Here is a 136842-nt window from a genome sequence, read left to right on the forward strand (position 1 = left end):
GTCCTCAGTAGTTAAGTAGGACAAAAATAACAATATCCACTTCAGAGGGTTTTGAAGATTAAATGAGAAAGGTTCTCATGAGTTCTCCAGTACCATGGTTAGTATCAAGAGTCCAGCAGTGTGGCTTAGTACAGAGAGCTTTGGGCCTCAGACTTAGATCAGCAGAGGGGAAGGAGAGAGGATACTGTTGCTACAGGAACCTGTGGAGAATGGACCTCTCTTCTCTGGAAGAGGCTGGCCTTAAGACTCTAGTTTCCCTAAGACTCCTTCTCCAGGACCACCTCACCCTTTCCTAGCTTCAGGCCTTTGCTCTCCCTTATAGCTTTTGGGTTGAAAGCATTGTACTTTTCTCCCAAGCCCTTGTCTGAAGACTTTCTGCTTCCTGAGGATCTTACCACTTAGGGGGGTATAATTTAAGAGGCATTTGTAATACATGATCTTATTTAATCTCATAGCAGCCCTTGAAGGAAGCTGGAGGTTAAGAGATTTGCCCAAAGTGGTAAAGCCAGGCCAGGGCTAGTCTGAAAGGCAGGCCTTGGCTCTGATATAGAATTAATTTCCTATGGCCAACTCCTAGGGTGCCCTGAAGACTCACTCCTCACTTCCAAGGGCAGTGCCTAAAGATTACAAGGAGTTGGGAACGTGGCCACAGTGTATATCGATGAAGAGCAACAGCTCCATGATCTAATTATGTCCCAGCTCTGTAACTCAATAGCTTTGTAAACTTGACCAAGTTACTGAGTCTCTCTGAGCATCAGTTTTCTTATCTGTAAAAGAAGAATACTCTACTGGGCATCCATTGTTTTTACCTGTGCAACATATAGTCCTACTTCTGCTAACAGCACCCAGTTGTGCCTTTCCATCTTCCCAGTTGTCAGTAATAGGGGTGGGGATGCAGGCAAGTTACTCAAGCTAACCAGTCATTTGCTCTCTAGAAATGAATCTTCAGTGGGATGAACCAAAGATGGAATCCCACTAGAGGTCATTCATCAAGGTGAGGCCCTGGTTCCTACTGCCTAGACCAGGGGCCTTCTCCTGTTCCTGAACTTTTCTTTTTTCCTAAAATATGGAATACTTCATGAGTTTACATGTCATCCTTGTACAGGGGCCATGCTAATCTTTTTGGTAGCATTCCAATTTTAGTATATGTGCTGCCCAAGTGAGCATGGTTCCTGACTTTCATGAGTAGTTCTGCTTCTCCTGTGAGCTCCCCACCATAACCCTCTGATAAATTCCCCTCTTTGTTTAAGTTCAGTATGGTCAGTATTTATTGCTTGCAACAACAAGAAAACTTTCAGTTGATCCAAACACCTACTTTGTGGTGTTGGAAGGACTAAATGGTTAAGTGAAATTCGTAAAGTGCCTAGCCCAGTCTTAGCAGCTTAGCAAGCCATCCATATAGGGTTGTGGCTGTGTGTAAGTTAACAGAGGGGCAAGGCAATGGGAGGTGGGGAGGGAGATTGTTACTGATTTTGGTTCCATTCAAAGAAACTTTCCCCCAAGAGACAGGACAACAGAAGGGAGGGAAGTCCAGGCTATGGTATGCTCATTTCTTCAAAATGTCTTTATTGAAACAGAATGATAGAGCAAGAAAGAATGAGGTCTGGGAGGATGTCTTTGGGCACAGGATGGAGCCCAGACCTAGCGGTTACACTGTGGAGCTCACTCCCTGTCCCCTGACTCTTGCCAAGGAAGTGAACACAAAGCAGCAGGGAGGAGCTGGGGGTGGGGACAACCCTCTGAGCCCTCCTTGATGACTGGCATGAGGTGCCTCTGAGCCTTCTGGGCAGCCCTGCCTTCCTCACTCGGTCCTCCCAATCTGCTTGCCAGGGCCTTATGCCACCTTTCGGTATGAGCCAGCCTCCTGCCAGGGTGCTCAGAGGCCACTCAGAGGGCAGGGTTGGGGGTGGCAAGCAGTGGGACATGGTCACAGCGGTTAGGGGGTGGCTGCCGCAGCAGGGAAGGCCGGCGGCACAGCTCCCCATCCCGGAGCACCTCGGGCAGGAGCTTGCGCTTGGTCTCCGGCAGAAGCATGATGCTGAGGATGCAGAGGAGGGCACAGGCTGCCAGCACCACGTGCTGCAGGAAGGCTCCATGGCCCATGTGGAGGCGCTGAGCTGGGCCACTCAGCCCTCCCAGAGCCCCCAGTGCCATGATCAGGCCCAGGCCTCGGCCCCTGGGAGAGACAGAGGAGGCACTCAGCCTATAGCTGTGGGCCTCAGCCCAACTCTTCTTCAGCAGTCTTCCCTCCCTCCCCTGAGCCTTTCCTTCACCAAAGTAGCATAACTCTCACCGGACAGTGGTAGGGATGACTTCAGCAGCGAGGAGAGTACTGAGGATGGCAGCAGCTTGGGAAGAGAAGAGACCAAGGACAGAGAAGGTGGTGATGGCAGCCTCGTTTAGATCTAGAGGACCAAGAGGGAGACTGTGAATGGAGGTGAGGAGATCATGCTCGGCTTAGGCCCTGACATCATCCCCTTGGCTCTCTGTTCCCATGGCTCTAGCCGGGTGGGCTCTGGGTACCCACTAATTGATTGGGAGGATAGACAGGGTTGTGTGGCCACGGGGAGGACCATGGAAGGTTCTTGGGGGGCATGTGCCAGAAGCAGTGGCTGAGCCTGTCTGAGCCACCTCTCCTGGGGTTCCTTTGCTCAGCCCACACTGTGGGAAAGGGAGGATGCTCACAATCCCACAGGCCCAGCAGGACCAGGGACGCAATGCCAGTGAGGGTCATCGAGAGTAGCAGGATGCCCCGGCGGCCGAATCGATCCACGGTGACTCCCAGGAAGACGCAGGCCAGGGCTGCTGTGCCACTGGCTAGCAGGGAGCACAGGTAGAAGTCAGATGGGCTCCCTCCTCCTCCCACAGGCTGGTAGCAGTGGCGAATGGCGTGGGCAATAAAGCTGTGAAAAGGGGGTAAAGCAAAGAGCAGTGTCTGAATCCCCATCCAGTCTTCTACTGCCCCTGCTGCCCTCTGCAGGCCTTCCCCACCCAGCCAGCCCCCATTCCAGGTACTGGCCTGACCCTTGGCTCAGACACCCAGGCTCACTTGGTGAAGCCCAGGATAAGCAGATTTTTCCAGATGTTGCGGTAGTTGAGGAGGGAAGCGAAGGAAAAGGAAGATGTTGCAGGGAGAGGGCAAGTGTTCTCCAGGTCTTTGAGAAAGAGAGAGGAGCTGTCTGTTAGAAGGAACAGCTGAGAATCCAGAGTCCTCCCACAAGGGTGGTGGGGACCCTGGGAGGTGGCACAGCTATAACGATGGAGAGTGCACTATCATGCACGCAGGACTAGGTGTCACCTGTAGGGACACATTTCTTACCCTGCAGGGCCTCCTGGGCCTCTTCTCCCAGCATCTGCCCATGGGGCCGGTTCCGCTCAGCCAGGATCCTCAGCACGGATTGGGCCTCCTCAATCTGTCGCTTCACTATTAGCCACCTTGCAGACTCCAGAAACAGACCAGGCCAGCTAGGGATGGGGTGGGGGTGCACTCTGAGGTCTCCCATCTCCTGATCCAGGGGTGGGAAACCCATCTCTGAGGGGCCGGGGCTGGGGCATGTCTGGACAAGGGGTAGTGGAGAAAGGGAAAGGTTTCCGGGCTAGAGCCAGGCTGGAGTTAGAAGTGGGAATGGCCAGACAATAGGTGGAGGATGATACTAACCCATAAAACAGGAAGAGGATGCAAGGAGCGGTGATCATTCGTTGCAGAAATCGCCAGTCCTTAGAGACAAGGGCCAGGCCCAGGAACAGGAAGTGCCCCCCCACCCCCACCAACTCCCCTGCCAGGGCCACCCGAAGCCTCTGGGTTGGGTCGCACAGCTCCAGGCCTAGAGATACAGCAGGGAGGGAGGAGATGCCAGGGAGGAAGGAGGAATGGGAGAGAGGAGGAGAGAGGGAGGGAGGACAGAGAGCAAGGTCAGACCCCAAGATGAGGCTCAGCCATCACCTCCCACAGACTAACCTCTGAGTGGCAAAGAGTGGAGAGACTGTTAAGTCCTCTCTCCCCTCCTGCTCAAACCTGGGAGGGCTCAAGGGTCAGAGTCCCTGGTGAGTGTTCAGCATTCCTAGACTACAGGCCCTTTCACATCAGACCTCTTATTTGACCTTCATATCAACCCTTGTTCAAAGGCATGCAGCTAGTCAGGATTTCATCTTTAAATAAGGCTCCATTCTCTGACAGCAGTAAGTCAAGGGCAATGTAAGCCTTAAAGATTGGGGGATGGCTAAGGGAGAGGGGTCTGGAGAGAAGCAAAGTCCCTGGCTCCTTCAAAGGCTAGGGCAGAAAGACAGCTGAGATCCTGGACAGCTGAAGTTTGGGGCTGAGAAGAGACTGAGGGGACCCTAGGGGGCAGAGGAAACAGCCTGGGGATGTAGACAGTCAGGCATGAGCCTCAAGGGAAGGACATCTGGAAAGCTGCCACTCACGCATCAGGTAGACACCAAGGTCAACTCCGGCAAGCAGAAAGCCCAGGAGGAATCGGAGGGCCATGACACCTGTGGAGGAGCCTGCAGCAGCCCCTCCCACTCCACAGGGGCCCACCAGCCCCAAGGTCAGCAGCACAATCCCTCGACGTCCAAACCTGGAAAGTGGGGAGGACTTCTGGTCACCCAGACTCCCTGGAAGAGGAGATGCCAGGTGGGGCCCAGCTGCCACTTCAAAGCCTGGAGATACGAGGATGAGGCCCAGGGTAAAAAGTTGGACTGCGGCTAGAGAACTTGGGAAGGAATGGAGACCATGGGTAAGTGATGTCTAGCTACTAGGCACTGGGTTGTAGCTATGGATTTGCAAGCGACTAAGTTTTATGGATGGGGCTGTTGGTCAGAGATGAGAGCATGGAAGTGAGACTGACCATCAAAGGAGATTAGGGAACATGGAACAATTGATCCTTGGGGATGGAGCTATCTGCCAATGACAGAGCTTGTCTTAGACTGGGCAAGGATATGTGGGTTTGGAACTCTAGACCTGTCAAGGTGAGGTCATTGGCAACTTATACATGGGGATAGTATTAGTGAAGATGTAGCTATTAATCTTAGGCAACTGAATAATTGATTTTGAGGGATGAGGCCATTTTTCCATCATGGGTTGGTTCATGGGTCAATTAATCCATAAAGATGGTCACTGAGGGGGGTCATTTGCCAGAAGATCCACTGATCCATGGGAATATAACTATTTATTAACCCATGGGGTAAAACTGTTGATCAATGGGGATGATCATTTATCTTTGAAGACTGGACAAATGGGCTTTGGGGATGATGCCATTGATTCATGAGATGGGGACATTAGTCCTTGGGTGGATGGGGCTGTTGTCAGTGGGGAATGAATCTATGGGGGTATGATTCATGGGGATAATCAGTAATCAGGGGGTCAAAGACTAGGGAAGCTGAGGCTATTGGTTAGTAACGATGATCACTGATCATTGAATCAGTGAGGACAAGGCTACTGATCCTTGGAGGTTGGGATATTGATCTTTGGGGATAAGACCACTGATCTGTGGGGTTGAAGATAGGGGTCACTGATCATGGGGAAGCGTGACTGATCCTTGAGAGGGAAGCTACTGATCCAGTACAATGGGACCATTTTCCCATGGAGATAAACTTATTATTTAATGAGGTTAAGACTACTGAATTTAGGTGACTGAATTATTGGTCTTTGGAGGGGGATGAGGGTATTATTCCATAGGAATGATGCTACTGGTCTGTGGGAATGAGACCACTAATGTGTGAGAATGGGTTGTTGGCCTGTGGGTTTAGGAACATTTGCCCAACGGGTGTGTGGCTTTTTGGCAGTGAAGATAGGTATTGAATTTAGGGATTATTAAATGTTGGGTTGCCTTTGATCCATTGGAGTTGAGCTATGAATCCATTTGGGTAAGACTGTAGATGGGTGGAGATGAGTCTAACAATCTATGAGGATGGTCAGTGGAGATGGAGCACCTGGTCAGAGGATAACGTCAAGAATCAGAAGAATTAGGAGTTTTGATTTCTGGGAAGAGCTATTGGTCGGTGGGGGTAAGCTGTGGGCCTTTGAGATGAGGCCATTGATTGAAGTGAACTGGGCTTTTGATCTGAGAGGATCTAAGAGCACTGAAGACTCATGAGGATGGGACTGTTAATCTTGGGGCGGGGTGGGGGGTGCTGCTGCTATTGTGGTATTGATCTTTGGGGGTTTGACTACTGACCCATAAGGGTGGAGTCATTTGTTTGTAGAGTTGAACAATACAGGTCAGTGGGAATGTGGCTGTTGATATTTAGGAATTAACATAATGATCTGTAGGAATAAGGCCATTGAGATGAAGCCCACCATGTAGATTGGGCTATTATTGGAGATGAGTCTATTAATCTAAGAAGATAGGGAGGTGACAGGGACAATAGAGGAAGAGCAAGGACTTTTATCTGTGGAGGCATGGTTTTTAGTCAGTGGTGATGGGGCTATTGTCTTTGGAGATGAGCCATTGATCCATGGATATGGGGATGGGGAATGGGTGGTATATCATTCCCTTGTGCAGAAGAGATATGGAAGAAGTATTTCTTGATGGGGAGTGAAGTTGAGATACAGCTGGGGCTGCATGTCATTGAACAGAAGAAGTCCAGAAGACTGCAGAGTTCAGTGAATCTTCTTCCGCCTCGCGCAAAAGCCACCTGTCTGGGCTAGCCACCCTAGCATCCCTTCCTCTGTACTTGCCCTGTCCCCACGGCAGCCCTCACCTGTCCGCCGGGTAGCCCAGGAACAGGTAGCCAGAGGCAAAGCCCAAGATGAAGAGGATCTGCTCCAGGATCACCTGCCAGCCCAGGTCACACACTAGATCCCACTGGGAATGTGAGAGGGATATAGCCCGGCGTGAGGCCCCGTGCTCCTCGCTCTGGGCCCGCCCCCAGACCCACAGCCCAGGAAGCCGCCTCACCTGGCCGATGGCGTTGGTGGTGAGCACCGGCAACCCATTATAGTCCCAGTCCTTGAGACAATGGTTGAAGTCCGGCGGGGCAAAGCCGCTGCACGAGGGGTCCGTACTGGTGGTGACGCGGCTAGCGGCGCTGGCTGCTAGGGCTGCGCTGGCGACGCTGACGCCGCTAGCGTTGGGGGGCTGCTCCCAGCCAGACGCGTTGGGGGCAAAGCCCCCATAGTGGCAATGCAGTGGGGGTGCCAGGGTAAAGATGGGGTCCGAGGCCATGCCCAGCGCCACGAAGAGCACAGGCAGGCAGCAGAGGCCAAGCTGCAGCTGCTGGCCGCCGCCCAGCGCCCCCACCTGGGCGAGCAGCGCTTCAAAGCTGAGGGGGCCGGGGGGCACGGCCAGCGACAGGCTGCTGCCCATTCCGTCGCCGCCCGCGTCGCCCTCCCCCTCCCGCTCGCGCTCGCGCTCCCGCTCACCCTGCAGCTGCTCCGTGGGCACCGCATCTCCGAGAGTCCCGACCTGCTGTGGGTGGGGGGAGAAGGGTGAAGCGGAGAAGCAGAGAAAGCCGCAGAGCAAGGGAAGAGGGCGGGTGAGAGGAAGGCGGTGGTGGGGGGCGGTGCGCAGGAGGAAGAGGAGAAAGATGCCAGGCGCTGGGGGGGGGAGGGGGTAGGGGGAGGATGATGGTGTAACCCTCAGGGCATGGGCACTTACTCCGTTGGGGCTGGGGGTGATCTCTACTGTGCTGTCGATTTTGCTGCCGCCCCCGCCATTGGGCTCGGGGGTCCCGGTGGCCACCCGGGGAGCCAGTTTGCCGACCGCAGGGGCCCTGCCGGCCCGCACCAAAAGGATGCGCTGTCCTTTGGCCCAGTGGGGAGCCCGATGCCTGGACACAGTGAGACCCCGCTCTGCAGCTCTGCAGCCGCGGGCGCCTCCTTCGTCTCTGCGATCTCTGCGCTGCTTTCCCCTCCCCTTCCTCCAGACTCTCCTCCCCTTCCCACGTCAGCAGAACCTTCGGTCCAGACTCTTCGTCAGAGGGAGGAAGGGGGGCCAGGGCCCAGGGGCTCTGTCTCTGTTCCCTGGGTCTGCAGGCCATTGCAGTAGAAAGGGAAGAAAGCTGAAGGATAGTCGGTACCCAGGCAGTTGCCAGAGTCCTTCTTTGCTTCCAGTTCTTCCTCATCATTCATTCATCCAGCCATCTTGCCATCCATCCACTCATTCGTAAAATTTATTGAGCGTCTATTATGTGCCTGGCCTTGTGCTAGGCTTTGGGGGATGACAAAATGGACAAGACCACCTTGGAGTAGCTTACTTGGGAGACAGCGTGTTTACTGGCAACTACAGTTCAGGGGATGCACATGGAAGACTGGGTTGGACCCTGTAAGGAGCCCCAGCTGCGGTCGTCCACAAGACCACCCTCTCTTGTCATTTTTTTTTTTTTTTAACATCATTTAGCACTGTAAGCACTCCTCTAAACACGTTCTTAGTGGCTAAGTCTCACACATTTCTCATTTTCTTTCTCTTTCTCCTCTTCCCCATGCAGATTCCTCCTCCTCTTCACCATCATTGTGTCTGTGAGCCTGAAACTTGGTCCTGGGTGGTCCTCTCATTTCACCATTCCCACCCTGAAATCTCACCCATGTCCATGGCCTCATTCACCCCCGATATAAACAACACAAACCTGATATCCAGATCTATATCTCCAGCTCCCATCTCTCTTCTGATCCCCAGACCTATGAAGCCACCTCTTATTCATCCTCTTAACCTTGGGTGACTCCCAGGGACCTCAAACTCAATACATTCAAGACCAAACCCATGTTCTTCCCCCTGTAATGTGGTTGTCCTCTACTGCTTCTTTCCCCCAGTGAATGATACCCTTGTCACTCAACCATGGCCAGGTGCTCAGGCAACAGTCCTCACAATGCCTCCTCTTTACCTCCGTGCCAAATCCTTTACAAAATGCTGTCCTTTTACTTCCTATGTAGTTTTCACTCGGCTTCTCTACATCTCTACCACCGTTAGTCAAGCTATCTTTTGCCCAGACTGCTTGGCCTTCTAACGTATTCTGCACCCACATTGTTTCTGCTTCCTTTCCCCTAACCTTATTGCTAGTGCAAGTGGAGTGATTTAAAAAAAAAAATGCAGATCTGTTTGTGCCCCTTTCCTGCTTAATAGCCTTCAATGGCTCCTCCTCACCAACAAGGTAAATTCCAGAAGCCTCATACATGCTCCTGCAGGCTTGATCCCATGCTCCCTGGTGCTTCACCTCACTTCTCTCCCCAGACTGCACTCATCATACTGGCCTTCTTTCAGTTTCCCCAATGCCACAGGGCCCTTGCACTAGTTGGTCTTTATGCCTGAGGTCTTCTCCTCCCCTAGTCAAGTTCTCATCCCTCAGTTATCAGCTCAAGCATTATCTGCCTCAGCGAAGCCTTGGCTAACCCCTGGACTTGCTACTCAAAGTGTGATTTAAGTCCTTGAATCATGATTCAAGCCCTTGAATCATAATCTCCCTCTTAACCAGATCCCCAGGTATATGTATAACCACATCAGAGACTTAATACCTAAGAGATTTAATACCTAATAGATACTATATTCTCTAGTCTAAGGGTAAGGGCTAGAAAGGAGTGTGCAGATAGTCTCAGCCAGGAAATCCATTGCCTCTTCTCTCCACTGAACCACACACTTCCAATTTGTCCCCTCTGTTCAGAAATTTTCCAGATATGGGAACTCTTCTAATCCATTAAGCAGCTTCCCACTGCTCTTCTACCCTAACTCATTTCAGTATCTCTTTAGGGTTTACTTTGGTGTGTTCACAGCCAACATTCCTTGGAGATTCAATTGTGCTGTGTCTGTCCTGGAATTATATATAACCCCTCACCTTTATGTGGCACTGGGTCATTCACATGCATTATCTTGTTACAGCCTCACAACCCTGTGAGATCATTATGACCATTCTCCTACTAAAGGTAACACCAGGACTCAGAAGGACTGAGAGGAGCTACCTGCACGCACGCAGGTGCATGGCAGACCTGGGACTTGCACTGAAATCTCGGACTCTTTCTGGCTTATTCTCTCAACATTCTTTCTGGGAGATGATGGAGAATAGCCGTTATATCTTCAGCACACAAGGGTGAATTTGGGTGACCCTAGAATCTGGGAGTTTTCTTTTGAGAGTGAAATGAGAAAGAAGGAGCCAAAAATGGAGAAGACAAGGCATTGGGGGAGGCAAAAGACTCAGACTGTGACTGAAGTTTGGGGTGCCTCTAATCCAGTCACGGTGCCAAGATGTCATCTGGGGAAAATACAATGGAAGCCATGGATCTGTGGCTAGGACTTTTTCCCTGTGGTAAGTGGCTGCAGTGATCTCCCATCTAAGCCATGGCTTGTCATTGTCACCAATGCTTTGGGACTATGGACTAACAGCACATTGCATTCACAAGAGGACCCTTGGCTCCTCTAATAAAAAGTTTGTCTAGAGGACGGTCAGCAGGAGGCCTAGGAAGGGGGGCTGAAGGAGCCAAACCTTCTTGCCTTAACCTAAGGGAGTGGGCACCCAGGCCAGCCACCAGCACTGTCCAGTTGGCCAGAGCCGTGCTGTGGCACCATACGAGGACAGGCCTTCACTGGGAGTGATCTCTTCAGCTCGGCATGTTTCAGGGCTCTTGTGAACCCGACCTCTCAGCACCTCTCTATTGACATCATGTGGCAATGAAGTCTTGCAGGAAAGGACCCCAGTCAGTTATCAGTGTCTGCCTTCTGGGAATGCTAGGATCAGACTCTTCTTGGTGCTCTCATCCCTGGGGCCTCAGCTCAGATATTACCTCCCCAACGTCCTGTCCAAAGTCTCCTTCAATGGTCTCTCCCTCATCCAATTAGTCCCTCACATCACCCTGTTTATTTCCATTACCAGCAACTGTCAAATCTGTGGCAGGTTTTTTTAAAATTTATTTTAACTGACTCAGTTTTATTCATCCCATTCCACAATGCGCCTTCAGAACTGTGCTTGGCACATCGTGGGAGCTGAAACCCACCGAATGAGTTATTATTGAAAATAACAGCAAAATCTCCCCCAAACCTAAGGTGTGTGTGCCCATCAGTTTAGGCAAGGGGCACCAGGCTTGGCCCCTCCCCCAAGCACCCAAGAAGCAGAGTCAGAGAACCAGATAGCAGGGCTCACTCAGACCCAGCTCTTTCCAGCTTCCTGTGGGGAGGAGCCCTCAGGCCTCTCCCAGACCTCCACATTCTCGGTGATCCATGTCCTGCCCTCACTCTCAGCCAGCAGTGAGGCGCTTATGTTCTAGAGTCAAGAACCACGACAAGAAAGGGGCTCCGGGCGGCCCCAGGTTTCAGCCAGCTGATTCTCTGCGGGCCATGTTTCCAGAGGTGCGGTGATCAAGAATCTCCCCACCACAGGCTAAGACAGAAGAGTCCAGTTCCTCCCTGCCCCTGACAAAACAGGGAATACTATTAAATATAAATAATTTATACAAAATGGCTCGTACAAAAAGCTGTGGGAGGGGTAGGGACATCTCTGTGAGAGACTGAGATGACCAGAAAGGGAAAGATGCCCACACCTCTCCTGGTCCTTAAAACAGAGGCCTCCGGAGGCAGCCCAACTCCCAGCAGGGGGCTCTGGCAGGCAGAAGAGAGGCAGAACAGGGCCGAGGGGGGCTCAGGGGGCCAGGCTGGAGAGCAGAGTGGTGAACTGCAAGGCCTGCCCTGCCAGTGCCGCCACACACTGCGCCATCTCTTGGGCCGCAGGGTGGGACGGGTAGCCCAGGGCAGCCCCTTTGACAGCCAGGACGGTGGCCCGCAGTGCCTGGCCCAGTGCTGTCCCTGCAGCCCCAACCTGGGCTCGCAGAGGAGCGGAGGCTGCCAGCCGGCCCAGAGTGTCCCCAACAAACACCAGACGGTGAGCAGCCACCACCACCCGTTTGCCGTGGGGCACGAAGAGGCGTGGGGGCTGGTTGGCCTGGGTGCTGGATGTGAGGGCCGCCACGGCAGCCTGCAGGGCTGAGTAGTGGCTCTGGCACTGGCCTGCATAGAAGTGCAGGAGCTGCAGGTCTCCAGTGGGCAGATCCAGTGGCTCCTCCGGGCATGGGGCCTCCTGATGGCAAGAGCAGTGGTTGATGGGCACGCCTGCTGCAGTGCTCCTTTTGCAGCCCCTTCCTCCCTCTTTCCCTTGCTCAGCTCCTCATTCTTTCCTTTCTGCCCGAGCTCTTTGCTCTGCCTACCACAACCTTTAAATTCTCATAGCCAGGGCTAGGAAAGTGCTGGGAGCAGATGACAGAGCAGTCTGGATTCAAACTAGTCTCTGAACTTGTTTCCTTAGCTCTAAAACGGGGCCTCTGGGACCACATTGTCCAGCATCAACATAATGCGAACCACATGTGTAATAAAGGTATTTCTAGTAGCCATGTTAAGAAAAGTAAAAAGAAATCAGATTTTCCCCCTAACTCCAGATATAAAAATTGTTGTAATCTCAACATGTAATCAATATAAAAATAACTGACGTTTCTTTTCACTCTAAGCCTGCAAAATCTGGTGTGCGTTTGGTTTATACGTACAGTGCCTTTCAATTCAGCCTAGCCGCATTTCAAGGACGTGGTAGCTGCACGTGGTCAGGGGCCACCATACCATATTGGATGGTGCCATTCCAGTGTCTGCTTCCCAAGGCTGCAGCATAGTTACTGCCGCAGCATGTAGCGAGAACTTAGAACGTTGCACACGGTGAGCACCACTCAAGTACTAACTGGGGCTGTGATTAGTGCTGACCCATGCAATGTGCTTATTAGCATGGGGCCCACACTTGGGATCTACCTGAGAAACGGTAGCTACAATGCTTAGGACCATTCTAGACAGTCAAGGAGACCACCTCAATTTCCTGAGGCCCAGAGAGATTAACTGGTGACTTCAGGGCCCCTGGCTTCTTACTGGTGGAGCTGGGATTAGAAGCCAGGTCTCTTAGGAACCCAGGAATTCACAGTTGGAAGGAGCCTCAGAAGTCACCCGGCCCAGCCACAAATTCTGCTTCCCTGGCTGTTTGGTTTTCTGATTCTTCTCCAACACATTCTTTCCCCTCTTTCTGAATTCCTGATATCCTTTTCCAGGTTCCAGCTCCTTCCTGCTGAATTCTTGCTCCTCTCTATCCCAGCTCCGGCTCCCCGAGTTCTTACCCCCATCCTAACCTCCCTCCCTTGCTGCTTCCCCCAAGTTCCTGTTCCTCCTTCCTGTTCCCACAGGATTACCTGCTGCTCCGGAAGCCCCCTCTCCAGCAGTTCAGGATCCCCTGGGCAGGCTTTATCCAGGGGCCTACATCCCTGAGCTTTATCCATGCCCTGTAGGAGGGACCAGGGTCTCAGTGCAGGGGTGGGGGAGCAGGGCAGGTGCCCCCTTCCCTGTCCCTCTTTCTTCCCCAGGTCTCTCCTGCCATCAGAGGTTGTAGGTTCTTGACTCCAGGTCTGGGAGAGTTCTGGTGGCAGGTCAGATAGCTTGGGGACCCCAGGCTGGGTTTAGATGGAGTACAGCACCAGTACAAGTGGTGGGGCCAAGTATTGGGGTCCCAGGCCCTAGGGTGCAGGGCCAGTGGAGGAAGGGAGGAGGAAAGAAAGGGAGGGTCCCTCTGGTTACCTTGGGGGCATTCCTGGTGGGAGGGGAACTTACCTTCAGGTGGACATAGTCGTACTCTTCAGCCATTGGGATGCCCTCATACTCATTGTGGGGTCCTGCTGGATCGTCCTCTACCTCCCTGCCCTCTGGATCCTCCTCAACCTTGGGGCCCCCATAGCCCGGCAGGCGGGGTGGGGGTGGGGGTAGAGGTCGGTCCTGGATGCTGCCTTTCCGGCCTGGAGCAGGAGAGGGAGCGGGGGAAGGGCTGGGGGCCTCAGGGACAGGCAGGGCAGGCAAAGGGCGGCGAGACAGGCTCTCAGCTGAGGGCAAGCGGGGCCTGTGTGGGAGTGGGGGGCTTCTGGCTAGAAGCAGGGCCAAAGCGTCCAGGTCATTGGAGGCCGAGGCTTCTGGGGGCTCTGGAGAAGGAGGCGCCTCTGGTCCCAGCAGGGGCACATCGTAGATGCCCTCATCAGTGCCGCCACCTTCCCCATCTGCTAGCAGTTCCTCTGGCGCTTCGTACAGATTGAGCAAAGCTGAGGCCCGTTTCAGGTTGGAGGGGGCAGCGTAGAGGGGGGGCTCGGGTTCCCGGCCCCCTTCCCACTCCAGATCTGCTTCCAGCTCTGATGGCAGCTTTGGGGCCAAAGGCACATCGTAGGGAGCTTCATCCTCTCCAGGGGGCTGCAGGGCACCCTGGGCCAGAGGGCGGCTGAAGGAGGCAGGGGAGTCGTAGGGACCATTGGAGGGAACTCGGAGGGCCGTGGGGGGCACGTCATAGACCTGGAGAGGGAGCCCAGCCACCAGTTATTGTCAGATTCAGCAGGGGACACCCTCCCAGAGTCCTCTGCTCCCTGCCCAGCATATACATGGGTGTCTAGCTCTCACCTCCAGGGCGTCTCCAGGGGCGGCTGTCTGGGTCCCACTCCCTCTGGGGACCTTGTAGATGGGATCGGGGGAGGGCAGGCAGGGTCCGGCCTGAGGTCCTACGGTAGGACAGGGCCGAGCTGGGGGTGGTACCACATATACCTGGGGGATCAAAACAGATGGAAGGGTCAGGAGTGGGGACCAGAGAAGCAGAGAATGTATGCCATAGAGGAACTTATACCCTTTCTGGCCCCCATCCCGTGCCCATGGGGAGACAGAGCCCAGGGAGGGTTGGCAGACAGGTTTCACCCAGCTCTGGGTCCATGAAGAGCTGCAGTCTCAGGGCTCGCCTTGCCCCCACCCTGCTGCAGGCACCAGCAGAGGGGAACGGGTCTCTTCTGGCTTGGGGTGGGGAGGGCTCCAGCTCTCACCTCCTGGTCCTCATTGCTGTGCTCTGGGGCTGGAGATGGTGAGCCAGGCTGGGCGGGGGGCTCCTGGGTGAGGCTGGGCTGGGGTGCTGGGCCGGCAGGAAGGAGCTTCACTCTGTTGGCGGGCACAATGCCCTGCTGGCCATGCAGCGAGCAGAGGCACCAGCCATCCAGGCCACCAGCGCCCTCCCTTTGCAGGACCCGGAGGACATCCCCTCGGCGGAAGGACAGCTCCTGGGGGGACTCAGCGGTGTTGTCGTACAGTGCCCGGGCCAGCTGGGCCTGGTGGGGGAGGCGGGAGTGGGGAGAGGGGTCTCACACACATAGCAGGTCCCTTGCTCAGAAATATCACAGAGCTCCCCACATCCCTCAGGCTACAGATCTGAACTGGCTCAGCCCTTACTGACTGGGTCCTGCCTTGTCTCCAGCTTCATCCCCTGTTCTCTTCCTCTTCCTATCTATTCCCTGAACTAGAGAGACTCTTTCCCACTTCAGGGCCTTGGCACTTGTGGTTTCCTTTACTCTTGCCTTGACTCATCGCCTGACTGGCCCTTTTTCATCCTTCAGTTCTGCTGAAGTGTCTCCTCCTCAAAGAGGGCTTTCCTTCATTCTTCTTCCTACCCAACTCTGTGTTGGTCTTCACCATTGTTTCCTTCATCAGACTTTACATTATTTGCCTACTTCATTTCTTTCTTTTTTTTTTTTTTTTTAAAAGATTTTATTTCTTTATTTGAGAGAGAGACAGTGAGAGAGAGCATGAGTGAGGAGAAGGTCAGAGAGCGAAGCAGACTCCCCATGGAGCTGGGAGCCTGATGTGGGACTTGATCCCGGGACTCCGGGATCATGACCTGAGCCGAAGGCAGTCGTCCAACCAACTGAGCCACCCAGGCGTCCCATGCCTACTTCATTTCTTATTGTCTATCTCTTCCCTTACCCTGTAAGCTCTGGGAGAACAGAACAGGGACTGCTCTATTCCTGGCCCCTGCCAATGGGCTTCACCTGGAATCAGGTCTGAAGGAACATGTGTTGCATGAATTCCCTCCAAAGCTTCGTGTACATGAGAAAGACCCGCTAAGGTTTGCCCGAGACTCTCCTTCACCTTCCCTGTTTCCCAGTCAGCATCCCCCACAAGCAGAAGTTTAGACTGAATGGCAGCAGAGACCCAGCAATCCGCGAGAGACTGGGAAAAACCCAGCCCAGACAGTGCCTAGGCATGAAAAGGAAGAAAACAGAAACTGAAGCAACTGTTTTGTTCTCAGTCTCTGCAAAGAAGGTTCTATCAGAGGAAGCTGAGGTTACCATGGAGAGGAGAAAAGAGTATACACTCTACTGTGTGTGTGTTTGGGGTGGCCGGGCAGGGAGGGTGGGACTGGCAGATCAACCAAGAGCAAACATTTGTCAGCCTGTTTCCAGTACTGTCTGGTAGGGACAGCTAAGCTTTGTTGCTTTGAGATACACTTGCTCAAGTGGAAAAGTCACAGATAATCAAGTGAAAATTATGTATCCAGACACTTTGCAAGTCTTTACACTAATCATCTTATCTCATTTAATTCTAAAACACCCTTATGAGGATGGAGCCATCATTATCCCATTTGGAAAGGTGGCTGGGACATAGAGGGTAGGACTCTGCCCCCAACAGAGAGCTGGTGCTGCTGGCAGAAGTGACTTGAACCCCAGGCTATTTGACTCCAGAGCCAGTGCTCTTAGTCACCCGCTTACTGCTTCTCCACCATCACAAACATGAGGTTCTACTTTCTTCTTTTTCTATTAGTGACTTAACCTCTTGGTTAGGTAGAATCCATGACTCCAACATGACTCAAGCACATATGAAGTCTTCGTTCTACCCGATTTCCCTTTGCTATTCAGCTCTCATGGGGCTCCGGTCCCATGTTGCCTTTGATAGAATCAGGCTTCCACCATTCACTGTACTGGAACATGTTCTGGTTGGGTTGTGCTTGCCAGGTGACTGTGCCTGCTGGCGGGCTCCCAGGCGATGGTGGTGGACAGCAGGAGTTAGGCATCACCGAGCAGGTAATCCATGTGCGCTAATTCAGTAGAACATCTCAAGCTAAAGGTCTCTGGCAGGGGTGCATTTGGTCCCAGACCCTGGAGAGAAGGAGGCCTGGCTCAGGCAGCAAGAGTGCATGTTCCTTTCATGGGCATTTCCCTTGTGTGGAGGGGGGTTCCAGCCCTCTCGGCTGGGTGATTTTAACAACAAAGGACTTTTCCTCTTGCCTGGATCCACACTCATCAAGCCATTTTCTGACTATATTTTGGCTTCTAAAGGATATTCTCCCACAGAAAGAAAACATGCTAACCAGATGGCACAAATTTCTGGTTACCTCAGCACTTTTCTTTCTAATTGTTAATTAGAAATTAGTGTTTTGGGTTAGGCGGGGGGGGGGGGGGGCGCGGTGAAGAGCACAGTTCTGAGGCAGACAGACCGGGGCTTCAGTCCTGGCTCTGTCCCTTTCTAACTGCATGACTTTGGGCAGGTTGTTTGACCTTCCCAAGCCTTCGGTTTCCTCCTTTGTAGAATTCCGTGGCCATATCCAAATATCCATTTCTGGATAATAACAGCGCAGGGTTATGGTGAGGACTGGAGGAGATAATGCAGCAAACCACCAGGACAAAGCTTAGGACCCACACGGGGCCTATATATGCTCAACAAATATTAGCTACTATTAGGATCCTGTGAGTTTGATGAATGTGAATGCCACCCCCCACCTCTAGGTACAAAGAAAAATTTGCCTCCTGGGACTACAAAGCTGACCAGCTGACCTAAGCTAGCCTTGAGCCATCATCTTTATGTCAGAGTACCCCTCCCTGTTTTCAGGACCTCCCCCTCTCCAGGCTCTGAGTTCAGGTCTTCTCACCATCATACAGACTGAGGAGCTAAAATGAGTTTGGTCTGAGAAGGAGTGAAAACTGAACTCGCCCTGGGAGTATGGGAGGATGTCAGGAGCCATGCTTCTCGTCTTTCCAGCCTCACAGTCCTCCTGCCCAGAGTACCCATTCGGAAGGCACCAGAAAGCAAGAGGCAGCCTCGCTTTCCCCGGAAATCACAGCATCTAGGGAAGGGTGGAAAGGGGACAGAGTTGCTTGGACTCAAACTGTAAGGTGTGCAGGGCAGAAAGCAGAGGTGGGCTGTGGAGAGCTCCTCCTAGTGTTAAGGTTTGAATTCTGTCCCAACAGGCCAAACCTCTGGGCCTCACCATTTCAGGAACTCAGGCCAGAGCTGTTGATAGACTGATTGATGACGGGTGTGGCCACCCTGCTCTACCCCCTCCTCAGGGGCCCAGCTGACTTGTGAGGGAGTGGCTGCCTTAACTGGGGGGTGGCAGTGGGCCACAAGCTTTCTGGGAGGCCTCCTCCCACCCTCCCATCATGCCAGCTGTCTCCTCCCTTTGTCCCCAGTCCCCGGAAAGTGGCCAGAGGCTGGCTGACATCACCTCTCCTCCTCCCTCTATTTTCTCTCTCTCCGTGCCTGATCTCCCTCTTTTGCTTTATTTCTCCCCTTTCCTCCATTCTTCCTCTACAGAAGGGCCTCTTTGGCCTCTCCTATTTTCCTGTAGCCACCTCCATTCCTTCACCCCCTCCCAACCTTTTTACTTGCCTCCCAATCACAAGCCCCTGCCAACCACCGGTGGCCATCTGTTCCCGCCCCTAAAACAGCAGATAGGACTCGGGCTAGGCTTGCCCCCTCCCCTCCATCCAGGGGCAGCCTCTAGAAAGAAAAAGAGGAGAATGGGGAGGGGGGGGGGAGAAAGGGGAACCTAGACCCAGAAGGAGTTAGGGAAGGGGAGTGAGAGGGAGAAAGGGAAACAAAAGCAAGGGCGGGGGGTGAGGACACAGCCTCTCGGAGGAGAAAGGGCCCAGGGAGAAAGACAAAGAGAAGGCAGAAATAAAAGTGACAGGAGTGCAGGGCAGGCCGTGGAGGCCTATGGCCCGCAGCCTCCTCTCCCTGGTGGACTCACCGACGTGGCTATGGCCATGGCCTTGGCCTCCCGCGCGGCCTGCTTCAGGCCAAGCTCGGTTTCGCTGATTTCACCAGCGGCCGCCCCGCATCATGGAGGCGGCCCCCGGCTGCGGCGCCTGAGTCGTGGCCTCCGCGGAGGTTGGAGGAGGAGAAAGAAAGCCCACAAAACTCCCCAAATGGGAGGCAGCTTGGCCGGGCAGGAGGAGGAGCGGGGCGGGCCGGGGCGTCGCTGCGGGACCTCATCCAAGGGCGCGCGCTCCGTGCCGTCCCGGGGGCCACGGGGTTGGCCAGGCCGCCGGAGCCGCCCGCCCTAGGCCGCTGAGGGACCCGGGGTTCGCATGGGCCAAAAGCTCCCTCCCAGGGCCGGGCAGGCGAGGAGGCGGGAGCTGGGGCAGTGCTCGACGCCTCGCCGGGCCGCTCGGGACGGCCCCGAGGGCTGGGAGAAGCCGCCGGGGCGGTTGGGCTGGACGGGCGAGTTCAGGGGCCAACCGTCCCCAGCTGGGGGCCGCGGCGGAGAGCGGTGCCCGCAGGGCTGTGGTCGGGGAGGCGCGGCTGCGAGGGGGTGGGGCGAGCGAGCACGGAGACGTTCGCCCCTTTTCAGACTCGCCCAAGTTGGCAGAGGGAGGCCAGGTTGGCGCGGGAGGCCTGAGAGCGTGGCTGTGGGGCTGCGTCGCCGGTGGAGCTGCGGGTCGGCCCAGACACTCGCACGCCCGGCGGCGAGGCGGGTTCACACTCACGCACACTCGCCCTCTGCACGCCCGGGACTCAGGGGGCGCTGCGACGGAACCTCGCTCCCCGCACGCGGGCTCGGCCCGAAGGAGGGGGACGGCCTTCCCCACGCCGCCGCGGGGCCCACCCGCGCGCCGCCACCCCTCGGCCCGCTCACGCGCACCCGCCGCAGGGCCCCTCGGCGCGCTCTGGAGCTCGAGGCAGCTCCCAGGTGGCTCTGGGGACGGAGAGAAAGGCCACAAAGCAAAGGAAGCAGCAAAGAGAAGGCGAAGGAGGAGCAGGGGCCAAGGGTCCAGACTCGCCTGGAGGGGGGGCACTGAAGGGGCTGCGAAGGCTCCGGGGGTCGCGCGTGGCCTTCGGGCTCAGTCCCCGCGCGCGCGGCTCCCCTTCCCTCCCCTTCCCCGGCTCCCAGCTCCCACTCTGGGTAGCTCCTTCCTCCACCCCTCGGGCCCTCTACGCCGCGGCGCCGGGCTCAGTCCTGGGGATTAAAAGAAAGGAGGGAGGGGGAAAAGGGAGGGGAAGGGAAGGGGCGGAGGAGAAAGGAGGACGATCCCTCCGAAGGCGGGTGTTGAGTTTCAGCTCGGGACCCTCGGGCCAAACCGCGCGCCCCCTCCCGGGCCCGCTCCCCGGCGCCTCCTGCTCCCGACGTCGCGGCCGACCTCCGGTGGTCTGGTGAGCTCCTTCCTGGGAGCCTCCCTCACCCAGCCGCGCCCCCGCTCTGCCCCGCGAGCCCCGCGCCTCTCTCTGCGTCCCTTTCATGAGCCCCACATCTGTCTTTCCCGTGGGAGGGAGCGCGCTCCTTCCTCCTTTCTGGGGTCCTCAGCCGAGCGTCTCTTCTGCCTTGGCGTTGCCTCAGCAGCGGTGACAGGGTTGGCCAGCCGCTCCTGGAGGGGATTGGGCGGCGGGGGGGGGAGGTCTGCAGCTGGACATGGATTCTGGCCCTGGCAGAGAACATGAGCCTGGTCCCAGAGCTGCAGGCGGGCGGGTGGTGCCGCCTCTTACACTTTTCTGCCAGTCTGGGCCTGCCCCCACCCCCTTTCACTCTGCAGCCTCCGGAGCAGGAGTGGGGACTGTGGGCACAACAGGGCAGACCTCTTTCAGAGGAGCTAGGATCAGCTGAAAGGACAGAGTACGGGGGTTCCCACATCTCTTTGGTGTGCTGTTTCCCTCCAGCTACCCCCATCTCTTGCATCTCCCTTTTGGGGGCACACCTCAAGGCCTCTTAGGCTGGAATGGAGCCTGCCTTCTTCCATTTTTGAGGTTCCTGGTGTTGAAAAAGTGAGCTGCCATACAGGATTGAAAAACTGTGTTAGATTTTCAGTGTTTACTTTTAACAAATTAACACTTCAAACACATAAAACAGACGATGACTATGTATAACCTAATTTGGAGATAACATCAGAAGTCTAATTTAAGGCCCTTTGTGAACCTGAGGCCTTGAACAGGTGCTCCCCTCTTTCTCTCCTCACATTACACAGGCCCACACATCCAGGCATTTCCTAGCAGGGGAGGGGGCCACCAGCCCTGTCTCCCTTTCCCTGTCACCTAGGACCTGTGAAGAAATCCTATGCATAGGGGAGAAGTAGGGTGGGTTAGGAAAAGATTCTGGGGTGAGCGTGGGGATGGGCACTACAGTATTGGTGCTGGACTTGGCTCACAGACCTGAGAATGGGCCTGGGAATTATAAATAGACTTAGACTCCTTAGGATGGTAGAGAAACTTAGAAATTTCCAGATGGATTTGTAGGGAAGGAGAGCTCCACATCCCAGCTCCAGCCCAGTCCAATCTCCTCCAGACCCTAGTCCTGGGGGTGCCTGGCTGCCTGGAACACAGACATTCAGATGCTGGGGAGTGACTTGCTTTGCTCCGCCCGGGGACTGCCAAGAGTAAACTGGGGCCAAGATGGAGGCAGGCAGGAAATCCAATTCCCAAAGATGAATGTTCAGAGAGGCACAAGGAGAAAGAGACAGTGGCCGAAGAGGCAGGACTAGGCAGGAAAGAGGGGCAGGCAGAATGGTGGTATGGGAGGTGGGCTTTGAGGCTCACTGCCTGAACTCAGTGCCCAGGGCAATAAATGTAGGTGAGGGGGAGCTGCTGAGTACAAACCTGCAGGAAAACAACACTGTGCTTCTCGGAGGCCCAGGCATGAAGGGAGCCAGTCACACTCAGGAATGAATCCCCAGTTTATTAACTGTGCGACCTTGGTCCAGTTATGTAAAGTCTCTGAGTCTCAGGTCCTGATCTGCAGCAGTGTCTTTGGTGAAGAGCAAAAATATGTAAAATGCCTATAGCACAGAGATCTCCCTCCATGGCTTTTCCTCACCTTGGCTCCCTGGCTCCACCCCCCCGCCTCCCACTGTCCTTTCATGAAAACGGAAAGTGTTTCTTTGTGGAGGCCAGGAGGAGCCTTTTCCCCGTCCTTATCTCATCTCTGCCTCTCCTTTGCAGGGGTTTAAGGCAATTCTACCTTGTTCAGGGAGAGCTCTAGGCTCCATGTGAGGTTGGGCGGAACCCAGGCTGGGCAGTTAGACCCGGGGTGGGCGGTGGGCGGCGGGCGGTGGGCGGCTGCCTCAGGTAGCTAGGCCTCCACTTGAGGGCTTGCCTGGGCCATATCCCAAGGGTAACAGGGAAGGAACCCTTCCATCTGGCTTTCTGGGCCCCAAGTTCTCCCTGCTTCCCAGCAGGGCCAACTGCTGGTTTCTCCCATCCCTTATCATGACTATTCTTGCTCCTCGTGCTGCTCAAAATGCAGGTACTCAGGGCTTCTTCCAGTTCTCCTCTCTTGGGACCGCACAGCAACTAGATTACCTGAGTTCTAATGCTGTTTCAATACTTAGTGAACTTGGCAAGACCTCTTGGAGCCTCTGGTTCCCTGTCTGTAAAGTGGGGATAATAATTAAATCAATAGCTTCAGGCTTTTTGTGAAGATTAAGAGATTCCTGAGAACAGTGCCTTGCCCTGCTGTTAAATGTTGGATAAAAGCAACTATTATTATTGCTATTTGAGGCCAGCCCCATGGAGGCAGCAGCAGGTCAAAGACACAGTGTGTGTCCTTGAGAAACTCACATCACAGAGACTATGCTTGAATCCAGTCAGGACCTTGAAATAAAATCCAAACGCTCTGTCACAACCAGTAAGACCCTCTGCGATCTGGCCACTGCCCACCTTGTTACTTTATCTCATCCCGCTCTCCCTTGTCCTTTGTTTTCCACCCACATTGTCCTCTCTAGCTCGCAGATACTTCCAGCTCTTTCCCATGTCTAGGACTCTGTCTGTCCTGCTGCCTCTGTCTAGACCACTCTTCCCCCACTTGTTTTCCATCGTCATGTCAAATTCCTAACCCTCAGAAAGCCCTTCTTCCCTGGCTTTCCAAGTCCGAGAGGCACCCTCCTTCCATTCCCCTCAGCCTCCTATCTCAGAATGCTGTTGCGTTTTCTTCATAGCACTAATGATTATCAGACATGACCTGGTTTCCTTGTTTATTATCTGTCTCCTAAAACGTAAGCTTCACAAGGCAGAGATCTTATCTGGCTTGTCCTCCTCTGTCCTCGTAGCATTCAGAATAGTGCCTGGTCTCTACTGGCGCTCAGTAACTACCAGCTGAGTGGATGAAGGAACAGGGCAGCTGTGACCCTAGGACAAATCTGAGTAAGCCCAGGGCTTCCATGGGTGCCACCAGCACTGGGCTGAGGGGAGAGAGTTGTGGGGCTATTTGCCCAGTGCTCCCAGATTTTCCATGTGTCTCCCAGGCCAGACAAGTTTCTCTCTTATTCCTTTTTTTTTTTTTTTAATTCTCTTTCTTTCTTTTCTTTTCTTTCTTTTTTTTTTTTTTTTTAGATTTTATTTATTTATTTGACAGAGAGAGATCACAAGTAGACAGAGAGTCAGGCAGAGAGAGAGGGGAGGAAGCAGACTTCTTGCGGAGCAGAGAGCCCGATGGGGGCTCGATCCCAGGACCCTGGGACCATGACCTGAGCCAAAGGTAGAGGCTTTAACCGACTGAGCCACCCAGGTGCCCCAATTCCCTTTATTTCTTAAAGACTCGCTTACTTATTTGAGGGGGTGGGCAGGGAGAGGAAAAGAATCTCAAGCAGACTCCCCACTGAGTGTGGAACCTGACATGGGGCTTGATCTCAAGACCCCTGGGGAGATCATGACCTGAGCTGAAACCAAGAGTCGGACACTTAACTGACTGAGCCACCCAGGCGCCCCACACAAGGTTCTCTTTGAAGGCAGGCTCCCAAGCCTAAGCATCTTCGTAACTACAGGTGATACCACAGATAACAAACCACCAGTACCATTATCGCTACCTAATCAGGGCGCTGGAGGGCCCCATTGCTGGCTCACAGGCAGGTTGTGATCCAGGAGGTAGCCCCCAGGGCCGAGGACAGTATGTATGGATTTACCGGTCAGGAGAAGTATTTCAGCATTTTAACTGCTGGTGTGGGGCCTTCCCATCAGGCATGTGCCAACAGGCTTGTGAAGACCCTGCTGAGTCCTGTGGTTTCAGTGGTAGCTGAGGTCCAGAGTGGCTGAGCTTGTTGGTGCTTTTGTGGTCAACCAGGTTACCCTCTCAAAACCGAAAAACAAAACAGAACTAAACCACAAGAAAGTCTATAAATGAGGAGAAAGGCCCAGAGAGGGTCGAAGGTCAAGAAATGACCAAAGACAGGGGTAGGACTTCAAGGCAGCAGGGCTGTCTTTCTGTGGAAGGGCAAGGCAGGCACATTCTAGCTTCTTGAAAGCCCCCAGGGCCTCATGGTGGGGATACTTTCCATCCCATCTCCCCTGCCCTGCCCTGCTGGGTGCTGATCCCTCCTCCCAGGGGCTCTGTCAGGCCCCTCTGGCTGTGGGGCCATGCCCAGGCAAGTGAGGACAGGTGTGAGGTGAACTTTCCTATGCTTCCGCCTTCTGCATTCTTCCCATTGTCACCCCGATCTCCCCACACCCCCAAGGATTCCCTGGAAGCTGAAATGACTCAGGGATTCCAAAACTAGTTCCCCCAGGAGGAAAACCCTCTGGAAAATGTTTCTCATGGCAGGGAATCACCCAAAGGAATCCCACAGAGCGGCGAGGAGATAAGGACAGAGGCTGAGCAAACCGGAGGGGTGGGGTGCATGTGACTCAGAGCCCAGGTTCTCAGGTCAGAGCCGATCACCACAGTGGGGGAAAGGCCAGCCCTGGGGGCAACCTAGTGCTCGCAGGGGCCTTCCCTCTGCCTCATAGGGCTTTCTTCAGGATGTCCTGGTACAGAGGGAAGAGGACACCCCAAAGGCCTCTCCTGAAGGGCAGTGTGGGTCTCTGGCAGCATCAACAAGCAGCTGGGATCACTGCCAGCTCTTTCGAGCACCCCCTCCTGGACAGGGCCAAGATGGGAAGATCTGGGTCAATATGAATCTCTGAGGGTCTCATTGGTTTGGGGGGCTCCCACAGGGATCCAGCTCTTGTGGAAGAGCAGTGGCCCCTCACAGCCTTTTCTGGGGTTAAGGGTTTCTCCAGAACCCCCAAAAGCCATGTGCCAGGCAGTGGGTCCCCTCCAGCAGGGCTGAGTGCCCAAGTAGACAGGAATGTCCCTGGCCTCTGGCAGGTTCAGGTGAGACCTGTCCTGGCCCAAACCTGGGTAAGCAGGAAAGCACAGATGGAGAGTGAGGAGGGGGAGGGCCTCTCTTCCATTTGCAGCTGACTAGGGGGTCAGCCCAGTGTGGCTCCTGCGTGCCAGGAGGTTAGATTTGGAACCGGTCAGGGCTGGGGTAAAAAGCCAGCTCTGTCCCTAACTATACAACCTTGGGTAGGTTACTAAATTTCTTGGGGTCTTAGTTGTGTCATCTGTAATATGGGGATACTAGTTTCCATCTCATCGTTTTGTTGTAAGGATAAAATGAGCTGCTTCAGGTACAGGGCCTGGCCCTATCCTGGCACGTGACACAGAGGAGCCAAGGTCCCATGGCACACAGAAGCTAGAGGGTGTGGGGGAGCCTAGGGCAGACAGCAGGGGGACAGGAGTGGGTGATGTGTTCCTCACCTCAGTGCTTTTCCTAAGAGCTCCTGCTCCTCCAGCCACCACCTGTTTCCCCTAAACCCCCGCCTCACCCCCAGTTCCAGGTTTCCTCAAACCCACCAGAACAGCTTCTCCAATTCTCCAGGCCGTCCCCCCAACCTGATCTCATCACTCCTCCGCTCTGGGACTGCTTTGCCCTACAGCATTTGAAGGATTCCTCCTCATTCTGCAGTTTAACTTATTCCTGGGTCCCTTTGTTTATTTTCTGAGTCCTTGGATACTAGAAGAGTATTTTCTAAGGGAAAGCACATGCAAATCAGAAAATATCATTCTAGAGACCATGTCTGTGTATGAGTGTGTTGGGGGTGTGGGTCGTGGGTGTGGGGGATGAGGGGGATGGATGGGCAAGGATGGAGAGGAAAGGCTTGGAGGGAAGTAGGTGGCCTGCTCTCAGCACTGTGTCTCCCAGGAGGGGTGACCCCAGGCTGACTCATGTCTTCAGGGTCAGGCCTAGTTAAAGCACTTCTGAGCACGGATGCCCCCTCCTGGCCGACAGTGGCCCATGGAGCTGGGGGCGGGGCTGAGCTTGGGTGGACTTGCCCCATGACCCTAGACGGGCAGCTACCTGCTATGGCCCTTGTCCCCAGTGCCTTGGGAGTGGGGGTAGGGGCAGGTCCGTTCTGGAACTGGGATCTCCTGCTGGGCCATAGGTGAGGCTGTTAACAACCAAGCCCTTCCCCTTCCTGGCTTCACATCATTTATGCAATGGAAGCAACCACCCACATCTTCTTCCATCAGACCCTACACGTCCAACTGACAAACTGATGGGGTCAAGGCATTCCAGGCAGTCCTGTGGGGTTAGGCCTGCATCCCTGGCCCAGAGGAGATCAGGACAGGGTGGGATGGGGCATGGAGCAGCCACTGGAGTGGGTGAGGGGTAGTGGGTAATGGACAATGAGAAAGATGTCTTAGGTGATGGGGGTCCTAGATGTTGGGGTCATCGAAAGCGAGAAAGGGGTCAGAGAACAGAAGGGTTGAGGGTCAAAGGAGATAGAGGGAAATGTTCACTAAGCTGGGTGACCAGATGGCTGTCTGAGAAGAAAGGGAATGGTAGAGACAAGACCCTGGATGAGGGCATGGGAATGAGGCCTCTTGAAGACAGACCAGATGATGTTCCCTAATTTGGGGTACCAAGCCAACCAGGGGAATTCCCATAACACCAGTTCTCCAGTGCCCAGAATGGCAGAGTACTATTACTTTGACCCCACACCCAGAAAGCTGCAAAGAACAGATTTTCCCCAATAGGCTCCCAAGGTGTGATGTGAATTACAACTTCCATGAATATAACATTTGAGCAGCTTTTGGAAACACTTTCAGGTTTTTTTTGGTTTTGTTTTGTTTTTTTAATGTCAGGTCACTCCCTCCAAAAGGTCGTGGAAATAAATTTGAATAAACAAAACAGGTTTGCTGAAAATAAAACCAGGACGCCGCAGCCGCTCCAGTCAGCCTACTTCCACAAGGCCCCACCCGTCAGCCAGCGCGGCACTGTAGCTGGGTGAGCAGCATCAGACATGAACCAGGTGAGTGTGAAGGGGCCGCACAGGTGCTGAGATGTCGCTGAGGGTGGAGAGAGGCCAGGTTCCAGGGCTGGGGCTGGGGGCCAGGTGGAGCTCTTAGGGAACAGCTTGGGAGGGAGCATCCTGATTGTTTGAGAGCAGTTCTCTCATTGGCCTTTTCCTGTAGGTGATCGTGTTCTTGGTCATGGCCATGGGAACCCACAGCCTCAATTTTCGCATCCGGAAGGACTGCGCCCACTGGCCCAGCTGCTGCACCGGCAAAAGGCAGGACCCTGCTCACGAGTGGCTGAAGGGGAACACTGTGCTCAAGTTCCCCCGAGAGGCCATGGGCTTCACCCACCACCCAGAATCCTGCAGGGCTAGTGAAGATGGACCTCTCAACAGCAGGTCTATCTCTCCCTGGAGATATGAGTGAGTCTGCTGCCCCCTCGCGAATGCCAGCACATGGGCCATCAGGGCGTATGAGAGGGACTTGGGGGAGGGGTTCCATCCAAGTCCAGCCGGCCCACACCCCCTTTTATCTCAGAGAGGCCATAAAGGTAGAAGCCTCAGGCAAGGCCTAGTCTGGGTGCTAGCTCCCACTCTTAGTGGGTGACTTTGAGCTACTTCCTCAAGGTTTCAAAGCTGTTTTTTTTTTCATCTGTAAAATGATGTAAGACACCACCCCCCACCCCAGGCCATTGTCTGTAAATGATGTAAGACCCCCCAGGCCAACGTGCAGATCAGATGAAATAATGTGTGTAAAATCTGTACTTAGTACAGGAAAGTTTGGTTCTCTCCTTTTCCTCTCTTCTTCTTCCCCCTCCTCCTCCCCCATCTCCTCCTCCTTCCTCTTCTGTCCCTACAATGGGACATGTTTTTCTAACTGAAATATCAGGGAATGAGGGTATGAAACAGGCACGAAGCACCCCAATACCCACTACCAGTGACCCAGTCCCTAGGGGGGCTGTAAGTGTACCAAGTTAGTGAAATCTTCCACTCTGAGGGTAGCCAGAGCCCTGGGCTGGTTTTCTTTGGTTATGGGCAGTCTTACTCTTCCATTCAGTGTGCCACAAAAATCCTAAAATTCTCTCTTGGTGCCATGATGTAACACGTATTAGGAAGCAGTAAAATTGGGACAATGACACAAAATATTAAAAATTAGGGCCTTAGGGATCCTTGTCTTGTGTATTCTTGGGGTGCCTGTGTTCTCATTCTTTGTAAGTCTAATTCTGGCTTGGCCTTGGTTTTGGGGATGGTGGACAAGTTCGGTGGGTAGGGAGATGGTCAGCTTTGGGTGAGACCAGATCTCTGGTAGAGACTCCAGGTCATCATGCTTTGAAGTGGTCTCAGAAGTCTGGCTGGGTCCCAGGCTAAATCCAACAAGGCGGGGAGCCACTCTGGGAGGCTGGGTGCCAGAGGGCTGACCTGGCTGGGATCCAGACCCCTCATTTGGAGGCCATGAACCCCTGATGACTACTTGGCTGATCTTTCCGCAAAGTATTCTTTGCCATACTTGTCCCACAGGCTGCTCCTCAGGAAAAAGTTTATGACAGTTAAGTGTGGGACACCTGATCCAGCCCTCACCCCTCAGAGATTCATAATGTGCTCAGCACATTCAAAGTTGCAAGAAGTCTGCAGAAGAGAAACTGTAAATTCAGCATTTCCCAAACTCATTTGGCCCCAGGCCCCTTTTCTTGTAGAGTACTTATTAGGGAACCCACCCTGGGAAAGGCGGCTGGAGCCGAGCCCCAGCTCGTAAGGGCTTGTCTGCATGGAGAACGGTCTTGCAACCCAGAGGCTGTTTCCTGCTAGCCTTTGGGAGGTCCAGACCTTTGGAGCGTCTACATTTCGAGTCTTGTTTTGGCCACAAAACCCTTTCAGAATAAATAAATAAATCTTACCATTCATACTTACCTGTGCTTATAGTAGATGCAGGCAAGTGTCTGGAAGGATATGCAGGCAAGTGTCTGGAAGGATATGCAGGCACTGGTCGACAGCGGCTCCTTCTGGGGAAAGGGACTGGTAGGGAGACTGACTGTCTTCACTTTACAGTGGTTCATACTTGGATATAAGAGCGATTTTTACTTTATAATAATAATTTTTAAAAGTCCTAAAAATGTAGTAACAATGACAAAAAGTAACCTCATGCTGGATGTACATGAGATGGAAGCAGCGCTTGTCTGGGGGGCCTCCACATGGCTCCGGGACCAGAAAACCATCCCTCCTTCCCTGCCCTTCACTACCGGTGGGGGAAAATAAATCCCAGAGAGGAGGGGGTGACTTGTTGAAAGTCACTCAGCAAGTGGGTACAAGAGCTGAGTGGGGGGGAGGGTAAAAGCTCAGTCAGGGGGGTCCCACCCCAGCCGCTCCCCAGTCCCATCCCCTGCCTGCCTGCCACGCCAGCCTCCCTCCAGAGTCTGACCAGTGCCTCCTCCACAGGTTGGACCGGGACTTGAACCGGCTCCCCCAGGATCTGTACCACGCCCGCTGCCTGTGTCCACACTGTGTCAGCCTCCAGACGGGCTCCCACATGGACCCCCTGGGCAACTCAGAGTTGCTCTACCACAACCAGACCGTCTTCTACCGGAGGCCGTGTCCCGGCGAGCAAGGCACCCGGGATGGCTACTGCCTGGAGCAGCGGCTCTATCAGGTCTCCTTGGCTTGTGTGTGTGTGCGGCCTCGAGTGACGTCCTAGTCGTGCTGCCCCTGCCCGGTATCCGGTCGGACCACCCGCCACGGCGAGCCAGGATGCCTGAGTGCTCAGCGCTTCCAAAGAACTACCTGGAGCAGCAAGACTGTGGGACAGGATCGGGGACTTTCGGGGGAACCGCACGTTTCACTTTTTAGAGTGGATGGGAAAAGTGGGGCGAAGCAGCAGAGAAGCTTATGGCCACGGGAAGAGGACCTCCTGGCACTTCCTCTTGGGAAAAGTCTTTAAGGCTCCAGAGACCACCTGTCTCTTCCTCTTCTCCCATCCCTAGCTGCCCTGGCACGGCACAAGCACTTTCTTGCTCCTTTCCCCTTTGCCAATGGAGAGCCCGTCATTTCATGTGTTCGTCCATCTGTCCACCTGTCCATCCATCCATCCACCTGTCCATCACTCAGTGACATCTACTTTGCACATACCTTGGTGCAGTTACTAGGCTCTGAGGAAGAGGCTGTTATTGAGCATGGAGAGACTTACCTAAATAAATAATCTGTATTCAAAATGGTCTAATTTATCTTGGCGCCCCCAGTGCCTGAACACCAGGCTCCCCAGCCTGGCTCCTTCTCTTCCCCATGGTCAGATCTTACCTACTACCCTGTCCTTCTGCCTTCCAGAGTTTCCGCTGTGGCCTCCCGTCCCTCCCCTTCTCTGGCTGCCTGGCCTACCCCTGAACACTGGGGTGGGGGTCAGGCTGCCCTCCTGGCATGCTGGAGAGACAGAGGCCCATTGAGGCACTACGGCAGGCACACAGCGCCACCTTGTCCCCCCAACAATCTGCCTTTGTCCTCACTCTTGGCTGCTACAGCCTGGGCCAGGGGGGTGCTGCCTGGGCCGGGCTCCAGCTCCCACCCTTTCTAAAAGGAAAAGGGGGAAAGGACAGCCAGGAAGAGGGGAATTAGTGGAGGGGGATGTAAACTTCTTCAGGCTTGGGTCCTTTGGGGGGCTCCTGGTCTAGCTCAGATTCTCAGCTTACCTCCCCGCTCCTCCCATTTTCTGTGTGGATCTCCTCCTTTCCCCCTCCTCCCTGCTCTCCTTCTCCAGGCCGGGTTGGGCTCCAGCAACCAGAGGGCTGACCACTCCTCCCCGCCCCTCCCCGCCCCTCCCCATGTGCTTCCCGGGGTTGAGGGGCGGGGGCGATGCAGGCACCAGCAGGGGCACTCTGGGCAGCTGGGAGAAGGCCCGTCTGGCTGGACGAGGCTCCTTGGCGGCCCCTCGGCCGACCTCCCCGCTTCTCTTGCAGGCTTCTCCAAGTGCCTCCCTGCTTCTGTTTGCTTCCCCATCTCTCCAGGTTTCTGTTTTCCCAGTTCCCTTCTTAGGCCGGTGGCAGTGGGGGCTGTGCCTGGTGGGCCCCACGGAGATGCTCAGTGCTCGGGATCGCCGGGATGGGCTCCCTGCGGAGGGGGCAGCTGCGGGGCTCCAGGGCTTCGCTGTGGACAAGACTTTCCTCTCCTCCCTCAAAGGCATCCTGCTGGAAACCGAGCTGGTAACAGCCACCTCCCCGACCTGGCGCCTCCATCTCTCCCAGTATGATCTCACTCCCCTCTCTCCCTGCTCAGTGCTCTCACTGGGCTCACCCCTTGGGTGGTCTCCTTTCCGGGGCTCTCTGGACACCGCTCCTGTCCCAGCTACCCTGCCCTCCTTCTCCACCCGCCCTCGGGCTGCCTCTCCCTCTGAAGGCCCTTACAGCAGCTTCAGCAACTGCAGGAAGAGCTGAAGTTAGAACACGACTTTATCTGCGTCTACTCCCCGTGAACACCTGCTCTCGGGGCAGGATCTTCCCCTGTCACTTAGCAAGACCTGAGTGTCATCCTAAGTCCGTGTGTATGTGTCAGTGACATTGCCAGAGCTGAAGGGACCCTTAGTCCACTGTGGAACTACTGTCTTCTAAATCTTGTCTCTTGGTGTGGAGCCAGACGGCTGGTGTGTACCCTGTACCCTGGGCTTTCAGCAGGACACCTCTTCTATGGGTTCCATAGAATGGTACCCCCTGGAGGGGTGCAGCTTGGTCATACAGCTGGGGTCCTGGACACGGGGAGCTGGGAAGCTGGAGATTGCCCTCGAGGGGCCAGTGCCCTGGAGTGTGGCTCCCGCTACCAGGGCTGGGGAGACTGGCAAGGATAGGTGTTGGGGGCGGCCTGAGGAAGTTTCCGAGGAGGGGAAGGCAAAAAAATCTGGCTAGTCCTGTGTCCCCTTCCTGGCAAGCTTCACACCCCCGGGTCCTGCAGGCCTTGACCTTCGTCATCTTCATCTGCTTCACGGCCTCCATCTCCGCCTACATGGCTGCAGCGCTGCTGGAGTTCTTCATCACGCTCGCCTTCCTCTTCCTCTACGCCACCCAGTACTACCTACGCTTCGATCGGCTGAACTGGCCCTGTCTGGTGAGGGACTCTGCCCCACCACATTCTGGTCCCTTACTTCTTGAAGGTGAAATTTCCCTTTTCCCTCCCAGCCTCTCTCCTTTCCCTGGGTCAGTACGGGGCCCAGCTCCTACACAATCACTTAGAGCTGCTCTCCCACTCACTGAAGCTCCCACCCCAGCCCAGGCCCTGCCCTGGCCCCCTGGTCGGCCTGCTCCAGCTCTGCCCACCTCCCCCTGGCCCAGGGTCCTGGCTCCTAGTTCTGGCCACTCTGCATTCACCTGTATCCCTTCCCTGGCTCACTCGTGCTCTCTGTATCTCTTCCAAGTGCTTCATATCGTGCCCAGAGGTCTCTCCATGTAGGGATTCACAGTGCCTGAGGGTGAAGTCACTGACTGGCCTGGAAAACCTCAGGATGATGTTCTCTTGCCTTCCGACTTCCTTTTGACCCTGGTCCCCCTCCCCCCCCATCCCCCAGGACTTCCTCCGCTGTGTCAGTGCCATCATCATCTTCCTGGTGGTCTCCTTTGCAGCTGTGACCTCCCGGGATGGAGCTGCCATTGCTGCTTTTGTGAGTCCAGCCCTACAGAGCTCCCCAGGCCCTTGGGACCCCTGGCTGGTGTTTGCACACCACTGGTGCCTCCTCACAAGCCCAACCCAGGGCTCTGGTTCACACAGTGCCCCATCCCGCCCACCTCCCTCTCCCTTGTATGTGATGGCCGGCGGCTTTCTCTGTGTCATCCCAGCTCCTACACACCTACTCCCACAGGTGTTTGGCATCATCCTGGTTTCCGTCTTTGCCTACGATGCTTTCAAGATCTACCGGACCGAGATGGCTCCCAGGACCACCCAGGGTGAGTGTCTGTGCCATGGGGAATGAATGGACGTGCCCCCTTCACCCCGTGCCCCAGCTACCTGATCCTGATATGCCTTCCCTTCCTGGCTCCATATTCACAGAGGATCAGCAGTGACCCTGAGCTAACTGGCTCCTGGGCCCAGCCAGACAAAAGGAACAGAGCAGCCCAGACACATTTCCTTTGGATTCCCTAGCCTGCAGCCTAATATCCCCCAGCCAGGCCTTCAGGGATGGAGTCTGGCCTGAGAAGTCACCAGGAACTTATCTGTGGGGCTCAGTGCTCTGAGATCTGACCCCCGATGAAGCTCTACTGGGAAGGGGGTGTTTTGGGGAGGGAGAGCAGGAAGAAGCTGATCATTCCCAAATTAAAAGATTTGAATCCTACTGGTGTCTTTTTCTTCCCCAGGAATTAGGCAGGTCAGGAAAGCCAGGGAGTAGTCACAAAAAAGCTGCCTGGAGCAGGTCATGGTCCCTTCTCTGCAACCAGGTCTGAGCCATGAGCAAGTGGGACTGGACTGAAGGTGCTGAAGACTTCCTTCCACACCACACTTCCTCTCTACGATCTGTGTGTGCCACGCTGCTTTGTGGTGGGCCTGCTGGTTGGGCTCCCAGAGTCCTGTGTCTGAGAAGGCTCAAGCCTTCCCCACGTGAGTGCCCACCAGCCGCACCTGTGCACACAGGTTTCTTAGGGTTTTGGAACCAGGTGCTTGCCTGGGGCGTGTTTAGAGCTCCCCCTTGTGGTGTGGGGAGGACTTGGCCCGCAGACCACAGGAAAGAGGGCAGCTTGTGGCACCAGATGAAGGCAAAAACCCTCTAGATACTTGCTCTGGAAGAGCTCTTAGATATCAGCAGGTCCAATGCCCTCATTTCACATAAGAGGAAACAAGCCCAGTTACAGGAAATGACTTCTGCACTTGTGACAGAGCTGGGACAAGAACCTAGCTTGCCTAACACCTATACAGGTGATCAGGATATGGTACTGAGCTCCTGGTAGCTCAGAAAATAAATGGCCCAGCCTCATCTCCAGCTCCCTCCACCAGCCGGTCTACTCGACCAGCTTGCCAGCAAGCAAACATTTTCTGAGCATCTCCTCCCTATAGACCCTGTGCTGGGCCCTGGGGGATTCACAGGTGACAGGAGGGCCTGTCCTTGGGCATTCATACCCAGGGAAGGTGACAGGCTAGTGAAGGATGGTCATGACTGCCCACAGCGCATGCTAGGGGAGGGTTGGGCTGGGCTTTTTGGAGAACAGACACTGCTACAGTACAGGAATCAGCCCTGCCTGGCCCATGACAGCCAGGGTACTAGGGATGTCCCTGCTCACCCACATGGCCTAACTTAGCAGCTCATACAAGCTGGCTTACTATCCCTCTAATGCTGGCTTTCTCCTGCTCTGAAATATCTTCCTTTTTTCTGGGGTGCTCCTTCCAGAGGCAGGCCCTAGCCCCCAAGACCTGCCTGAACCCTGGAACTTCAGTAGAGCTGCTGTGCTTCCTTAGGTGGTAGTCGTGGGCCTGCCTCAGTCTGACTTCTCCAACTTTCCTGTCCTCGTGTCTGGGCTCCTCACCAGCACAGACAGCATCCCCAGGGCTAGAACCAACGGGATTTTGTGTTTTTCTGGGTTTCTGCTCACATGCTTAGGGCTCTAGGCACTGATTGGCCACCCTAAACCTTTCAGGGAGACATAGCAGGGGCTTCCCTGGCACCCTTTACGAGATGGGGTTACCAGATGCAGGGATGAGAAAGTGGTTAGGAGAACTGGGCTGTAAAGCCCAGGAGGGGGCAGGGATTTGTCTGGAACAGAATGGGGCCGGGACAAGCCCTGTTTCCTGGGCAGGAGTATGACCTGGACGAGACTGTCCCTGGTGGGTGCTCCCAGGAGAGCGGGGGTGTGATCTACAGCGTGTACCTGCTCATACAGCTGTGCCCACCTGTGCCTGTGTGAGGGGCCAAAATGAAGCAAAGCTCAGCTCTGGTCCACAGTGCCTGTTGACACAGGCTCAGTGTCAGCGGGCCCCAGCGTCCCAGGATTCCCCTCTCGGTGAGGCATGACCACAGAGGCCGAGCTCACACGTGGGCCCCAGCCGAAGGGGCCTGGGGCTCCCTGTGGATCGACCAGAATGGTACCTGTGCCAACCCCTTTATGAACCTCCACCCCCAGGGAGCCTGGAGCCTCTCATGGTATCGGTGGGAAGTTCATCTGGGAGGGAACGGGTGTCCCAGGACACCTTTAACCTCTGCAGCCCACAGCTGGGGTATGTGGAGGGGATCTTTGTCTTCCACACAAAAATCCTATCTCTCTGCACACAGAATTGGTTCACCATGCCGGTACCTTTGTTTTCTCTCTGACCTCACTTCTCTGGGCCTTGGCTGCCTCCTCTGTAGATGTGGAAAGATGTGGAAAACCTTGGCTCCCCCAGGTCTGACACAGAGGCAGGGCCTCCCTCCACTTGGGAGCTCTAAGAGCTCTTGGCAGCAGCGGCAGTGGGAAGAAAGGGGCGCAGGCAGAGTCTGGCATTCATGTTTATTCCAGGCTGTCAAGAGGGAGGTTCCTGATGCTGTGTCACTCCTCTTCGAGCAGTTTTTGCTGAGAAAGGAATAAAAGGTGTAAGGGGGCAGCTGGCAAGAGGGAAGGAGGGTGTGGAGAGGAATCTCTGGGGCTTTCCAGGGCCTCAGGGGGCTACCTTGAGAGGGCGACGTTCTGGCCTCAGGGACCTTGGTTCTCATTTAGGGGTCTTTGTACTTTAGTGGGAGGGGCCGGGCTTTCTTCCAAGGTTTCAGTCTATACGGGCTGCTTTGACCAGGAAGGGGTTTCTCAGGTATGGATGTTGTGGGACTCCCCGCCAAGTCTGCCATAATATAGGCTAAGGAGTGCCCAACCTGAGGGGCACTGATGGTGGCAGGTGTGCTGACATGGCCACTAGTGAGGCCCAGCCAAGGGACCCACCTTGGCACCGATGTCGCGGCTCTTGGCCCGCAGCTTGTTGACCTGGGACTCAGCGATGTCTGCCCGCTCCTCGGCCTCATCCAGCTCGTGCTGTACCTTGCGGAACTTGGACAGGTTGGTGTTGGCCTGCTCCTCCTGCGGGGGTCCGGGGATGGGGAGGAGGAGGTGAGATGCAGCAGGGTAGCTTGGGGGAGCTGGAAATCCCCAGCCTTCCAGTCTGACGGATTCCCTGTCCCTGAGCCAGGAGCTCAGTGCTCTCACCCCTCAACTATGTCCCTGCAACTGCCTTGCTAAGGGTCTCCTGTTCCTGGCTTGGCACCTTCCTCAACTTGCCCAGCATTCAGAATCCTGCATGGCCACCCACTGCCCAAGATGAATGACATGCTGCCTGGTCAGTCCCATTCTTTTTTTTTTTTTTTTTTTAAAGCCAAGTGTTTTTGTTTTTAAAGATTTTATTATTTATTTGACAGACAGAGATCACAAGTAAGCAGAGAGGCAGGTAGAGAGGGAAGAAAAGAAGCAGGCTCCCTGCTGAGCAGACAGCCTGACGACGCAGGGCTCCATCCCAGGACCCTGGGATCATGACCTGGGCCGAAGGCAGAGGCTTAACCCACTGAGCCACCCAGGTGCCCTGGTCAGTCCCATTCTGAACCGAGCTTCACTGCACCTTCCCAGCTCTGACTCTGCTGCTCCCAGCTGTCCGGTTTCCTGCACAGCTGTGTTCATCGACACTTCACTTTCACACTTTACAGCCCACCTAGACTCTTCCCCCACTGCCCTATGGCCAGGGCCTCTCCTGGGCCCAGTTCCACAGCCACCTTCCAGCCTCCAGCACCATGTGGCCCCGTGGCCTGCTTAGCAGCTATACTGTCTTCTGTCGGGTCTACCGGAGTATGGATTATAAGCAGGCTGTAAGCATTGCCTTTGCTTGCTCAGAGTGCCTGCTCCAGCTCTGAGCACACAGGACGCGTGAAACGTCCAGTCCCCATGCTGGGACCGAGGCCCGTCAATTCTCACACAGGGAGGTGTGTGTAGGGAGAGTGAAGAAAACCATGAACTCACCGCCTCCTCGGCCTGGCGCTTGTAGGCCTTGACCTTCAGCTGCAGCTTGTCCACCAGGTCCTGCAGCCGCAGCAGGTTCTTCTTGTCCTCCTCCGTCTGGGGGTGGATGGATGGGAGAAGCCAATTTGGGGGAGGAGCAAGGACAATCATTGTTCCCTCCTTCAATATGTCACTGTTCTCCCCAGGCCTTAGCTGCCCCTCCAACCCTCCGATGGGCCAGGTGAAAGAGGGGGCCTGGGGGATTTCATCTCTGCCTTGACTTGTAGGTCAAAGGGCCAAGGCAAGGTCCTCAGTCTGGATCTAGAAAGCAAAGTGGGCTGAGGCCCTAAAGCTAGAAGTGGGGCAAGGGGCTCCTAACCAAATGGAATTCCTTCATCCAAAAATATGGGGGCATTGGGGCTCCTCCAGTCCCAGCCTGGAGCCCCGTAGATTCTCTTGGCCAGTGGTCTGAGAGTGAGCCGAGAGGAAAATGAGGGGCACGGGATGAAGGGGGTACTGTCATAGTCAGACCATTCTCATCTATCATATATATACTGTACTAGGCAGATTTGGGCACCAGGATCACTGGCTCTAATGTCACCTGACCATGTCTAGCTCCTCATCATTGCATGGACTAGGGTGCCACTCCCACTTATGTACACAGTACACCTGCTGGTCTCCCCAGCTGCATCTCTTTCTCAGGCCTCTCATATTCTGCTGTCCAATGGACCAATACCTCCTTTCCTTGCCCTTTCTTCCCGGGTGCACTGGGAAAATAACAGGTCAAGGGCAAAAGCTCTGAGTTACAAAGGTGCAGATCTTAGAACATTTTGGGATCATCTTTATCTAAGGTCCCACAAGTTACATGGAATATCTGAGTCTCCTATTCCGAAAGTGCCATACTACATCCTTCCCTCTCGGGCTGGCAGAAAGATTCCATGGACGGTGCTAAAGCCTTCATGGTAGCACTTTGGGTTCTTAAAACAAAACAAAACAAAACAAAACAAGAAAACCCAAGGAAATGCTGGTTAAAAGAGCTTTCAGGAAGTAGAGGTAGGTTCTCCACTCACCAGAAAAAATCATGGACTCAAGCCAAACAGACTCCAGGGAATGTGCAAGAAAATTAATCTAAAGACAGCATCTCAAGAAGTAGGTGCCAGGGAGTTGAGTGGTGCACCTGGACAGCGGCTGTGCCTGGGGCCCGTGTGGGTTGGGAAGTGAGGCAGGGGAAGCGCTTTCACATCTACTCTTTCCTGGCCCCCAGAGCAGCCCCCATGCCCGTACCTGGTAGGTGAGCTCCTTGATGCGACGCTCACTCTTCCTCATGCCCTTGATCGACTCCGCATTGCGCTTCTGCTCAGCCTCCAGCTCGTTCTCCAGCTCCCGCACCCGGGCCTCCAGCTTCTGCAGCTGCTTCTTGCCGCCCTTGAGGGCGATCTGCTCAGCCTCATCCAGCCGGTGCTGCAGGTCCTTGATGGTCTGCTCCATGTTCTTCTTCATGCGCTCCAGGTGGGCGCTGGTGTCCTGCTCCTTCTTCAGCTCCTCAGCCATCATGGCAGCCTGGGGGCACGGGGGAGGTCGAAGAACAGGGCCCAGGGCCCCTGGTCCCTCCAGGATCGCCGTCTGCCCAGCCTGGCGTTTGTTTCCCGAGGCCTGCCCACCCGTGCAGCTGCAGGAGTCGGCTTGTCATGGCATGGTGGCCTGGCTGGGACCCAGGGCCCTCGTTCCCGTCTTTAGTGGGGGGCGGGGGGGAGCAGTCACTCACATCGGTGATGGCCTTCTTGGCCTTCTCCTCGGCGTTCCTGCACTCCTGCACCGCCTCTTCTACTTCTGATTGGAGCTGGGTCAGGTCTGACTCCATCTTTTTCTTTTGATTGATGAGACTAGTGTTCTAGATATAGGTAGAGGAAAATATCAATATATACTTTGTTACTAGATTCTACACCTTTAGCTGCAGAAAATTTAAACTAGTCATTTTTTATTTTTTAATTATTTACTTTTAAAGATGTATTTGTTTATTTGAAAGAGAGAGACTACGGGCATGAGTGGGAGGGGAAGAGGGAGAAAGAGAAAGAATCCCAAGCAGACTCTATGCTGAACACGGAGCCTGATGTGAGGCTTGATCCCAGGACCCCAAGATCCCGACCTGAGCCAAAACCAAGAGTTGGAGGCTTAATGGATTGTGCCACCTAGGTGCCCCAAAAAACTAGTTACTTTTTTTTTTTAAGTCTTGCTTTTGTTTATTCCTTGGGCATTTGTTGTATCTTTGTTATTGTATATCCCAGGTTTTGTATCTGTTTTTCCTTTTCCTAAGAAAGCAGATATGTTCTATATGTTATATCTAAAATTACTCAGCTTTGAAGAAAGACTTCAAACCAGAAAGGGCCTATATGATTCTACTTCTGACATCTTTAGTGACGTGTCTCTTCAGGAGCATGAAAACATTCCAAGGAAAGTGGGAAAACTTTTTTTTTTTTTTTTACCAGGACAATATCCTAGAAATGATTGTAGTTACAGAAAGAATATAGTGGAGTAAGGAAGAGGGGAGGGGGTCAGTGCATGACATCATTCCCACATGTACTAGATTATAGAGAAAAGTCCCACAGGACCCTGCCAGAAGATGGACACAAAAGCTCATGGCAGAGCACAGTTGGAGACAGGGTGTGTGGGATTGCAGAATGATGGTGCTCCCTTGAGAATTTGATTTGCGTATGGATGGCATTGGTGCTTCTTTAAACTCTCCAGATCTCCTCTTTACAGAGCAAAGGAGGCTGTCCTCTAGATCAGGGATGCCAGATTACAGCAAGCATGGCACGACTCCCAGACTTGTGACTTGGGTGAACATCACCAACCAATCATGACATCATTAGCTTTGAAGTACATGCCCCCTTCTCAAGGTAGTGTTTCCAAGAGCCCCCATCAGCAGAGGAGAGATGGCCCAGGAAACCGAGTGATTTGCCATCCCAGTTGGACACGCTCGCTCAGGGCATCCAATTCAGAACTTCTGTAAACGGGCTGGGCTCTGCCCCTTGGGGGCATCTTCGTGGGGTCCCGACCGCCTCACCTGGGAGTGCAGCAGCTGCACCCGCTCGCTGGTCTCTATGAGCTCCTGCTCTGCCAGCTTCCGAGAGCGCTCGGTCTGCTCCACCACGGCCCGCAGCTCCTCCAGCTCGGCCTGCAGCAGGTTGTTACGCCGCTCCACGATGGCGATGTTCTCCTTCAGGTCATCGTTGGCGTGGAGCGCGTCATCCAGCTGGATCTGGGTGTCCTGGGGTGGGGTGGGCGGACGCATGTTGGAGACCTGCACCCATCCCATCAGGGCTTCCTAGTCATGGTCTGACACACCCTATGTCAGGTTCACAAACCTTCTCTGTCAAGTGTAGGGCCAGGGCCACGGCCCCTCCTCTGTTGTCTAGGTCAGGAGGCTGGGCTGGTCCAGGACATGCTTAGGGTCTGGTTCTCTTTCGTCAAGCCTCCAAGCCCAGGAGGTAGGTGGCTCCCCCTTTCTCCTGTGTGCTAACCCAGGGCCCTCACCAGACCTGCAGGCAGCTCCCTTCAGGGAGTCCCCCACTCTGTTACCTTCAGATGGGCTTGGGCAATCTTCAGGTGCTTCTGGGACTCGGAGGCTGTTCTGTTGGCCTGGCTGAGCTGGATCTCCATCTCGTTGAGGTCGCCCTCCATCTTCTTTTTGACCCGCAGGGCCTCATTGCGGCTACGCGTCTCAGCATCCAGGGACGTCTGCAGCGAGTCCACCACGCGCAGGTGGTTGCGCTTGGCCTGCTCCATCTCCTCGTCCTTCTCCGCCAGCTTCCTCTCGATCTCTGCCTTGATCTGGTTGAACTCCAGCTGTGCCCGCAGGATCTTGCCCTCCTCATGCTCCAGGGAGGCCTGGCAGGGGGTGGGGCCAGAGGGTTGGAAGCGGACAGTCAGGGTACGGAGCGAGGATGGGAGGGAGGTAAAGGAGGTGCTGGGTATCAGCCAGGACTGTGGCTTGGAGAGGAAAGCCTGGGGAAAGACACAGGAGGTGGGACCTGCATCCCAGGATGTCCTGGGCTTCCTCAGTCAAGGAAAGGCCTTGGACGTCACCAGTGCCAAGACCCTCTAGGACTAACACCACACCATCCTGAACTTCTAAGTCTCATAGGAAAGGGGGAGGTTTTCATAACCACACACTCCAAGCTTCATTTTTGTTTCCCGGGTCACTTACCTTTCAGTGAAAAAAAGCTAGATGCCCCCAAATTCAGGGCCCTCTCTGGGTTCTCTAAAAACGAACAGTAGCAATAGCAAATTGTGCAGGAAGGACACACGCATGTTGGAGGCATGTATTAAATTTTTAAGTTTGTGATCTCATTTAATCTTCATAACAATTATGCATAAAATCTTATTGGGTATGCATATTAGTTCCATCAAAAATAAGAAAACTAAGGTACAGAGGGGTTAAGAAACTTGCCCAGTAACACAGCAGAGGTCCTGAAGCCAAGTTCCAAACTCAAATCTGCCTGATTCTGAAGCCCACACTCCCACCTACTGTTTGAGGGGTTATGATGATGATTGTATTTCAACTTTATAAACACGGTAGGTTTATAACCTTTCCGCCCATGATCACACAGTGATGTTTTCCTTGGTGGAGACCTTGGCTTTGGAGGCAGTCATGGTATTGGGCTAGTGGGCAGACTGAGAGAAGGGAGCTAATAAATTTTGTCTGGGGATGAGTATCACCTGCTGGTGAAGAAGAATGGGGAGTCAGAGACAAGAAGGGGTGGGTAGGAGTGGGTATGAAGTAGGGGTGAGGCAGGGCCAGGCTCACCTCAGCCTCCTCCAGGGCTGACTGCAGCTCTAGCTTCTCAGCCTCCAGCTGTTTGCGGACTTTCTCCAGCTCGTGAGCATTCTTCCCTCCTTCTCCCAGCTGCTCCGTCAGGTCGGAGATCTCCTCTGGGGGAGGGGCCCGGGCCGCTCAGTTGGGGGCTGCCATGGTCCCCTGATGGGGGACGCCCCTCTTGGAGCCCCTGAGTGGCGCCACACAAGGAGGCGTGTGGGTATCAGCCAGCCCCTCCCCGGCCTCTCCAGCCCCAGCGCACCCTGGAGGTTCTTGTTCTCCCGCTTGAAGGTCTCCAGATGCTCCAGGGACTCCTCGTAGGCGTTCTTGAGCTTGAAGAGCTCTGTGCTGAGGGAGCGTGCCTCCTTCTGCGAGGACTCCAGCTCGGACTGGGACTCCTCATACTTCTGCTTCCACTCGGCCAGGATCTGTGGGGACCCAGTTCACTGTACAACCCTCAGCCCCAGCACCAACCGCCCCCCCACCCCCCGCCGCCCCTGGTCCTCCAGGGCCTGCCCAGGCCCCTCTGCGGGGCTCAGCCTCCTCCCCAGCACCCCCCGCCCCGTCCCCCAGGAGAAGGTCCCTGGCTTCCTGGTGATGCTGGCCTCCCTGCTCTGCCCCTGGTCGAGTCCCCCAGCCTGGGCCTACCTTGTCAAAGTTCCTCTGCTTCTTGTCCAGGGCCGCGGCGGCTGCGTTGGAGCGCTCCACGTCCACCATCAGGTCCTCGATCTCATTCTGCAGCCGGTGCTTGGTCTTCTCCAGCGAAGAGCACTTGGCATTGACGGCCTCCACAGCCTCCTCAGCGTCCTGCAGCCTCTGAGCCAGCTTCTTCCTGCCCCGGGCAGTGAGCGTGTGTGTGTGTGACCCTACCTGGGAACAGCGGGCCCTGGGAACCCCTCCTCCCTGGACCAGGGTGACCCCATCCTCCCTTCACCACAGCTCCTTGGGACCCTGAGCAGCCCTTCAGGCCCCGGGTCACCAGCCTTGAGGGACCCCAGCCTGCAGGTCGGAGGAGGAAATTGTCCTCCCTCTGTGTAGCGGCGTCTGCGTGGCAGCCTCCTCCCCTCCCCACGCCAGGCTGATCGATGGAAGCTCCTCTGACCAACAAGCTTTTTGCTCGTCTTATACGTGAGCATCAGGTATAACCCGAGCCAAAAGCTCATGCGTCACAGGAAGTGAGTCCGGGCCAGCCAGGTTCACTCAGAGGCCAGGATCCAGGCTCCCTTTCAAGCACCTCTATTCCCACCCCGCTTCCCGCCACTTCTCCCACCCTCCTCAGATCCCCTTCCCGTGTCCATTCTGCTTATCTGCCCCTGCCCGCCCTGCTGTCCTCTTGCTCCCTCCTCTTTTAGAATCAGGGTGGTGAGGCCCAGGACTCACTTGGCCTCCTCGAGCTCCTCGGTCCTCTGGATGGCGTCTGTCTCGTACTTGGTCCTCCACTGCGCCACCTCTGAGTTGGCCTTGGACAGGACACGCTGCAGCTCGGCCTTGGCCTCTGTCTCCTCCTCGTACTGCTCGCGCAGCAGGTCACAGTCATGCCGGGCGGACTGGAGCGCGTGGGCCAGTGCGTTCTTCGCCTGCGGAGGGGAAGCACCAGGAAGAGGGCTTATCTTCCAGGAAGGTGGGAGGGAATGTGCCCCCCACCCCTGATCATTGTCTAGATCCTTTTCATATCCATGAACTTCGAACAAGCCCAGCCTCACTCATTCAGGGTGAAGGCTGGTGTGGAAATCTCAGCATCTCAGAGCAGCTTTCCAGCTTGCCCACCCCACCCCTTGCACATAAGGAAATGGCAATCAATGATGTTCAGGTGTGGCTTAGCTGGAGTGTAGAGGAACCTAGCCTGTGGGGTGGGGGTATCAGGGCTTTCCGTCACAGACAGAGGCTTCTCTCCAGCCTCTGAGTTCCATTCATGGTGTTGATGTAATTTAACTACCCAGGGCTGCCATCAAGCCTGTCCCACTGTCCCATAGCTGGGCCTCACCTTGCCCTCCTCCTCCAGCTGCCTCTTGAGGTCCTCTAGTTGCTGGGTGTAGGAGAGCTTGCCTCGAGTCATCTGGGAGATCAGTGCCTCCTTCTCATCCAGCTGCCGGGACAGCTCACCTGGTCGTGGGAACAAGAGAGCCTCTGTGGCCTGTGGAGGGGGCAACTGGTGCCTGACCCTGAAGCAGGCACAGGGCCGGTTAGGGGAACCCACCATTCTCTGTCTGCAGTTTGGCTCGCTGGGTGGTGAGGTCATTGAGGGAGCGTTGGGTCTCTTCCAGCTTTGCTCGGTACTCATTGGCCTGGTCCTCCAGGGTCCGGGACATCTTCTCCAGGTTTGCCTTCAGGCAGCAAGGGACAACTTGTCATGGAGAAGGAGCTGAGTGGACCAGAGAAAGGAGGGGAGGACCAAGGTGGGGAAGCACAGGGCACAGAGAGCTGCTGGAGAGCGCAGTCTGAAAGGGGTGCATGAATTAAAGGAGGGAGGGTGAGGAGCTGTGGGGGGAGGCAGGGAGGGCAAGGGAGAGAGTGAGACAGAGAGCAAGGGGTGATGAAGGAGTGACAATGAGAAGACAGGGCAGAGAGAGTGGAGGAAAGGCCGCTGTGGGGGGAAGGGGGTGAGGACGGTGAGCAGGCCACCCACCTTGGCCTTGATGATCTGCTCCATGTTGGAGGTGACGTCGTCCAGCTCCAGCTTGAACTCGCTCTTCTCCTTCTCCAGCTTCTGCTTCACGCGCTGCAGGTTGTCGATCTGCTCGCTCAGCTCGGCCACGCTGTCCGCGTGCTTCTTGCGCAGGGCCGCCGCCGTGGCCTCGTGCTGCAGCGTGGCCTCCTCCAGGTCCCGCCTCATCTTCTGGAACTCGGCCTCCCGCTTCTTGTTCATCTCAATCTGCACGGATGTGGCCCCGCCAGCCTCCTCCAGCCGCTCGCTGATCTCCTCCAGCTCCCGGGACAGGTCTGAGCGCAGCTTCTCCACCTTGGCCCTGGCCGTGCGCTCAGCCTCCAGCTCCTCCTCCAGCTCCTCAATGCGAGCCTGGCCCGGGACACAGAGGGCTCAGACCCACTGCCTGGAGCCCTCCCTTGTGGAGCGCCCATCCCATAGCTCTAGAGCATTCAGGTTCCTCTAGGGCAATGGTTCTTAACTAGGGAAAGCTTTGTACTGCAGAGTGTAGTTGGTGATGTCTGTAAACACGTTTGCTTGCCATGACTTGCCATTTAGTGGGTAGAGACAGGGGGTGCTGCTAGACATTTCTGTAACACATAGACCATCAGTAACAATTTGGTCAAAGCTGAACCCTCAAGGCATCTAGGCTCAGTCTGAGAATCTGCAGCTCTGAATCCTAAGAATCCATGTTTGGATGGGGATTCCGAGATCCTATGAGATCCTGAATCTCAAAGATTCCACAGATTCATTAGGCTCTGCTCTACTAGACATAAGGCAGGAAAGCCTGCACTTGTATCCTACAAATATTTGCAACAATATGCCTTAATCCAATAAAAATTTTTGTAATCTTCCAAGTTAACCACACAGTTCTGTCAATCATATTCTTGACTCTCCAGGGTTTGCCATATTTATGCCTGGGCTCGGTTCCTCCTTAACTGTTCCCTTCCAGGCTGGGTGAGTGCTAGTGGGTTTCTCTTATCATCATCATACCCCTTTGGCCTTAGCCCTGGCCTTGACTAAACTGGGAGAATGTCCCATTTGTCATTTTGATCCGTTCCCTGACCAGCCTGGAGCAAAGGGGGAGCATTGATCAGTGGGATCCTTGCATCGGTGGTTGTGGACAGTGTTAACAGGATGCTCGTGGGTGGGTTCTGGGAGCAGGAAAGAGCCTCTTCTTGGGAGTCTCTGCTCCCGAGATGAAGGAGGTGGGACTGTGTGCAAGAGCCTGGGCAGGAAGAAGGAGGAGCCACAGCCCATTGCCAAGACCTGGTGAGGATAACAGCACTGTTGTTCTAGGTCTAGGAGCCAAAGAGTTTGCCTCAACCCAGACAGAAGAAGAGCCTGGAGAATGTCCTCATAATCTAGCTAAAACCCACGAGGCAGGGCATAGCTCAGCAAGACATCCTTTTTAGTAGGCTTGTTTGCCTCCCTCAAAGAGCCATGCTAAAATAAGACATCATTGCTTTAATGGCAGAAGGCCGGTGATCCCCAGTGCCAGATGAGGGCTGGTGGGGTCTCCAAGGCTGTCTGGAGCTCTAGATACTGTCTAGAACCCTAAGCAGTTCCTGTATCTTCAGCTACCTCACCACTGAGCTCGCCATTAGCTGCACCAGGAAGAACTTCACCTGATTCTCCTTCAGTTTCTTCTGCAGCTGAAGGGCCAGTGCCTGCTCGTCTTCAATCTTACTGTTCTGCTGATTAATGTCAAATTCTTTCCTGGAGAAGAAGTGGGGGGTGGGTGACAGGTGCTCTTCCTTCCTCTGCACTCATTCTCTTCTCTTGCCAGGGCATGCCAAGACCAGTCCCCTCCCTGCTGGCCCAAGGGGTGAATGCAGGAGAGTCATTTGATCCTCTCATTCACACTGTGCCCAGGACAGTCATGGCCAGTGGGGCTGCAGCACCCTGTGCTCAAACTCCCAGGCCAGACATCTCCACTAGACCTTCCTAGCCAGCTCAGGCTCCTACTTCTTGATCTTTTCTTCCAGCTGCAGCTTGTCATTCTCTAGGTCCATGATGCTCTCCTGGGTCAGCTTCAGGTCACCCTCCAGCTTTCGCTTTGCTCGCTCCAGGTCCATGCGGACCTTCTTCTCTTGCTCCAGGGATCCCTCCAGCTGGTGGGAAGAAGATAATAAATGAGGTCTAGAAAACCTGAGATCCACAGTGTATGCTCCTCTGTTCCCTTCTAAACTCAAAGTCCAGGAGATTGGAGGACAAGCCAGCAGAGAAATACCTGCAAGCACAAAAAATTCTGAGCCCCAGTCTAGTGAGGAACTGCAAAGAACAAGAGCCCCCAGGGGTCATAGAAGTTGGTTTAGGTATCATAGAGTCCCTTGGCTATTGATATTGCCAGCAAAATCCTGACCTGGGAGAGACAAGCATGGTTCTTATTACTCACATCATCCACCTGCTGCTCCAGCTTGACCTTAGACTTAGTCAGTGTGTTGACCTTGTCCTCCTCAGCCTGAAGGTCATCTAGGGCCTGCTGGTGGGCCTCTTGCAGAGCCTTCTTCTCCTTGGTCAGCTTGGCAATGATCTCATCTAGCCCAGCCATTTCCTCTGTCAGGTTCTTCACCTGTGGATCAAGAATCCCATCCCCTTCAGAGTAAGAGGTCATTGGCCTGGAGACATCTATAGGGATGTCCAATGCCAAGGACCAGGACCACACCATGGTCTAGGAATCCTAAGACCTGGGCTAGAGCCAGAAGGAGCTGCCCTCACCTTGTTTTCTGTTGCATGCTTCTCCTTCTCCACCTTGGCCAGCGTCAGCTCCAGGTCATCAATGTCCTTCTTGAGCTCAGAGCACTCATCTTCCAGCTTGCGCTTCTTGGCAGTGAGCTCCGCATTCATCTCCTCCTCATCCTCCAGCCTCTCAGTCATCTCCTTCACCTTGGCCTCCAGCTGGATCTTGTTCTTGATCAGCTGGTCACAGCGCTCCTCTGCATCGTTGAGGTTATCTTGTTCCTGGGAGAAGAGGACAGAGAGGAGACTTAGTGATTAAAGAGAGGAGAGATCCAACGTCTTAGTTCCTGGGGATGACATGGGCTATAATCCAGGGGAGGAAAGTGGAGGAATGAAGAGATTGTCATGAGGCGATGGCCTCACCGCCTGCACTTGGAGCTGGAGGTCATTCTTCTCCTGCAACAGGGACACCATCTTCTCCTCCACCTCCTTGCGGCGAGCCTCTGACTTCTCCAGCGCCTCCTTGATGCGCCCAAACTCCTCTTTCATGTTGGCCATCTCCTTCTCTGTCTCTGCACTCTTGAGCAGCGGCTTGATCTTGAAGTACAGCTTCATCCAGGGCCAGTTCTTGACCCCCATGAAGGCCCGGATGTTCCACTGGATGACCAGCAGGGCATCCCTGGTAAGGAAACATGGAGGTAGGAAGGGACACTCTGAAAGGACACTTCATAAACACAAAGCAGCTGCACTCAGCTCCCAGCCCATCTAAAGCTCATAGGCACCTGAGGGCTGGAGCCCTGTCTTGTTGCCTTGATATACACCCCCACTCCAACATTACCACACTGAACATGGAGTTGCTCAATAAATATTTAATCGAGTAATTCAACAAATGGGCAGTTTATATCTTCCCTACTAGGGTGTTAGTAGTAATGAAAGCACCGCTCACAGAGTGTCTACTAAGTTCAGTGTTTCTAATCCCATAAGAACCTCAAATATTTTAAACATATTTTGCATGTAAGAATATCTATAGTATATATGTAAGTCATGAAGCATGAAACAAAATGACTACATATGAACCTGCCAATCCTTCAAACAATAACTAGAGCATTGCCCATGTTGGCTCTCCCTGTGGGATTTTCCTCGTCCTTTTTCCTGGTCCCCCCACCAGAAACAGCCACTATCCTGAATCTTGTGTTTTTCATTTCCTTACTTTTTCAAAACATATTTTAACCGTATATGTATGTGTCTTTAAACAACATGTCACTATTTTTTTTATTATCTCTGAGTTTTATAAAAATTGCATTACACTGTATGTATCCTTCTGTGACTTGCTTTTGTTCACTCAATATGCTTTTGAGGTTCAGACACATTGTACCATGTGGCTGTAAGTCCCTCCTTCATTGCTCTATAATATTCCACTGAACAGCCATACTATTTGCCCATTCCCCTGAGATGGAAACTGGGATCGTTTCCAGATCTTTGCTGTTTTGGTCAATGCTCCTGTGAAGATTCTTTTTCATCCCATGCTTCATCCCATGGGATTGAAACATCCTATGGGATTCTTTTTCATCCCGTGGGATCTTTTTTCATCCCATTCATTCCCATTCTGTGGGAATGCACTTAGGAGTAGAACTGGAAGCTATGCAATTGTTAAAGTTTTTTTTTTTGGGGGGGGGTGATCGCTATACCCAAAATGGGGCTCAAACTCATGATCTTGAGATCAAGAGTTGCATGCTCTATGGACTAAGCCAGTCAGGTGCCCCTGCAATTGTCCATCTTTAAAAGATAATGATAAATTGTTTTTCAGGGTGGTTGTGCTAATTTACCCATAAGTGGTGGGTCAGATTTACTGATTTTTGTCAAGCTCGTGTTTTAAAATGGTATCTCACTCTTTATGGGGAATTTTCTAGCATGGTAGTCATTTGCTCAAGCCAGCTAACAATTGACGAAGTCAGGGTTTGAACTCAGGTCTTCTGAGTCACACCAGTTAGCACTGCTTGTCTACCTTTTACACCCCTGCGAAAGCCTCACCCTTTCCATTGCCTCACCTGCGCTCCACGATCTTCTTGAACTCAATGCGCATGAGCAGGCCCCGGGCTTGTGCCTGGATGCGGGTGATGATGCGGCTCAGCCTCTCATCCCGCATCTCCTCCAGCAGCCCCAGCAGCCCCGCCTTGAAGAACACCTGTGGGCCAGCAGTGGGTGGGCCGGGAGGGGAAAGAGGAGAGGTTGCTTTTAAGCAGTGTAATACCCTAGGAAAGAACTCAAGGGAGGAGGCCAGTGACAGCTGGAGCTGGGACAGGGGCACTGGATGGTCCAGGGGAGGGGGAGAAGGCAGTTCAGAGATGGTCCTAAGATGACTGGTAAAAGGGAAGGAGCTGTGAGGTGGGGACCCAAAGGACAGGAGAGGTCTCTCTGTAGTCAGCTCGCCTCCTCCCTTCCCTCACCTTGGTGTGGCCAAACTTGTACTGGTTGTGGTCAATGTCCAGGGAGCCCAGCAGCTTCTCTGCCCCTTTCCTGCTGTCAATGAACTGGCCCTCAGGGATGGCTGTCGGGTTCAGGATGCGGTACCTGGAGAGGGTGGTGCCCCGAGTCACTCACGTTCTGGACCAATCTGCTCTGCCCACAGCACTCAGGGCCACCTGTGGACTTGCTTCCCCACCAAGTCTTCCCAGGCTCCCCCTGCTCCCTGAGCTCTGGGGAGCCCCCATACCCACCTCTGCCGGAAGTCCCCGTAGAGGATACGGTTGGGGAAGCCCTTCCTGCAGATGCGGATGCCCTCCAGCACACCGTTGCAGCGCAGCTGGTGCATGACCAGGGGGTTGTCCATCACCCCTGCAGCAGGAGAGAAGGAGAAGGTATTGGCCTCAGGATAAGTGATGCCAAGTGCCCTCCCCAAACTAGACCCTTGCACATGGCTCACCTGGAGCCTTCCGTTCATTGGGGATGATGCAGCGCACAAAGTGAGGGTGGGTGGTCTTCAGGTTGGTCATGAGCTTATTCAGATTCTCCTGGGGGTGGATGAGAGTGGGGAGTCAGGAGCCACAGGGACCATCTTTTTGGGCCCTGGGCCCCTGAGCCTGTCTCCAGAATTCTCCAGGGGACCAAGAGTTGACATGTCATTTATGATGTGAGTTCAGGATTCTATAGAATTTACATGCCCAAAATGACCATGTAGTTCTAGTTTCCTTCCTCCCCAGACTAAGACAATCAAATTAGGGTAACACAGCCAAAGGACTGGACCTGTACACCACGGGCCCCCTGGCATCTCTGAGCCCTTCTTACCCGGTGGAGGGCCGACACTGTCTGAAAGGATGAGCCCTTTTTCTTGCCTCCTTTGCCTTTACCGCTGTCCCCTAATAACGAGAGAAGGGATGAGGAGTCAGAGTTTAAAAGCAAAGGAATGCTCGGCCAGGGTCAGGGCACTGCTTCTCACTAGCCATGTGACTTCACAAAGTGATTCTCCAGGTCTCAGTTTTTCCACAAGAACAGTGACTGCCTCTCTGGGACAGAGATTAGATACGCTTGCTTGCCACACCGTGGGTGCTGAAATAGTATGAGTGCTCCTCTCCCATTTTCTTCTTCGAACCCTACCCTTCATGCTTGCATCTTTCTGAGGTCAGCCTTCCTTCTTGTAGTTCTTCCTCCTCTTCCCAAGCCACACCCTTGCTCATCCTTCTCTGAAACGGACGCTCATCTGTGCTCCCAGGTGCTCAGTGATCCTCTCAAGGTTTACCGAGAACTCCCACAGGCACAGCTCTACGCTGGACCTGGCACAGCCATGCATGCCCACCTTCACTAACTTCCAGGTGTTCAGCCTTGAGGAGACTCGACCAAGACCCATAATACAGAATGGAAAATGACTCTTTCATAAACCAGCTGCAGAATGACTGCTGCGAGATCTCCTGACCCCCATCCCGTGACTCACGGGATCCCTTCTCTCTGCTAGAATCCTGTGCTTTGAAGCCGAGGGCCCCTGGTCCCTGGCAATTCCAGAATTGCTCTAGCCCAGGGCAGGGGCTGCCCTCTTACCGACATCAGCAGAAGCATAGGAGGAGAAGAGGGTGGCCATGAGCTTGAGGGAGGACTTCTGGTACAAGCCCACCACCGTCTCGTTGAGCGGGTCTTTGTTCTTCTCCAGCCAGCCCAGGATGTTGTAGTCCACGGTGCCGGCATAGTGGACCAGGGAGAAGTGGGCTTCCTGCTTCCCCTTGACATTGCGTGGCTTCTGGAAATTGTTGGACTTGCCCAAGTGGTTGTCATAGAGCTTGGCCTTGAAGGTCATGTCAGTGGCCTTGGGGAACATGCACTCCTCCTCCAGGATGGACATGATGCCCATGGGCTGAGAGCAGGGAGGAGTAGAGAGAGCATCACTATGTGCACACCTAGGTTTCCAGAGTCCCACACCTTGCCAGTGGAAAAGCCACAGCCCGGTAGATCTGACAGGACACAGAGTGTCTGTGCTAGCACCTCTTGTCCCAATAGAGGATGCTCATATTCCAGGAATTAACCTAAATCCAATTCTATTTAAATCTGGCCTATAACCTCTTTCTGCCTCAGTGGACCTAGTGAAGAGCCCTATGCTCCCAGCCATCCTTCCATGTCCCAAAGGCCTTGCAACAAGCCCCTTCTTCTTGGAAGGCTCCTTGCCCCAGGGACAGGTGTATTTCCGAGGTGCCAGACTCTGCCTAGGTGAAGGGTAACAGTTCTTCAAAGGATGGTTAGAGGGATCCATGTTCTGCAAAAACATCCTGCTCTTGAGAGAGTATGATGGTTCTTGACTTTCCTTGGGGCAGGAATCCTAATGAGCATCTGATTAAACTAAAGATGTTTCCCTGGAAAAATGCATGTAAACACGTGTGTGTGTGTGTGCGCGCGTGCGTGTGCGTGCGTGTGCACACACACACACATGCACACACACACTTCCATATATTTTCAGGCAATTCTGAGACCTCTGGAAGAGCAGCACCTTGGATAACTACCCAGAGCTTCTGGGAAGCTTTGGTTTTCTGAAGGGCACTGGCTGGCTAAGTGAGGGAAGATGTTCCGGGCTCTGGTCTGTATCAGCAAAGGCACACTGAGAACAAGCCAGCACTGGGAACCTCACACTAGCTCCATTCTTGTCTCCTCTGAATCTATGGACAAGAGGGGCTGAAGACCCTCAGCTATCAGGAAGAGGCTGGGAAGCCAAGTGTCAGATCCAAAGATCCTAGGGTCAGCCTGGGATCTTTCCATAGATGATGATTCTCATGGGCTGTCAGAGGGGCCCGTTCTCCCTCTCCTCACTACGTCCCCTTCTTAAGACTTTGGGAGGTGACCACCATATGGGAAAAGGTCTCAGGTCCTGGGGAGAGGAGAAAGGAGCTCATCCCATGTATGCCCATGACTTCATGGTGGGTAGGAACTGGGCTTGAGAGAGGCTGGGGATTCTGGGGACTTCAGTTTCTTGGCTGTAGAAGGGATAGCACTGCCACTCTGTCTGGAATGACAGGGGACGGGGACACAGACAGCGGGGGAGGCAGCACCTTCTCAATGAGGTCGATACAGGCCTGCAGGTCCATGCCAAAGTCAATGAACTCCCACTCGATGCCCTCCTTCTTGTACTCCTCCTGCTCCAGCACGAACATGTGGTGGTTGAAGAATTGCTGCAGCTTCTCGTTGGTGAAGTTGATACACAGCTGCTCAAAGCTGTTGAACTGTGGGTGGGGGGTGGGGGCTGAGCGGGTCAGGCCCACAGGAGTCTGAGCAGTCTGTGTGGTCTGCCCTGGTCGGTGCCCAAGCCCAGACAGGGGTGTGGCCAGGCCCCTGCCCTGTCAGGCGGGGGAGGGGTACTCCCCTGGAAGACAGGATGAGGCATCTGTTACCGCTGAGCCCCGCAGCCTTTCCCGAGACTGGCCGTGATGGTCACAGGTGAGAACAAGTGAGTCACCCTCCCCTCCCCCCACCACACATGTGTGCCTAGGCTCCCCCACTCACATCGAAGATCTCGAAGCCGGCGATGTCCAGGACCCCTATGAAGTACTGGCGTGGCTGCTTGGTCTCCAGGGTGGCGTTGATTCTCGTCACCATCCAGTTGAACATCTTCTCGTACACGGCCTTGGCCAGGGCCCCAATGGAGTAGTACACCTGCTGGACGCTCTGCCCCTTGGTGACGTACTCGTTGCCCACTTTCACCCGAGGGTGGCACAGCCCCTTGAGCAGATCGGCTGAGTTCAGCCCCATGAGGTAGGCGGACTTGTCGGCATCTGGAGGAGAAGGAAAGAAATCAGCAAGCACTTTCAGCAGACCCTCTTTCTTTCCCTGCTCTGGGCAGGGTCAGAGACCTGAAGCATTGGTTCAGCTGCCCTCGCTAAAGAGTTGCATATCCAGGCCTGGAAGGGTACCAAGCTTGCCAGGGGGCACGTAGTCACCAACATGCAGAGTCCGGCTGGCGCCCAAGCCTCCTCCTCATCTGTCCAGAACCTCCCACCACCCAGCAGTTCCTGCTGCCTCTGTCTGTAACGTCTGCTTGGTGCCCCCGGTCTGGGTCGTGGAACAGCACTGCTGTGAGCACCTTCTCACGTCTCCAGGGCACAGACTCTGGCTGACGGAGATGGGCCCTGCTCCCTGCCTCCTTTGCTCCCATCCCCAGATCTGATCCAGGACCGGGCCTGTTCCATTCTGGATCCATGCAGTGACCAACTTGGTATTAAGGTTCCTAACAGCAAGGCCCTCCCCACCCCAGCTCTCCATCTGTGCCATCCAACATATGATCTCTATTTAGAAGAAATGTATTTGATTCAATTTCAAGAGTTTTGTGATAGCTGATGACTTGTTCTCATGAAAGCCAGGCTTGGCATTTTGATCTGGAGAGATACAGAGAAGGAGTCCTTGAAGGTAGGCTAAGAGGAAGGTTCTTGGGCATTTGTCTGGCCCTATTCACACCTTGACATCTCCTTCTCAAAGAATTCCTACAATGGCCCCAGAGTGAGCTAGGAAGGACTGTTGTTCCATTTCACTGAGGAGGAAACTGAGGCCCAGTGAGGTATGCAACATGTTAATGGCAAGCTATATCCTGACTCCTGGCCCTTACCTCCCAAACAGTACATGGCACGGGGCCTGAAAGGGACCCATCCAAGGGCTGGGCAACCTCCACATACACACTAATGGCCAGGATGTGCAGAGCTCAGAATCTGTGCATTTCTGAGCTTGGCTGAGTCTTGAGCCTAGGAGGAGACATCCCAACTCACTTCTGGTCAGCGCAGCTGGGGTTGAAGAGTTGGCAGGATTGTAGGGGGCCTCCCTGCCTGCCCGTCTCTCACATATCCTTGTCCCTCCCTGGCTCTCACCCCATCCATCTACCCCACAGGCCTCAGGCCCCCAGGAACCAGCCTGTCTGGGGACAGTGGTTGACCTCTGACTAGGCTCTAATGAGGAGAAAGCCTGGAGGTCGGGCTGGATGGTGGTGGGGCCCTGCCCCTGGGACGAGGTACTGCTCTCTGACCATTTGCTTCTCATACTTCTGGCTTCCTCCCACTTTCTCCATCATGGTCCTAATTACCTTAATAAACTAGGTTGTCAGCCTAGCTCTTCAAGAATTGTTGAATAGCACCACTTTGGGACCCAGCATGGGAGACCCTGCTCCCAGAGGACGATCTCCTCCTGACAGGTGAACACCCAGCACCTGCCCCCACCTTCGGTGCCATCTGGCTCAGCTTGCTCTTCCCGCTGCTTCTGCTTGAACTTCATATTCCCGTAGTGCATGATGGCGCCCGTTAGCTTGTAGACTCCAGCTTTCTCCTCGGAAGTAAAGCCCAACACGTCGAAGGCGCTCTAGGACAGAGCAGGAGAGGCAAAGAGGGAGGTTGGGTTTGGTGGTGCAGGAACCCTCGGGAGCTCTCATGTTGCCTCCTCACTCACATCTGTGGCCATGAGCTCCTCGGAGTCATCGATGGAGGCCACAGACACCTCTCCCTGAGACACGAAGGCGTAGTCGTAGGGGTTGTTGGTGACCAGCAGCATGTCTGTCCAGGCAAGGAGCAGGGCAGGGGACAAGGGGACGGGAGAGGGCAAGGGATGGGCAGAGAGGGGTTGGGAGGAGGGCACGGTGGGGTTGGGGCAGGGACAATGAGGAGAGGACCAGGAGCAGGGAGAGAGGAGGACAGTCAGCAAGGACCATGCAGAGAATCCAAAAGACATGAAAAAGTAGGCAGGGGACTGGGGAGGGAAGACAGTGGGAGAATGACACCTGGCAGCAGGGGAGGCATGAAGAGGAGAAGGGGAAAATCAACCAAGAAGAGGAGAAGATACATGACAAAGAAAGAGTGGGGAGAGAGGCAAGAGGAGACCCAGGCAGATCTGAGATGGGGAAGGAAGAGAAGACCTGAGCAGACTAAAGGGGGAGGGAGAGGAATGGGGACAGGTGAGGAGGAGGAGGACACCCACCCTACCTGGGGAAGGCAATGGGGGCATTGAGGTATAGACAGGCTCACCCAGAAGCTCTGGCTTCTTGTTGGACAGGATCTGGTAGAAGATGTGGTAGTTCCTCTCAGCCTTCAGCTGGAAGATCACCCGGGACTTCTCCAGGAGATCTGAAGTGAGGAGAAGGGAGGAAGGCAGCAGATAAGGATGGGGAGAGAGTTGATACAGCAAATGGGTGTAGATTAGGGGAGAAAGGCTCTTAGAACAAAATGGAGAGAGCCAGGGGAAGAGGAAAGAAGGTGGAGAGGGAATGTTGAGTTAGGGTGGCCCAGCTGGGAGAGAAGGCAGAGGCAGAGGACACAGAAGGGCATGCACGGCTCCCTGCCATACTCACAGGTCTCTATGTCTGCAGAAGCCAACTTTCCAGTGGCTCCAAAGTGGATCCTGATGAATTTCCCCTGCAGGTAGATGGGACAAAGAGTCAGGGAACTGGCCAGAAGGGACAGAATGGAAATCTTGGACCTCAAAACAACCCAGAAAGCCCTGGGTAGTTCTGGGAATGTTAATGACTTCTTTGGTGTCCCAGATTAGTATCAGTAAAACAGGGAAAAGTATACCCATCTCCATATTACTAGATATGTCTGAGAAGAAACAACAACACAGGAATGAACACAGATACAATGCCTCCTGTTTGTTCCTCTGGTATGATGTCATCAATCCTTTCAGTGACCTGCGAGGTAAATATTTCTACCTCTGTGTTACAGACAGAGGACCTGGGACTTAGGTGCAGGGACTTGCTGGGCAGGTGGGAAGCTGGGGAATTGGCTCCAGCACCTATGATCCCTGCCCACTTCCCATGTGGAAGAGCGCTGGAAAAAGTCATTTGGAAAATCTAGAATGTGCTCCAAATCAGCTCCATTACTTGGTTATGGAATCGCTCTGGTGACTCTGGGTCTCTTTTCTTGAGTTCTCCGATCTCAGGGAGCCGGGCTGGGTCAAGAGGGTTTAAGAGTGTGTGTGTGCACACGTGCACCCTTGTTGATATCCCAAAACCCAAATGCAGGATGATCACCTGGGTGTGGTGACTGTTGAGAAAACGACACCCCCCACCCCGCTTTTCTTGTCCAGGCCAAAAGAGGCCAGTTGGCAGCTGTCAAAGGCACTCACAAAGCGGGAGGAGTTGTCATTCCGGACGGTTTTGGCGTTGCCAAAGGCCTCCAGGGCGGGGTTGGCCTGGATGATCTGGTCCTCCAGGGTGCCCTGTGAAGGCAGCAGAACCCCGAGGGTTTATCTTCTGTCCACCTCCAGCAGTGGGGAGGGCAGGGGGCTATACTGGTCCTGGGGGATGGGGGTGGGGCTGGATGGATGGCAGGTGGGTCTCTGGCTCCAAAGGGCCATATTCAGACATCAGAGTGTGTGTCTCCTTCCAGGCAGGTCTTGAGCATTGGGCTCAGTGGTGCTGTACCCACTGTTCCCCAGGGCAAGGCTAGGGGTCAGCTGGGTCACTCTGCCCCCAGGTCCCTCTGCTGAGCCTGTGGCCCACCCCGTACCTTGTTTGCACTGGCATTGTCCTTCTTGCCACGGTCACCTATGGCCGCGATGCTGGCAAAGTACTGGATGACACGTTTTGTGTTCACAGTCTTCCCTGCACCGGATTCTCCACTTGAGGCAAGAGGGACCCATCAGAATCCAAGATTTCCCCTGTGCTCCATTTGGAGTTCAGCCCCCTGCACCCTCCTCCCTCAGGATCCCAGCCTTCTATATTCCTCTACCAGGGACCAGGGCCCTGCAGAATTTGCATATCATTGTAGATCACTCCGACACCCCTCTGAGAGCCCAGCTCCCTGTACTCCTTGCAACCAAAACTTTAAACCTTTCCTCCCCTCTGCACCCCCAGGAATCAGCCTGGGTCCCCCCCAAGTCCCTATGTGGGTGGATGGCATTTGCTCACGTGATGAGGATGGACTGGTTCTCCCGATCTGGAAGAGAAAAGAGGAGAGGCAACATGATCAGGTCCATGGGTACAGGCCTGAGGGAGCACGGGTCAGGGCTGTCAGGCCCACCTGTCAGCATGTACTGATAGGCGTTGTCAGAGATGGAGAAGATGTGGGGCGGCGCCTCGCTCCTCTTCTTGCCCCGGTAGGCGGCCACCACCTCGGCGTTGTACACCGGCAGCCACTTGTAGGGATTGACGGTGACGCAGAAGAGGCCCGAGTAGGTCTGGAGCAGGAGAGGGAACAGGCGTGAGGGGCTGGAAGGGGATGCCTGGGTCAGGTGGGGACAGGCAGGGGAGTCCCTGGTCACCCAAACTGGCTCCTCTCTTTCTGCAGCTGACCAGGGTTAGGGAGGGGGCAGAGGGGAGCTGGGGTCCCTTGGAGAATCCTGACCCCTTGCCTTGAGAGAGTGGCGCTGGCCTACTTTGTCGTCCACCCAGGGCTGGCTTCCTGCCATGTGCACTCACATAGATCATCCAGGCTGCATAGCGCTCCTTGAGGTTGAAGAGCACAGCAGGCTCGTGCAGGAAGGTCAGCATGGCCATGTCCTCGATCTTGTCAAACTTGGGTGGGTTCTGCTGCAACACCTGGTCCTCCTTCAAGGTTACAGTCTGGGGAGGGTACACAGACAGGGATGACCGCACCCCCCCACCTTGACAGTCCTTGCTCGCCACCCTCACGCACTTACCTCCTCCCAAAACACAGTCTGCAACCTCAATCCCCCAGCTCTCCTCTGACCAGCACCCAAGCCCTGCCCCATGCTTTCCCCAGACGACTTAGAGCTCACTGTGTCTCCCATCCCAGGGTTTCCGTGTCTTGCCGGTGCCCCAGGGCTTGTGACCATGAGCAGCCCCTTTCTGTCCCTGCTTCATGCACCTAGAGGCAAACTTGGTGGGGCTGGCAGCTGTCCAGTCTGGGCACATACCTTACCCTGACTCCTGGGGGCACTGCTTGTGGGCTTCAGTGGCTCAGGGCAAACCTTGCCCCGCTGGGAAACATCTCTACCACCAACCTATAGTCCCCATTGGTCACCATTAAGGTGGTTCATGTGACACCAGTCACTTCGCCATGCCCTAAGATCTTCAGACCCTGCAGGTAGGTATTCTGGTATTGTTTCTGGACAGTGGAGGAAGCTGCGGCTAGAACAATTAAATGGTTTACCAGCTTGGTAGACAACCAGCGGCAGAACTGGGACCAGAGTCAAAGACCCCAGCAGGTTGTGACCTGTTATTGCACACCTCGTTGGGACCCAACATTCAGTCGGCAGGTCTGAGGACAAATGGTGTGAGCCGCTGCTAGTGACCAGTGACGACCCTTACGGCTTGTGAGAGGAAGCAGGTACTATGGACTTCTGAGCACTGGTCACTAACCCCAAGACTGAGCATATTTCAGCTCAAGAACTCCTGCTTTTTGTGTTCATCTGGTTCTATGAGTTTGCTCTTGGTTTGGGTGAGGTGAATTTGGGGGAGCTGGTCTGTGGAGGAAACTGAGGCACAGAGAGGTGGGGATATGCATACAAGAATGAACTTTACTTGATACTGTGCCTCTGTCTTTTTTATCTCCAGGACCCCACTGAGGCAGATGCCAGTGGAGGCTCCGCCCACCTCCCGGTCCCAGCATCTTCCCTGGCGAAGAGCACGCCCCCCTGTTCCACTGCTTGGGTCCATCTGAGAAACGTCCGAGTTCACACCCAAGTGCTAAGTTCCTCGAGGGGTCATGTCTGGCACTCCTACTGGCTTTAGCTCTTCTCCCAAGCCCTCAGCTCCCACAGCAAGTGGCCTCACCCTTGCAACCCCCCACCAAACCTTCTCTCCCTTTCTCTGGCACTATGCCCCACACACCTTGCCATTCTCTGTCTCAGCAGTGACCTTGCCTCCCTCCCGGGACAAGATCTTGGCCTTCACAAACTCCTCCTTGTCATCGGGTACGAAGCACTCAGTGCGGATGTCAAAGGGTCTAGTCTGGGCCTCCAGACGTTCCTTCTCTGACTTGCGGAGGTATTGGGCTGCCGTCCCAAAATCGGCCATCTGGGCATCGGTCATTTTGGTGCTTCCCTGCGCTTGAGACAGAAGGGCCAACTGAGACAGTGGAACCTCCTCCCGTGCTCTGCACCCCCACTCCCTGCCACCCCTCCTCACCACCTGTCCCTCTATTCCGCCCTACCACTGAGGAGACCCTGGCCTGGGTCCCGTCCTCCCTGTGCTTCAGGTTCTCCTTCCTTTGCCCTCTGACCTGACGCAGAAGGAGACTCTCTAAGGGTCTGCACTGGCTGGAATTGGCTGGTGTTCTGAGGTAGGGGAGGTTCCGAGCTGCCTAGAGGAGAGACGGGGGCCCCGGTCCAGCAATCTGGCTCCCACGAGAGGATTGGAGGGGTTCTCACCTGGTTATCTCTTCACGGAGAATCCTGAAGACTCTGGACCATGGGTGGAACCACAGAGACCCAGGCAGGCAGAGGGAAGACCAGATGAGGAGAGAGAACAGTGGAGAAGGGTCATCGGGGAGAAGTGAGCCCGGAGGATCGACCCAAAGAGCCGGACGCGCAGGACCGACCGAAATGGGGAATTTGGGAGAGAGAAGAGGCAGAGAGCCGGTAAAGAAAGGATGCAGAGTTGGTGAGAGCACCAGGGGTGGACAGGGAATCAGAGTGGGAGATAGAGGTGAGATTAGAACACACATGCCCGCCGACAGGAAGGATGGGCCAGGGAGACAGACAAAGAAGGACAGGAGTGACAAGTATTGATAAAGACCAGGAGATAACATAAAACCAGACAAAGAGCAGAAAGCTATCCAAGGAGGGAGGAAGATGGAGGGCAGAGCATGGAGGATACAGAAAGTGGGGGACAGCAGAGGCAGGGAAAGAAAGGTAGATCAGAGGAGAAGAGTTTTCTGGGTTTTCCTTGGGAACCACCCCTCTGTCGGTAGGAACTTCCCAGGGTTGGGCAAGGCAGTTCTAGCAGAACCCTTGGGTCTCAGACCAACCTGCACCCCACTCCCTGAGGTGGGGGCTCCGGGGACTGGACGCAGAGTCCACCAAACTCTCTCTTACCTGGTTCAGAGGAGTGTCTGTCTGTCCTGGGGGAGCCTTCTCCTTTATATCCTGCTGCTCCCAACCCCTGCCTAAATTTGGAGTCCTTCCGGAGGGACCCTCCCTCCCACCTCTCTTCCCTCCCGGCTCCTCCTCCCTTGATCCCTTGGCTCTGGAGGTGACAGGAGGACAGCAGTGCCTCTAGATTTGCCCATGAAAGGTCTGTCACCCTAGCCCCTCTGGCTCCAGGGCCTTTTTTTAGTCCTTGGGCACATTCCTTTCCTCCAAAGAACTGATGGGCAGATAGTAGGAAGACAGGACCTTCTCGCACAAACGCCCCTGCCTGCCAGGCCCTTACCTTGGTTATTTTTAACCTGGAGGGTGAGCTGAGCACACTGGGCTAAAGTCACCTTCTCCTGCAGGCCAGATGCTGTCCCCTGACCCCAGCTAGGGGTTTCCCACTCTTCTACCCATTTCTACCCTGGCCTGACCTAACATACCCCCAGGCTGGGAACATCTGCCCACCCTCTCTGACCTGAGGTCCCATGGTGTTAGGGGCTGGGAGCTGGAGCTGGGATGCCCAATAAGGGGAATCTACTGCCCAGCTCCATGACTCAGTTTCCCTTTGTTAGAAAACAGATGTGTATGCTGCCCTCTCCCTGCACAAACGCAGTGTACCTGGTTTCCTTCTGGTCCCCAGATCTCCAGGCAGGTATTCTCCTGCGGACTTGAGGCTGTGCTGCTTCAGGTACATATCTGGAGCCCCAGCCCCTCCAGTGATGCTCCTGCTGCAGTGGCCACTCTCTGTCCTCTCAAAGGAGAAGGAATTCTCCCACACCAACCACAAATTCACACTCAGACCCACGGTCCACTACCCGTCCCTATCGACTTGACAATCACACGTCCGGAAGCATTCCTAGCCACACACATGCAGACTTTTCACACTTACACATTCATGATCACAGATTTTCCCACTTGCGGTTAGGCACACCAACACGCACATTTACACACCCACATTCCCACGCGGAAGTTTAACCGTCCACTGCTCCTGGTGTGGGACATGGGATTGGGAGGGGGTAGGGCAAGGCAGGAGGCATTAATCCCGGCCTGAGGGAGGAGGGGGTGGGGGTGGGGGGCTGCTCCCTTCCGCCTCTCCCTCTCTGGGCTGCCAGAGGGTGCAGGTGCTGCTCTGGCTGGCTGGGGCGCCTGGCAGGCCCAGGGATTTACACCAGCTGGGCCCCAAGCTCTGCATTCCATGGGGTGGGGGTGGGGTGTTCTGCAGTGCATCTCCCCCTCCTCAGGTAGAACTCTGGTGTCCTCTCCCAAAATCTCCTGGGGCTCCTACTCACATGCCCTTTCTTGCCTGTGTCCCTGAGTGCCCCAGGCCCTCAAGGCCCCCCTCCATGGCCTCCAGTGATGCCACCTCTCAGAGGCAGTAAGGTGTTTGGCCTTCAGCAGGCCGTGCCTGGTATGACTAAGTGGACATTGTGTTCAGGAAACAAAGCCAGACTCCCCTGCTCTGGCTTTCCCCCACACCCTCACACGCAGGAACACTCTCTCAGCTCCCCCCTCCCACCCCATCCACTGTCACCTCTCAATATAGCTCTAGAGTGTGGAGGTGGGTAGGACAGACCAGGGTCAGTTTCTCCGGGTAGGAGAGGTTTCCATTAAATATGTGGCTTCTCCCCCAACGTTCCCGACTCCCTAGAATTCCTCCCCGCCGCACCACCACTGCCCCATTACTGGACTCGGTAACATGCATCTGTTTCAGAGGATGTGTATCCTATACCCAGTGTCCTTGAGGGGGCAGGGACCTGTGTCAGCCCCACATCCACATCTCATGCAGGTACATACACCAAAATATTAGTCCCCCAAGGGATGCAGACCACCTGTCCCCAGCTCCAGGTCACTTGAGGTCCCGGCGTGCAAGCTGGGGGGTTAGTCCTGTGCGTCAGTGCCCAGTTCTCATTGCCCTGGGGAGATGATAAGGGGCTAAGAACACCAGGTCAGATTGGGTCAGGTCCCGCCGACAAAGACCAGGCTCTGTCCTCAGGGAACCCTGTATTCTGAGCAGGCTGGTCTCAGCAGAGGTGGAGCGGCAGCTGAGCAGCAGAGGCAGGCTGTTCCCACTGCCTCCAATGGAACAAGGAAGAGGGATGAGGTTAAGTTGATTCCAGGGTTCTGCCCCCCTGTCTGGTCCATTTCCCCTCCTCTTCCTTCCCATAGGTCCCCTCCTCACCGTGGGCTCTCACATCCATCCCTGCGTTCCATCCTCCCTCAGCGGTCTCTCATTGCGCTGGAAGATCCGGACTGCAAGGGCACAGGATGGACACTCCTGCCACAGGTGAGGGAACACCAGGTTGCCATGCTGTGCCAGGCTCTCTGGATCTCTGTCTGTCTCTGGCTGACCTCCCTTTCCTTCTGCCCAGTTCCTTGCCTCAAAGCTGGGCTTGGCCTCTGAGTCTCCCTGGCACCTGATTTCTACCTGTCCTGGGGTCCAATATGTGGACGTTTCCACGAGTCCCTGTTTGCTCTCAGCCCGACGTTTGCTCACCCTCTGCCGGTCTCATCTCTGCCTCTGTGTCCTGCTCCGGGGTCTCTGTCCGCCCCTCTCTAACACTACTCCTGGCCTTGCCGATTTCCCTCACATCTGAATGTGACCCAGGATTTCTTCACTTGCCAGGTGACATCCCCCACCCCAGCTCCTGCAGCATCTCTCTCCAAAGTTCACCCTGCCTTTCTGCTTCTCCACAGGTCAGCCCCCTCCCACCGGCGGCCAGGCTCCACCATGTTTCCTGCCTCTCTCCTCTGTCAAAGCTTGCGTTCTCAGGGTTCCCCTGGGTCTCCCTATCCTCTGTTGACTTCCTCATTGCTCCCCAAGTCCTTCCTAGGAAGAGAAGTGGTCCTGGGATGGATGGGTAGAGGGGCCCATAAGGACAAGTCTGGGAGCCCATGGATCTTTCCAAGGCCTCCTCACTGCTTGTATCTTTTCTCTTTATTGGTTCCCAGGCCCCAGGGGTCCCCAGTTTCTTGAGCTCCACCTCCCTCCACTGCCACCCTCCTCAGTTATCCCCTCTTTCTCTGCTTCCCTTCTCCTCCTATTCTCTGATTCTTCCTGGGGTAGGCCCTCTTCCTGGCTGCTCAGAGTGGAGGCTGAGGAGGAGCCTGGCTGGGGCGGCTATGTGGTTGGGTGCAGGAGATTCGGTCCAGGGCTGAGGCAGGCCTTCCCCGGTTCCCAGTGGGTGGCTGACAGCCCCATGCCTTGTGAGCTCCTGCCTGCTGTGGCCCACAGTGCCCGGCTTCCCTCAGCAGCCCAGGTGTGGCGGTGACTCTGGGAGACTGGGCTTGTTTAGTTGGGAGGAGGCTTGCTCCTTTCTCCACTTCCCAGCCTTCTGCCACTGCCCCCACTATTCTCCAAAGTCTTGCTTATGGGGGACTCTCCTCTCCACACTCCCTCATCTGCCTGCCTCCTCTCCAGATGGCCAGCCATAAATGGGCCAAAGATGCCCCATCTTCCAGCAAGCCCAGATGAGAAGGGTCTTGGGAAAGGAAGTTCCAGCAGGAAGAAGTGAAGGACAAGAAAGGAGCGCTGTGGACAGAGGGGGATCTGAGGGGGGTCAGAGGAGGCTGGGCTGAGGGAACAGTTCCGACTGTGGTGGGGTGGGGGCCCTGACCTCAGGGTGGTTGGAGACAGGGGTGGCTGTGTCTGCAAGGGTAAAATGGGCTGTAACCACAAATCCCTGTGCCCTCTCAGCGACCTGCCCTGGGCCGGGGATTGGGGGTCGTTTGCCCACACCTCAGAGGGCATCCCTATACCTTGCTCTGTCCTGGCAGCCCAGCCCTGGTTAGGGGGTAGGGTAGTGTCAGTCAGTGTAGGCTCATAGCAGAAGGGATGCCTGTGCTCTCAGCAAGCCTTAAGGGTTTTTTAAATTTCCTTGAACCCCAAGGGTCTCTGGACCAGGGAGAGGGCTGGGAGTACAGGTGTCACCTGCTGTGAAGGAGACAAATGGGAGCACCTGGCCAGTTTGTCACTGAGGATACTCAGGGCCTCCAGGGCTACCCAGGAAGGCCTCCTTGGACTGCCTGCAAAGCAGCCCTTCTGCCCTTGGAGCCCCAGCCCCACCCCCACATTCAGGTCCCTGAGGCTGGCCGGCAGTGAAGAAGAGTCTGGAGGCCAGATCTTGGCTTAAGGGAAATAACTTTATTCTGCTTCCTCCAAAGGGGCTGCTGTAGAGGCTCTGGAACTGGAAGCTTCATCAGCACCCTCAGGACAGCGCAGATCAAGATGTGGCAAAGTTATTCCTCGTTCAAGCCCTTTTGAAAGGACACAAAACCCCGGTTAGCTCTGGGGAGGTGCGTGTTGGGCAGACACAGGGGCAGAAAAAAGGGACACAGGGCACCTGATGGGGGTGGAGAACCGCTTAGGGCTTGAGGGAAGCCCCCAAGGTGGTGAGAGATGTGTCCTAGGGGTTGATGTGGAGGGGTGAGGACTGTGAGGTCAGCCAGAGGGCACTGCCTGGGTGAGGACAAGGGGGTCCTCTGGGCTGTCCACTTTAGGGCTGAGTTACTGGGCTCTGGGCCAAAAGTAGTGGAAGATGAGAGAAGACCCACAGTTGGGGGGAATTGGGACATAGTGGGACAAATTGGGGCCTTCTAGAGTTGCTGACCACCCTGGGCCTGGGATTTACAAAATCATTAAAAGTTAGAGCTGGAAGAATCTTAGACGTCCCCGAGGACTGCTTTACCAGGCCCTCTGGGGCTTCAGGGTTTAATTGAGGGGGTGGGGGTCGGTGAATGAAGAGGAGGCCTCCCTGGCATGAGCAGGCTCTGTCTGAGGGGCATTGATGGTGGCAGGTGTGCTGACACAGTGACTAGTGAGGCCCAGGCAAGGCCCACCCACCTTGACGCCAATGTCACGGCTCTTGGCCCGCAGCTTGTTGACCTGGGACTCGGCGATGTCCGCCCGCTCCTCGGCCTCATCCAGCTCATGCTGCACCTTGCGGAACTTGGACAGATTGGTGTTGGCCTGTTCCTCCTGCGGGGGTCCAGGCACGGGGAGGAGGAGGTGAGAGGAAGCCAGAGGTCCTCACAGCCTCCCAGCCCAGGGTGGGGGTGGGGGAGGCTCCACAGTGTCCCTCCTCCAGGCCCAGTCCCTAGCAGGGTCGCTCACCGCCTCCTCAGCCTGGCGCTTGTAGGCCTTGACCTTCAGCTGCAGCTTGTCCACCAGGTCCTGCAGCCGCAGCAGGTTCTTTCTGTCCTCCTCTGTCTGGGGTGGGGTGGTTAGGGGTGAGGACAGCACGGTCATGAGGGGGAGCTTGCCCCCTCCCCCTGCGTGTTGTCTTTACTCAGAGTGAAATATCGGCACCCAGTTCTACTTTCTGATCCTCAGCAAACAAACACTGGCGCTCTTCCCTTTATTTATTTATTTATCATTAAAAAACGATTCTATTTTTGATGATTTATTTCAGGAAAGAGTCTGGGGGAGCTGATGGAATCCTGAAATCCTGCACAAAACCATGCATGTTCGCTGTTCCAGGGAGCAGGCCCTTAGGGGTCCTGTGGAGGATAAACCCTCCTGTTCGGGAAGCCAGCGCATGATGGAAGTAATGCTGGGACTGCATGCTGAAATTTCCCGGGCTGCAGGGAAGGGACTCGATCTAAGGACATGTGTGTCCTTTCTGGACTTTCTGGGTTGGAACAGGAGTAAAATCTAATTAGGAGTCTGATTGTAGAAAACAAACCAGAAAGTTCTGAGATGTGTTGAATGACTTTGGGGTAGTTTTTGGTGTATTTTGGTGGTCATGGCCCCCAAACAGAGCTTGGTAACATACTTGCTTTCGGGGAATCTGTGCTGGGTGAGCTTTGTCTAGAGCTCTGGGTAGGTGTTGTCCCCAGTGGACAGGCGGAGGGTGAGGTTGAAGGCAGAGTTCCCAGGCCAAGAGGCTCAGAGGTTGACCTCTAGCCAGGGGACAGTCAGTGTAGGACAGGGCTAGGCAGAGTGGAAACGGGGCAGCAGGGGGCTGCATTCCCACTCCTTGCTCTAGAGCAGGCTAAGAGAGAACAACACTTCATTCCTCTTGGTGGTATCATCCTAGCTTCCGGCCCTGGTGCAGGGGATCCAGCCAAGAGCAGCCCCCATGCCCGCACCTGGTAGGTGAGCTCCTTGATGCGACGCTCACTCTTCCTCATGCCCTTGATCGACTCCGCATTGCGCTTCTGCTCAGCCTCCAGCTCGTTCTCCAGCTCCCGCACCCGGGCCTCCAGCTTCTGCAGCTGCTTCTTGCCGCCCTTGAGGGCGATCTGCTCAGCCTCATCCAGCCGGTGCTGCAGGTCCTTGATGGTCTGCTCCATGTTCTTCTTCATGCGCTCCAGGTGGGCGCTGGTGTCCTGCTCCTTCTTCAGCTCCTCAGCCATCATGGCAGCCTGGGGGCAGGGGGGAGGTTTAGAAGAACAGGGCCCAGGGCCCCTGGTCCCTCCAGGATTGCCATCTGCCCAGACTGGCGTTTGTTTCCTGAGGCCCGCCCACCCGTGCAGCTACGGGAGTCAGCTTTCATGGCACGGTGGCCTGCCTGGGACCCAGGGCCCTCGTTCCTGTCTTTAGTGGGGGGGCGGGGGGGAGCAGTCACTCACATCGGTGATGGCCTTCTTGGCCTTCTCCTCGGCGTTCCTGCACTCCTGCACCGCCTCTTCTACTTCAGTCTGAAGCTGAGACAGGTCTGCATCCATCTTCTTCTTCTGGTTGATGAGGCTGGTGTTCTGAGAATCAAGGTGGGCAGAGTACAAGAAGCCCTGAGCATCCACAGGGGGCTCCCAAACCTCACCAGGCCGAGTCCTGCTGGCCGCCCTTCCCTCCAGGACTGTGCCTCAGGGTGGCTCACCTGGGAGTGCAGCAGCTGCACCCGCTCGCTGGTCTCTATGAGCTCCTGCTCTGCCAGCTTCCGAGAGCGCTCGGTCTGCTCCACCACGGCCCGCAGCTCCTCCAGCTCGGCCTGCAGCAGGTTGTTACGCCGCTCCACGATGGCGATGTTCTCCTTCAGGTCATCATTGGCGCGGACTGCATCATCCAGCTGGATCTGGGTGTCCTGCAGACCAGGAGGGTGGACCCAAGAGAGCAGTTGGCCTCTGTCCTCATCAGAAGGCCATTAGGCTAGGCTGGGTGCTGATGGAGAGCCCCATGGGCCGGGTCGGGGGTAGGTGTACTGTAGTATGTCTCTGCAGGAGCTGGAGGGAGCATGGCTCTGGTGGGACACCAGCTCCCGGCTTGACCTTGTGGAGGCTAGTCCGTCTCCAGGTAAGGGGACTTGCCACGTCTGGAGCCTCCCCGTACCTTCAGCAAGCTCTGGAGACCCTTGACTTGCTTCTGGGCCTCCGCAGCCAGGCGGTTGGCATGGCTGAGCTGGATCTCCATCTCGTTGAGGTCGCCCTCCATCTTCTTTTTGACCCGCAGGGCCTCATTGCGGCTGCGCGTCTCGGCGTCCAGGGACGTCTGCAGTGACTCCACGACACGCAGGTGGTTGCGCTTGGCCTGCTCCATCTCCTCGTCCTTCTCCGCCAGCTTCCTCTCGATCTCTGCCTTGATCTGGTTGAACTCCAGCTGTGCCCGCAGGATCTTGCCCTCCTCATGCTCCAGGGAGGCCTGGCAGGGGGTGGGGCCAGAGGGTTGGAGGCTGACAGGGCATGGGGCCAGGGCCAGGGGTCTGCCCACGAATCACAGATACTAAGTGAGTTCAAGAGTGCTATTAAGTGGTTCAGTCAAAGAAGCAGAAGGAGGAAGAAGAACAGAGAATTTAAAAGAAACAAAAAATAGGCTTAGGAGAGGTGGTTCAGACCTTCACTGAGGAGAGCAAGCTAGGAAGACAAAGAGGAAAATGAAGAGAAAGGTGTTGCCAAGGAAACGGAGGCAATCAGGCACAGAATGTAAAAAATCCCGAAGTGGGAGGCAGAGGTGGAAAGGAGAGGGGAGTGGATCCGGGAAATCTTGTCTACAATTCCCAGGTAAAATGTCTGTGTGAAGGAACTAGAGTGACCTACGCATGCATTCATCCCACACTATTTATTGAGTGGCTGCTATGTGTCAGGCTCTAAGGATGGACTGGTGAACAAAATGGACAAAAGGGAGATGAGAACAGGGCCCACAGTCCAGGCCCCAGCTCCCCTCCCCGCCTCCCGACCCCGCACACGCCCCGCACACGCCCCGCACACCCACCTCAGCCTCCTCCAGGGCGGACTGCAGCTCTAGCTTCTCAGCCTCCAGCTGTTTGCGGACTTTCTCCAGCTCGTGGATGGTTTTTCCACTGGAACCCAGCTGCTCCGTCAGGTCGGAGATCTCCTCTGGGGGAGGGGCCCGGGCCGCTCAGTTGGGGGCTGCCATGGTCCCCTGATGGGGGACGCCCCTCTTGGAGCCCCTGAGTGGCGCCACACAAGGAGGCGTGTGGGTATCAGCCAGCCCCTCCCCGGCCTCTCCAGCCCCAGCGCACCCTGGAGGTTCTTGTTCTCCCGCTTGAAGGTCTCCAGATGCTCCAGGGACTCCTCGTAGGCGTTCTTGAGCTTGAAGAGCTCTGTGCTGAGGGAGCGTGCCTCCTTCTGCGAGGACTCCAGCTCGGACTGGGACTCCTCATACTTCTGCTTCCACTCGGCCAGGATCTGTGGGGACCCGGCTCACTGCACAGCCCCCAGCACCCCGCCCCCACCCTGGTCCTCCAGGGCCTGCCCAGGCCCCTCTGCGGGGCTCAGCCTCCTCCCCAGCACCCCCTTGGCCCCCCAGGAGGAGGTCCCTGGCTTCCTGGTGATGCTGGCCTCCCTGTTCTGCCCCTGGTCGAGTCCCCCAGCCTGGGCCTACCTTGTCAAAGTTCCTCTGCTTCTTGTCCAGGGCCGCGGCGGCTGCATTGGAGCGCTCCACGTCCACCATCAGGTCCTCGATCTCATTCTGCAGCCGGTGCTTGGTCTTCTCCAGCGAAGAGCACTTGGCGTTGACAGCCTCCACGGCCTCCTCAGCGTCCTGCAGCCTCTGGGCCAACTTCTTCCTGCCCGGGGCAGTGGCGATTTGGGAAATGGGACAGGGTTGGGTAAGATAGAGGGTATAGATTTGGACAAGGGGAAACAATGTGAGTGTTCTAGAAAACAATCCTTGAAAACTCAGAAGTGTTGTTGGAGAAGCTGAGGAGAGGCCCCAGGGGGCTGAGAATTTGGCCAGCAGAGTGTCTCGGTGGTACGCTGTGAAGACCCACAGCACCGAGGAGGGCCCTCCAGGTGGTCTCCTCTGACCCTGGGCCAGCCTCTAGGCTGCAGACATGGAGGAGGCATGGGCTTCCACGGCCCACCCCACTTCCTCTGTCACAGCACCCTGCCTCTGGTGGGAGCACTCTGCCCTCAGACAAACCTTTTGTTCGTCTTATATTCGGATGAGAAACATAACGCGAGCAAAAAGCTTCCCTGAGAGGAGAAGGAGGTGGGGCCCGGACTGGGTTACTCCTGTGTTGTCGGGACCTGGCCAAGCGTCCATCCCCGGTGAGGAATCTCCCCAGCATCGGGCTGGGGTGCGTCCTGCCTTCAGAGGGGCCTCAGCGAGGGGTGGGCTGCCTGGGGACTCACTTGGCCTCCTCAAGCTCCTCGGTCCTCTGGATGGCATCTGTCTCGTACTTGGTCCTCCACTGCGCCACCTCTGAGTTGGCCTTGGACAGGACGCGCTGCAGCTCAGCCTTGGCCTCTGTCTCCTCCTCGTACTGCTCGCGCAGCAGGTCACAGTCATGCCGGGCGGACTGGAGCGCGTGGGCCAGTGCGTTCTTCGCCTGCGGAGGGGTGGGCACAGGGAGGAGGTCTCAGCTTTCTCCACAGTACACCCCAGTCCTCACCCATGTCTTCACTGAATTTCTCCCTCCTCCCTGGGACCTCCTCCAGCTCTAATTCTCCAGGGGATCTGGAACAGTCTACAGAGGACTGGTAACAGAGAATGTCCATTGGGCGCTGCACTGTTTACATGAGTAACGCCCAGCACTCCTTGCTTCTCGCTACAAACGTCAGTATCAACCTCATCCCCATTGCCAGAGGAGGAGGCAGGGGCTCAGAGACACTAGGGGGCTTCCTCAAGACTACCAAGCTCTCAAGGGCATGTTAGGATTGGAGCCCTGGCCTTTTGAAAAGGTCATATTCTTTCCACCTTTTTGCTCACAAGGAAAGTGTTCAAAGAGGCTCCAGTTTCGCTTCTTTCTCCAGCTTTCAGACCATCCTGCTAATCCCAGGACCCAGTGGGGCAGTTCCTGCATCCCACACCTACGCCCTGCCAAGGCTGCCATTCCTCCCTAGTGTGTTTCTCTCCTCCCCCGTGTGTTTCTCTCCTCCCCCTCACTTGCCCTTGACCAGGCGCCCCCTCCCCCAAGAAATGGCAGCAGAAAGGCAGAGGGCCTCAGCCTGGGCAACTGATTTAGGAGACATGAGCTAGGCCCTGGGCTATTAATCCATTTGGAAAATGGGAGCACAATGGAAAGACAGCAAGCCTCATTCTTGGGACCTGCTCCCTCCTGGCCTGGGCCAAGTGGCTTGAGTCTGGGCCTCACCTTAACTTCCTCCTCCAGCTGCCTCTTAAGGTCCTCCAGTTGCTGGGTGTAGGTGAGCTTGCCTCGGGTCAGTTGGGAGATCAGTGCCTCCTTCTCGTCCAGCTGCCGGGACAGCTCACCTGGAGAAGCACGAAGGCACACTCAACTCTGGAAGGTAAGCCACCCCTCCCTCTCCCCAACCATTCCCTTTCCCCTTAGGCCCCATTCTCTGGAGAGAGGTGTGCATGTGTGGGTCTTGGTGTGGGTGCATGCGCATGTGCGCACGTGTGTAAGTGTCTACCCAAGGCTGGTGGCTCGGGCAGTCGGGGGAGATGGGGCGGGGCTCACCGTTCTCGGTCTGTAGCTTGGCCCGTTGGCTGGTGAGGTCATTGACTGAACGCTGGGTCTCCTCGGCCTTGCTTCGGTGCTCATTCATCTGGTCTTCCAGGGTCCGGCACATCTTCTCCAGATTAGCCTGAGGGGGAAAGGGGATTCACACAATGGACGTAGGGGGCCTTGAACGGTGGAAAGGGATACCGTTAAAGAAGTACAGAGGAGAGGCATGGACGGGAGAAATTTGGAGAACAGAGTGGATGAAGGGAAGTGGGATATGCAACTATCAGAGAAGAGAGGAGACACAGACACAAAGTGAAGGTAGATGGAGATAACTGCGGGTGAGGATGGTGAGCAGGCCGCCCACCTTGGCCTTGATGATCTGCTCCATGTTGGAGGTGACGTCATCCAGCTCCAGCTTGAACTCGCTCTTCTCCTTCTCCAGCTTCTGCTTCACGCGCTGCAGGTTGTCGATCTGCTCGCTCAGCTCGGCCACGCTGTCCGCGTGCTTCTTGCGCAGGGCCGCCGCCGTGGCCTCGTGCTGCAGCGTGGCCTCCTCCAGGTCCCGCCTCATCTTCTGGAACTCGGCCTCGCGCTTCTTGTTCATCTCGATCTGCACGGATGTGGCCCCGCCAGCCTCCTCCAGCCTCTCGCTGATCTCCTCCAGCTCCCGGGACAGGTCTGAGCGCAGCTTCTCCACCTTGGCCCTGGCCGTGCGCTCAGCCTCCAGCTCCTCCTCCAGCTCCTCAATGCGAGCCTGGCCCGGGACACAGAGGGCTCAGACCCACTGCCTGGAGCCCTCCCTTGGGGAGCGCCCACCCCACAGCTCTAGAGCATTCCTGGCCTGTCTGGAACAGCAAGTCTTTTCAGTTCTACCAGCAGAGAAGTAGAAATAAAAGGATTTGGAGGAGATGTTTTGGATAGCTGAACTAGCCTTCTTTTAGGCCAGAACTTTATACATTTTCTATTGGAAAGAAAGTGGCTGAAGTTGACTGTTGAAGAGGGACAAAGAGACCTGTGTTCTAGGGATATTTTAAGCAGTTTAGTGGCAAAAATATTAAAAGTTTAGCATGAGAGAGCCATGTTTGTCTGAAGCCCTAACATGGTGTCTGCTCTAGGGGTAAGAATCAAAGCCACAGACTGTCAGGGCTAAAAGGATCTTAAAAGCCATTGGTAACAAGGGAGGACACAGAGATCCAGATATCTAGAATGAGTTCCCCACAGTTGCTAGCTCAACCAGAGCTGAGACAGGAAGCCAGGGTTTCTGTGCCCTATACCTGTGATATTTTTCAGGTCTTTTCCTATGTCATCCTTAGATCACCCAGCCCTCCTAGGGGTGCTCCCTGGGTGTACTGTGATAGTTCAAGCTCTCCCTTCATGGACCTATAGCAAGTTCCTGTAATGCTGGGGGGAGGACATTCTGGAGAAGGGGGTGGAGGAAGCTGATGACCTGCCCAGGGGCTCCAGCCTAAGCATCCCAAAGCTTACCTGAAGCTCTTTGAGCTTCTTCTGCAACTGGCTGCCCAAGGCCTGCTCGTCTTCAATCCTCGCATTGAGGGCGTTCAGCTCGAAGTCCTTCCTGGGGGGAAGGAGGGAGGGTAAGATGAGGAAGGTCCGTTGGGCAGCAGGAGGACTCACCAGTACTTGGAAACGGTAATACCAAAAAAAAAAAAGAAGAAGAAGAAGAGCAGGATTTCATCAGAAAAGTAGTGTCTGAGGCTGATGTAGGGTCCCTGAAAATGTACCACATGTTGAAGGCCTCAAGTCTAGCAAGAAATGTAATGGGCAGAGGACCACAGGTGGGGTGACAACACCTGGGTTCTGTGGGACTTCGTCTCTATGGTCCTGTAGAATGACGTCATTGGACCAGATGGTTTCAAAGGCCCCTTTTAGCTCCAATGGCCTTTAATTCTATCACCATTACTTTGGGTTGTTGGGTTAGCCTTTCTGAGCCTTCATTTCCTCTTTGGTAAAGTGGGCCTCAAAATGCCATTTTTAGAAGGTGGTTTGAGGATCCTTGGGATCATGTACTCCTTCATTCATTCAGCACCTGCTGTGCCTGAGGAAGTGTGAGGGCTCCTGGGTGGACACAGGCCCCAGGAAGATGCAATCATGATGACTCTCAGAGGCTTTCATAGTCCTGACCCTAGAGCCCCATAAGATCCTTAATTATCCAAAACTACCCTGTAGGCTGTTTCTCAAGTGTGGGAAGTGGACCTGTACATCTTGGTAGGACTTGCAGTAAGAACTGGATCCATGAGTTAATCAGATCCCTGCACTGCTCAAGAGTGGGGGCTGCCCCATTTCTCTGGGGTCCTCAGGGCTCTCTGAGAAGGACCTGAAAGGCCCATCCTGAGAGGCTTTTGTGTGGAGCCCTCCTCGGTGTTAAGCAACTGGTCTCCAAGTGGTTAGCCAACTGGTGTGTAGAAGGAGGAAAGCTATGAGTTTCCATCCTTCTCCGCTGCCCAACAGGAAGAAAAGGCTCGAGGAATCCAGGTTAGACTGTTTTGCCAGGGAGGACGGCAGGGCACTGCTGCATGTGTCTGGGGGAGGAGAGCCCTCTTTCTGGAGGCCTCTGCCCATGGTTTTGCCCCCACTTTCGGAGGCTGTGTGAGGCTTGCAGCCTCTGAGGGTGAACAAATTGGGACAGCTTGTACTGTCATAGGTGTAACAGGCTGCTGAGCTAGGGAGGAGGAAAGGTGCCAGGGAGGGGAACACGCTACTTTTTCAGCCGCTCATCCAGCTGCTGTTTGTCATTCTCCAGGTCCATGATGCTCTCCTGGGTCAGCTTCAGGTCGCCCTCCAGCTTCCGCTTTGCTCGCTCCAGGTCCATGCGCACTTTCTTCTCCTGCTCCAGGGATCCCTCCAGCTGGTGGGGAGAAGGAGCAGTGTGTCCCGTAAGACTAATCATCCTGATTTGGGGATTTGGAAGCTTAGTTACTCCAGATTTGGGGAATCCTAAGACATGTCCGGGACTTGGAAAAGCTTTCCCAGAGTGGGCCAAGGGACTATGAGAGCGCCCAGCTTGGAAGGATGCTTAGTAACTATTTGATAAATGATTTCATGAATGACTGTATGACAAAACCCAAAGCTCCATTCATTCATCCAGCAGTATCCTGCAGGAGTGTGTTAGGCACTTCAGATGCAAAACTGAATCAATCCAAGTTCTCACCTAAAGGCACTTACAATGTTATGGTTGAGACAGATACTTCGATAATGATAACATGGGTGATAAATGATCCAATGGAGATATACCCAGAAAACTATCTATGGAACAATGACCACTGAAGGCCAGATCCTGCTTAAAATATTAGAGGTCACAAGATCCTCAGAGCCTCACAAAATTCCCAAAGAAATATGTCACATTCTTACTTGATAACTCTCTAGACCCTGTGGTCTATAAAGGCTTGAACCTAAATTGAAATAAGGAAGTCCATCTCTATTGTTGATCATATCAGTGGGATGAGATACATAACTCATAGTGATCACCCTTACCCTTTTCTATTCTCCAGTCCCCTACTAGAAATGTATCAGGGGAGGGAACCCTCCCCAATCCCATCCTTCCAAACACGCACACCCATACACACACACGGTATATCTAGGTCCTGTGACAATCTACTTACATCATCCACTTGCTGCTCCAGCTTGACCTTGGCCTTGGTCAAGGTGTTGACCTTGTCCTCTTCAGCCTGAAGATCATCTAGGGCCTGCTGGTGGGCCTCTTGCAGAGCCTTCTTCTCCTTGGTCAGCTTGGCAATGATCTCATCTAGCCCAGCCATTTCCTCTGTCAGGTTCTTCACCTGTGGATCAAGAATCCCATCCCCTTCAGGGTCAGAGGTCATTAGCCTGGAGACCTCTATGGGGATGTCCAATGCCAAGGACCAGGACCACACCATGGTCTAGAAATCCTAAGACCTGGGCTAGAGCCAGAAGAAGCTGCCCTCACCTTGTTCTCTGTTGCATGCTTCTCCTTCTCCACCTTGGCCAGCGTCAGCTCCAAGTCATCAATGTCCCTTTTGAGCTCAGAGCACTCGTCTTCCAGCTTGCGCTTCTTGGCAGTGAGCTCCGCATTCATCTCCTCCTCATCCTCCAGCCTCTCGGTCATCTCCTTCACCTTGGCCTCCAGCTGGATCTTGTTCTTGATCAGCTGGTCACAGCGCTCCTCTGCGTCAGCCAGGTTGTCTTGTTCCTGAGGACAAGGCACAGAGGGGAGGCTTTTCAGTGGGTGGGGTCCTCACATTGCCAGGTTTGGGGAGGAAGAGGCTCAGCCTGTAGGAGGGGAGCTCCAGGATATATCCAGCTGAGAAAAACCTCAGAAGGATGATGAAGGGAAGGATTTCAGGACAATGTGATGGGAACATTGGGGGATGGAAGCAGAGAGGCTCTCTGCCTCTGGTCTACTTCACTGCAGGAAAGGAACTGCATTTACTGATGCCAGCATTTTACATATTTACTGTCTGGTAAGATGGGCAGCTTCATCCCTAGTCCAGAGATGAGGACATTGAGACTCAAAGACAATGCATGGTTTGCGTAAGTTCAAAAGATTATTGGGCTGTGGATCCAGGTTGAAACCAAGCGGAAAGCCAGTGTTTTTAAAAGTTTGTTCTTTCCCCCTTCCCTTTTGTTCTCTAGAGGGACCCCCTTGGAGGACTTTGGAGTGTTGGTTCCAGAAACCTGTGTCTGTGAGAGGACAAGGTGAGCCCTGGGTGGGGAGGTGCAGGAGGCGTGGGGAATGTTGGCTGAGCAGGACCGGCGAGCTAACAGAGGTCCAGGAGCCTCACCGCCTGCACTTGGAGCTGGAGGTCATTCTTCTCCTGCAGCAGGGACACCATCTTCTCCTCCAGCTCCTTGCGGCGAGCCTCTGACTTCTCCAGCGCCTCTTTGATGCGCGCGAACTCCTCCTTCATGTTGGCCATCTCCTTCTCCGTCTCTGCGCTCTTGAGCAGCGGCTTGATCTTGAAGTACAGCTTCATCCATGGCCAGTTCTTGACCCCCATGAAGGCCCGGATGTTCCACTGGATGATCAGCAGGGAGTCTCTGCAGGGGCCCAGCAAGAGGGTGGTGAGAGAGTCCCAGCTCCTTCCTGTCCTGAAGCCCTGACTTGCAAGTAATAGCTCTCCCTTCCTCTCTGATGCCTTGGCCGTGAGGCCCATCCAGGGTCCATAGGAGCCCCTCCGGCTAGTCTGCTTGCTTCACATCTTGGTGAGCTTTCCTCTGACACTGCCCCTGAATCAGCCTGAACCTTAGATGGCCAGGAGCCTCCTTTTGAAGCCCTCACCTGCGTTCCAGCAATTTCTTATACTCCATTCTGGAGAGCACACCCCGAGACTGGGCCTGGATGCGGGTGATGATGCGGCTCAGCCTCTCATCCCGCATCTCCTCCAGCAGCCCCAGCAGCCCCGCCTTGAAGAACACCTGTGGGCCAGCAGTGGGTGGGCCGGGAGGGGAAAGAGGAGAGGTTGCTTTTAAGCAGTGTAATACCCTAGGAAAGAACTCAAGGGAGGAGGCCAGTGACAGCTGGAGCTGGGACAGGGGCACTGGATGGTCCAGGGGAGGGGGAGAAGGCAGTTCAGAGATGGTCCTAAGATGACTGGTAAAAGGGAAGGAGCTGTGAGGTGGGGACCCAAAGGACAGGAGAGGTCTCTCTGTAGTCAGCTCGCCTCCTCCCTTCCCTCACCTTGGTGTGGCCAAACTTGTACTGGTTGTGGTCAATGTCCAGGGAGCCCAGCAGCTTCTCTGCCCCTTTCCTGCTGTCAATGAACTGGCCCTCAGGGATGGCTGTCGGGTTCAGGATGCGGTACCTGGAGAGGGTGGTGCCCCGAGTCACTCACGTTCTGGACCAATCTGCTCTGCCCACAGCACTCAGGGCCACCTGTGGACTTGCTTCCCCACCAAGTCTTCCCAGGCTCCCCCTGCTCCCTGAGCTCTGGGGAGCCCCCATACCCACCTCTGCCGGAAGTCCCCGTAGAGGATACGGTTGGGGAAGCCCTTCCTGCAGATGCGGATGCCCTCCAGCACACCGTTGCAGCGCAGCTGGTGCATGACCAGGGGGTTGTCTATCACCCCTGCAGCAGTACGAGGTGGGAGAGGAAGGTGTGGGGAGAGTGCCGGGCTAAGCCAAAAATTCTGGGCTCTGATTCTGGGTCTGCCTCTCACTAGCCAGCAACCTTTGGGAAAATCCTTCCCCCCCCTCCCTTAGCTGGACTCTTAAGAATAACCAAAGGTTTTCCCATTCCTTCTTTTACGTTGTATTTATTATCATAGGTAGTTGCCATTTTCTAGAGAAGAAACTAAGCCCAGAAGAATTAAGACACCTCACCAAGGTCACTAAGCTGACCAGAGCAGAGCCAGGCCCCTGAGGAACTGGAATTCCTAATCAGTCAAAAAAGATAAACAATCTCTATATGTCTCACTGGGGGGTGCGTGCTATGAGTCAATGCCCATGAAAGTGCCTTACAGGACCCCCTTGAGCCACGCTGCAAATACGGGGAAATGGGGAGAGACTAGTCTGCCATCTCATGGGGGATCGGAGGAGAGTGTCATTTGGAAACCACTGAGGTGGGGGATTAGGAGATGGCTGAGGAGTCCCTGTCCCCAGGGCATGGGGCATGCAGCCAGCAAGGGGCTGGGCTGAGTTTCGGACCTCACCTGGAGACTTTGTCTCATTGGGGATGATGCAACGCACAAAGTGGGGGTGTGTGGAACGCAAGTTGGTCATCAGCTTGTTCAGATTTTCCTGTGGCCCAAAGCACAGGAGGGAAAAGTAATGCAGGTGAAGGAGAGAGAAGTACGGAAGGAAGGGAAAGAGAGAGAGGATGAAGGAATGGTGGGGAGGACACAGAGGAGAGAGAGGTCAGAAGGACAGAGGGAAGGGGAGAGTGAGATGGGAAACACAGAGAGAAGAGGCCACCAGCAAAGAGGGAAAGAATGGAGAGGAGGATAGACAAGGAGGGAAAGGGGCCACAGGGAAGGAGGAGACAGAGAAGTCAGGCATGGGAACGGCGGGAAGGAGCAGGGCTGGTGGGTGCTGGGGAGCCATGCTGGGCTGGGGCTGGAGGCACACGCTTACCCTGTGCACAGCTGACACGGTCTGAAAGGATGAGCCTTTCTTGGCTTTGCCTTTGCCCTTATCGACAGCTGTGGGAGGAGAGTCAGGGAAAATGACCTGAACGGACGTGTGGATGGAGAAGAGGCCTCCATCACGGACTCTCCCTACATCCTCACTTGTATCTGACCTCCAGGTGAGGGTCTTTACTATGTGGGGCCCAGCTTCTCCACCCCATTCTATCTCACTGAGCCTGTAAACCTTAGGGCACAACCTGACACGGAAGGGGTCAAGTGTTGCAATGAGCTTGCCTTAGGACCATGGTAGAAACCCTGCTCCTTAGTCCCCAGGGTTCTAGTCTCTACTTACGTGCGTCAGCCCCCGCATAATTGGCAAACAGGTTGCTGAGCAACTTAAGGGAGGACTTCTGGTACAAGCCCACCACCGTCTCGTTGAGCGGGTCTTTGTTCTTCTGCAGCCAGCCCAGGATGTTGTAGTCCACGGTGCCGGCATAGTGGATCAGGGAGAAGTGGGCTTCCTGCTTCCCCTTGACATTGCGTGGCTTCTGGAAGTTGTTGGACTTGCCCAAGTGGTTGTCATAGAGCTTGGCCTTGAAGGTCATGTCAGTGGCCTTGGGGAACATGCACTCCTCCTCCAGGATGGACATGATGCCCATAGGCTGAGGGTAGAGGGGAAAGCGTTACTGAGCATGCTTCATGCGGATGCAAAAGCATCCTGCTCTAAGCTCAGTATTTGCTTATGGTGATGCCCCTTTGGGAATTAAGGTAACAGGCTCAGATTTGAGTGCAGTTATTTACCGACCTACACCTGTTCATGCCTTCGCAAGGTGGAAGACTTTGTTTGCTTTCAGAGGGACCTTTGTGAAAGTCTGGGGAAATGAATGATATTGATGCTTTACACAGCACTCCATCGTCCAGATCCCTGCCATGGGGGAGCTGAAAACAGGTGTACTCTGATTCCCTGCCCCACACTCAAGCCAGGTCAAACCCAGGCTGTTAAACACACTGGTATGGGAGGATTCCTGGGGTTCCCCTCCTCCCTGTGTCCATTCTCAAGCCCCTGCGACCTCAGCTCTCCCTGTGCCCCCCTGTCCTGGGTGGTCAGGACACAACAGGGCTCGGGATCCAGAGCATGTTCCCCAGCAGGGTGGGGGCTGCCTTTTAGACGGGGGCACTCAGGTATGGTGTGAGTGGGGAATTCAGCCACTCTGTCTGGAAGGCCAGGGGACGGGGACACAGGCGGCAGGCTAGGCAGCACCTTCTCAATGAGGTCGATGCAGGCCTGCAGGTCCATGCCAAAGTCAATGAACTCCCACTCGATGCCCTCCTTCTTGTACTCCTCTTGCTCCAGCACGAACATGTGGTGGTTGAAGAACTGCTGCAGCTTCTCGTTGGTGAAGTTGATGCACAGTTGCTCAAAGCTGTTGAACTGCAGGGAACAGGGGCGGAGCGGGTCAGGCCCGCAGGGATCTGAGCAGCACGTGTGGTCCCCCCACCCTGAAGTGGTTTGACCTGGCCTGCCCAAGCCCAGCCAGGGGTGTGGCCAGGCCCCTGCCCTGTCGGGCCAGTGGGGAAAGGTGCTCCCCTGGAAGACAGGAGGAGGCATCAGCCTTTTCCGAGATTGGCCGTGATGGTCACAGGTGGGAACGAGTGAGTCACCCTCCCCCCTCCCCCAGCCCCTGCGCATGTGTGCCTAGGCTCCCCCACTCACGTCGAAGATCTCGAAGCCGGCGATGTCCAGGACCCCTATGAAATACTGGCGTGGCTGCTTGGTCTCCAGGGTGGCGTTGATTCTCGTCACCATCCAGTTGAACATCTTCTCGTACACGGCCTTGGCCAGGGCCCCAATGGCATATGATACCTGGAAGTTGAGCGAGAAACCAAACGAGCAGATTAATGCAGAGACTGAAATCCAAAGCCCTCCCTGAAGCCTGCCAGCCCCCTCCCCACTTATCTTCTGAAGATGACCCACCTGCTGGACATTCTGGCCCTTGGTGACGTACTCGTTGCCCACTTTCACCCGAGGGTGGCACAGCCCCTTGAGCAGGTCGGCTGAGTTGAGCCCCATGAGGTAGGCGGACTTGTCAGCCTCTGGAAGGAGAGGGCAGGCAGCCAAGTTGGCACAGGGAGGACTCCTCTCCAGATGTGGCCCCCACCTGCCCCCAGCATACCAGACTCCCACCTTCAGTGCCATCTGGCTCAGCTTGCTCCTCTCGCTGTTTCTGTTTGAACTTCATGTTTCCAAAGTGCATGATGGCACCCGTTAGCTTGTACATGGAGTTCTTCTCCTCTGGAGTGAAGCCCAGCACATCAAAGGCATTCTGTAGGCAAACGCCATATTGGTGGACCCCAGAAAAGGAAGTATGGCAGGTAAATGAGATCCCTCTTCAGCTGAAGAGAGAACTTCTCTCCTGAATCCCTGTAGCTTCTGAGACTCCCATACCCAGTGTGGAACTCCAAAACCAAGTGCAGGAAAGTTGCACACTACCCCAGATCTGGCATCAGTGGCCACATCTGTCCTTTGGAGGTGCTCTGGCCACCCACTCATGTTTTTTACTTTTGTCTCTCTTCTCGACCCTACACTTGATTCCCTGCTTAAACCTTCTCTACCTGTCTATATCTAGTCTTCACCTAATAGGCTGCCCCCATCCCATGGCAACTGCATGAACCACCCCCCTTCCCTTGGTAATGCTTTGCTTCTTGGCTTGTCTGCTTCTCTGTTTCAGCCCTTTCTGTTTGCTCAAACACCAAATACTGGTCACCCCATCTCAACATACCCATTCCCCAACACATCCTGGTCATAAGGCATGTTCTGGCCCTTGGGGAGGGTCATACCACTTTGAATAACAGATAGCATCTCAGCTCTCCTCCTTAGCCAGTGAACTGGCCTCATTTAACCCTCTGCCAGTACCCTCACTTCTCTACCAGGTTCTTACCCACTTACATCAGTGGCCATGAGCTCCTCAGAGTCATCGATGGAGGCCACCGTGGTCTCTCCTTGGGAGATGAATGCATAATCGTAGGGGTTGTTGGTGATCAGCAGCATGTCTGGGAGGAGAAGATGGGTTGAGGAAGGGGCACAAAAGCCTGGCTCTCACTGGGGTTGCCTACCACAGTACAGGGCTTGCAGGAAAGCATATGACAAGGCTGACTGTGGTCTCACATCCCACAGAACTGAATCCAGCAGTGCCATAAACCCAGGGCATGTCTGCAAGCAGCCGCAAGCAGAGGGGACCAGGTTACCATGGAGATAGTTGGTCTCGGTTGGTAGCTCTGACTCACCCAGCAGCTCAGGTTTTTTGTTAGACAGGATTTGGTAGAAAATGTGATAATCTCTCTCTGCTTTCAGCTGGAAAATAACTCTGGATTTTTCCAGAAGGTCTGTGAACAGTAGGGGGAGAAGAGGGAAAGAAATTTGGGGATTTAGGTACAAGGAAATAGAGGAAAATGAATGATAAATGTAGCAAGTAAAAGGCAGAGGAAAAGAGAAAGACAAAGAGAGAGACTCTCGTGCACGCATGAAGAGACAGAGGTGGAGAAAGACTAGAGGAAGTCTAAGAGGGAGATAAGTATACAGACCCAGAGACAGAAAGAGAGGGAGAGAGACTAAAAGGCAGAGGCCTAAAGAGAGACATAGATAGAGAGACAGAGAGAAGAGAGGGATAGGGTGGGATTGTGATCACATAGAACAAGGGTGAGCTCAAGCCGAATCCTAGCAGATTCATGGCACTCACAGGTCTCTATGTCTGCAGATGCCAACTTTCCAGTTGCCCCAAAATGGATTCGAATGAATTTCCCCTGGGGAGATTGAGGAGACCGATGATGAGTTGAGGCAAGGCTCGTATGTGACACCAACCCTCCACCAACCCAAATCCCAAATTCAAGGTCAGGGATCACTCACGAAGCGGGAGGAGTTGTCATTCCGGACAGTCTTGGCATTGCCAAAGGCCTCCAGGGCAGGGTTGGCCTGGATGATCTGGTCCTCCAGGGTGCCCTGCAAAGATCAGGAAGGATGGTGGGTGAGAGGCCTCCCCCTCCCCTTTTGCAGTGCAGGCCCATGGAGGACAACAGGCCTACCTTGCCTGGTGTCTGATCCTTCTTGCTCCGATCCCCAATGGCAGCAATAACAGCGAAGTACTGGATGACCCTCTTGGTGTTGACCGTCTTCCCGGCCCCGGATTCCCCGCTATTGGGATAGTCAGAGCCTCATTAGGCAGTGAACAGATGCAGTTCATTGAGACAAAGAAACCTCAAGTCAGGAGAGAGGGTCTGGTCCTACTTGAGTGGGAGCCCCAAAGCAAGAAGCACCCTGACCACACGTGGGATCAGGGGGAGCACCAGGAAGGGTGCCACAAGAAGTTGCCGGGTTTGGGCAGAAGAATCTTGGTCTTAGCTAGGCAAGGTCAATGTGAAGAGATGGGCCTTGGCCCTTTCGGCAAAGAAAAGGTGAGGCTGGCAGAATGGGGAACGTTACTGAAGGGAAAGATGAAAGAAAACGGGGAGGGGATGAAGACACAGTGATACTGGGCTTATGGATGAGTGAGTGATGAGCTGGAGGAGAGCGAGCAAAGGGAACGGGAGAGGGAAACTCCAAGAGGGGTGGGAAGCAGAAAGAAGTGGGGAAGGCAAGGCAAGGGTAAAGGCCACAGAAGAAAGAGAAGCTGGCACAAAGGTGGAGGGAAATGAGAATTGTGGGTCCATGCATGGGGGCTGGGGTCCTTGATAGGGGCTGGGGTCAAGAAGGTTCTGAAAGAGAACGGGTTAGGAGCTACACTCACGTGATCAGGATGGACTGGTTTTCTCTGTCTGTTGGGAACAAGTAGGAAGGAAAAATCAGGAAACACACAGGATGCTCCTGCCTGGCATCCACCCACGCTTCTCCCGCCCCACATCCCGGCCTCCCTCCAGGCACCTACCAGTTGCCCAGACCTACTGTGAGTCCCTCCACCCCCACGCAGATCCCAAGAAAACCCTGCCACCAAGTCCTGTCACCTGTCAGCATGTACTGATAGGCGTTGTCAGAGATGGAGAAGATGTGGGGCGGCGCCTCGCTCCTCTTCTTGCCCCGGTAGGCGGCCACCACCTCGGCGTTGTACACCGGCAGCCACTTGTAGGGATTGACGGTGACGCAGAAGAGGCCCGAGTAGGTCTGGGGTAGAGAAGGAGGGTTGAGTGCTCATGATAAAGAGGGAGGAACAGTGGGTTCTCGAGTTAGAGAACAGTGCCAGGAGGGGAAGAAAAGGGAAGATCTACAAAAGCACTCAATCTGAGGACTCCCGGCCTTGGGGGTGTTAGAACTGAACCAGGGATGCAGGGCCACGGACAGCGTGCAGTAATGCCTGGACACAAGGAACAGAAACCTGTGGCTCCAGCAGGTGGGCCTCTGGGGACTGGGAAGCTACTCGACTCAAAGGGTGTCCTGGATGGCGCACTCACGTAGATCATCCAAGAGGCGTAGCGCTCCTTGAGGTTGTAGAGCACAGCGGGCTCATGCAGGAAGGTCAGCATGGCCATGTCCTCGATCTTGTCGAACTTGGGAGGGTTCTGCTGCATCACCTGGTCCTCCTTCACAGTCACCGTCTGCAACAGCCCCCATGCAGGACCCACGGTCAGCCCTCCCTCTGCCCGGAAAGGAGTAGGGCGAGTTCTAGGACAGCCATGTTCAAGAGAGAAGGACGGGCATCACAGAGAAGATAGACAGGATATTGGGAATGAGAAGGGCTGTTTGGAAGCCGTGGATCCCTGCCCCAAGAGGGGGAAAGCAGGCTGTCCTCAGGTCTGTGTGGGATGGGTCCTGGTGGGAACTTCTCTGTGTACCCCAGCTGTGGGAGGGGGTCCCAGGAGGGCCTCTCATGCCAGCCCTGCTACCTACCTTGCCATTTTCGGTCTCAGCGGTGACTTTGCCACCCTCTCGAGACACAATTTTGGCTTTGACGAACTCCTCTTTGTCATCGGGCACAAAGACATCTTTCTTGAGGTCAAAAGGTCGGGTCTGGGCTTCCAGCCGCTCCTTCTCTGACTTGCGCAGGAAGGGGGCAGCGGCCCCAAACGCGGCCATCTCCGCGTCCACCATTGCTGCGCCTGCAGGGGGTGGGAGTCAGAGAAGATGCCAGATGCCCTCCCTTCCACCCAGCCTCCACTCCCTTCCCCAGGCTCTCTCTCCTTCAGTGGGAGCCCCAGAGCCTAGCACTCTCCTTGTGAGTCAGGAGCAGGTCACCTTGCATCCCTTATTCTTTGAGCCGATCCACCAACCTGAGAATAGCCTAGCAAACCTGTCAGGGCAGAAGGGGAGGCTAATGTTTGTTCAGCCTGGGGCTCTCCTAGAGGAGAAAGGAGCATTCTGGGCTTCTCTGGGAGCAGAAAGCTAACTACGTCCATCTCTAATCCTTGTCCCTCCCTGACTCTTCCCTGGTCACAGGCAAAGGGCTCTTTGTTGCCAAGATACACTTCCCAAGGCAAGACAGAAACTAGAGTCCCATAACCTGGCTTTGAGGCTGTCATGGCCAATCTCCCCAGATTCCCCCACACTCCATCTTCAGCTTTCCTTACCTTTGGCTTCTCAAAGGTGTATACTAAATGAAAGGGGCTCAAGCCTGCAGGGGACCTGGAAAGACGGAAGGCTGTGTCAGGGCCACCTCCCTGCTGCTCCCCGGCTCTGCCCTTTGGCACCCACCACTCCCCCAGGCCTGAAAACAAATGGGAAGTGGTGCCAGCTTCTCTGGTCCTGTCCTCTGTCTGGCTTTCCAAACACTGTGGCCCTTTCTCCTGAGCAATAATTTTAACAGTTTCCTGATGTCTATTCCTCCTTCTCCCACCTGGGAGACAGTCCCATCCTTGCCTACACTCAACTAGTGAAACTTGCCTACTTGGAGCCACAAGAGAAACAGCTACTGGTCACATTTGTTCAGCGCCTTACAGTCTGCAAAGCACATTTATGCATCTCTCACTCAACCTTCGCCCCATCCTACGGATGAGGAAATAGGGTTAAGGGGCTCGCTTGTCCGAAAACACATAATGAGAAGTGGCAGAGCCAGGCGTTGAACCCACGTCTCATGTCTCTCCAAAGCCAGTTCTCTTCCATCCTGCCCTTGTTTGTCAGACAGTCTTGGTGGACACTCTCAGAGAGGAGACCCTTGTGGGCGTCCTCTCATTGACACACCCACCAAATGCCAAATGCCCTCCACATGTCCTCTGATGAACACGCGTGTGCGCTGTTCTGGGGTAGAGAACATGCCTCACATGGACACGCTTCCTTCCCATACCTCCCTGTATGTGGTCATGCCTTGGCAACAGACACACACATCAAGTATGTGTACGGTATAAATCAGCACAGATCGCTGTATAGTCCCAATTACACAAAGACCTGAAGCAGGGCCGCCTGGGTGCTGCAGTGGGTTAAGTGTCCCACCCTTGTTTCGGCTCACGTCATGATCTCAGGGTCATGAGATCCAGCCCTGCATCGGGCTCCATGCTTGCTGCCGAGTCTGCTGGAGATTCCCTCTCCCTCTCTCTCTGCCCCTCCCGGTCATACTTACTCTCTCTCTCTCAACTAAATAAATAAATCTTAAAAAAAAAAAAAAGACACACACAAAACACCGGGAACGGCCCCACCATGTGCCTGTGAGCCCCTTTTGCAGGGTGTACACAGGCTGCAGGAACCTCCACTCCTGGATGCGCGCACAAACATCTCCATGTGCATAGATACGGGTAGTTACCCACGACAGACCCCCCCACACAACTAGCTTCTAAGCATATATACTTGCTAAGTCATTGTTCTTCACCATCCTCTTCTCCCTCCCCTCAAATGGACCAGTTATCCTCAGGCATGATCATAAATACGTCTCCCCCTACGTACTACTGTATCTTAATTAGGCATTGTGGTACACACCCTTCCCTCACCATGCATTGAGACTATGCATGCTTGTACACAACACACACACACACACACACACACACACACACATACACACCTCTGATGCATAACACATTCTGGTCCCATATGCTCAGATATAGACTTTCACACACAACACCCCCCTCCCGCACTCCCAGGGCACCCACACTCATGTTTAGACCTGCACTTGTGTGCTCAATGATCAGACCTGGTACTCTGCAGGAAGCCCTGCATGCACTTGCTGTTCCTAGAGGAGCCCCTTCCTAAAGCTGGGGCCCTCTTATCCCAGAGGAAGACCTCTTGCTCGGCACTCCTACCTGAGAGCAGCAAGGAAAGACAGAGCACAGGGGAGAGCTGTGGAGCTTGACCTGGTCAGGAGCCATATATATCCGGCAGCAGGCCCCCCACCCCCACCTGTACCCAGTCCCTAGCCGGATTTAGAAAGGGCTGTTGTCACTAGAAGCATTTCCCCCAGGCTCCCCCTCCTTTCCCCAAAGTGCTCCCCACCCCACCCCACCCCCCCCCCCCCAGCTAGGAAACAATTGGAAGTGGTCGTCATTGTTATGGCATGGAGTGTGCAGGGTCTGAGTTCCAGGGGGCGGGGATGGCTCAAAGTGTAGCCAAAATATCTCCCAGGCCAGGCTTCACATTCCATAGCTGGCAGGAAAGGGGACTGCTCAGACCACCATGACCTCAGGCAGGCAGGGTCCTGGCCCTGCCCCCAGGACTCTCCTGGTCTCTGACACAGCTGCCCCTCCGACCCCTGCCCCCTGAGCTGGCCCAGCCCCACGTGCAGTGTCCCCTGTGCTTCCTGGCCTGGGTCCTACATCCAACAGTGGGATGGGAGGTGGTGAGGGTCAGCAGCAGCACAGGGGTGGGGCAGAGTTGGGGGCATGGTACCCGGGGGAGGGCGTTAGACTGGGGCAGCTGGAAGGAGGTTTCCCAGCCAAGTGGCAAGAATGACCGGGGAGCTTAGAGATGGGGACTCTGGCTTGGGCACTGATTTCCTTGGACCAGCTGGGCGGTGTGTTGAGGTCACCGAACCTCAGAGCCAGGCAGGCCATTCGTTAGTCCTTCATTTTATGAAGACGGGAAGTATCTTTTCTGAGGTCATGCAGCTAGGCGGGGCGGCAAGGTTTAAGGCAGTTGGGGGAGCTGAGCAGATGAGGAATGGAGGCCAGCGTGCAGACGGAGGGCTGGAAGTCCAAGGAGGCAAGGACCCGCTGTGCTCAGAAGGCCGACCCAGGTGCTGCCGGATGGTCCTAGAGGAGGCCCCTGCATGACTCATTTTCCTAGCTCAGCCTTCAGGTACTGAATGCTCTAGTCCAGAGCCAGACACTACCTTCTTGGAGGCCTGGATACCTAGATAATAGAGCTGCTTTGAGCTAGGAGACCCCCGAAGAAGATAGCTGCTGCCTGGCCCACCTGTCCTCTCGTGTTCTGTGGAACAGTCTCTCCCCAGCGGGGGGAAACTGGAGTCCTGGCAACTGGGGCAGGAGAAATGGAAAAATGTCCCCCTTTCCTACTGGCCTTAGAAACAGCCACCAAGGAGGTGAGGAAAGGTGGCTAAAGCTCAGCCCATGAGCACAGAATGTAACTTAACGCCACCCTCTTCTAGCTACCGCGTGTGCAAGCTTCACTGGCTCTGTGTCTAAGCAACCACAGAGTGCTTTGCTTTGAAATCCCCTCCTTCCCAGCAGCTCTGCAGCGCATGCGGATTAATCCATCTGATTAGCTGTCAGCTTGGAATGAGAGCGAGAGCGCAGGCCTGGGGGTTGGGGCAGGCAGAACAGGTACATTTTGAAGAGGGGGGTAGGCACAGCAGGGAAGGATGAATCCAGTGGGGGCCCCAGGCGAGATGGGATGCTGCTTGGTAACCCAGGCACAGTATGAAGGCCTTGAGCAGCTGTGGGTTAGGGGGAAGGGTGCAGGCAAGTGGAGGGTTGATCCCCAGCCACAGAGGCAGGAGGACAAGCTCTGTGGGCCCGGAGCAGACCCTCCCAGGGACTGAGGAACTAAGCCCACTAGTAGAGACTTCAGGGTTTGGTGACAAAGGGTAAAACCCTCTTTTTATCCTCCCCTTGCAGCTTCCTGAGCCCAAAGCAGCCACCCCTGCCTGGTTTCCCAGGGCTCAGGTGCAGATGCCAGTGACTAATAGGCACAAAGGATGCCAAGCCCTTTCCTAGTCTGCGTCTTCACCCAGGGCCAGTCTCCTTGGCCATGGAGTTGGAAAGCCTTTCTTACATTTAGGAGATCCACTGAACTGTGTTTCCTTCCTCTGGATTTGGGGGGCCCTGACCTATTGGAGTTACAGCCTTACCGTGGCCCATGGCTCCACAGCAGGCTGAATCTTACCACCCTGCTGCTAAGCTCTTTGTCTCATAGCCCCAGGATCTGGAAACAGACTGGAGGGTCTGACAGCCTTAAAGACCCCCACTCACTCCCCAGCTCTCTGGCACTGGCCCTTGGCTCTTTCAGGAATCTCTTCCTTCCATTAGAGACTGTCTGAAGACCAAGCAGCTTCGCTGATCCCTTCGTTCCCCAAGTATTTATTGAGCACCTACTAATGTGGGATTGTTCTAGTCAATAAGGATCGAAGATGGACCAAAATAAAGACCCTTCCTCCCGACAGCTCTATTCAACTGCTTGTAGAAGTGAAATCGGGGCCTCCACTCTGGGTCTTTGCTTACAGGCACATTCCTGGCAGGCGAGACTGAGGGGCCAGGGCCCCACCATGTAGGGGTGGGTGGGGATCCTGAGGTGTGTACTGCAGAGTGAGAGCGGACAAGACAAAGGAGAGCAGAGCAAAATGCTATAAATAAAGAGGGGCTGGGGGGAGGGCAACTTCACCAAGGTAGACCAAATAAGGCCTGGAGAGAAAGGAAGGTGATCTCTCTCCCCTGCTCTGCCCTCCCCTCCCCGGCATGGTGCCTGCTTTGTCTGGGCTCTGTCACCACCCTGATCAAGTGTCAGGCCCAAACAGGGGCCATTTGCCGTGACATGCCATCAGGAGTTCAGAGAAAAAGTTGCTAAAATTACTACCAGGAATGGGGAAGGAGGGGGTGTGCTAGGTCAAGTTAGAGTGGACCTCTGTATGGAAAGAGGGAACTCAGAAAGGGGCCCCCAAACCCAGAAACAGGAGCAAATGTGGGGTAGGAAGAGGCAGGGGGCTTGGCTCCGGGAGAGGAATGAAGCATCAGCTTTTCTAAGCACATGGGAGAAGTCCGCTGGGCTGAACACTCCTCTCTGCCCACCCCTGGAATCCTTGACCTTGGGGGGACCCCTACCCTGGCTCTACACGAGCCTGGGATTAGGACCTGGGCTTTGTGCCTGTCTCAGGTTTCCCTTTACAGACAGCTGTTGCTTCTTGTCATTCTTTTGTTTTCCTGCTAGCTCCAAAATCTTTTGTACCCCTCTGCACCCTGCCCCCACTCTCCACTTCAGAGTCTCTGTTTTCTAATAGACAGTGGGCAGCTGGAAAGGAACGAGGGGGGAGGATTGGGGCTGTGGCTGGGTCTGGCCCAGTTTAGGTTAGGGTCTTCAGGAAGGTGGGTCTGGCCTCCACGGAGTGTTTGCAGGGGTACCTCTCACCAAAAGGCAGGCCAAGTGTTCAGGCTGTCCTAGACTCAATTCAGGCCTCCAGTCTAGCCTTAAAGCCAGGAGACACAGCCATGCCTGACTGTTGCCCATGGACTTGTCCTCACGGCAGGCCGCCATACTCGAGGCCCACCAGGAGTTACTCAGGTTCAACAGTGGTATCTGTCAAGGACACCTGATGGGAGCAGAGGTCCCCAGGTGGAGGCTGATTGGTTATTCGAGCCAACTGTCAGCTAGATTGTTTTGTGTGTGTCCTGGCTAAGGGTGTTAAGGATTCTGGGAGGAACTACCGAGTGGAGCTGGGCTGGCTCTAGGATCCGGGAGCTGGACTGTGGAGGGGAGGTGGATTAAATGGAGACCCTCCCCAGAGATGGAGCTGACCTGAGTTCCTTCAGTAGTCCTAATCACCATTGAGCTGGAGCCGGACTTAGGGTACCAAGGGGCTAGAAACTTCTGGAAGGAGAATGGCCAGGTATTGTGATGTGACATATCTGGACAAACTGAGAAGCAACATCCTGGAGTAGCCTGCTGGACACTTTGGTGTCTAGAGCTGGAGTCTTGCACTGCCCTCTCTCTGCGGGGCCCCAGCTGGGGACCCAGAACAAGCACTTAGGACCTCTGCTCTGGCTGCAGGCTTCCCCGGGGCAGTATCCTGTAGCCACCAGGCCTGTATCAGCCCAAGATATGGACAGCCCCTGTGGTTTACAAGGAGCAGATGGTAACTGATCAATGAGGAGCCCACAGGCTGAGTAATCACCTGCCCGCCTTCCCACGGGGAGAAGGGATTCTCTGCTTCATTCTTTCTCTCAGAAGCCCCACTTCCTTGAACAGGCCTCCCTGGCACATCACCTATCTCTCCACCACTACCTCCAACTATAAATGCACGTGAGTGCACACACACCTATGCATGTATACACATATATGTGTGTATATATGTCTCTGCACATGCCTATGACGCAAAGCCTGAGCTATCTCCTAGAGCCAGTCTGAAGACAGAGCCCTGGTGCTTGTGAACTTGCCAGGACTGCCTCCTTCCCAACTTCAGCCAAACTCACCCTTGCTTCCCCCTAGCTGGGTCCCATTCGGTATTAATCCCATTAATCAGATGCTTTGCTGCAGGCCCAGTTTGGTGGAGACTCCAGAAGGATATGTGGTGTCTGAATCACAGGCATTGCCATCAGCTCGGGAAGCCACAGGTAACATACTGGAAACCAAGGGAGAATGGTCCAGGGCTACACGGTGTAGCCCAGATACAGAACAACCTAAGGGCAAAGAAGCTTTTATTCAGCATGAGCTGGAACCCTCAAAGCTTTCTGAGTGGGGACCTGAAACAGTGGCTTGAAGGGAGGGTAGGGCTTTGAGAAGCCCTGGGAATGGGGATGTGGTTAAGAATCAGAGCATGAGGGGTGCCTGGGTGGCTCAGTGGGTTAAAGCCTCTGCCTTCGGCTCAGGTCATGATCCCAGAGTCCTGGGATCGAGCCCCACATGGGGCTCTCTGCTCAGCAGGGAGCCTTCTTCCTCCTCTCTTTCTCTGCCTGCTTCTCTGCCTACTTGTGATCTCCCTCTGTCAAATAAATAAATAAAATCTTAAAAAAAAAAAAAAAAAAAAAAGAATCAGAGCATGACCAAAAGCATGGCAGGCAAATGGCGTGGCAAAGTTGTGAAGACTCAGATGACATAGGCCTGGTCAGACTCTGGGGACTCTGGAGCTTTAGGTGGGCCCACACTGTAGAAGAGGGGAGATGGCTGTTTGTGTGTGGAAGGCCTCCCTGTACCAGCCCTTACAAAGTCTTACACTCACTTGCCAATTAAATTGCATTTTATGGTTGAACAACAGGGTTCAGAGAGGTCAAGATGTTTGCTGAAACTCAAGCAGCAAGTGTGGCACTAGGATTCAAACCCAGGTCTGTCTGGCTCCAGGGTACTTTCTACCCATGCTGCTATGTTTCCCAGACCAGCAAAATGGACAATATCCTGGAGGCAATGAAAATGACTAAAGCTCTAAACCTCGGACAGTCACTTTGTCATCATGATGGTAGAATTGAAGGGGCCAAACGGGGGGATTATTGGGTGCTTCAAGGGAGAAGAGAGGCTAGAGACAGGGAGACTCAGAGAAGGCAGAGTAGCAATCCAGGTCGGGAGGAGGGCAGGGCCAGCCGATGTGAAGTGGGCAAGGGGCAAGGGGCAAGGCTGGAAGGGTTTCTAAGGAAAAAAGAAATGCCTCACTGAGAGACTGGACACAGAACACGAGGAAGGAAGACTCATGACCGCACCATGTTGGCAAGGATGGGAGTAGAAGCAATGGGGACAAGCTCTTCTGCAGGCAGGAGGAAGGACAAAGTGTTTGGTGTGGGGCATGGAAGTACAAGTGAGGAAGACAGTTTGTATCCCTGGAGGAAGTTGGAATGGTGGGACTGGGGGGTTGGGGCTGGTGCCTGAGACCTACTGCCTGGGGTTGGGGGGGTTGGAGGTTGGAGACAAGAGGAAAAGCCCCAGGAGATACTCATGGTGCAAAGATGGGAGAAGGAAGAGAGGCTCACAGAGAAGGGAGAAGGTGCTCTGAGAGTCAAGGAGCATGGGGAAAGGGCAGTTTCCTAGAAATCAGAAGAAGTGTTTCAAGAGGAGCAGGTGACCACAGCGTCAGATGCCAAAGAAAGGCTGAGTGGCAGGGAGACAGAGAGGAGGAACTTGGGTGACGTTGGAGCGAGGACCTTCTGTAGAGTCACAGGGCAGAGCCAGGCTGCAGGGAGGTGTTAGGACAAGGTGAGTGGCCAGGCAGTGGAGGCAGTGGGTGGCCACCATGTATTTGAGGAGCTTGGCAGTGAAGTAAAAGAGATTAGGCAGCAGCTAGGGAGGAAGAGGGTCAAGTGACATGGTCTGCTGTGTTTTTAAGATCAGGCAATCCTGACCTCATGAAGAGGGGGTGATAAGAGGTGCCCTTATTTTGTCCTGCATTCCCTTCTGCATTTTCTGGTTCTGTTTTTCTATTCCTGCCTCTCTCTCTGGAAGCCTGAGTGGTGGTTTGGGAACACCAGGAGAGTTGGGGTACCCACTGCTGTAAGACGGGCTGGCAAGGGAAAGGCTCAGCCGACTCCTCATCATCTCCAGACACACTTCACAGGAGCTCAGAGCAGAGCTTGGGGGCATCACTTGGGGCAAGTGAGCAAAGGGATGCACACATTACTTGTAACCTTCCAGCCCTGAGGGCAAGTGGTAAGCGACTTCCCCTTCCCCTGGAGGAGCCTGGGGAACTGGCTGTTGTTTTCTCCCAAGAGAGTTTTTCAGGGGCAGCAGGCAGCCTGATTGTCAGGTCACCTCAGAACCAGGAACCAGACTGGCGGCTGAGAGCTGGTCAGGGTCTTCTACCCTGGAAGCACCTGAGCTGGGGTCTTAGCTGCCCCACTGGCAGGAAGGAATGAAGGGCCTTCATCAAAGGGCTTTGGATTTACTAGATCAAAACAGCCTGAGCCATTCTGAGCAGGAAGAGTGGGGTAGGGGGAGCAAGATGGTGAGGTAGTTGGTTTGTTGGGAGTGGGGAAAACCCAGAGAAGGGTCCTTTAGGAGCCTGAGTGAGAGGGGCAGGCGAGGAGGTACCCCAGAGGGGGAGGGGAAGGGGCTGGCAGAGCTGAGGTTCAGCTGGGGAGTGAATAGGCCAAGAATGCAGAGAGAGAGGCAGAGCTGTGTGGCTGTGTGTCCTGGGGGGAGGCGACCTTGCCCCAAGGGCAGAGTCTCAGGGCTTGGAGAAATCAGAGCAGGGGGCATAGTTTCCAGCCTGGCCTCCCCGTGCCTGGGCCCCTTGTCTCTGAGATTACAGTTTGGCTGCCAAGAGCAGCTCCGCGGGGGCTGTGTGAAACAAAGCAAAAAGCCCTTGTGTGGTACTGGGTTTCTAAGAATAGCTGTGGCTGGGCTCGAGGAGGTGTCTCCTGTGGCCTGCACGGCCCGAGTCTTGTTCTCAGAGGTGTCCCAATGCCTGGTGCCTGGTGGTGGTGATTTCTACTTGTTAGGGGAGTGGAAGCTGTCAGCCCACCCCAATCTCTGTCACCTCTGCCTGTCCAGCTTAGCTCTGAGGGAGGGCATAGCAAAGGGACAGAGGCAGAAGGAGAACCTGGCTCAGCATGCGTTAGGAAAGGGGGACAGAGGCCACCAGCTTAGAAAACAAGTCTGGTGCCTGAAGCTGAAGACCGTGGGGAACCTGGGAGGAGGAGAGAGGGTGGAGCGGGGAGCCCAGGAGGGACACGGAAGTGGGCAAGCAGGGTACACGTGAAGGGCTTGTGGGAGTGATGGCAGGAAGCAGATCAAGGCAGAGAAGTAGGGAATGTAGATGCAGGAGACAGAAAAGGCATGAGGACTGAGAATGGGCTGGAGAGGACCAGGGCCGGACAGACAGGATGGGGAAGGAATGGGTGGAGGTTAACAGAGAAGAGCAGATGCAAAGAGGAGAGAGAAAAGCGCTGACAATAAGCACTCCTTCAGAGACAGAGGGCAGAGGAGGGGGTGTCACACTCCTGGAAGAGCCTGGAAAAAAAGCCCTCAGAGGCCATTCCTCTGAGATAACAATGCAGTTCAAATCCCTCCCTAATCTCTCCTCCTATTATTAGCCCTGGGCCTCTCAGAGAAGAGGCCCCAGGTTGCTGGGCTCTGTCCGTTCCCCCATGCCCTTGGCTAGAATTAGACAGCCGTGCCTGTGTGGTCAGTCTGCTAACCGTGGTCCTTCTGGCTTCTGGTAATGTCACTGTGGAACAGCAAGGGCACGGGAAGGTCACTGCACACTCTGTGGACCAGGCAGTACCTACAAACTGAAAGGGGTAGAGAACCAGGACAGAGGCCTCTTTGTCTTCAAAGAGCTTTCAGATTGATAAGTGCACGTGGCCAACATGCTCACAGGTCCAGAGTGACAATAGTTAACGTATGCAAAATAAAATTGAGGACAGAAAGGCAGGAGGAATGCAGAAGTGTTGTCACTGAAGGCAGAGCAGTGGGGGCAGAGGGCAGGGAGGCTCCTGTGGACGGTAAGCTCCATGTAGATCCTGAACAAAGGGCTGGGACTTGAGCAACCACATTCACAGTCCCTGGCCAGTGCTGCAGGCATTCTGAAGGAAACAGGGAGCCTGAGTCTTCTCCTCCATTTACCTTTCTGGCCCAGCCTCTAGGGAACAAGGTTTCAGAGCTTAAACAAGGAGCAGTGACCTCCTCGGTTTTTAAGCAAACTGGTGTGTGTTGCTATTTCCTTGAACCTGCTGTTTCTTTCTTGCTCAATGAGCTTATTTTACCTGTCTCTCTCTCTCCCTCCCCTTTCCCTGCCTCTTGCCCCTAGTCTCCCTAAAGTTGTTCGTTGTTTCATATTTTAAATGTGTATTTTTATACATATTTATTATGTATATTTTTATCCTGAGCCCTTTAAACTCTGACAAATTGAAATAAAATAATGCATGATGAATAATACACCGAAGAAGGTGGACAGCTGCTGTTCTCTGTTCCTCTGAGGGCTCCGATTGCTCCTGCTGGGTAAGGGACATAGATGAGATTCCCTGGATCTGATTCAGGGCGAGGGTGGAGGGAGCTCCTCCTCCTTCCTTCTCTCTTTCCCTCTCTCTCTCTTTCCTTTCTTTCCCTCTCTCTCTCTCCCTCTCTTTGTATAGTCTTCTCTCTTTCAAATCTCTTTCTTCTTTCCTCCCTTCCTTTCTCCTTCTCTCCTTTGTTCCCAGTGATAAAAGTAACACTCATAGGACGCCTGGGTGGCTCAGTGGGTTAAAGCCTCCGCCTTCAGCTCAGGTCATGATCCTGGGGTCCTGGGATCGGGCTCTCTGCTCAGCCAGGAGCCTGCTTCCCTTCCTCTCTCTCTGCCTACTTGTGATCTCTGTCTGTCAAATAAATAAAATCTTTAAAATATAAATAAATAAATAAATGAATAAATAAATAAAAGTAAGTCATGCTCATGACTTCGAACGTTCAAACAATGAATCTTCTATAAGGCAAAAGAAGCAAATCCCCCTCCACCATTCACAGTACCATTCCACAAATGTGACCATGGTTAGTAGTTAGAGGGTATCCATCCAGACCCTTCTATGTGTATGGATAAAATATACATTGAGATTTTTTTTAACTAGGATATACAAAAATTAAATGGTTGTAGTTTCTGGAAGCATCTCAAGCCATGAATGATTCCAGGGATTTCTCCTCAAGTAATTTGTATTTGCATGATTACCAGAGTCTCCAGAGGCTAACCGGTAATCAGCTCTCAAAAATGAACCAAAGTGAATTTTAAAAGAACTCAAGGAGGCTGGTAAATGATATTTAAGAGGATGCTGACGAACATCTGGTTTCTGTCCCAGCTCTTCTTTGCCCCTTGAACATGCTCCTCTTAGGAGAGGGGAGCACTTGGACAGAAAGACTGTACTTGGGGGCAAAAGGGATAGTAGGAACATGGTGGCTTCTCAGGTCATGGGAAATTATCCTAGTACATAGCAAAAGCTGTTATCTGTATCTGTGTACAAGACATTATTTTCACACAATGACATTGACATGATAATGTCTCACCATTTCACTGGCAAAGCCAATTCTGAAATGTCTTATTTTTCACGCTCAAAATTTTATCTGGTCATTTTTCTGTTTCGGGCTCTGTAACTTATCCTTTAGCTCACATTTGTACCTGTCCTTTGTTGTGGAAGTTCTGAGGTGGTCTTTAGCCAAAAGCCAATCAAAATTTTTGTCCAAGAGCCCAGTGCAGGGACACCTGGGTGGCTCAGTCGGTTATGCCGCTGCCTTTGGCTCGGGTCATGATCCCAGGGTCTTGGAATGTAGTCCCACATGGGGCTCCCTGCTCAGCGGGGAGCCTGCTTCTCCCTCTGCCTGCTCTGCCTGCCGCTCCCCCTGCTTGTGTTCTCTCTCTGACAAATAAATGAATAAAATCTTTTAAAACAAGAAAACAAGGGCCCACTATAGTTGATAATTCTGATGCAGGCCTGGGGACGACCGCTGGGGTAGCATAGATGGCTGCTTTCCTGGTGTAAAAGCATAAGCCCAGAAGCATCTAAAGAAAAGAAAGAGAAAGCAAAGACAGTTTTTATGGGCCCTAACAGAACAAGGTCAACAGGAGAAGGGCCTGAAACATGGAATCATCCTGTTGTGCAAACAGGGAATGTGCACATGGACAACTGAGGTGGGAGGAAGGCTTGAAATCGAGAAAATGGTGGGTGGGAAAAGAAAGTTCAGGGAATGGGGTCTGCAGCCCCTCAGGATATGGGTGAGCCTTAAAAAGGCCTAGCCTCCCTGGGGAGTGCAAAGGATCCTGGGGAGGAAGGTATGAGGGTGACTTGGTTCTCAGTTCTGGGTCCATTTTCTCTTCTACTACTCCTTGTCACACTAGCAGGGGCAGTCCTATCCCTGATCAGCCTCCACATAAGAGGCATCGAATGAGCTCTGGCTGGACTCGGGAGTCTCAGCATCCAGTTATCCTTGTTCCTGTGCAGTAGTTCCAGAAACTTAGCTTCTATCTTGTTCCTAAGACTTGGGCCCCACCCTGTGCCACAGTCTGGTAACTGAGCCCTGGTCACGCTCCCTCTGCCAGACATCCTGTTTTGGTAACTCTCTTAGTTTTTCTACCTATCTACTCAGGGATTAGATTTTTCCCTTAACCTTCAGCTGGGGGCCTTTTTTCCTGCTAATAAAGAGAGACAACCTATCTTAATATCTGAGAGAATAGTTTTGTAATCAAATAGACTTATGTTCAAAGACCCTGGCTCTCCTATAGACCAGCTGTGTGACTTGGGTGAGTTACTTAACTGCTCTGAGGGAAAAAAAAAAGTATCATGCAAAGTCTTATGACTCAAAGTGTGATCCAGGGACATGGGAGCTTGTTGGAACTGTAGAATCTTGGGCCCAGCCCAGGCCTATTGAAACATAACCTGCATTTTAACAAGACACCCCTCCCCACCCCATGATTTAATGCATATTATTGTTTGACAAGCCCTAATTTAGAGGAGGGAGCACAGACTTTGGAACCAGGGAGATCTTGCTTTGAACCTCAGCATTAAACCTCAGCTTTAGTGTAAAATGTGGCTGGTAATATCTACCCCATATGTTTGGCTTAAGGATCCTGTATATGGAGTTATTTTAAAAATTGGTTACAGCCATTATGGAAAAGAGCACAGTTTCCCCCCAAAATTAAAATTTAAAACTAAAACTATCACATGACCCAGCAATCCCACTTTTGAGTATATACCCAGAGAAGAGGAAATCAGCATCTCAAAGAGATATTTGTACCCCCCATGCATTATTTCCAAGTGTCAATCCATGGAAACAACCTAAGTGTCTGTCAACAGATGAATGGGTAAAGAAAATCTGATTACACACACAAGGAATATTATTCGGTCTTTATAAAGAAGGATATCTTGTTATTGTGACAACATGAGTGGAACTGGAGGACATTATGATAAGAGAATTAAGTCACAAAAAGACAAATACTGCATGATTTCATTTGTATGTGGAATCTAAAAGGTTGAACTCTTAGAAACAGAGTATAATGGTTACCAACAGCTGGGGGTAGGGTGGGGGAAATGTTGTTCAAAGGATACAAAATTTCAGATATACATGGTGTAAAAGTTCTGGTGATCTGATATGTATCAGATGCTTATAGAGAACAATACTGTATCATGTACTTGAAATTTGTTAAGAGAGTACATAGTCATTGTTCTCATTACCACCACCCCCCCACCAAGAAGAAAAAGGTAACTATATGAGGTGGTAGATCTGTTAATTAGCTTGACTGTGGTAATCATTTCACAAAGCATATATCTATCAATATATGACATAGTACACCTTTTTTTGTTTTGTTTTGACATCATTTACATTTATTCAAAGCAACCCAAAAAAAGAATCCGTAGCTAACTATGGCTACATTGTCCATTCTTAACAAACCTATCTCATTTCTGATGGTTAAACTTTGAGTTTCACTTTGGGAAAGTGTGTTGGGAGTGCATTTGACTACACTTTTCACCTCACATTGTTTTCCTTAATATTACACATAATATATCTTAATACATCTTTAATACATACAATTATTGTTCATCAACTACACCTCAGAAAGCTAGGGGGAAAAAAGAAGTTATGGGGCGCCTGGGTGGCTCAGTGGTTAAGCATCTGCCTTCCGCTCAGGTCATGATCCCAGGGTCCTGGGATTTAGCCCCGTATCAGGCCCCTGCTCAGCTGGCAGCCTGCTTCTCCCTCTCCCAGTCCCCTTGCTTGTGTTCCCTCTCTTGCTGTGTCTCTCTCTGTCAAATAAATAAAATCTAAAAAAAAAAAAAAAAAGTTATAGGCACAACTTCCAACAAACAGCAAACGCTTGATGAGTGGTATCTTTCTTTCCACTAGGCTGTGTGGCTTTCCAAACCTCTTCTACTACCCTCTTGTTTGAACATCTTCCTGACTCTGTTTCAAGGATGAACTCCTTTTATAGGCTTCTGGGCCAGTCTGGACTTCCTCCCAGCATCCACAATAACAACATCCTCCAGGATCTACCGTATCTCACTGGGCCCCATCTAGTAATTCTCAGCTCCTTGCAGTCTCTCTGTTTGGCTGGGCCGCTTTTCATCCCTGCATAATTGCAACAGCACCTTGACCAGTCTTCTAGCTGCTCATTTCACCAAGTGGCTGGCTGGCAGACTCGGTTTTCTAAAGAAGTGTGCACTTCTTACATATTTGTCATTTGTAGAAACTTCCAGGGTCCATGTTGTCTCTGAGACAAAGCCTAGGCTCCTCTTACAAAGACAGTTTATAAACTGGTCACAGATTGTGCCAACTCATCCCTTCACAGCCTTCCACCTCCAGGTCGGACCGACCTACCTCACCCCAGGCTGGGCTTCCCTACTTGGAAAGGCAGGAGGTGGGGACTCTTCCTGTCTTCCCTTCTAGGCACAGCTCAGGTCTTGCCCACTCCTACCAGTCATCACATGGTGCAGACCGCAGCATTAACTACCAGGACAGAAAAAGACCCGTGAGGGGTAAAGACTTGTATCTTCTATCCTGCTGCAAGATTCAGTTCTGTGCATCACAGTTAACATGTCAGCCGGTCCCTCCAGGCCCCCTCCCCCCATTCCACCCTGTCCATGATGCTGTGCAGTGAGATGCAGCTGCTCACCCCCATGACCCATTCTGTGCCCATACTTAGCCATGTTTGCGACTCTATGTCTTTAATAGGTTTGTTGGTTGCCATTACAACTTTGTTGAGTAGAGGGTTTTGTTTTGTTTTGTTTTTCAGCTCTTGCAGTTAAGTGTTCTTCTATTTCCCAGTTTGTCTCTACATAGTTGCAGAAGAGATACAACATCTGTTATGCTTTTGTGAAGCAAATTAAATGAGCCTTCTGCATTTACAAAAAAAAGTCTTTTCTGTAAAATACCTTCCAATTGAACAGGGGCTGTTTCTGAAACATGAAAACAAGCAAAACTTTGTTGAAACTCTACAAGTACAACAATGACACCCAAAGTGTCCTACCCAATCACATCAACTATTCTTTTTTTTTTTTTTTAGATTTTTTCAATTTTATTTATTTGACACAGAGAGAGAAATCACAAGTAGGCAGAGAGGCAGGCAGAGAGAGGGGGAAGCAGGCTCCCTGCTGAGCAGAGAGCCCAATGCAGGGCTCCATCCCAGAACCCTGGGATCATGACCTGAGCCGAAGGCAGAGGCTTCACCCACTGAGCCAACCAGGCACCCACATCAACTATTCTTATAGCCCTACTTCTTTCCAAGTAGAGAATGTGTGTGTGTGTGTGTGTGTGTGTGTGTGTGAGAGAGAGAGAGAGAGAGAGAGAGAGAGTCCTCTTTATGGCTGCTATGTGTACATACAATATGTACACAAACTTATGTTCTATCAGTGAGCATTCCATATTTCTACAATCTTAGATTTTATCATTTTTATGACTACAGATATTCCACTATATCTGTAAAATGGAGACAATAATATTATCGCCAATCTTACAGGTTTGCTTTGAGGATTAAATATATTCAGTGATAATTCAAACATGGCTATGCTGCAGAATCACGTGGAAGGCTTGGTTAAACACAGTTTCTTAGGGGGTGGCCTCAGAAATTCCAATTCTGGGGCACCTGGGTGGCTCAGTGGGCTAAAGCCTCTGCCTTTGGCTCCGGTCATGATCCCAGACTCCTGGAATCGAGCCCCGAGTGGGGCTCTCTGCTCAGCAGGGAGCCTGCTTCCCCCTCTCTCTCTACCTGCCTCTCTGCCTACTTGTGATCTGTCTGTCAAATAAATAAATAAATAATCTTAAAAAAAATTCCAATTCCATAGATTAGTTACGGTGCCCAAATTTGCAAACCTAATGTTACTGGTTTGAGGATAACACTTTGAAAGTCACTGAATTAACACATGTAAATGTTCAGAATTGTGCTTGACATATAGAGGAAGCTATATCAATACATGAAGCTATGGGGCTAGTTTTTGCTATTTTGAGTTAGAATATGAAAATTTACTTGTTGGATGTTTTGTTTAAATTTCTTATAACCTCTTTATTGAGATATAATTCATATATTACAAAATTCACCCTTTTACAGTGTACAGTTCAGTAGTTTTTAGTGTTTTTGAAGTTGTATAACCATGACCTTTAAGTTCAGAACATTTCATCACCCCAAAAAGAAACCTCATACCTATTGACAGTCACTCTCCAACCCCCTCTGTAGGTTTTCAAACTTAGAATATCTGTAAACAAATATATATGTATACATACACACATGTAAACATATATACATATATAAATATTTATACCTTTCTCTTTTTTAATGATTTTGTCAGAACAGATGCCAAGAGATAGATTCCTGAGTCAATAATTATGAATATTTTTATGTATGGTGTGACGGATAATTTTACATGTAAACCTGAGTCACTAGGTACACAGATATTTGGTTAAATATTATTTCTGGGTATGTCTGTGTGGGTGTTTCCAGGTAAGATCAACATTCGAATCAATAGACTGAGTAAAGAAGGTTGCCCTCCCCAGTGTGGATGGACGGGCCTCATCCAATCTGTTGAGTCCCAGAACAGGGCAAAAAAGTGGAGGAAGGGATTGTGGTCTTCTGTCCTCAGACAAGAACTTCCACCATTGGTGCTCCTTGGTTTTCAGGTCTTTGTGCTAGGGCCGCTGCTGTACCACAAGCATTCCTGAGTTTCCAGCTTACAAATAGCCAACTGCAGGACTTCTGAGCCTCCATAACTGTGTGAGCCAATGCCTTCTAATATCTCCAATTGGTTTAGTTTCTGAAGATCCCTGACTAATACATAGAGCTATTCTTTGAACACATTAGTTCATAAATAGTCTCTTTCCTCCCCGCTATTGCTTTTTATTTTTAGCATGTTGCTCATTTCTTATACTGTTCCAGTGTTCTTAAGTTTGTGTCAACAGATTGCGAGGTTTTTGGGGTCAGAGGCTGATTTTCATCTCTCTGTCCCCAGAGCTGCTGAAATGGAACAGAATATCCAAGAACTATGGGACAATTTCAGAAGTTGTAACACATGCATAATGGGAATGTCAGAAGTAGAACAGAGAGATAAAGGAGAATAAATACTTGACATAATAATGGCTGAGCATTTCCCAAAATTAATGACAGAAACCAAACCAAACCAAACATGAAACCTAGAAAGATCAGAAAAACACTTAGCATAATAAATATCTCTCACTTTCACACACATACAACCCAAAACCAAAAAACAAACAAACAAAAAATCTCTATACTGAGGCATATCATATTCAAACTGCAAAAACCTAAGACAGAAAAATCCTGAAAGAAGTCAGAGGGGGAAAAAAAAAGAGAAAGAGAAAAAAGTCTTTTATCTATAGGAATGGAGAATGGATAGGAATTACAGTGCATCAAATGTTATTAATGACTGACAGTGTATGGACTTGCTGAAAGAAATAGAAAACAATAAATTTAATGATCTCGTGTTCTGGCCAATACTTGTTGGTTGAATCCTGGAAGAGTTTTACAAAGATTTACTGTACTGTTAACTCCAAGATTTTCTTATAACAAAAAGAATGACTGGCAAGTACTTAATTATCAAAACCAAAACAAAGCAGCATAATTTGTTTCCTCACTGACATCATAATGCATATGAACAGATTAATTTCAAATTTCAAGGAAAAGAAAATCTTATTCGTGATCTAACAGGACAAGTATGAAGATTTATGTTGAAATGGCAACTTTTCAGGATGCCTGGGTGGCTCAGATGGTTAAGTGTCTGCCTTCAGGTCAGGCCATGATCCCAATGTTCTGGGATCAAGGCCCACATCCTTTCCGCTCAGCAGGGAGTCTGCTTTCCCTCTGCCGGCTGCTCTCCTTGCTTGTGCTCTTGCTTGCGGTCTCTGACAAATATATAAAGGCAACTTTTCATAATACAAATCCTGACACGTTGTACAAAAATTATTAATAGAATGAATAGGTTATCAAGGCACTCTGAGCTTCCACATGGGCCTGAAGCAGCAAACCAATGTTAAGAGGCATAGGGACTGGATACAACCCATAGCTATTCTTCCCGAGTCCCACAAAAAATTTAGAAACCAATATCTTCCCACCCTGGCTGAGATATGCGGGTTATTCCTTCCTTAATCCCAGAAGACAGTTCCAAGTCAGGAGACCTCATTTCTTAGTCAGAGATCAGCTCGCCCTTGGCAGGACAAATTCAAGACCATTATCAGCCTCTGCAGGGTTTACATCCTAAGGCAGGGGATAGAAGAAATTAATCCAGACTCAATTCACTTTACCAGCCTGTGAGAAGCAGGAGTGAATTGACGTATTTTGAAATACGGAGAAGAGAATGAAACAGGCTGGATTTGGACCAAGTTCTGCTGTCGACCTGTGTGATAGGGGCATGTCACATAAATCTTAACTGGTTTCCTCCTTTGTAAAACGCACTTTCACGTCCCCAAACGGGTAGGGGTGAGGAGTGCTGGGAGTGGCACATGGGAGTGGCACAGGGTCTCCTCCGCACACCACGAGGAGGTGAGAGTGGATGTCCTGGGCGTCCGTTTGTAATCTACCTCGGGGCTTCTCTGGCCAAGGCTCAGAGACCGAGTGACCTCTCCAGGGTCACACAACTCCACTGACACAAGATCGATCCAGGGCCCTTGCGGTCTGTGAAGGATATCGTGCGGTCTGTGAGGAATCTCGCGCGACCTGCATTGGAGCAGCGGCGCGCTACCCCGGATCCGTAACCCAGCCACCCCAGAGAGAAGCCGAGGACTGCCACCTAGCGGTCAGTTGTGGCCACGCAAGCAGAGTAATGAAAGACTGGGTACGGCGGCATCCGGGAAGCCAATACGTTCTCAGTCGGCTCTGCAAACGTCTTTTTGCCATTGGGCCTTTCTAATTGTCTATCAGTCACTTGGCTAGTTTTATATTGGATTAGCTCCAAACATTCTATACAATCGGCTAATCACGCGTCCATTTCCACGAGCATGTTTACGTCATTAGATCGCTCCCTAAATCTGAAGAAGATAGTCAGTTCTTCCATTCTATTGGCTGGATGTGGCTCCAATCCCGCACATCCTGTTCGGGGCGGAAGTGAGATATCACTATTCCTATTGGCTTCGATTGCCAAGAGGCTGTTGTCTATCAAGTCTATCGCCCAATGTTAGCTCAGAAGGTACCGCCCCGGAAGAGGCAGGCTTTGTGAAGATGGCGGCGCCGGGTAGTCCAGTGAGTTTGCTTCTTCGCGTTGCTATTGTGGGATTTTCCTATACCCTCAGCTGCCCTGGGCAAGTTATTGGCGCGAAGGAAGGGAGTGATGAAAGGAAGCAGCCTGCTTGGCACAGCGGGGCGAGAGGAGGAGTAGGGTGACGGAGGTGAAGCTACCGCTTCTCTTAGAAATGTGGAGGATTGGCCGGCTTTGAAGCAAGGCTGCATGTGTACTGGAGTGGGAAAGTCGGAAGAATGGGGTGTCTGAAGGAGAGTGTTTTCCACCCCCCCAAATCTTCTCATAATCCTGAGGAAAGAAGGGCTTTTATTTTCTCTCTCCCTCTCACAGGAGGTGCTGGAGTCAGACCTGCCAGGTGCTGTCACACTTTTGAAGAACCTTCAGGAGCAGGTGAGTCATACCACCCCTTTGGGACGGGTTAGTGAAGAATTGGCTTTGGTTTTGTGTGCTTCACCTCCAAACTGTGGTCGTTTGAAGGCATGTATTGAATGATAGCAAATACTTTGAGAGCCAAGTGACTTAATGAAAACCTTTTCAGACTAGAATTTAAAGTAATTTCTGCATCCAAAGCAATACAGAAAACTCCAAAAAGAAGTCGTCTGAATGATTTCCTTTTCTATTATATAGCTAAGGAAACTAGTGCTGGGAAAAGTGGTATGATTTGCCCTTAGGGTACCTAGGTGTACTGGTTGAAAGTTCATCCAGTACCGATAAAGGTACAGCACCCTTCTCCCCATCACTGGCCCAGTTCCCATCCCTTCCCCCATGGTTTGGTACGATGGTTTCTGTAGCTTTAAGAAAAGGTGGAAAGTTTTTTGCACTTTTTGATGAAGTATCAAAAACCATCTCTGCTATACTTTCCCAGAACTGAGAAGAAGGTATTGCTACATTTCAGGTAATGTTGCTGATGATTTTTAGGCGTCATTGTTTAGTTTATGCCCTTCATAGGTCACAGAGATGACTTAGGTGTATTCTCCTCAGCTGTTTTATTTGAACTGATTTCAGGCGATGGCTGTAACTGCACAAATACAAGCTCTGACAAAAAAAGTTCAAGCTAGAGCCTATCCTACAGAGAAGGTAAGACATATTTGAAGAGGGGAAACTGGGTGGCTCAGTCGCTAAGCGACTCAGGTCATAATCCCAGCATCCTGGGATCGAGCCCCACATCAGGCTCTCTGCTCAGAGGGAAGCCTGCTTCTCCCCTCCCACTCCCCCTGCTTGTATTCCCTCTCTCTGTCTCTCTAAATAAATAAAATCTTTTAAAAAAAAAAAAAAAGACATATTTGAAGACCTAATATCCTCTGTCTTGTTTTCCACAGTTCTTTTATCATAGGTTTATTGAGTGTCTTATGTGTCCTAAGTGTTAGAGCTTTGAAGATGAGTAAGATCCAGTTTCCGTGCTGAAGTCTAGTGGAGAAAACAGATAAGAGCAATAGGTTTGAGCAAGAGCAGTCACTTCACAGTGCCAGAGAGCAGAGGAAGTGAGGGAAGGCTTCTCAGAAAAGATGGATTATGAAGAATAAATAAGAGTCCAGGGAACAGAAAGAAATAGCATGTACAAAGGCACAGAGACCTGAAAGCATGGTGATATCCTGGGGAAGGAGGTCCTTTAATGTGGTTGGCTATACAGTGTGTTGGGGGATGGGATGGGGAGTAGGAAATAACACTAGAAAAGTAGTCACTCTCTGGGGCAAATAATACATTCTATGTAAATAAAAATAATAAAGAAAAGAAAAGTAGTCGCTCTGTGAAGAACTTTGTAGGCCATCTGAGGATTTACTACTGTTATTTCCTCTAAGATGCCATTCACTGGGAACATACCACTTATTTTGTATACTTAAAATGCGGTCTGTTAATCTATAATTTAAGATATCATTGATTAAAAGATACATCCTGACTTCAGAGATGTTAAAATACGGAAATGGTGTGCATATTCAAATTGAAATATGGTAGGGTGCTTATGTGGCTCAGTTGGTTAAGTGTCTGCCTTTGGCTCAGGTCATGATTCTGGGGATCTGGGATCAAGTCCTGCATTGCTTTGGGCTCCCTGCTCAGCAGGGAGTCTGCTTCTCCCCCTTCTGCGCACTCTCTCTCAAATAAATAAAATCTTTTTTAAAAAATAGAAATATGGTAGTTTTCAAATTAAGGTCTTGTAGAACCTTTTTAAGGATCATTGGATGTGAAGTAGTATAGTAGGAGGGCTCTGGGTCATTCATACCTGCTTGAACTGGAAAACTGTGGTATTACCTGTTTTATATATTGAGTTTTTGTTCTAAGGTATTATTTGAGCAAAAAATTCCATAGGTAAACAAAAGTATGGAATCTTTATGGTAGCTTATTAGTAAGAGACATTGAAGGATTTATTTTTCCCTTAAGTAGGTGCCACACCCAGTGGAGTTGGAACCCAAAGTGGGGCTTGGACTCGTGACCCTGAGATCAAGACCTGAGCTGAGATCAATTAAAGATTTTATTCTTTTTTTTCCCCCAAGATTATTTATTTGAGAGCGACTACACAAGTGGAGGGGAGAGGGAGAAGCAGACTCCCCACTAAGTGGGGAGCTTCATTCGGCCTGGATCTCAGGACTCTGGGATCATGACCTGAGCCAAAGGCAGACGCTTAACCAACTGAGCCACCCAGGTGCCCCTAAAGATTTTATTCTTAAGTAATCTCTGCACCCAACATGGGGCTTGAACTCACAACTCTGAGATCAAGAGTTGCATGCTCCATTGACTGAGCCAGCCATGCACCCCTACAGCTAATGGAATTTTTAATATATTCCGTTTTTGCCTTTTCTTTCTCATCATGCAGTTTTGTTTTTAGCTATTTTTATTTTTTCATCTTTGTGTTTTCTTTTTGTTGTTTTTTCTATATGCTTGTCACTCAATTTGAACTTTAGAATGTCCAAGCTCATCAGAAGAACCTGCTTCTCAAATTCTTGGCTAGTTCTGCACTGCCAGCGTATTTATTAGATCACTCACTAGAGCGGCACCTGGCTGGCTCAGTCAAAAGATCACATGACACATTACCAAAAAAACCCCAGAAAAAAAAAAAACTTCTATTAAATCACTATATATTTACTCATTGAACAGATACTTAGTAACTTATCTCTCAGGACCAAAACCTTACGAGGCGCTTTACAGGTTACAGAGTGCTTTCCTCTTTTTTATTATATTTAAGCCTCATAATTATTTTTTTGGGAAGGAAATACTGTATGTGTTATAAATGAGGAGACTGGGGTCATAGGGTTAAGTGACATACCTATTTGACTACCAAATGCCTGATTCAGAACTTAAACTCATTTTGTTTGTCTTTAAAATCTTTGCTCCTTCTCCTGTTATCACACTAGTACTGATCTCAAGAGCTTTGCATGTTGGTTTAAAGATACCTAGAGCTTAGGTGTTAGGCTGAGTTTGAATCCCAGCTCTACTCCTAATACTTTGTAGTCATAGGTAGAATATGTAGTCTCTCTGAAATAGTCTTCCCAGGGCTGTGGACTTTTACAGTTCCATTTTATGTCATCACAGATTTTTTTTTATTTTTAACTTAAGTCTGCTCATGTGTTACTTTCTCATGTGTAAAAGAAAAACACCTATAATGTTTGCTTGATTTTATGACTGTAAATATAACGTGTTTTAATTTTAGAAAGTTTGGAAGATGCATAAAACCACAAAAGGAAAATTTTTAAATAGTGTAATCATAATCTGAGATAGCTTCTGGGGTATATGTTTGGGAATTTCTTTTATTGTAAAAGTGGTAAATGCTTGATGGGAAAATGCTTTCACAGTGTGCACACTCCATTTCTTTCTTTTCCTCATCTCCATCCCCAGGGGTAGCCGTTGTTAATAGCATGTTATCTTCCACAGATTTCTCTCTATATAAAATGTGTGGAGGCACCTGGGTGGCTCAGTCAGTTCAGTATCTGACTTCAGCTCAGGTCATGATCCCAGGGTCCTGGAATCGAGCCCTGTATCTGACTCCAGTCTCCCTCTCCCCTTCCTCGCGTGCACGTATTTTCTCTTTGTGTGTGTGTGTCTCTCTCTCTAATAAATGAATAAAGTTAAAAAAAAAAAAAAGGTAAAATAAAATGTGTGCCTCATACTTAACTGCCTTAATTGGAAGCATATTATAGTGCAGAAAGTGTGCTGACATGGAATTAAGTCCAGTTAAGTCTATATATGTAGATTATTGTTTTTAACTGTATTGCATAATTCCATTGTATGGGGTTAAAATGAATAATTCTTTTCATTAAATTAACTTAAGATTCAGCACTGTATGGAGACAGTTTGATTATCAAAATTCACAGGGCTCTTGAAGGGTAGAGGCCAAGGATGCTACTCAACATCCTGCAGGGCCCAGCAGCCTTCCCAAACAAAAAATTGCCTCTTCCCAAATGTCAGTGGCTCTGAGGTTGAGAAACCATGTCATTGTTATTTTGGGGGCTGCTTTATTGATTTTTCTGTTCTTACTGTCTTCCAGTAATTCTTTCAAGTTTGTCTCTGTCATGTTAGCATAGTTGTTGCTGGGGCCATTTAAGGTAGAGTCACCTCCTTAAGACTACTCCAGATACCTTACAGGAACTGATTGGGAAAAACATGAACTTGGAAAAAATTATTCTGTTTAACCTATGCCTTCCTTCTGATTTTCTAACTAAAAATGAATTTGCATCTCTTACTCTGTTTTTCACCTCAGGGTCTCAGCCTCTTGGAAGTAAAAGACCAGCTACTGCTCATGTACCTTATGGATTTGACCCATCTCATCCTGGACAAAGCCTCAGGAGGGTCTCTTCAGGGACATCCTGCAGTTTTGAGACTGGTGGAGATTCGCACGGTATGAAGCACTTGGCATCTTAGTGTTCTAGGTTTCCACAGCCTGAACTCTAGGACTGTCACACAATAGCTCTCATTTAAGTGGGTGTTTCCATGATTAAGTGAGGAACCAAATGAAAAAACTTGTTTTCTCATTCATTTGTTCTAGTTGGTCAATATTTCGGGTTCCTTATCTGGCAACTTAATATATAGAGAGACTCTGATGTATGTTTAATTTTGGGAAGGGAATGTAATCCTACTTAATCACATTATAGGTTTTGGAAAAGCTTCGTCCCTTGGACCAAAAACTGAAGTATCAAATTGACAAACTAGTCAAGACTGCGGTGACGGGCAGCCTCAGTAAGTGGCAGAAGCTATGAGGTTATGTGGGGACTGTCATAAATTTCTAAATCTTAGAAAATATTTTGGGTTTTTTATTTCAGGTGAGAATGACCCACTCCGTTTTAAGCCTCATCCCAGCAATATGATGAGCAAGGTAGGGAGTTGCATTATCCCAGTTTTTCTGAGGACTCTAAGCCTGAATGAGCCTCGTGGTGATCCCAGATCTCCTGGGATTCTCTTACTACTGTTGACTCCCATCTTGTGCCTTAGAATTTAGAGTATGATGTTTTCCTTTCTTATTTTTGTTTATATTCCCACCTCCCCAGGCTACTCTAGCTTTGGTTTTTCTTATTGTCTAACGTTTTCTAAGTTTATGGGCATTTTGTTCTTTTGTAGTTGAGCTCTGAGGATGAGGAAGAAGATGAAGCCGAAGAAGGCCAATCTGCAGCTTCAGGGAAGAAATCTGCAAAAGGAACGGTTAAGAAATATGTTCCACCACGCTTGGTTCCAGTACATTATGGTATTAACTGTGACTGCTGCCTCCTCAGCATAAATTGCGTTTCTTTTTCCCTTTTCTCTGTTCTGGGATAACCCTTGCTGATTTTTATTTCATAGATGAAACAGAAGCTGAGAGGGAGAAGAAACGTCTAGAACGGGCCAAAAAACGGGCATTGAGCAGCTCTGTCATTCGTGAACTGAAGGAGCAGTACTCAGATGCTCCAGAGGAAATCCGTGATGCTCGGCATCCTCATGTTACTCGCCAAAGTCAAGAGGATCAACACAGGTCTGAGTCCTTGCAGTTGGAAATTGTTTTCTACATCATAGAAAGCTGTCCTTATGTTTTGGATGAATGCGATTAAGTCTGGTACCAAGGGAACTCACATTGTAGAGAAAGTGGAGAGAAAGACTGATGGTTTTGTTTCGTTTCATTTCTTTTCTTTTCCTTTTTAAAAGATTTTATTTATTTATTTCACAGAGAGACTGTGAGAGAGGGAACACAAACAGGGGGAGTGGGAGAGGGAGAAGCAGGATTCCTGCTGAGCAGGGAGCCCGATGCGGGACTTGATCCCAGGTTCCCAGGATCATGACCTGAGCCAAAGGCAGATGCTTAACAACTGAGCCACACAGGCACACCCCAGGCTGATGGTTTCTAAGAATGAGGGGGGTTAAGTACAGAATAGAGAAAGAATGTTTTTTTTTTTTCCCAACTGTTTAGGCTGAACAGATGCTATAGGAAGAGGAATATGTGCAGTTCTGTCCACTCTATGGGGCTTAGAAATTCTGTATTTTGCTATCACAGTTCTCATTTTTGTTCAGAAGGCAATGAAGTCAGATTTCTAAAATGGCATTGGGAGTGATAAGTTCAGGGAAGAAAAGCAAAAAAGCAATTGTATTACGAATACAGACTCACCAATTTTGCCTTGGCAGCAATCTCTGTTGATAGATTTGAGTGAAGGGGCCTATGTAGGGAATCCTATTTGTGAAGGTCAAGTAGAAGAGGTTTCTAGTATAATAGCTTAAGTATTCTTGTGGATGGACTGTGAGTTCATTTCTAGGGAAGAGGGAAGTTCTAGCATAAAGAACATTTCATTGAAGAAGCACGATACTAGACATCTGGTTTGCTCTTAAATACTCCATTGACTTGCTGTGAAATTTCTTGAGAACTGTATGAGCAGGGGGTGAGTAAATACCTGGGCCCAGGTTTTTGGCTGCAGCTTTCTGTGTGTATGGACTAAACATGTTGTAAACTGTTTCTGCGGCAGGATTAACTATGAGGAGAGCATGATGGTGCGTTTAAGTGTCAGTAAACGTGAGAAAGGACGGCGGAAACGGGCAAATGTCATGAGCTCACAACTCCATTCCCTCACACACTTCAGTGACATCAGTGCTTTGACAGGAGGAGCCCCTCATCTTGATGAGGTGAGGTTGTGGGTACAGTGGTGGGAGATAGCCTTCTGGATTTCAGCCAGGTGGATGTGGGGCTCATTACCATGCGGAATGCAGGAAGGGATGCTAACCCTTGAACATACACCACCATTCCTTCACTTCTCCGTCTCCAGGATCAGAATCCTGTTAAGAAGCGGAAGAAGATGCCAAAGAAAGGTCGGAAGAAAAAAGGTCAGTTAATGGCTAGGACTTGGTGAAGCGCAGGGTGGGCAGTACAGATTGGGATGTCAGCTCTCTGGATTTGCCCTCCTAGGTCTCACCAGTCCCCCTAGTATCTCTTCCTGACTGGGCATTCAACTCTTCAGAGGTGGGCTTCGTTAATTCTTTGTCAAGCTGAAAATCAGCATCATTCACAAACAAGATTTCTGGATTCTGTCTCTAAGATCCCACAGTTTGTATGCAGGCTTCCTTCAGTAGAACTGTGGTAGTACCACTTGAAGGAACTGTTATTATGGTTCAGTTTCATTCCTACTTCTAGTCTTTTGTCCTGGGAAGATGCAGAGAGTACTGCCCAGGGGACCTGCCCTTCCTGAGCCCTTCTCTCTAAGTGTTCTTTTTTTCTTGTCCCCTCGGCTTTTCCAACTGTCCTTTGCCTCATTCTTGGTTTCCCTTCCTTTCAGGTTTTCGGAGGCGGCGGTGATTGTGGGTGTACATGTTTATCTTGTGTTTGTTGTCTTCCTGGGATACTTCTAATTTCACTGTATGTAGGTTTTTTTTTTTTTCCTTGAAATTCATTGTTTGCTCTGGACATATGGAAAGATCTTTATTAATAAAATTGATTTTACTTATGAATTGAAGCCCCTTTTGCACATGTATTGTATGTCTGGACTCACTGGGTGTGGGGTATTTTTGGTGAGAGGGTGGTAAAAGGGAAAGAGGAAAGCTGAAATTTTGTGGGGGGGGCAGTGAGAGAAGTTTGGCTCTATACAGTTTCCTTTGATAGTATATTTTCCTCAGACTGTAAGTTGGTCATTTAACGGAAAATATTGGGGGATTAGAGTAGTATAATCAACTCTTCCAACCCACACTGCCCCAATTTCATGTATGATTTGTTATAACTTAATTCAAGTCATCTTAAATCTGTGGGTTTTGTTTTGTTATTGTATCTTGCTGGCCACCAGATGGCATCAGTGGTTTAGGAAACTTTTGGTGCTTGACTCTGGCAAAAGCTATGTAGAACCTTTCCTTGTCCACAAGTTTCTCTTCTCTCCGCATTTGATTGTTTTTCTTTTCTTTCTAAAATAGAATAAACATAGAGCTGATCTTTGGTCAGTTAAAGAATTAATCTGGAGAGAATAGCGGAGTGAATGAGAAGACAAGAGTGTGAAGAATCAGCATAGTCTTATATTTTGTAGCCTTTGACCTTCCCTCAACTAAGGCCCTAGTTTACCAGTCAGTAAAGGCCAGTACTTTTACAAAGAGCTTACAGAGGAGTGCCAAAAATAGGCAGACAGAATATTCCTAGTTTGAAAACCAAAAGAATGAGAATCCCATAGAAATAAAGCCTAAGTCAAGGGATTGGTAGGAGTTACATATCTGAGATCTTGTATTCTGTCCACAGAACGACCTCTGTTGGTGGGAGATCGTTCAGGCCTTGGATAATACAGAAAGTGAAAAGAGGAACAGGAAGAGACAGAAGTTGAAGAATCTGTAGAATAAATTCACTGGAGTATTTATAAGGGTTTGGGATTTCATGAAAAGCTAATTTTGTGTCTGCATTCCTGGGCGGTGGCATGGAGAAGGTATAATTAGGTTATTACATCACTAAATCCTTGTTGATTCTGAGTCCTGTGGATATGGATTTACACTGGTCAGCCTAACTGGGCGGGGTCTGTTTCTGGTCAACTGTAGCCTGGTAGAAAGTAGGAGACAACCTATTACTGTCTTCTGTTCACTCTGTGATCTTGGGCAGATCGCTTAACATCCTGGCCTTTAACTTTCCTTAGCTGAGAATTGAATGTGTTGGACTGAATCTCTGAGATTCCCTCTAGGGTGGGCTTATTTCTGGGGCCTTGATCTTTTAGTCCTTGGCAGATCTGAGGGAGCCTGACCTGCCCAGGACCCTCATACTTCTATTTGCTCCAATGAATCTAAGTAAAGAGCCACAAGAACAGATTTAGAGATTCTTTTCCCTTTCTGGCTGAACTAACTGGACAGGAGGTTCAGTTCAAAAACGTTTTAGTTAGGGGACACCTGGGTGGCTCAGTGGGTTAAAGACTCTGCCTTCAGTTCAGGTCATGATCCTCGGATCAAGCCCCGAATCGGGCTCTCTGCTTGGCAGGGAGCCTGCTTCCCCTGTCCTGCAAAATCTTTAAAACAAAAACAAAATAAATGCTTTAGTTAGGATCACCACATTTACTTCTTAGGACTAACTGTTGCATTTGTTTCTAATTTATCAAAATTTTGGGGTTATGGGCACTGCCAAGGAAAAGGAGTATTTTTTTTTAATCCTTTTTCCCTTTTTTTTTTTTTAAGATTTTATTTACAGGGAGAGAAACAGTGAGAGAGAGAATACAGGCAGGGGGAGTGGGAGAAGGAGAAGCAGGCCTCCCACCGAGCGGGGAGCCCGAGGCGGGACTCGAATCCAGGACCCTGGGATCATGACCTGAGCTGAAGGCAGATGCTTAACGACTGAGCCACCCAGGCGCCCCTTTTTTTTCCTCTTTTTAAGATCTTCCTTTGTGTTATATACTGAGCCAAGCACTTTACACATAACCCTTAGAAATTATATATCACCAATATTTTACAGTGAGGAAACTAAGACACTTAAACCGTTTGCCCAAGGTTACATGGCTAACAAATTAGACCGCTGTGCTTAAAGAACAGCGTGGAGACCCTCAAGTGTCTTGGGGCTCATGAAAATCTTCAGGTTATTTTTTTCCTTTTTAAAAATAGTGATAGGTAGTTTATAGCCTCTAGCTCCTGCTTCCCTACAGCCCCATTTCTGTTCAAGGTCTTGCTTTCAAAGAAACCACAAGTTTCAGATACTCTTCTGCCCTCTTGGTGGTGCACCAATGAACTGAACAAACAAAAGCCCCTGCCTTTGTGAATCTTACATTAATTCAATCCAGTCTTCAATCCCAGGATGTCTTGTTACCCTGGTTTTCTAGATAATAGGCACTACTTGAAGGAGGTTTTCAACAAAATGTTAAATAATTTCTGAGAATATTTGCCCCAGGTCATCATCAAATACCATTTAGACAACACTGCTGACAAAGTTTTACTGGGATTTGCAATATGTAAAAGAGGCATAAGTGAAGTTACTTTAGTTAAAGTGGGGATGAAAGATGCTGGAGCCCTATGTTCTCATAGCCTGCTTTCCCCAAGATTTCTGAGTAGTTCCAACCAGAATTTTCAACTCCATAGAATGTAGTTTGAAAACTACTGTTAAATAGAACAAGGGAACTAAGAATTTGAATCTCAGGATTTCTTTATGGCTGTTCGCTTTTCTTCATCCTTTATTCCTCCTCGTAGATTTGGTTCTTTGATTGTTCAGACCACATAAATGTCAGATTTCTTCAGTGCAATGCTAGCAACAGATCGTTTCCAATGTTCACTAAGTAATGTCTGTCATTAGTGCGGATGAGCCCCTGTTCAGTTTTTGTAATGGTAAAGAGAGTCTTGGCCTTGCTCTAGTAATTTAGTGTCTTTCTCTGCCTTAGTTTTTTCATCTGAGGGATGAAGGAGGATTTGACCAAGACCTGGTTTTGCCTGTTTTTGTTAGCTTTATGAAGGCTTGGAGAAGTATCTTTCAGGAGTTCACAGCAGTCTTCATGGATATATTTTTTTTATTAGAAAAAATATATTTTGTTTACAAGGAAGAGATAATCTCATTGTGTCCATTTTCAGTACCACGGAGAGTGCTGGCTTTCCCATCTTGTTGGTTGTCTTGGGTTGGTGAAAAGTACATAGCTAAACCAATCCATAGAGCTGCATGGTGGAGATCTGCCACTTTGCAGAGCCCAGTTTATCTGTTCAGTCTCCAGTTCTGATTGGTAGCAGATTGAGTGAGGGTCAACAACAGTTCTGAGTATCCCCGTCCTCCCTGCAGTCTCTTAGGTGTGTAAATCTCAGATCCATGTTTAGATTTATCCAAGGATTTGGCCAACTTGATGGAAGCATGTGAATGAGTGAACTGCCTTCTCCTCTGCTAGTAACATTATTCATATTGTGATGCACAAGATTAAACAACCCTTGAGAGGAACTCTGTCCCCTATTCTTTGCTTACAGACCCTTGAGGAGACTTAAACTTGCTCTTTGATTTCTTGTGCTCAGCCTCTCTTTCTGCCTCTGCAAGGAGAAAAGCATCACTGCTCTGGCTCTCTGCCCAGGCTTGCTTTTGTATTTCTTTGATCTCATTGTTGAGAGGGTCTCAGAGAAGCCCCAAGAGCCGTGCCTTCGCATGTTTAAGCTATTGATGCTCTTGAAATAACAGAGCCTTGCTGTGTAAGAAGTATATTAAAGGTCTGTCCTGAACAAATTTGGGTCAATAGGTGGCAGTAGTCACCTAGTCCCGAGGCCCTAACACCCCCTGAACACAAGCACATTTGATGGCCATTATATATAAGGTTGTGAGAAAGGAGGTCACATTGAAATAAAAATGGGGGAAAAACCATCCCTTTTTTGAGGAATCCAGGAAATTCTGAAATGTACTGGGTTAGTTCTGTGGGGGTGTTGTATGGGGGAGATTGCAAACAGCCCGAAGGGCCCTGGTAGGAAGCAGCAGGGCCTCAGGATTGGGGGAGGACTTCCTGGGTACTGAGGTTTCTGAGAGCTGGAGTATGACCGTGTTAAATGAGGAACTCAGTGCTGAAAAGAGAGTCGGGTTGGGGGGGAGTAGAGAGGAAGAGAGGTGGAGGAGGGAGAGGCAGAGCTCTGTGAAGGGACCAGGGAAGGGGTGGGCTGTGATGGGGAGGACTGCGGTTAGAGGGGGAGGGGAAGGCTGCTGCAATACTGAGCCCATCGAATGGGGGAGGGGGATAGTTGTCTGTGCTGCAGCTGCATTAGCTCCCCTCCCCCACAATTCCAGGGAGCTGGAGCAGTGCTGGCAAATCTGTCTTCATGTATTTATTATTATTAAAAATGTGACGGATCCTTCCTCCTTGGAAGCACAACAAATACCACTGATCACATTTCTCTCCCTCTCCTCCCTCTGCAGAGCTTTTGCGTTCTCTCATTCTTTCTACCCCATCCCCCCTCCCAGGTCTGTTTGACTGGTGGGGGGGACCCTTCCTTTTCCTTCTCTGAGCTTGGTGGCTCCCTAGGGGTTTCTAATGATGGTTGGGAGTTTCAAGGCGATGCTGGGAGGAAGCAGCTGAGTGAGGGGCATCCATTGCCCCAAGGAGGGAGCTATGCTCCAACATCCACTGGGGAAAGAAAATCACTTGGAAATAAAGATAAAATCTTTTCTCAAGCTAATGAAAGAAGAAACAGCGCATGCATTCCTTTCAGTACCTGGCATTTCGTCCCTCTCATACCCTTTTGTACTGCCTTAATTCCGAGGGGGAAACCCCCTTGGAATGGAAAAAGCCAGGAGTTCTGTGTCCTCTTTCCCTTACCTTGTTAAGTCCCTCTTTTCCCAGGAGAGCCATATAGAATTTATTCTTTTAGCCTGCGTGTTGGTTACCGAGAGTTTTGAAGGGCAGAAGCCATAGCTTCTCCCTCCCTGCCCGCACCCCAGACTCCCCATGCCCAGGTGGGGGCCTCTTTTGTTGCTGTCTGTAACCCTTCGCCATGCCCATAGGTGGTGCTGCTGTTGCTCTGCGTGCTGGCCCTCCTCCCACCCCCTGGCGCCCTCCCCCTTTCCCCAGCCCTCTACTGCCTGATTGTTATTCCACCAACGTCTCCTCTACTGTTCCCTTCCTCAAATTAATTTTGTGGCGCTCTTTTTCCGCAGTGCCATCTTCCCCTCCCCCTGCTCCAGCTCTCTTGCTTTCTCTGTTTCTCTCCCTCTCCTTCTCTCTGTCTGCAGGGTTTCTGTCGGCCACCCCTATCTAAAATCTACACTCTTCTTACTCCTTTTCTTTTTCTTTATCTCTTCTACTGGTGGCGTCTTACAGATGACTCTCCTAATGAAAAGCGGCTGTGGATGAGAGTGGGTGAGAAGAGAGCCAGGGCGAGGGGAACTGAAGAGTCAGTGTCGAGGGCTAGGTCAGGAGAGTGACAAGGCTCTGTGAGGGAAGTGAATGGAAGTGAGAAAGTAAAGGTATCCTTTGCTGTCCAGATCTGTTCAGTGTTTGGATTTGGATAATGAGAGCCCAGCTGGCAAGGGAATACTGTGTTAATCTGAATTCACAGAATTTGATTCTAGGACAATGGGAGATAGGGAGTCACAAGAATTCAGATAATCAGGGCTTCATCCAAAAAATTCTGGTTTAGATTGCTAAGGATAGTTGTGCTTTTGTTACCCTGTATTTGAAGACCCAGGAAGAAAGCTGTGCTCTTAAAACCTGTTCTCTGGTCCCTCAGGAGATGTCCTTTTACTGATTTTTTGAGTCCTGAGAAGGTCCTTGCCAGGACAGCTGTGATGCCTGCTTGGTATCCTGGCTGCTTGCTGAGCCCAGTTCTGGCTGTAGGGCTGTAGGATCTCAGTTAGCTCTTGTAGCCTGTTTCTTTCTCCTGCCATTCCAGGTCTCCGTTTTCTCAGCCAAGTTGATGTGGTTGCTTTACTCAGCCGTAGCTACCTTTATTGTTTGGTCTTTCCAGAATGTAGCCCAAATGCATCAGACCACTACCCTAGCTCTTACCCCACCTTGCTTCTTAACTTTACCTGGAGACTGCTCATTGTGTGACCAGTACAAACCCTAGTTAACTCAGCAGTGTCATTGTAAGGTTATCCAATTTCTAGGATGGCCAATTTTCCTCTTACTGAATTATTTTTATGGATGAATAGCATCCTCGTAGCTGTCTGGACAACAGTGCCGAGTCTCTGCCTTGTGTGTGCCCTTGGAATTACGGGTGGACAGGTGGCCTCCTTCCTTCATTTCCCCATGGGAGGAGATCTTCCCTAGCGTATGTGGCAGTCCCAGAGCGACTAGCACCCACTTCCCTAGCATATGTGGGTCAAGGCTGCCTCCTAGGTAGGGGAGAGGCAGAGTTGCCTGCCCAGCAGAGCATGGGAAGGAGCCCCAGTGAAAACAGGGACTAGAACACCACACCCTTCGCTTTATTCTCTGAGCTTTGCAGGTGCCTGTGAAAACCTCTCTTCTTGCCTGCCTCTTCCACCTTCCTAAGGTGTGCATATTGATGGAGGCAGGTAGGCCAGTGGACTCTTTGTTTCCTCAGCTGAATTTTCTACTGCCCTTTTCCAGACCCTCCAGTTAGGGTCATGGACTCACATAATATAGGCAGTGATCTGTGTTAAGGTCCCTTTCTTAAAAGCAAGGCCCAATAAATATTTGTTGCACTGAATGGTAGGAACTTTTCAGCTTTAGCACCCTTCTAGAAGAGTTATAAATTAAGTTTTAACTGTTTCTTCCCTTAGTGCTTATAACGCTATAGCTAAAATTGTTGATTTTTGTTTTCTTTCACTCAAGCCTTATAGAGGGAAGTGATTTGTCCAAAACTTTATGAATAAATCATTAGCAGAACTGACATGAGAGCCTATATCCTCTCTGACATTTAGGTCGTCTGGCTTTGTTGACTCCCACTTGGAAACCAGTGTTCCCATTTCATCCCCAGAGTCACTGAAAGCCTTGAAGCCAGCAGCAAGTCAGGTTTTATGTTTACACTAAGCCAGCCTTGGTTGGCCTGTTGTGGGAAAGCATCAGCAGTGGGAGAGCTGGGGTATGTGCGCTGGACAGGTACCTGGCCAGAATTCCCCTCGGGCATTTCATAGTCCAGCCTATCAGAGACGCCTTGACCATGGCAATATAGGGGATTTCCAGAGCTCTGGCTTCTCTTTCCCATTCCACATTTAATTTGACCTTATTCCTAATACGCCCCTTTCCCTAAGTCTTCTCCCCCTCAAAAATATCTTAGAGCTCCAGCTCTTAAGCGGTGGATGCTGGAAACTCTGGTCTCTGTTCTTTCTCTGCTGCTCATTTGCAACCAACTCTTCAGTTCCAGGACAACTTAAATAAAAGGCTCTATGGACCCCCTGCTTCCTGCTGGTCTGGAATCTAGTATAAAACCATCATTGTGGCTATATTAATAAATGTCCATATAGTTTTTGATTGTTAATTAAAACCTAAACTAGGCTCAGAAAGCATTCATGTATTTCCATTCTGACTGAGCCTGTAGCAGCTTCCTCTGAGAACTGCTTTGTCTCATCTGCCAGCCTTGGGTTTAGCCCCACGGGTGAACTTTGGAGAATAAAGAGCCCCTGAGTTTCTACTTCCTCTCTCCCAATTGTGATTCACTCACTGCTAGCTCTTGCAGGAAGCCCTAGGTGGTAAAGAGATCAAATCAGAATTCCTAGCCAGGAAAACCCTGTCTCTTAGCTACAATGACCCCTGTCTGCCATTGCATTCAGCTCTATGGCAGTTAACACCAGAAAAGCTTCATCTGGCTTCACACCCTCCTTCTGTTTCTTTCAGTCAAGCCTTATGTAATCTTATCACTGATGGCAGACTTCCTTCTTGCCCTCCTTTATTCCCTTCAAGGCTTTAAGCTCCAAAGCTTCCTAGATGCCTCCCACCAAAGAGATGCTTTCTGAAGCCCAGTCTCTCCTCTTTCTCACCCCTCAAATCCTCAAATCAACCCCCTAATAGATGTATCTCCCTCAGTATCAGATGATACCCTTACAGAACCAGCTGGGTGGTGCTAAAAATCCCATTCCTCACCCTTCTCCCCGCTGGAGCTCCTGGAATCAGGTCTGCAGCCTCCTGTCATCCTAGCCTCCTTTTCTGTTCATTTGGAAGCTTTTCTCCATTGGTTTTGATAAATTCCTGGTTTGGCAGAAATATCCAGTATTTAGGAAGGTCCTGCAGGATGAATTCCCTGTCTCCGGCACCTGAGTTGACCCTCAGAAAGATCTGCTCCTGCCTCTCCCTGCCTTGCTGCCATTCCCCCTCTGCCTGGCCTAGGCTGGGCAGGATCAGTATGTGGAAGTCCTCTGCTCGGACACTCTATCCCTCTTTATCCATCGTGGCAAACAAAGCGTGGCTCTGCCCCTGACTTCCTCCTCCTCTTCCTTCTCCATTATTTATTTCTTCTCCTTTGCCTTCTCCCACCTCTTCTTTCCCTCCCCATGTAACACTCCTCATTCCTCTTCCTTTAAATCTCTTTCTCGTTCACTTGCTCCCCGTCGCCCATCTGTGCCTACTCCCTCCACCCCCCCCCAACCTCTCATTTTTCAATAGCATCTTCCTCATTGCCTGCACATGCTGAGGAAACAGGCAGGTATGGGGAAAATGGCTGCAGAGTGGGTCCCTGGTTGTCAGAGTAAGCTATCCCTTTTTCTCCAGAGGAGTAGTGGCTATCTTTTCCCATCTTGTCCTCAGTGGTCCTTAGGAGCCAGGGAACCCCAGGTGCTGGCTCTCTCTTTTGGGATGAACAGTCTCTCCTCTCGGCTTCATCCAGGGTTGAAGAGGAGAGGAGTCATTGAATCCGATAACCTCTTCTTTTGCTCTTCCTGAGTGTGGGTCTGTCCGTGTTTCTCCCCCTTTTTTTTCTCATTCTCTCCCTCTTTCTGTCTCTCCCCAGCACAAAGCAGCGGCAGGACTGAACGAGTCTGTCTAGAGGCTCTGCCAGTCTATGCCCCTCACTCTTGCCCCTCCCCCCTCGCTGTGCGTGCTATGGGAGGGGGTTGGAGGGCGGTGGCATGGTGCCAGCCAACCCAGAACCATCTCCCGTGCCTTCTGCACTAAGGCGGGCTCTGTCTCTCCTGCCCTCCTCCTCTCACTCTTCCTCTCCCATTTTTAATTAGCTGTGAATTAATTAAATCCCACATGCTAATTAACATTCCTACAGGGAAGCGTGCCAGGTCAGAAAAGCAGGGGATGGTAAAGCAAGACTTCTGTCCATCTAGGATAGGAGATTTGGGGATGAGAGGTGGGAGGGAAGGGGGATAAAGGGTAGATGAGGAAAGAATCTAAGTGGGAAGAAACCCGAGAGTGGTATGAAGAGACAGAGAAGGGAAATCACGGAGAATGGAACCTATTAAAAAGGAAGATAATTAGAATAATTAACATGGGAGAAATGAAAGTGTCTTGAAGCCTCTAAAGGTTAGGGGTAGAGCTGTGGGTCTCAAACATTAGCATGCATGAGAAGCCTGAGAATTCATGCTATAGAGGATGCTAATTTGCTGCCTTGAATGTCTTTCAAAGAAATAAATCTCAGTTTTAAGAGGAGGGCTTTGGGTTAGAAATGAAGGAGAATTTCCTCCTTGGAAGGCAGTGGCATACTCTGTTGAAGAAACTCTTTGGGAGATAAATTCTTACCTGTCTAGAATGATTAAAGTTTGCCCAAAGCCAGAGGTGATGATGAACTTTAAGGTGTTTTCTAAATAGACATATTAATCCATAAGTATGTACTCTGTCCTAGAGAATCAAGAAAATCCAGGAAGGGAAAATTTAGGATTCATTCTCAGTTCCCTTTCCATACTGCATTCTGGTGAGCTTTGAGTTTGTTCTCTGTGGTTCTGTCAACTTTTTAGGGATGAGCCTTCTCTTCAAATCAGATAATTACTTTGCTGAGAGGTTAAGAGCTCTGATTCCTGGTGAGATCTTCAGAAAAATGAGTACCTTATGGCCAACCATGGCTTCTGGCTTTGAGCAAGGGGTAGAGAGACAGGAGAACAACTGGAGTTAGATATAAGAGAGCAGAGAAGGGAGGTTGGGGTATGGCTTGACAAGGGTAGGTCTGGCACCAAGGATTCCATTAAAGTTACTACTGTGGCCCAACCTGAAAAAAATAGGGACATCTTGCTTGTCATTGCTTTTCTCTGAAGAGTAAAGAAAACGATATTCAGTACCGCTCTAAATTCCCCCTTGTTTAGCACCCCCACCAAGAACTCAAGTCTGGGAGGAGTCCAGCAGGTTAGAAGAATGTTTCCCAATCATTTCGAGTCTGAAATAGACCAGGAGCAAGTGCTGTGTTGTCTATACCCCTAACCACCATTCATTTAGACGGCATTCCTCACCATTATACCGCAGTGATTAATTCACTCAAACATATTTGCATATAAGCTGTGCAGAGCATGGTACAGCACAGTAACTCAGCCTGCATGCACGTATAAATGTGTGCACACTCCGATAGCACCTGTTGGCCTGTGCTGCTTTTGTGTCCTCGTCTATTGTGGGTGATCTGTGTCTGTGTCTGATCTGTCGCAGAGATGGGGGCTCCTGGAGAAACCAGGTGTGTTGAGCGGGGCCCACAAAACATGAGCCCAAACCCTCCTGTGTTTGCAGCTCTTCAGCAAACAGTGATTAACAGACAGCCATATATCGAGGTTTTAACAGTTGATTTAGAGGCTGTGACATTCCTAGTTGTGAATATTTTCCTCTGAAGGGAGTGCTTATTTTTTAAATTTATGAGAAGCGTAACAGTAAGATAAAGAATTATGTTATAAGTAAGGTAGGCAACTCGAGAGGGTCACAGGGCTTATGCTCCTTGATGAGGCTTGAAGCCAGTTCCTAAAGAGAGGGGCCAGGCTTGAGGAAAGGCACCAGAGAGCAGAGAACAGGATACAGACTTGTTGTCTGTACGGTATTCCCTTTCACTCTCTTAGACGTTTCCCAGCATCTTCCCACTCCAGAATTATGGTTAGGCCATCCGTGCCCATTTATATCTTATTTTGTCCACTTAATGTTGTGTCATATTCTCCTATGCTATTAAAAAAATCAGGTTAGAGAATACCTTGTGAACATGTAATATTCTAACATGGATGTACCATAATTTGTCAAACCAGTTCTTATTGTTGGACATTTAGAATGTTTCCAGGTTTGTTGTTAATGTTTCTCCCTTCTGTGTTGGATAGCCACATCTTTATATGTAAATCTTGCAGTTTTCCAATGTGAAATTTCTCGAGCAAAGGATAAAGACCTCCATTCCGGTTTGTGGATTGACTACATTTGATTCACCCACAGAAGCTTATTATTATTTAATTTTTAAGAAGGATTTATTTTTTGAATAAGTAAAAAATTCAGACATTACAAAAGGTAACACAATGAAATTTTCTTCCACCTTTGTCCTCCATTTCCCTCTCCAGAGGTGTTGAATGCATGTATAAGCATATGTATAGCTACAAAGGTTTGTGAAAAATAGAAGTCATCCTGTCTCACCTCCAAAAATTCTAATCTGGTCTGAGGAGGAGCCTTGGAATATCTCTCTCCTCCCCCCACCTCTGATGGGTTTCTAGCTAATTCTACTGTGCAGCCAGATGTGGGAATAACCACCAAGTCAGATGAATTCTCGGGATCCTTTCCAGCTCTAAAATTTAATGACTGAAACTCACAGAGTTAGTAATTTAAAAAATAATAATGATTAATGTTAAGACTAAATCATAATCAGGTGTCATAAAGATTCTCTTTGAAATGATCTCAGGGATCCAATTTTTGATACTGAATTTATTATTATTAATACAAATAATGGCTACCATTTATGGACTGCTTATCTGTGCCAGGCTTTAGAAAGTACTTTACACATTCTCACTTAAATTCCATAGCACCCCATGAGCTACGTAATTCTTAAAGCAAGGCTTTGGAAAGATCAAGCAGTGAGCCCATGATAGAGGAACCATTAAGGGGCAGAAGGAAGATATGAACCCAAGCGTCTTCCTTTGGGGCCCATTCACCTCAATCCCCACCCCGAATGTGAGATCATACTCTGCCTGGTGTTTGATAAACTTGTTTTTTCACTAAAACATATCTTGAGTATCTTTTGTTTCGTACATAAAGGTGGTATTTTCGTTCATTTTTAGGTTTTTATATTTTTTATTATTTTTATCATTCATTACACATGAATACATTTCTAAAACAAAAAATTCAAATAGTAAAAATAATGGAAACTCCCTTGATCTCATGTCCCCAATTCATATAACCATTATTACCAGATTTGTGTGTATCTGGGCCCTTTTCCATGCATTTATGTATGTAAAGACATACATGGGTTTTTTTTTTTTTTAGTGTTTTTAATTATTTTTACATAAATGGGAACACACTATACATAGGGTTCTGTAGCATGCTTTTTAAATTATTATATCTTCCAAGTCTAGGTCTTTAAAGATCTTTTTCAATTTTTTAATTGGTACATAATACCTATAGCTTATGCAACCATTTTGCTGGTGATGGAAATTATTATAAACACTACTCTTGTGAAGAAGGTTGAATTGTGGAACACCTGGGTGGCTCAGTTGGTTAAACGGCTGCCTTCGACTCAGGTCATGATCCCAGCATCCTGGGATCAAGTCCCACATTGGGCTCCTTGCTCGGCAGGGAGCCTGCTTCTCCCTCTGCCTTTGCCTGCCACTCTGTCTGCCTGTGCTCGCTCTTGCTCTCTCTCTCTCTCTGACAAATAAATAAATAAAAATTAAAAAAAAAAAAAAGAAGAAGGTTGAATTGTTTTTCTCATAGATGCCTAGAAGTAGAATTGCTGGATAGAAGTTTTAAATGTTAATGGACACTGAAGCTGCCCTCCAGAAAGGCTAAATGAGTTTGTACTTCCACCAGCAGTGTACGAGAGTGGCATTTCCCTTGCCAGCTCCGGACACACTGCAGCTCTTCCCCTGAATTTGCTTTATGTTAATTGCTTCTTCTGGATGGTCTCTTGCAGAACAAGCCAAATATTGACAGATCTCTTTAGATTAAACTCTAGGGTAACTTTTCGCCTATTATTTCTGACCTCTGTACTGGGCCTGTTCTCTGAGATACATAGACTTTTTTTTTTTTTAAAGAATCTAATTGTCTAAACCTTATGTACTTCTGGAATGTCCTCATGCCTGTCCGCATCCCCTTTTGCAGTCATATGCCTGGAATGGTTTAGGCATAACCCTGCTTATGACCAGAATGCTTCTCTCAATGACCTGTTGGCACAGCGAGAGGCAAGTCTAAGAATTACCTAACACTTTGTTTTAACACATTGTTTATTCGCTGTTTTAACACTTTCTTTGTTTAGTAGCTATGATTTATTCCTGTTGTAATCTGTTTAGAATGTGTGAGTCTGGCTACCTTGAGTGGCCACGCTAACGGGTGGGATCCTGATCAGATCATCAAGAGGCCTCTTGACTATAGCATGGCATTGACTAGCACCCAGGGTGAAGGGGCCTGCTCTAATGGTAAGGGGCACAGGCAGCCTAATCCTTGCTGACTTTTGGATGGCAAACACGGGGATAAACAACAAAGAGAAACAAATGGTACTAAAACTAAAGGAGAAGAAAAAGGCATCGTTGCTACATTAACAGGTTCAGTGGCCTTAATAGTTCTTAGTGGAAAAATAAAGGAGATGGGAGAATTTAGAAAACCTTTTTACAATTCCTTAAGGTCTTCCTTGATTCTTCTCCTGTGTGAGTAATGGAAGAACAGATATGTGGAGGGTCCAGTCCTGTAGATATAGGGTCCTTGAATAATTTGGAGTATTTGCTTCTGTGACCATAAAAAAGTGGCATTTGGGCAATTTTCTTCCAGATCTCAATGTTATTGACTGATAAGAAGAAAAAAAAAAACAGGGAACATTCATGAAATTTCGGGACTCTAGTGCTGAAAGGGAGTTCAGAGGTCGTTTAATAATGGCATATGGCTTAATGGGTTTTGGAATCTGGAAAAAGCGGACTTGAAATGTAGCCACTTCCTGGTAGCAGAGCTTTGGGCACGTTGCCTCTCCTGAGCCTCAGCTACTTCGTTTGCAAAATAAAGAGAATAACTACTTTCTAGGATTTGTATGAAGGATAGAAATAAGTATAAAGACTTTCTTGTCCTTTCCTATGGAAGGTACCTCAGTGTGTATGGTTGTCATATGGGCCAGCAACCTCGTTTGCATGAGGAAACTTGGGCTCAGGGAAGTGAAATGGACAGCCCAAGGTCACAGAGCCAGTGAGTAGCAGAGCCAGGCTACTTTGTTTAAAAACGAAAAGAAAACATGCAGCCCCTTTCCGCCATCCATTCTTCTTTGTCCTTCTCTATGTGTAGAGAGATAATGGGGGCAGGAATGTAGGGTTACTATCCTGTAACCCTACAGAGTTACAGAATAGGAGGAAGTATTCTGTTGGAGAAACTTAATTGACCAGCTTATCAAAACGTCTTGCCAAGCTGGCAGAAAACCAGTGCTCCTAGATCCAGCTCTGGTTGTAAGCAGGGAGAAATGTACTTTGAGCTCCTCCACTCCCTCCCCCCCTTATTTCCTGCTGTGCCCGCAGGCTCTGGTTGGCCAGGACTTCCAAGTGGATGTGGCTAATTTGAGCCAGTACCCTATTGGCCAACTCTGTTTCCTCCTCGCTGGGAGCTGCTGAGAGGAAAATGGCTGGTTGGCCTTTGGGATGTTTCTGCAGTCTCCAGAGGCAAAAAGGGAGGAGGAGGTGTAACTGGAAGGTCCAAGGCTGAGAGTCTGGTGTCAGCAAAAAGATGCAAGTGTCCAGGAATCCTTGGCTCTCTTACTGCTCAATTCTGTGCAGAAATTGTCCTGGATGGATGGAGTTGGCAACACCACTCTCCTTTCTGAGCTTCCATGAGGGACGCTGTATCCTGTGCTGATGAGGATGGCTGCCAGATCCCTCTTCACTGTTGCAACCTGTGCTCTGGACCCTTACCTGCCTTTCACAATAATATCTTATATTTTCCTCCTCCCATTCCCAAAAGGCCTTACTTCTGTCAGGAGACAGTAAATAAATGACACAGCTACTGACCGCTAACTAGGCTGATTTCATGGTACCCATCCCAGGTGACATAAAGCCTTAATGTGGGTAAGAGAAGCACTTGTGTCTGCAGAAGGCCCTACGTGACTCCAGGCGTGGGCAGTTTGGGCAGTGCAGTATCTGCCACAGGTAGCATTTGCTAGGCACGCAGTAGCTCTCTCCAAGCCCTGCTTTTTGCATTAGGCACTGTGCTAGGTTCTGGGATAGGATGTGAACTCCCTCTTATAGAGGAATTCAGTTTGGGAGGGAATCGGGCATGTTCCAGTAGTCATTATGATAGTGGCTGCATTCTGGAGCAGACCATTTTGTAAGGTCCTATGTAAGATGAGCTGAGCGGATGCATTAGTCATGTCGGGGCGATTTCAGAGCCTCAGTCCAGGCCTGGGCAGTAGTGGTGGGGAGCCTCTACTTTAGTTGTCCGTAGGCTCAGAATCACATGGAAAACTATTATGCTGGAGGCAGAACTCTTCCAGGCACTTTACATAGCAACAGGCACAGACAGCCTTTGTCTAAGAGGAATTTTCCTGGTGGAGCAGGAACAGAAGCCTTGATAACGTTGTTCAGCCACACCCAGGGGTAGGGATGATCTTCACAAGAATTCCCCAGGCTCTGGTATGGTGCATTGGCGAAGCTCTGACTGGGGAGTAATAAGATCTATGTTGAAGTCCTTGTTTTCTTACCAAGAGCTGGATCAATTAATCTATAACTTTACTGGGTACCTACCTACCATGTTCAAGGAGGGTATGGAAATCAGGCATATAGACTCCTTTCCTGATCCCAAGAGGGTTCAGGCCAAAGGTTGCGTGGCCTAAAGAGGAGGAAGAACACAAGTGATTAATAATTACTATTAAACAACTTAATGGCAGGAATTGAGTTACCTATAATTACATCTTTGTGTGTGTATGTGTGTGTTTGTTCTTCTGTTTTTGTTTTTTTTTTAAAGATCTTACTTACTTGACAGAGAGCCAGCAAGAGAGGGAACATAAGCGGGGCGGGGAGTGGGAGAGAGAGAAGCAGGCTCCACTCTGAGCAAGGAGCCCAATGCGGGGCTCGATTCCAGGACTCCAGGACCATGACCTGAGGCAAAGGGAGATGCTTAACAACTGAGCCACCTAGGCACATGTGGGTGTTGTTTTTTGTTTGTTTGTTTGTTTTTAAGATTTTATTTATTTATTTGACAGGCAGAGATCACAAGTAGGCAGAGAGGCAGGCAGAGTGGGGGGCGGGAAGCAGGGGCTCGATCCCAGGACGCCAGGATCGTGACCTGAGCTGAAGGCAGAGGCTTTAACCCACTGAGCCACCCAGGCCACACCCCCTGAGTGGGTGTTTTTAATAGGTACTCTGGCTCCTTGCTTGGAGCCAAATACTTAGCAAAGCCCTTGATAAAAATTAGTTGACTGACTACAATTTGCCAATGAAAGGAAAGCCACTTCTGAGGGCCTTGGTGAAGTAATGTTGCATCATTTGAAGAAATAACAGAAAACTCCCTCAGCTTTTAAATGTGTCTGTAGTGCTGTAGGGTCCTTGGAGGGAAATTGGGAACTAAATGCAGATGCCATCATTAGTCTGGCCCATGCCATTGGGAGACCCTTGTCCTGTCATGTGATGCAATCTGCCTATGGCTTCAGTCCAAGCCACATGGAGTGGAGACAAGTATCTTGGACCATGAACCAGAAGACCTGGGCCCCACTCCCACTTCTGCCATTTGTCAGCTGGGTGAGTCTGGGGGAGTTGGCCCTGCCAGTGTTGCATAAAGGGAATAATGTCTACCTTGGGTTAATACAGCAGTCCCCCTTTATCTGCAGTTTCATTTCCTGAGGTTTCAGTTCTCTGCAGGCACCTGCAGTCCAGAAGGAAGATGATCCTTCTCGTGTGCCATCAGGTCAGTCCGCGCCTTACATGCCTCATGCGCCTCACACGCCTGTGTCATTCCCTGCTCTGCTTCATCTTGTCACGTAGGCGTTTTATCATCTCCTGGGATCATAAGAAGAAGAAGGGTAAGAGAGACCACATTCAAATAACTTCTGTTAAAGTATATTGTTAGTTGTCCTATATTATTTTCAGTTGTTATTGTTCATCTCTTACTGTGCCTAATTGATAAACTTTATCATAAATATATGTGTTGAGGAGAAAACATGGTGTGTAGGTGGTTTGGTATTGCCTATAGTTCAGGCATCCACTGGGGGTCTTGGAATATATCCCCTGTGGATAAGGGGGGCTGCTCTGTGTGGAACAGAAAATTTCCCAAGCAGAGCTTAAAGTATAATGTGTTCCTATCCACAAAGCACCCTACTCAAAGGCATTCACCCTCTAGAGTATCCCTGCTCTGTAGATGAAGTAACGAAGTCTAAAAAGGCTAAATGACTTGCAGATTATGTTTTGAGTGGATGGTATCTTTGTTTCAGAGAAAGAGATCGTTCCTCAGTTGTCACTTTCTCTGTATTTAAAATTGCCCCTTGCCTCTCCCTCCATACACACCCCATCTCCCTTTCCTGCTTTATTTTTCTCCATAGCATTAACACAATTGAACATACCATATATCCTTAGAGATGGCTTACCTGCTGGACATTGCCTTACACTACATTTTAGGCTGGCATTTCAGAAGGAAAGGAATGAAAGATAGTGATTATAGTGAGCCCTGAACATTGGAGGCTTGGGCCCTATTTCTGACTGAGGAGATTCTGCCAAGTAAAAGGATCTTGGAAGTCTGCTTCCCTGGGCTCAGCTTCTAGGTCAAGGCAGTGTTTGCAAAAAGAGATCTGAGAAATAGGGCTCTTGGGTTCTTTTGCTTTTGTGCTTGGTCCTGGGTTCTGTCATTCTGGCGGAGGCCAAGAGGATTCTGAGGGCTCAGCTTCTCTAGAGTGAATTCTCCTATAGGCTTGTCCAGTTAGGAATAAGGCTACTGTATTAAACCTTTGGGTTTATGCAAGATGTAATGATTAATGAAAGAGGGATTATTTACTTAGAAAAGGATTCTGGGCATTTATGTGCTGTAGATGACAAAACCCTGGACTAAGCCTTAGCAGCCTTAGGTTCAGTCTCGGCTTTGCAGTTAATTTTCTGGGTGACCTTTGGTCAGGCACTATACTTCTTTAAAGCTGGTTTTCCCCATTTCTCTCTAGGTTGTAAGAATCATGTAAGATTGCAGCTTTAAAAGTCTTTAAAGCCTATAAAAGAAGGAAGGAAATGACTATTGGCATTTATGAGATGACTCCTAAGAGCCAGCTACAGTATAAGCTATGTTCATTAGGAAAATTAGCTCATTTAGTCTTCACAAGCACTTGGACCATTTTACAACTATTTTATAGATTAGGGAAACTGAGGCTCAGGGGATTTGTCTTCAGAGTGTCAGCAACGTTTTCAGGGTTCTGGGTGTAGTGCATGAGCTCCTACCTTAGATGTGGGTCTTGGCCCTCAAGAGACTTCCAGGTGACCCTGCCCTGCTGCTTGTCCTGGTGATTCTCTACTGAACTTTAAGTTGAATAAGGAAATTGTTATTGTTATTCAGTGGCAATAAAGGGGGCTCATGAAAAACAGCGGTGCTAAGCAATGTTTCTGTGTCAGCAGCCTACATGGGATAGATTAGGGTGGTCCCAAGATCTTTGTCCAAACATCGTGGACCTTAGCATTTGACCTGGGGACCTCTTCTTCTTGAAACTCTTCTCCCTTGGCTTCTGTGACACAATCTCCCATTTGTCTTTGTATTACTCTGTTCCTTTTTGGTCTCTTGGTGCCAGCAGTGCCTCCACCCCTTACGTTATTTTAAGAGTCTGCCTCTTCTTTACTTCTCACTCAGCATTTTCAGCATTCATTCCCAAGGATTCACCTCCACCAAGTTCCTAGTAATTCCTATATCTCTGTCTTCAGCTCAGATTTCTTCCTTGAGCTTCCAACTCCTCTATTCAAAATCTGCTTGCTGGGAGCTCCTGACTGAGTCAGTAGAGCACATGACCCTTGATCTCAGGGTTGTGAGATCGAGCCCCACATTGAGTATGCAGGTTACTTAAAAATCTTTAAAAAGGGGCGCCTGGGTGGCTCAGTAGCTTAAGCATCTGGACGCCTTTGACTCAGGTGCAGGGTGGAGCCCCATGTCTAGCTTCCTGTTCTGTGGGGAGTCAGCTTCTACCTCTCCCTTTGCCTCTCTCCCTCTGCTCTTCCCCACTGCTCCTGCTCTCTCTCTCTCAAATGAATAAATAAAATCTTTTTTAAAGAAACCTAAAAGGGGCACCTGGGTGGCTCAGTGGGTTAATTAAACCTCTGCCTTTGGCTCATGATCCCAGGGTCCTGGGATTGAACCCCGAATCAGACTCTCTGCTCAGCAGGGAGCCTGCTTCCCCACCCCCCGCCCCTGCCTGACTCTCTGCCTTCTTGTGATCTCTATCAAATAAATAAATAAAATCTTTATAAAAAACAAACAAACAAACAAAAACTAAAAAAATCCGTTTGATGGGTGTGTCCTCCTGGATGATCTAAACAAACTTTATTTTATTTTTTCAAAAATTTTATTTATTTATTTGACAGAGAGAGAGGCAGCTAGAGAGGGACCACAAGCAGGGGGAGTGGGAGAGGGAGAAGCAGGTTCCCCACTGGGCAGGGAGCCTGACTGAGCAACCCAGGTGCCCCTAAACAAACTTTATTTTAGCTTGACTTCTTCTTTTTTTTTTTTTTTTAAGATTTTATTAATTTATTTGATAGACAGAGATCACAAGTAGGCAGAGAGGCAGGCAGAGAGAGAGGAGGAGGAAGCAGGCTCCCTGCTGAGCAGAGAGCCCAATGTGGGGCTCGAGCCCAAGAGCCTGAGATCATGACCTGAGCCAAAGGCAGAGGCTTAACCCTCTGAGCCACCCAGGTGCCCCTTAGCTTGACTTCTAATTTCAGACTTTTAGCTTAATTTCTAAAACCAACTCCATTATTTCCCCCACCAAATCTGCTTTTATTCACTCTCCTAGTAGGTGATTCCTTTCTCTTCCTGATCACAGAGCATGGGACCTGAGCTTCTTTTGGCATCTTTTTCTTCACTCATCTCTATATACCACCAGTTAAGGAAAGCTGATCTCAACTTCCCTTTCTTTTTTTTTTTTTAAGATTGACTTATTTATTTGACAGAGAGGGAGAGATGGAGAGAGAACACAAGCAGGGGAAACAACAGAGGGAGAAGGAGAAGCAGTGCCGCTGTCCACCGCCGCCCCCCCCCAACCCCCCACCTAGCCACCAAGACACACACACACTGAGCAGGGAGCGGGTGCCCATGCCAGGGAGATCCCAGGACCTTGGGATCATGACCTGAGCCAAAGGCAGATGGTGAACTGATTGAGCCACCAAGATGACCCTTAACTTCCCTTTCCTATTACCACTGTTTCTTTTTAGTTTCTAGTCACCTCTGACCTCAACCAGCCACAGCCTCCTGTTATCCCTGCCTCCATTTTTGTCTCCGTTTGAATCTAGCCTCTGATGAGCCACCAAAGTCATCTCTCTGAAGCCCAAATTTTACCATCATTCCCCTGCTTAAATCCTTCCATTTCTCCTGATAGCCTTCAGGGTAACATTCCCATACAAAATGGGGTATAGGTGGTATATATATGCAAAGGCCCTTTTTTCTGTGCCTTCTGCATATCTTTGCCTTATACTTTATACTGTGTCGCAACAATCTGCTCATAGTTCCTGTGTTCCTTAATTGAATGATAGTGAAATATAAACGTGAGACTCACTAGATTCGAAGTATCCCAGGCTCAAAGCTAGACTAGGATGCTAGGAAATCAGCTTAGCTAGAGGGCCTCAGAGTTCCCCTAACTGAGGTATTTGTAAATCCCACTGACTTTTCTGCTCTTGGTTTTGTGATGAAGAACTTGCATTCCAGCACTGCCCTGGGATTCAGGAGGCTTAGACCTAAGGAGTCTTGAATCTTTCAGTTAGGCTAGCTTCCATCCCATCTGTAGGCCCGGAATCAGTGGATGAACCAGACAGTTAGGAGAATGGACTCTGGAGCTCCATCTACTCCCCTCAATAGCTAACCTCTCCTTGCCTCAGTTTCTCCATCTGTAGAATGAGTGTAATGACAGTCTCTATCTCAGAGTTGTTTAATTAGATGAGTTAATATGGTGCCTGATACAGAGGAAGTGTGAAGTAAATGTTGGTTTCTATTATTATTATTGCCACTGAAGGAAATCTACTTGGTCTCAAGAGACCTCTAGATGACAGACAATTACAAGATTAACCTAGTAGAGGTGCAGAGGACCCAGGGCTCTTTTTCAGTCCCCAGTCCTGGAATTAAATTATGTCTGAGTAGCTCAGTCTTTCCTGTCTATGGAATGGGCAGGAATAATAAACTTGCCTCTGGCAAGTTCCCCCCAAAGTGGAAGAGCCAAAGAAGAAAGAGAAAGAACAGAGGTGAAAGAAGTCCTAACAGGTGTGTTCCTCATCCCTTTTTGCTTCCTCCACTTAGATGCCTTTACACCTTGGCTCACAGAGCCTTCATCCTGTTCCTAGAACCCTGGGACAGCCATGATATCCCTTCTTTCTGCTGGCTTGTTTCCTTTGTTCCAAGCTTCTATCTTAGAGGATCCAGAAACCTATGCTGAGATTTGATGGATGGTGTCATTGGTGTGTCATCCTTTTGGGAACATCAGCTTAATAGTCGCCCTTTCTGGGCAGGTGGAGTTGCTCCAAGGAGTAGTACCCTTGGTGATTAGAAGGTTGAGTCATCTTCAGCTCTGTCCTTTAGATCCTGTCTGGGCAATAGTCCGTGTTGGGTCTGGCATTTGGAAGCACTCCAGTTTTGCTGAGGCCTAGGCCACTCCCCTGGCTTAGGCTAGATTTCCCCACATAAAATGGACAATCTTACATCAGTCTAGACATGTTCATTTTCATCAGTTTACTTTCCAAGATGAGATATTTAAACTTGGCCCCTAATGGCCAGAGAGCCTGTCGAAAACAGAAGGTACAGGGTCAAGACAGTCTGGGATGTGGTCTTACCCAGGAGACATGCTTCACCTTAGCTTCACAATGCCAGTCTCCTCTACCTCCTCACTTTTTTCCCCAGATTTCTCCAGGGGCTGTTTTAAATTTCTGAAGCTCTGATTGAAAGAAAATGGCAGGTCGACTGCACAGATCCATTTCTTTTGATCCTAGCCCTGGGCAGAGTCACATACTGGAATTGGGTAGAATCAGAGAAGAGACAGCTATAAGGCTCACATAATAAGTCCTCTAGCTCTCTGTCCGCACCAGAAATACTCACAGTGTGGCCCAAATGACACCTGTCATTACAGTCACCTTGAGGATTGGGGAGAGTCTTTAAAAATGCACATTTCTGGGTCCTTCCCCATTTAGTTGAATCAGTCTCTGGAAGGTAGTTGCTAGTAAGTGTTATAAGCTAATCAGGTAAGTCATAGGCTTACTTACGTTGAAGAATCATGGTATTAGAGGTTGAGCTTTTTAAGTCCAGGATGGCTTGGAGAGGGACACTGAAGTCTGGAGGAGGGCTAAGTGACCTGTCTGAGTGCAAGTCAGGCAGATGCTTGGGGTTCAGCAGTAAACATCCCACTTAAATATCTGGGTTTTCCTGAGTGGCGTATTCTTCAGGCTGTAATGGGGATGTGGGCCATCCACCAGCCATCCTGCCAGAAGGTGGAGAGCACTGAAATGGGTAGCCCATTTCTCCCTGCCCCCAGCCCCAAATGCAGACGTAGTCAGGTGGGTCTGACTGAAACATGAAGCATTCTAACCTTAGCTTCATTTGTTCAGCAAATATTTATTGAGCACCTACTTTCTATGTGTCAGGTATTGTTATTGGTGTTTGGGATATACTCATGAATAAAGCAAATATCCCTACTGTGGTGGAGTTATATGCCAGAATTAAGAAATGGAAAATAAACAATAAACATTATGTAAATAAGTCAACTATACATCAGGAGGTAATAGATGAAACGGAAGGAAAGAGTAGAGCAGGGTAAAGGGGCTGGGTTGGGGCAAGCATCAGTGCCTAAGTAGGGCAGTCAGGTAGGCCTCCTGGGCAAAGAGCAGGAGGAGGGTAGGGAGCTGGCTAGGCATCTGTCTGAAGAGATGCACAACAGCACAGCGAACAATGCAAAGACTGGACTGAAGTGTAGGTACCTTCCCCTATCTTTAATGTGACTAAGGGGAAGAGAAGTGCCATTTGAAGGTGTGGCAGAGGTGGGACTAGATTGTAGACCCCCTTCCTGTTCACCAGTGTTCTATTCCTCTGGGCAGTTTTGTTCCAGATTAACCCTCCAGAAGGACAGGTCAGGACAGAGCCTGAAGGGGCAGAGTAGGCTGGTTCATGTTAGAGTCTGCAGAAGTGGTGGGCTCTGAGGACTTCTTCCCTGAGGTTTCTGGGCCCCTTTGCTTTTACCTCTGCCTTATTGCCCTGTCCTCCCCCACCCCCCACCCTCAGGGCCATCACTAACCAGTATCTCCCTCTTTGCTGCTAATGGTGGGAGGCTTAGGGAGTGGCTGTCAAGCAGAGTGATGGTTCTAGAAGACAATATACAGTTTATCAATATTGAATTTTGTAGCTCGCCTCTGCCGCCACCGTTGTAGGGAGCCGGCCAGGCCTGGCGATGTTATTTGATAATAGAATAATCATCATTTATATTGCAGCTTTGGAGAGCCTCTGCTACTGACAGTGGCTCAGTCCCTGGGTGTTAGGTGAAACAGGCTCTAGAAGGGAAAGTGAACCAGCTTGAAATCCCTGACCCTGGAGAGCTAGACTTTGGCCTCTGTCACCGGCCACTTTCCAGAGGGGAGTAATTTAGCAAAGATGCCACCCAATTCTTTCTGAAATACCTGAAATACTTTCTTTAAAAAAAAAAGGGGGGGGGTCCTGCGAGAACATATAGGTTTACCTCTGACTCTGTGGTTGGGTAGTTGACTCCTCTTTGTCCTCCCTTTATTGGGTGGTTCCTCAGCTAACCCCGATGTGGCTCTGCTAGCCCAGTGCCAGAGGACTATCCCATCAGAAACGCAGAAAGGAAGGAGGAGATGGGGTCAGCGGGCACTTGTGTAGACTTTTTTAGAGATCCAAAGGAAGGACCTCATCATTCCTGGATATTTGGACATATATCTCTTTGGCAAATAAAACTTGTATTTTGAAGCTTTTCTCCCTTTAAAATGGGGTGATGAGTTATCTTGTGAAGAGAGTCGTCATTCTTAAGAAGTTGTCGGGGGGTTACATGGGGAATGTGGGTGTAAAGTGGAGCTGGCTCACACAATAGAAAGCAAAAACAATTTGGTAATGTTCTTCAACTTTGAAATAATCTAGACTCCCACCTTTCTCCTGTTCCTAGTTCCCCAAAGGGCCTTGCGAGG

At 51.4% G+C, this 136842-nt stretch overlaps 7 protein-coding genes and 1 non-coding gene across 11 annotated transcripts; 3 read left to right on the forward strand and 5 right to left on the reverse strand.

Annotated features, from left to right (window-relative positions):
• Positions 1-1060: 1060 nt before the first annotated feature.
• LOC131837395 (U6 spliceosomal RNA) lies at positions 1061-1167 on the reverse strand. Its single transcript, XR_009356008.1, has one exon. It is a non-coding gene; the product is annotated as a U6 spliceosomal RNA (small nuclear RNA).
• A 379-nt stretch (positions 1168-1546) lies between these two features.
• On the reverse strand, positions 1547-7734 carry SLC22A17 (solute carrier family 22 member 17). Of its 2 annotated transcripts, XM_059181672.1 has the most exons (10): positions 7599-7719; positions 6900-7406; positions 6703-6806; positions 4423-4577; positions 3659-3824; positions 3320-3465; positions 3050-3155; positions 2686-2903; positions 2294-2405; positions 1547-2176 (listed from the first exon to the last, which is right to left on the reverse strand). In XM_059181672.1, exons 2-10 carry the CDS (start codon positions 7305-7307, stop codon positions 1888-1890), a joined length of 1704 nt encoding a protein of 567 aa, XP_059037655.1. In that variant the 5' UTR covers positions 7308-7406; positions 7599-7719; the 3' UTR covers positions 1547-1887. The 2 variants fall into 2 exon arrangements, with proteins under 2 accessions (XP_059037655.1, XP_059037656.1); XM_059181673.1 differs by lacking the exons at positions 2686-2903; positions 3050-3155 and having other exon boundaries at positions 6900-7409; positions 7599-7734.
• Positions 7735-11324: 3590 nt separating this feature from the next.
• EFS (embryonal Fyn-associated substrate) lies at positions 11325-19632 on the reverse strand. Of its 2 annotated transcripts, XM_059181675.1 has the most exons (7): positions 18763-19628; positions 14865-15067; positions 14789-14834; positions 14379-14519; positions 13551-14273; positions 13136-13225; positions 11325-11994 (listed from the first exon to the last, which is right to left on the reverse strand). In XM_059181675.1, exons 1-7 carry the CDS (start codon positions 18778-18780, stop codon positions 11560-11562), a joined length of 1656 nt encoding a protein of 551 aa, XP_059037658.1. In that variant the 5' UTR covers positions 18781-19628; the 3' UTR covers positions 11325-11559. The 2 variants fall into 2 exon arrangements, with proteins under 2 accessions (XP_059037658.1, XP_059037657.1); XM_059181674.1 differs by having other exon boundaries at positions 14789-15067; positions 18763-19632.
• Positions 19633-26860: 7228 nt separating this feature from the next.
• IL25 (interleukin 25) lies at positions 26861-30253 on the forward strand. The gene is made up of 3 exons (XM_059179681.1): positions 26861-27071; positions 27235-27479; positions 29490-30253. The coding sequence occupies exons 1-3, from the start codon at positions 27063-27065 to the stop codon at positions 29743-29745; spliced, it is 510 nt and encodes a 169-aa protein (XP_059035664.1). The 5' UTR covers positions 26861-27062; the 3' UTR covers positions 29746-30253.
• Positions 30254-30649: 396 nt separating this feature from the next.
• Positions 30650-33348, forward strand: CMTM5 (CKLF like MARVEL transmembrane domain containing 5). The gene is made up of 5 exons (XM_059181676.1): positions 30650-31240; positions 31983-32135; positions 32593-32685; positions 32884-32968; positions 33072-33348. The coding sequence occupies exons 1-5, from the start codon at positions 30863-30865 to the stop codon at positions 33083-33085; spliced, it is 723 nt and encodes a 240-aa protein (XP_059037659.1). The 5' UTR covers positions 30650-30862; the 3' UTR covers positions 33086-33348.
• A 2132-nt stretch (positions 33349-35480) lies between these two features.
• Positions 35481-59977, reverse strand: MYH6 (myosin heavy chain 6). 2 transcript variants are annotated; one of them, XM_059181677.1, is made up of 38 exons: positions 59875-59977; positions 59336-59553; positions 57962-58105; positions 57564-57720; positions 57452-57479; positions 57051-57162; positions 56668-56760; positions 55895-55958; positions 55572-55670; positions 55000-55103; positions 54774-54912; positions 53077-53345; positions 52626-52796; positions 51133-51442; positions 50386-50456; positions 50024-50111; positions 49818-49935; positions 49548-49671; positions 49149-49285; positions 47524-47779; positions 47140-47382; positions 46817-46993; positions 46387-46532; positions 46047-46137; positions 44401-44790; positions 43972-44098; positions 43759-43877; positions 43155-43351; positions 42423-42606; positions 42037-42202; positions 41766-41890; positions 40538-40846; positions 40023-40226; positions 38724-38849; positions 38243-38518; positions 36980-37075; positions 35918-36052; positions 35481-35557 (listed from the first exon to the last, which is right to left on the reverse strand). In XM_059181677.1, the coding sequence occupies exons 2-38, from the start codon at positions 59534-59536 to the stop codon at positions 35534-35536; spliced, it is 5820 nt and encodes a 1939-aa protein (XP_059037660.1). In that variant the 5' UTR covers positions 59537-59553; positions 59875-59977; the 3' UTR covers positions 35481-35533. The 2 variants fall into 2 exon arrangements, with proteins under 2 accessions (XP_059037660.1, XP_059037661.1); XM_059181678.1 differs by having other exon boundaries at positions 59336-59548; positions 59875-59972.
• A 4723-nt stretch (positions 59978-64700) lies between these two features.
• Positions 64701-86734, reverse strand: MYH7 (myosin heavy chain 7). Its single transcript, XM_059181679.1, has 40 exons — positions 86658-86734; positions 84999-85053; positions 84322-84530; positions 83886-84029; positions 83442-83598; positions 83228-83255; positions 82527-82635; positions 82351-82443; positions 82184-82247; positions 81732-81830; positions 81394-81497; positions 80632-80770; positions 80422-80540; positions 80161-80310; positions 79708-79878; positions 78799-79108; positions 78454-78521; positions 78033-78120; positions 77332-77449; positions 77062-77185; positions 76663-76799; positions 76166-76421; positions 75331-75573; positions 75008-75184; positions 74108-74253; positions 72873-72963; positions 71752-72141; positions 71400-71526; positions 71073-71191; positions 70111-70307; positions 69359-69542; positions 68997-69162; positions 68726-68850; positions 67847-68155; positions 67398-67601; positions 67150-67275; positions 66667-66942; positions 65690-65785; positions 65420-65554; positions 64701-64833 (listed from the first exon to the last, which is right to left on the reverse strand). Exons 3-40 carry the CDS (start codon positions 84520-84522, stop codon positions 64816-64818), a joined length of 5808 nt encoding a protein of 1935 aa, XP_059037662.1. The 5' UTR covers positions 84523-84530; positions 84999-85053; positions 86658-86734; the 3' UTR covers positions 64701-64815.
• Positions 86735-104586: 17852 nt separating this feature from the next.
• NGDN (neuroguidin) lies at positions 104587-112528 on the forward strand. Its single transcript, XM_059181680.1, has 11 exons — positions 104587-104638; positions 104967-105026; positions 105642-105713; positions 109327-109464; positions 109718-109802; positions 109886-109938; positions 110181-110304; positions 110400-110568; positions 111548-111704; positions 111845-111902; positions 112352-112528. Exons 1-11 carry the CDS (start codon positions 104618-104620, stop codon positions 112369-112371), a joined length of 957 nt encoding a protein of 318 aa, XP_059037663.1. The 5' UTR covers positions 104587-104617; the 3' UTR covers positions 112372-112528.
• Positions 112529-136842: the final 24314 nt, after the last annotated feature.

This window comes from Mustela lutreola, chromosome 7 (assembly GCF_030435805.1).
Source record: "Mustela lutreola isolate mMusLut2 chromosome 7, mMusLut2.pri, whole genome shotgun sequence".
NCBI lineage: Eukaryota > Metazoa > Chordata > Mammalia > Carnivora > Mustelidae > Mustela > Mustela lutreola.

Bases quoted from the DNA above. Each gene is read 5' to 3' on its own strand.
- SLC22A17 (XM_059181672.1), bottom strand. From the start codon at position 7,307: ATGGGCAGCAGCCTGTCGCTGGCCGTGCCCCCCGGCCCCCTCAGCTTT. The intron at 6,807-6,899 runs GTGAGGCGGCTT...TCACATTCCCAG, and splicing joins CCACCAACGCCATCGGCCAG to TGGGATCTAGTGTGTGACCT. The intron at 2,406-2,685 runs GTGAGCATCCTC...TTGGTCCTCTAG, and splicing joins CCTGCTGGGCCTGTGGGATT to ATCTAAACGAGGCTGCCATC.
- EFS (XM_059181674.1), bottom strand. The intron at 14,520-14,788 runs GTGAGAGCTGGA...TTGATCCCCCAG, and splicing joins ACAGCAATGAGGACCAGGAG to GTATATGTGGTACCACCCCC. The intron at 11,995-13,135 runs GTAATCCTGTGG...TCTTGCCATCAG, and splicing joins GGGGGCTTCCGGAGCAGCAG to GAGGCCCCATGCCCGGAGGA.
- IL25 (XM_059179681.1), top strand. The intron at 27,480-29,489 runs GTGAGTCTGCTG...CCTCCTCCACAG, and splicing joins ATCTCTCCCTGGAGATATGA to GTTGGACCGGGACTTGAACC.
- CMTM5 (XM_059181676.1), top strand. From the start codon at position 30,863: ATGTGCTTCCCGGGGTTGAGGGGCGGGGGCGATGCAGGCACCAGCAGG. The intron at 31,241-31,982 runs GTAACAGCCACC...CGGGTCCTGCAG, and splicing joins TCCTGCTGGAAACCGAGCTG to GCCTTGACCTTCGTCATCTT. The intron at 32,136-32,592 runs GTGAGGGACTCT...CCCATCCCCCAG, and splicing joins GGCTGAACTGGCCCTGTCTG to GACTTCCTCCGCTGTGTCAG.
- MYH6 (XM_059181677.1), bottom strand. From the start codon at position 59,536: ATGACCGATGCCCAGATGGCCGATTTTGGGACGGCAGCCCAATACCTC. The intron at 44,791-46,046 runs GTGAAGTTCTTC...GTCCCGGGCCAG, and splicing joins AGAAACTGAAGGAGAATCAG to GCTCGCATTGAGGAGCTGGA. The intron at 43,352-43,758 runs GTGAGGCCCAGC...TCCCCTCCGCAG, and splicing joins AGCTGGAGGAGGAGGGCAAG to GCGAAGAACGCACTGGCCCA.
- MYH7 (XM_059181679.1), bottom strand. From the start codon at position 84,522: ATGGTGGACGCGGAGATGGCCGCGTTTGGGGCCGCTGCCCCCTTCCTG. The intron at 78,522-78,798 runs GTAAGTAGAGAC...CTCCTCCCACAG, and splicing joins TTATGCGGGGGCTGACGCAC to CTGTCGATAAGGGCAAAGGC. The intron at 65,786-66,666 runs GTGCGGGCATGG...ACCCCACCCCAG, and splicing joins TCAAGGAGCTCACCTACCAG to ACAGAGGAGGACAGAAAGAA.
- NGDN (XM_059181680.1), top strand. From the start codon at position 104,618: ATGGCGGCGCCGGGTAGTCCA. The intron at 109,939-110,180 runs GTAGGGAGTTGC...GTTCTTTTGTAG, and splicing joins CCAGCAATATGATGAGCAAG to TTGAGCTCTGAGGATGAGGA. The intron at 110,569-111,547 runs GTCTGAGTCCTT...TTTCTGCGGCAG, and splicing joins AGTCAAGAGGATCAACACAG to GATTAACTATGAGGAGAGCA.